This window comes from Pseudophryne corroboree, chromosome 10 (assembly GCF_028390025.1).
Source record: "Pseudophryne corroboree isolate aPseCor3 chromosome 10, aPseCor3.hap2, whole genome shotgun sequence".
Classification (NCBI taxonomy): Eukaryota; Metazoa; Chordata; class Amphibia; order Anura; family Myobatrachidae; genus Pseudophryne; species Pseudophryne corroboree.
The window spans coordinates 71665390-71809568 of NC_086453.1; the positions used below are offsets into that span (position 1 = coordinate 71665390).

Here is a 144179-nt window from a genome sequence, read left to right on the forward strand (position 1 = left end):
TGGCGCATCACACATAGGGACACATGTATTCCTCAAGGCTAACATTTTATATGTGGAGAAGTGTTACATTAGGACGTTACACACATTCATAAAGTAAAATACGAAATAAATTACTATGTGGATTATGTGTGCTTTTAATAAATTATCAGTACAAGTTTATTAAGACTCATCCAGACTTCATGCATGCCACTCATAATCTGTTTAGAGATTTTAAATAAACACAATACACATGCTACATTTGTTTTGCATAAAGCGAGGGTATGTTTGTATGTCTCAAGGAGACAGATACATTCTGAGTAATGGTTTTTAAATGAAAAATGGGGCAACATATATTTATGCTTACACAAAAAATGAAATTAGCAAACAAAACTTACATTAAAAATAAGTATTTATCAGGTCTTGCCTAACCTGCCTCCCTACATCTGTACTCCAAGTATCACCAGATGTCTCTAATTCATCTGCTTGCTGGCTGCTTTCTTCATCCTCCTCCTCCTCATCAACATGTGGCAGATGTTGTTGCAAACACATGTTATGAAGAAAGCAGCAGCAGAACATAATTTGAGTCACCTCAAGGGACTATACAACAAAAGGCCACCAGACTTATCCAGACACCGAAACCTAGATTTCAGCACACCAAAACATCTTTCAATCACATTCTGCATGGACTTATGTGCATGATTGTAATTGTGTTCAGCAGGGGTATCAGGTCGGGACAATGGAGTAAGAAGCCAAGAGAAACAGCCATATCCTCCATCACCTGAAAGACAAATATAATAACGTGTCTCATGTTAAGATACAGCAACACAAGTAACACACTGTATTTGGCCAAACTATACACAGGCCTACACATATCAAATTACATTCCCAGCAGCCATCCATCTGGCATTTGTCCATCCTCAAACTTATTAAAGAGGGATGACTGACTGAGGATGAAGGAGTCATTGCAGCCCCCAGGGTAACCAGCAACAACACTCATTATTTTGAGTTTTGCATCACAAACCACCTGCACATTTGTGGAGTGCTCTAGATGACGATTAGTATAGACGTGCTGCCTGCCCCTAGGTGGTCTCAGCTGAATGTGTGTGCAATCTATGGCTCCCAGCACATTGGGCATGCCAGCAAGCTCATAGAAATCTACCCTGACGGCATGTCACTGAGACTCCTGGGTAGGGAAGCAGATTGAGGCATCGATGTGGGGCTGCAAAACAGCCAACACCTGTGTGTATATTTGCTAGAAAATAAAACATGAGATTTTAGGACAGAACTGGCCACCGAGAGTCATTAAAAACAACCAAAAACAGAAGAGGTAGTTAGGTATACAGCACCTGTGTTAATATTCTTGAAAATGAGGGCTGTGAGATTCCTGTGACATCCCCAGACACAGCCTGAAAGCTCCCAGTAGCCATAAAGTGCAACACAGCCAGGAGTTTGTGCAGGCCGGAGACAGAGCGAGAGCGTGCTGTCTCAGGGTCTAGGCCCAGTTTGACAAGGTCATACAGACGGAAAATGTTGGTACGATTTAGACGGAACATCTGTATGACCCTATCATCGGACAATGCGTTCAAGTTTAAACGCCCCCTAAAAAAATGAGGCCTACGCAGCCTCCGTGGAACCTGTAAAACCTGCTGATCATGTTCAGTTTCTTGGCCCTGGTTACTCACAGGCTGATGTCTGAGTCTGAGGAATCCCACAGCACACAAAAGATCACTGGCCCACAGTCCTGCTGTCCTTTCTGAGTGTAGGTTAATTGAAATGGCCTAAGATCCTTTTATAGGCATCCTAATTCAGGTGTGACTGATTTGCAAGTGGCAACACATGTAAACACGCCTGAAAAAAGCAGGTCTATTTTTTTGCCGCATTTTTTAGCAAATCGCATAAAAATACGAGCGCAATTTAGCACTCATAGACTAACACCCAAATACGAATGAATAGTGAATACCCGTGTTGTATGAAATAACAGCTGCGTTTGACCGATGGTCTATTCATTCGTATTTCAGAACTTTGCCGTTAAAACCATTACAAATAGCCCAAACACTGCCGAGATTTGTGCTTATTGAATTCCCGTGTTGGGACTTAGAAAAAAAAACACAAATCGGTCAAACTCGGATTATTAGCAAATATAGGCCCTAGTCTACATAGAGGTTCTATGTATTAGCTCCTTTGCTAGATCCAAAAGAATTGTTAATTAATAAACCAAGTTCTTTTCAACCTCACTACGTGACTTGCGTCTATTAGGAGAACCTTACCTACAGCCACACGTTCCTTTCGTGGTGTCACATACATAAATCTATGAATCAGGGTCTAAGGGGGACATTTAATAAGCAGTGATAAGAGCGGAGAAGTGAGCCAGTGGAGAAGTTGCCCCATCAACCAATCAGCAGCTCTGTATAATTTTATAGTATGCAAATTATAGGTGTTACTTCAGTGCTGATTGGTTGCCATGGGCACTTCTCCACTGGCTCACTTCTCTGCTCTTATCACTGTTTAGTAAATGTTCCCCTAAGTCTCTAATTGTGCTAGATTTAGTGCCTTTGACTCTTACCACCATATCATATTTCCAACTGTATCATTTACATATTCCTAGCTGATGCACTGAGGTCCTGATTCGGATTTGTATGCAAATCTGATGGTTTATGTACAAATCCGATATTTGTGCGTCTGTGTGGGCACTCGCAGTCCCTCTTTATCCACACATGATTGACATGCTGCAGCATTTGGGGACGGATCAACCAGTGTGTCCTCCCCGTTTTGTAGTTGTGCCAGATGAGCGGGTTCGGTTTCTCTGAATCCGAACCCGCACGAACTTCATGTTTTTTTTCACGGGTCCGAGCGACTCGGATCTTCCCGCCTTGCTCGGTTAACCCGAGCGCGCCCGAACGTCATCATGACGCTGTCGGATTCTCGCGAGACTCGGATTCTATATAAGGAGCCGCGCGTCGCCGCCATTTTCACACGTGCATTGAGATTGATAGGGAGAGGACGTGGCTGGCGTCCTCTCCATTTAGATTAGAAGAGAGAGAGAGAGAGAGAGATTGACCTGATTTACTGGAGCTTAGGAGTACTGTAGAAGTGTAGAGAGTGCAGAGTTTACTAGTGACTGACCACAGTGACCACCAGACAGTGCAGTTTTATTTAATATATCCGTTCTCTGCCTGAAAAAAAACGATACACACAGTGACTCAGTCACATACCATATCTGTGTGCACTGCTCAGCCCAGTGTGCTGCATCATCTATGTATATATATCTGACTGTGCTCAGCTCACACAGCTTATAATTGTGGGGGAGACTGGGGAGCACTGCAGTGCCAGTTAATAGTTATAGGTTATAGCAGGAGCCAGGAGTACATATTATATTAAAATTAAACAGTGCACACTTTTGCTGCAGGAGTGCCACTGCCAGTGTGACTGACCAGTGACCTGACCACACTGACCACCAGTATAGTTAGTAGTATACTATATTGTGTGATTGCCTGAAAAAGTTAAACACTCGTCGTGTGACTTCACTTGTGTGGTGTTTTTTTTTTTATTCTATAAAAAACTCATTCTGCTGACAGACAGTGTCCAGCAGGTCCGTCATTATATAATATATACCTGTCCGGCTGCAGTAGTGATATATATATATTTTTTATATCATTATTTATCATCCAGTCGCAGCAGACACAGTACGGTAGTTCACGGCTGTAGCTACCTCTGTGTCGGCACTCGGCAGTCCGTCCATAATTGTATACCACCTACCCGAGGTTTTTTTTTCTTTCTTCTTTATACATACATACATACTACTACATCTCTTTATCAACCAGTCTATATTAGCAGCAGACACAGTACGGTAGTTCACGGCTGTAGCTACCTCTGTGTCGGCACTCGGCAGTCCGTCCATAATTGTATACCACCTACCCGTGTTTTTTTTTTCTTTCTTCTTTATACATACATACTACTACATCTCTTTATCAACCAGTCTATATTAGCAGCAGACACAGTACAGTACGGTAGTTCACGGCTGTAGCTACCTCTGTGTCGGCACTCGGCAGTCCGTCCATAATTGTATACCACCTACCCGTGGTTTTTTTTTCTTTCTTCTTTATACATACATACTACTACATCTCTTTATCAACCAGTCTATATTAGCAGCAGACACAGTACAGTACGGTAGTCCACGGCTGTAGCTACCTCTGTGTCGGCACTCGGCAGTCCGTCCATAATTGTATACCACCTACCCGAGGTTTTTTTTTCTTTCTTCTTTATACATACATACTACTACATCTCTTTATCAACCAGTCTATATTAGCAGCAGACACAGTACAGTACGGTAGTTCACGGCTGTAGCTACCTCTGTGTCGGCACTCGGCAGTCCGTCCATAATTGTATACCACCTACCCGTGGTTTTTTTTTCTTTCTTCTTTATACATACATACTACTACATCTCTTTATCAACCAGTCTATATTAGCAGCAGACACAGTACAGTACGGTAGTTCACGGCTGTAGCTACCTCTGTGTCGGCACTCGGCAGTCCGTCCATAATTGTATACCACCTACCCGTGGTTTTTTTTTCTTTCTTCTTTATACATACATACTACTACATCTCTTTATCAACCAGTCTATATTAGCAGCAGACACAGTACAGTACGGTAGTCCACGGCTGTAGCTACCTCTGTGTCGGCACTCGGCAGTCCGTCCATAATTGTATACCACCTACCCGTGGTTTTTTTTTCTTTCTTCTTTATACATACATACTACTACATCTCTTTATCAACCAGTCTATATTAGCAGCAGACACAGTACAGTACGGTAGTCCACGGCTGTAGCTACCTCTGTGTCGGCACTCGGCAGTCCGTCCATAATTGTATACCACCTACCAGAGGTTTTTTTTTCTTTCTTCTTTATACATACATACTACTACATCTCTTTATCAACCAGTCTATATTAGCAGCAGACACAGTACAGTACGGTAGTTCACGGCTGTAGCTACCTCTGTGTCGGCACTCGGCAGTCCGTCCATAATTGTATACCACCTACCCGTGTTTTTTTTTTTCTTTCTTCTTTATACATACATACTACTACATCTCTTTATCAACCAGTCTATAATAGCAGCAGACACAGTACAGTACGGTAGTTCACGGCTGTAGCTACCTCTGTGTCGGCACTCGGCAGTCCGTCCATAATTGTATACCACCTACCCGTGGTTTTTTTTTCTTTCTTCTTTATACATACATACTACTACATCTCTTTATCAACCAGTCTATATTAGCAGCAGACACAGTACAGTACGGTAGTTCACGGCTGTAGCTACCTCTGTGTCGGCACTCGGCAGTCCGTCCATAATTGTATACTAGTATCCATCCATCTCCATTGTTTACCTGAGGTGCCTTTTAGTTGTGCCTATTAAAATATGCAGAACAAAAATGTTGAGGTTCCAAAATTAGGGAAAGATCAAGATCCACTTCCACCTCGTGCTGAAGCTGCTGCCACTAGTCATGGCCGAGACGATGAAATGCCAGCAACGTCGTCTGCCAAGGCCGATGCCCAATGTCATAGTACAGAGCATGTCAAATCCAAAACACCAAATATCAGTAAAAAAAGGACTCCAAAACCTAAAATAAAATTGTCGGAGGAGAAGCGTAAACTTGCCAATATGCCATTTACCACACGGAGTGGCAAGGAACGGCTGAGGCCCTGGCCTATGTTCATGGCTAGTGGTTCAGCTTCACATGAGGATGGAGGCACTCAGCCTCTCGCTAGAAAAATGAAAAGACTCAAGCTGGCAAAAGCAGTAGCACCGCAAAGAACTGTGCGTTCTTCGAAATCCCAAATCCACAAGGAGAGTCCAATTGTGTCGGTTGCGATGCCTGACCTTCCCAACACTGGACGTGAAGAGCATGCGCCTTCCACCATTTGCACGCCCCCTGCAAGTGCTGGAAGGAGCACCCGCAGTCCAGTTCCTGATAGTCAGATTGAAGATGTCAGTGTTGAAGTACACCAGGATGAGGAGGATATGGGTGTTGCTGGCACTGGGGAGGAAATTGACCAGGAGGATTCTGATGGTGAGGTGGTTTGTTTAAGTCAGGCACCCGGGGAGACACCTGTTGTCCGTGGGAGGAATATGGCCGTTGACATGCCTGGTGAAAATACCAAAAAAATCAGCTCTTCGGTGTGGAGGTATTTCAACAGAAATGCGGACAACAGGTGTCAAGCCGTGTGTTCCCTTTGTCAAGCTGTAATAAGTAGGGGTAAGGACGTTAACCACCTCGGAACATCCTCCCTTATACGTCACCTGCAGCGCATTCATAATAAGTCAGTGACAAGTTCAAAAACTTTGGGTGACAGCGGAAGCAGTCCACTGACCAGTAAATCCCTTCCTCTTGTAACCAAGCTCACGCAAACCACCCCACCAACTCCCTCAGTGTCAATTTCCTCCTTCCCCAGGAATGCCAATAGTCCTGCAGGCCATGTCACTGGCAATTCTGACGATTCCTCTCCTGCCTGGGATTCCTCCGATGCATCCTTGCGTGTAACGCCTACTGCTGCTGGCGCTGCTGTTGTTGCTGCTGGGAGTCGATGGTCATCCCAGAGGGGAAGTCGTAAGACCACTTTTACTACTTCCACCAAGCAATTGACTGTCCAACAGTCCTTTGCAAGGAAGATGAAATATCACAGCAGTCATCCTACTGCAAAGCGGATAACTGAGGCCTTGGCATCCTGGGTGGTGAGAACCGTGGTTCCGGTATCCATCATTACTGCAGAGCCAACTAGAGACTTGTTGGAGGTACTGTGTCCCCGGTACCAAATACCATCTAGGTTCCATTTCTCTAGGCAGGCGATATCGAAAATTTACACAGACCTCAGAAAAAGAGTCACCAGTGTCCTAAAAAATGCAGCTGTACCCAATGTCCACTTAACCACGGACATGTGGACAAGTGGAGCAGGGCAGGGTCAGGACTATATGACTGTGACAGCCCACTGGGTAGATGTATGGACTCCCGCCGCAAGAACAGCAGCGGCGGCACCAGTAGCAGCATCTCGCAAACGCCAACTCTTTCCTAGGCAGGCTACGCTTTGTATCACCGGTTTCCAGAATACGCACACAGCTGAAAACCTCTTACGGCAACTGAGGAAGATTATCGCGGAATGGCTTACCCCAATTGGACTCTCCTGTGGATTTGTGGCAATATTGTGTGTGCATTAAATATGGGCAAATTCCAGCACGTCCCATGTTTTGCACATACCTTGAATTTGGTGGTGCAGAATTATTTAAAAAACGACAGGGGCGTGCAAGAGATGCTGTCGGTGGCCAGAAGAATTGCGGGACACTTTCGGCGTACAGGCACCACGTACAGAAGACTGGAGCACCACCAAAAACTACAGAACCTGCCCTGCCATTATCTGAAGCAAGAAGTGGTAACGAGGTGGAATTCAACCCTCTATATGCTTCAGAGGTTGGAGGAGCAGCAAAAGGCCATTCAAGCCTATACAATTGAGCACGATATAGGAGGTGGAATGCACCTGTCTCAAGCGCAGTGGAGAATGATTTCAACGTTGTGCAAGGTTCTGCTGCCCTTTGAACTTGCCACACGTGAAGTCAGTTCAGACACTGCCAGCCTGAGTCAGGTCATTCCCCTCATCAGGCTTTTGCAGAAGAAGCTGGAGACATTGAAGGAGGAGCTAACACGGAGCGATTCCGCTAGGCATGTGGGACTTGTGGATGGAGCCCTTAATTCGCTTAACAAGGATTCACGGGTGGTCAATCTGTTGAAATCAGAGCACTACATTTTGGCCACCGTGCTCGATCCTAGATTTAAAGCCTACCTTGGATCTCTCTTTCCGGCAGACACAAGTCTGCTGGGGTTGAAAGACCTGCTGGTGAGAAAATTGTCAAGTCAAGCGGAACGCGACCTGTCAACATCTCCTCCTTCACATTCTCCCGCAACTGGGGGTGCGAGGAAAAGGCTCAGAATTCCGAGCCCACCCGCTGGCGGTGATGCAGGGCAGTCTGGAGCGACTGCTGATGCTGACATCTGGTCCGGACTGAAGGACCTGCCAACGATTACGGACATGTCGTCTACTGTCACTGCATATGATTCTCTCACCATTGAAAGAATGGTGGAGGATTATATGAGTGACCGCATCCAAGTAGGCACGTCACACAGTCCATACTTATACTGGCAGGAAAAAGAGGCAATTTGGAGGCCATTGCACAAACTGGCTTTATTCTACCTAAGTTGCCCTCCCACAAGTGTGTACTCCGAAAGAGTGTTTAGTGCCGCCGCTCACCTTGTCAGCAATCGGCGTACGAGGTTACATCCAGAAAATGTGGAGAAGATGATGTTCATTAAAATGAATTATAATCAATTCCTCCGCGGAGACATTGACCAGCAGCAATTGCCTCCACAAAGTACACAGGGAGCTGAGATGGTGGATTCCAGTGGGGACGAATTGATAATCTGTGAGGAGGGGGATGTACACGGTGATATATCGGAGGATGATGATGAGGTGGACACCTTGCCTCTGTAGAGCCAGTTTGTGCAAGGAGAGATTAATTGCTTCTTTTTTGGGGGGGGTCCAAACCAACCCGTCATATCAGTCACAGTCGTGTGGCAGACCCTGTCACTGAAATGATGGGTTGGTTAAAGTGTGCATGTCCTGTTTTGTTTATACAACATAAGGGTGGGTGGGAGGGCCCAAGGACAATTCCATCTTGCACCTCTTTTTTCTTTTATTTTTCTTTGCGTCATGTGCTGTTTGGGGAGGGTTTTTTGGAAGGGACATCCTGCGTGACACTGCAGTGCCACTCCTAAATGGGCCCGGTGTTTGTGTCGGCCACTAGGGTCGCTTATCTTACTCACACAGTCAGCTACCTCATTGCGCCTCTTTTTTTCTTTGCGTCATGTGCTGTTTGGGGAGTGTTTTTTGGAAGGGCCATCCTGCGTGACACTGCAGTGCCACTCCTAGATGGGCCCGGTGTTTGTGTCGGCCACTAGGGTCGCTAATCTTACTCACACAGCTACCTCATTGCGCCTCTTTTTTTCTTTGCGTCATGTGCTGTTTGGGGAGTGTTTTTTGGAAGGGCCATCCTGCGTGACACTGCAGTGCCACTCCTAGATGGGCCCGGTGTTTGTGTCGGCCACTAGGGTCGCTAATCTTACTCACACAGCTATCTCATTGCGCCTCTTTTTTTCTTTGCGTCATGTGCTGTTTGGGGAGTGTTTTTTGGAAGGGCCATCCTGCGTGACACTGCAGTGACACTCCTAAATGGGCCCGGTGTTTGTGTCGGCCACTAGGGTCGCTAATCTTACTCACACAGCTACCTCATTGCGCCTCTTATTTTCTTTGCGTCATGTGCTGTTTGGGGAGGGTTTTTTGGAAGGGACATCCTGCGTGACACTGCAGTGCCACTCCTAGATGGGCCCGGTGTTTGTGTCGGCCACTAGGGTCGCTTATCTTACTCACACAGTCAGCTACCTCATTGCGCCTCTTTTTTTCTTTGCGTCATGTGCTGTTTGGGGAGGGTTTTTTGGAAGGGCCATCCTGCGTGACACTGCAGTGCCACTCCTAGATGGGCCCGGTGTTTGTGTCGGCCACTAGGGTCGCTTATCTTACTCACACAGTCAGCTACCTCATTGCGCCTCTTTTTTTCTTTGCGTCATGTGCTGTTTGGGGAGGGTTTTTTGGAAGGGACATCCTGCGTGACACTGCAGTGCCACTCCTAGATGGGCCAGGTGTTTGTGTCTGCCACTAGGGTCGCTTAGCTTAGTCATCCAGCGACCTCGGTGCAAATTTTAGGACTAAAAATAATATTGTGAGGTGTGAGGTATTCAGAATAGACTGAAAATGAGTGGAAATTATGGTTTTTGAGGTTAATAATAATATGGGATCAAAATGACCCCCAAATTCTATGATTTAAGCTGTTTTTTAGGGTTTTTTGAAAAAAACACCCGAATCCAAAACACACCCGAATCCGACAAAAAAAATTCGGTGAGGTTTTGCCAAAACGCGGTCGAACCCAAAACACGGCCGCGGAACCGAACCCAAAACCAAAACCCAAAAAATTTCAGGCGCTCATCTCTAGTGCCAGGCCCAGGATTTGTGTCATAGGACGCAGACTTCCTGGACTAGGCTGTGTGGATCCTACAGTTCAGCTTACGCAGACTGGCCAAGGTCCTTCTAACATCGCGAGTCGTTACTGATGGTCGCGATGGTGATCCAAGGCTGCATCTGAGGACAAGCATTAGAGCATGTATTCCTTTTCCCTATGGCAAATCTATTGACCTAGTAACATAATAAGCGGTAGAAAAGATCTACAATGTCTAGGTCAACAGTCATTAGGTCGATCCAATATAATCGCCAGGCAATAGGATGACAGTGACAAAAGGTCGACACAGGAAAAGATTGAAAGGTACAAATTGTAAAGCACAGCGTAAATTTCTGCGACAGATAACAAACTGTTAATAATAATAATAATAATAAAAAAAGGTTGACACATGAAAATGTCGACATGGAAAATGTCCGTTACACCATTTTTTTGTGTGTCATAGCACAGGGAAACCCAATCAGTGTACCGTGTCCCGTTGTAGGGCTCGCTTCACTCACCATGCAGGTTACTGCATACTTATACCTTTGTCAAGACATCATCATGCATATAGTAGAAGATAACCACAGTGCATAATGTGGTTATCTTCTACTATATGTATGATGATGTCTAGACAAAGATCTAAGTAAAATCTACCGCTTGTGACATGAGTACATGCTGAATAAATATATATATATATATATATATATATATATATCTTGTACTGTGTGCCCGGCACTCACTCATAGCTGTAGTATGTGCTGCAGTGCCCTCCTGGAGGCAAGTACCTCTGAATACTGGTAGGTAAAAAAGGCGGCACTCAAGCAGGCATCTTATGCAAGAAACTCCGTGGTCAGTTTATTCCGACATGTTTCGGGGTAATCACCCCGTCCTCAGGGTCATCATCTATGATGACCCTGAGGACGGGGTGATTACCCCGAAACATGTCGGAATAAACTGACCACGGAGTTTCTTGCATAAGATGCCTGCTTGAGTGCCGCCTTTTTTACCTACCTATATATATATATATATATATATATATATATAGTCACTGTAAAGCAGCGGCACTCAGCAGTCTGATGTAGTGAAAAAAAGCCATTTATTGTGGTCCTACGCCGTTTCGGGGGTAAACCCCGTCTTCAGGGACAAAACAGTACAAGTATAGTGCAAACACATTCAGCCTTTTATACCCTCTAAACAAGTGCTCATAATGGATAACGTTACTCACCTGTCCAGCGCTGTCGATTCCCGCCGCGTCTGGCCGCTGTGTGTACAGGACTCACATGGATGACGTCAGCGGTCAGCGCCAGACAGGGAGCTCCAATCGGTGAGCTAGTGTAAGCGTTGCTAAGCAACCCCTGTAAATATCAACAACACAGTACATATTATTATTGCAAACTCGTGCTGTTTGAAATCGTGCCAATCAGGGCTCACCACGAGCGTGCCACTAACTCTAACCTACTATCTACTATCTACTTTAAAAACAAAGGATGAACGTTCCTGCCAGGGAGTTAATAACTAATATTAACATTAGCATAATTCTATATTCAGACTTATATATCTTCAACTACCATATTTCCTGCATATAATTGTAAAAATGACTATGCTGGCTATACATACAAGACTGTACATATTATAGGGCTATCTGTAACCCTAATCTGCTTATGTGTATAACACATCAATTTAAACAAGGTAAAGCTATACAGGTATTAACAATCTCTATAAATACCGTCATAAGTAACCTTGTAAGAACCCCCTGTGTGGTCACCGTTAGAACACAGCTTCATAGGAAGCACTGCAGACCTAGTGTCTCGTTTAGACCTCCAGGAGATATAGTATTTAAAGTATGTATCCATCGGCTTTCCTTCTGCATAAGGATTTTATTTCGATCACCTCCTCTGTGTAATGGGGGTATATGATCTATGATTATGGCTCGTATGCTTGCTATATTATGCTTGGCTGTCAAACAGTGACGAGCCACCGGCTGTTCACTTGTCCCTTTCTCGATGGCCTGTTTTATAGCACTTCTATGTAAGGCCATTCTTTCATATATATATATATATATATATATATATATAAGAGAAGAGCGGGTTCGGTTCTCCGAGATCCGAACCCCCCTAAACTTCGAGGCAGCCTCGGATCTTCTCGCCTTGCTCGGTTAACCCGAACGAGGCCGAACGTCATCATCCCGCTGTCGGATTTTCGCGACATTCGTATTCTATATAAAGAGCCGCGCGTCGCCGCCATTTTCATTCATGCATTGGAGATTGGACGGAGAGGATGTGGCAGGGTTCTCTCCCTGAAAAGCTCCGTAATCTGTGCTCAGTGTGCTGCAAATATCTGTGCTCAGTGTGCTGCACATATCTGTGCTCAGTGTGCTGAAAATATCTACGTTCTCTGCCTGAAAATGCTCCATATCTGTGCTCAGTGTGCTGCAAATATCTGTGCTCAGTGTGCTTTATTGTGGGGACTGGGGACCACCAGTATAATACTAGTACAGTACAGTAGGCCATTGCTGTATCTTGCAGCTCTGTGTCACTGCAAGTATCCATTCCATATCTGTGCTGCATTATTGTGAGCAGTATATATAGTATTGCAGTGCAGCATTTTGGTGACCAACAGTATATAGTTGTACAGTACATTAGGCCATTGCTGTAGTATCTTGCAGCTCTGTGTCACTGCAAGTATCCATTCCATATCTGTGCTGCATTTTTGTGAGCAGTATATATAGTATTACAGTGCAGAATTTTGGTGAATAACAGTATATAGTTGTACAGTACATTAGGCCATTGCTGTATCTTGCAGCTCTGTGTCACTGCAAGTATCCATTCTATATCTGTGCTACATTATTGTGAGCAGTATATCGTAGGACAGTGCAGCATTTTGGTGACCAGCAGTATACATATAAAGTACAGTACAGTAGGACATTGCTGTATCTTGCAGCTCTGTGTCACTTCTAGTATCCTGATCAGTGCTCAATATCTGCTGCATTGTTGTGACCAGTATGTATACTGTACTGTGCAATGTGTGTTATATACCTGGTGATTATACATCCTGTAATCTGTACTGAGCGATGTTTGAGATACACCTGGGGATTATACACCCTATATACTGTACTGTGTGATGTGTGAGATACACCTGGGGATTATACACCCTATATTATTATTATTATTATCATCCTTTATTTATATGGCGCCACAAGAGTTCTGCAGCGCCCAATTACAGAGTTCATAAATAATCAAACAGGAAAACAGCAACTTACAGTTGATGACAGTATAGGACAAGTACAGGGTAAATACACAGTTACATCAGCAGATGACACTGGAATAAGTATCAGGTGGCAGAAGACTGCTGGATGTGGTACAGTTGAAGATTATTAAAGTAAGACAAAGGATAAGCACATGAGGGAAGAGGGCCCTGCTCGTGAGAGCTAACAATCTAAAGGGGAGGGGTAGACAGACATAGGTGACACAGATGGGGTACATAGAGAACGTGGAACAGAGGGTTAGGATGACATTTGGCTGGGTTTGGTAAAGAAGTGGACCCCCAGAAAGCACAAGTCAATACTTAACATTGCAACTTTTTACTGGGCTATGCAGGAGAAAATTAAAAATAGGGGAAAATAAAAATAAAAAAAAGAATCGATAACTTCTACAGCTTTCAAAAAGGTCAATGGAAGCTGAAATAATGGACAACTACTTCATGGAAGCCAGATACAGTATACCAAACAGTACTAAGCAGAGTTAGGAATGAGTGCTTACGAAATACAGTAACATTTTGTCATAATATTTCAGAAAGTGCATGGCTGGTCTCTTGCACTCTTTTGCTCTAATACACCACCTGCTTTAGGATTTATATTCAAAAACATTATGTCTCCATAATCCCAAAAACGTCATTCTTCTTGGAAAGTGGTTTGTTCCTTTGTAAGGGAAAGAGAACAAATGATCTCAAACAACGGTTTCTCAATTTCTTTTTCCTCTGGGAAGGGATTGTGGATTCGCAGGAATATCTGAGCATTTCTGTAATCAGAAAACAGTGACCAAAACACAAAACCCGAAAAGTTTCCGGTGCACATCTCTAATATATATATATATATATATATATACTGTATGTATATATATATATATATATATTAGTGATGTGCACCGGAAATTTTTCGGGGTTTTGTGTTTTGGTCTTGGATTCGGTTCTGCGGCCGTGTTTTGGATTCGGACGCGTTTTGGCAAAACCTCCCTGAAATTTTTTTGTCGGATTTGAGTGTGTTTTGGATTCGGGTGTTTTTTTTACAAAAAACCCTCAAAAACAGCTTAAATCATAGAATTTGGGGGTCATTTTGATCCCATAGTATTATTAACCTCAATATTCCCTGATTCGGTAGTGCATATCTACCAAAAGCCAAATTTGTTGATTGAAGGTGATATTGCATTGCCATGTTATCATCTGTAGTGTTTGTTGTTTGAGCTTCTGTAGTTTGTCTTCTTTGTTGATGTGGTGTTTCCATGTAGGATTCCCCAGGTGGTTGTGTGCTTGTTCCAGATGTAGGTGGTCTTGAGGTGTAAATTTCTCTTCCTTGATTGATCATGAGCTGAAGGAGGTTGGCTATCACCCTGGAGTTGGTAACGGAATCATACTGCCATACCACCATGTGTTGTATACTCTGTTGAATTTGCTGTGATTGACAATTAAATATTTGCTGATTTTCATTCATATGGCCCAATAATGAGGTAATCGAAGCAAGTGCATTTCCTTGTGCCTGCTGTGTTGCTGTTATTTAATCTAAATGTTGCTGCATTTTTGCCAATGTCTGTTGCATGTTATCCAAATGGTTTTCAATTCTCTGTATATCTTCTTTCCTTTTTTGTTCCATGCACCCCTGTCTTTCAATGATCGTATCATGGTTTCCATCTGCATGTAATATAAGAAAAATATTTTGATCTTTTTTATTGAATATGTTAAAATGTAACTGTTGGAAGTTTTTAAAAATAATACCTGTCCCATGCGATGTTGCAGTGTTCTCTTGCTCTATTGTTGAGGTCGCCTGCAATGTTGGCAAAGTCTCATGCATTCTTCCCTGTAGAACTGTTGACCTGATGTCCTGTACTATATCCTCCTGTTCTGTTATCACTGTTACATGCCTTGAGTCCTCCTGCACGTTTTGCCTAGTCTCATGGACAGTGTCCTCATGTGGTGTTGTCCCTGGCAAATGCAGTAATTCATCCTCCGCTGTTGTCAGTGTTTCATGCACTGTGTCTTTATGCACTCTTGTGACAGTCTCTTGAAGGCTTTCATGATGATCTTTTTGCTTTCTTTTATGCAATGTGTCCTCCTCCAAATTTGTTATGAACTCATTCTCAATTGCCTCTTGCGTTGTTGTGCCGTGCTCATGCACATTTTCTTCTCGAGTCGTGCCGGTGCCCTGCACAGTTCTCTCCTGCGTTGTGGTTCTTTCCTCCTTTTCAATGTTTTCCTCCAAAGTGTCCTGTTCTCTAAAGGACACTCTTCTACGTCGCTTGCTCATGGTATCTGTAATAAAAATTTTAATGAAATTATCTTTATTAAAAAGCATTGTTAAAACCATTAAGATCTTCAGGATTTTAGGTATCTAAGAGTCTAACAAAACATTATGTATTCAATCTGAGTTGATTGCGGCAGCAAATATGTTAGTAGTTGTGCAAAACCATGTGCATTGCAGTAGTAGTACATAAAAAAATACCAGAGACTTGTATTTGTGTGTCATAATTAAGTTCTGTACATAGAAAATACTGACTTCATTACTGCCAAATTGCAATGTATGTAGCATATTAAACATACCCCACCAAAATCTAATTATTTCTACACATGTTATATCCACCCCTCCCTGCTGTGCATATATATATATATATATATATATAGTGGCACTATAGTGACACCTTAACATGATCCACCTTGATATATCTCATTTGCATAAATATGCACCTCTATAGCATTTTCCAGATATAAATCTACATTATATGTATCTAAGTAACAAAATTTGGAGGATATATTAACATATATATATGATGCACCTTAATATATATATAAAATAATTTATAAAAAATATATATTAGGATTCTGCAATGCTTCACCAATCAATAATACATTAATATATAGTTGTATTTTTAAATTTCACACACAATAGTAATAAAGCACACAGTATTAGCACCACAAATATACATAATGCACCCAACTGTGTCGCACCTTATAAAATGTCAACTGTAGTGGTAGTGCACATAGTGATAGTGCCCCTTATATAAGGCCATAGTATCTGTGCCCCTTATGCAATGCACCCAGTAGTAGTGCCCCTTATGTCCACAATAATGATAACACTTATGAAGTGCCTCTTTTACAATGCCCTCATTTGTAGTAAACCCATTATTTATTCCCTTAACGGCAATCGCCTTGTATAGTATTGCCCAGAGTAGTAATGTCGCAGGTATTAATTCCCACAGTCAGTTAGCCTCAGTAGTTATGACTCTGTAGTTATGCAACCCAGTGGTAATGTCCCCAACTTGTTTAGCATTCATGTAGTTTCCCCTCCTGTAGTTTGCAGACAATTATTAATGGCCACAGTATTAATGTACCCTTTACTTTGCCCCCAGTATTTATCCCCCATTAATAATGCCCCCCAGTAGTTTGCAAACCACTAGTTTGCCACCTTGTAGTCTGCCCCCTTGTACTTTGCATCACAGTAGTATGCCCCCATTAGCTTTCCCTAATTTTTTTGCCCCCATTATAAACAGTCACAGACATAAAAAAAACAAGAACAAAAAAAAACAACACACAGACCATAGTCAACAAGCACCGCTACTGCATCCGTCTGCTGCAGTCCTCAGGGCGTCCGCTCTTCTTCACTATGGGAGAGACGTCATGACGTCTCTCCCATAGCGCACACTGACAGAGCCTGGCAGCATACCTCACACCATTACCCTCTGCAGAAGGGACACAATGCTCTGCTTATGGACTTTTCTCTTAATACATGATTGCCAACACCTGGCCTGAACAGGTTAATGGATAAGAACGAAGTTTCATCACAGGTGATGGCAATCATACATTAAGAGGAAATTGCAGGAGCTGAGCATTCTGTCCATCCTGGAGAGTGTCATGTTGTGAGATATGCTAGAAGTGTAGTGAGCTCTTTATGCTGGTTTCCGCTATGGACGGAGAGACGTGCACATGCTGGTAACCAGTGGCGGAACTAGCGAGCGGTGGGCTCAGGTGCGACAAAATGCTTTTGCCCCCCCCCCCCCCCATCCCATCCAAGTCCACCCCCTCACCCCTGGAGAGGATCTGGTGAGGGGGACCTGCTCAGGGCCAGAGAAATGGATACCTTGCAACAGTGCCGTAACTAGACATTTTAGCACTGTGTGCAAGAAACGGCATCGGAGCCCCACCCCTGCATGCAAAACAGGGGCAGTGCGCGCCGTAGGCGCGCGCAAAAATACATGGTGGCGTGGCTTCGTGGGGAAGGGGTGTGGCCACAAAATAATACCAATTCATAAAACGGTGCACAGTAGTCTCCATTATTCAAATTACGCCACACAGTAGCACCACTACACCAGGTAGAGACCCTTTTACACCTTACGGCAGGCATATTCCTCTTTTTACACATTACGGAAGACAGCGTCCCCTTTTTCCACATTACGGCAGATAACGTCCCCCTTTTTACACATTACGGCAGACAACGTCCCCCTTTTTACACATTACGGCAGACAGCGTGCACCTTTTACACATAATGGCAGACAGCGTGTCCTTGTTACACATAGCGGCAGACAGCATACACTTTTAACACATAACGGCAGAAGGCGTGACCTTGTTAAACATAGCGGCAGACAGCGTACACTTTATACACATAACGGCAGACAGCGTGCCCTTGTTACACATTACGGCAGGCAGATTCCCCCTTTTTACACATTGCGGCTGGCAGATTCCCCATTTTTACACATTGCGGCAGGCAGATTCCCCCTTTTTACACATTGCGGCAGGCAGATTCCCCCTTTTTACACATTGCGGCAAGCAGATTCCCCATTTTTACACATTGCGGCAGGCAGATTCCCCATTTTTACACATTGCGGCAGGCAGATTCCCCCTTTTTACACATTGCGGCAGGCAGATTCCCCCTTTTTACACATTGCGGCAGGCAGATTCCCCCTTTTTACACATTGCGGCAGGCAGATTCCCCCTTTTTACACATTGCGGCAGACGAAAGAAAGAAAGAAAGAAAGAAAGAAAGAAAGAAAGAAAGAAAGAAAGAAAGAAAGAAAGAAAGAAAGAAAGAAAGAAAGAAAGAAAGAAAGAATTATACTTACCCTCTCCGCTGGCTCAGGCTCCTCGGTGCAGCTTCTGGTCACTCACGATTCCCGGGCAGGAGAGAAGGAGGAGGAGGGAGGCGGAGGAGGGAGCAGCAGCAGCGCTGTGTTATTGGTGGAGGCGCTGCTGCTGCTGCTCCTCTGCTTCACTATAGGCTGTTCTCGGAAGACAGCCTATAGTGAAGCAGATGGGCAGAAGCAGCAGTGCCTCAACCAGTAACAAAGCGCTGCTGCGGCTCCCTCCTCTGCCTCCCTCCTCCTCCTTCCCCCGTACCACTGCTCCTCTCCTCTCCTCTCTGGGTGGCTGTGCGCTGCGGGCAGCGGTTGACCGCAGCGCATAGCGGCATGTAATGAGTCAGTTTGACTCATTACATGCTTTGGGCCCCTGGACAGAGGCGGGCCCCAGTGCAACGCACTGGTTGCACTGGCGGTAGTTTCGCCTCTGCTGGTAACACAATCTCAGCTTGCGCACAGCATCTCCCTGTGCGTCACCTGGAAACTGACAGGTTAGGTGAGCAGGAAATGCCTACTGTCTCACAGTGTAAGTGACGGAACGCATTCCCGCCGCGTTCCGTATTACTTGAAGCACAGATCATGACCGTTCCATGTATTACAACATACCTTAACCATACGGTCAGGCAGTGTCGCTGTAAAAGCGTACAGTGTAACATAACACATCCCTTTACCTCCACGACTCTATGTTGGACATGGGCAAGCACTACAATATCAAGACTTGCAGTGTTTATTGAATACAGATGTTACAGTGTCCATCCCATTCAAATAATAAAACCAAAAATCATATTTTTATAAATTTAAATAAAAAAATATGGATATAGAGTAATGCATATTTACGTGTTGAAGGTGTTTAAATTCCAAGGAATGTTCTTTGGAAATTCTTGTTTTCTGGAAGAGTAGTCACTGTAAAATTGCTCAAAAAGTTGGTCAAGGTTGACGATCAGATAGCAGCCGGTCAGCAGCGTTGTGCTTTCACACAGATACCAGTTCTTCTCTGACAGAAGCCAATTCAAAAACTCTGTCACTCTCAATGTCAATGTACGGAAAATGGCGGCTAAACAAGGACGTGACAACTACTTATAAAGACAAAAAAAATGCGCCAAATTTTGAAAGTTTATATATTTTGAAAGTTTAGGATGTGATTGGTCCGAAAAAAGACATCACATAAAGTGGGTAGGGAACATTCATATTAGGAACATTGATCATAGTAAAATATTTAAAGAGGGGAATGAACATTTGATATTAAAATTTTGTTACATTGAAACATGGTTATATAAATTATGGACAACTTATATCTATTAGTATGTTAGAATTTTTCTTTATTAACCAAACTAATTTTACTTGAGCTTTATTGTGAATAGCGTTATGATGGTCGGATATATATTAAATACTGCTAACGTCTAAACATTGACTACCCTCCTCGTGGATACACACGAGTGTACACCCCAGGTGTAGCTGTCGCCCTCCGCTGGGATGCGCCCAGGTGTAGACGTTTGGCGCGGTCTTGATTTGGGTGGGAAATGCTGTCAAACTACAAGTACCAGCATATGCACACTCTTCTGCAGTGTCATAGTCATTGCACATAAAAAGATAATAAACTGGCTGCAGACATGACATTGAAAATGTGTCTAGCCCTGGTAGTCACCCCAGGTGTAGCTGTCGTCCTCCGCTGGGATGCGCACTGGTGTAGACGTTTGGCGCGATCTTGATCTGGGCGGGAAATGCTGTCGAACTACAAGTACCAGCATATGCACACTCTTTTGCAGTGTCATAGTCATTGCACATAAAAAGATAGTAAAATGGTTGCAGACATGACATTTAAAATGTGTGTAGCCCTGGTAGTCAGCACGGGTGTATCTGTCGGCCGCCGCTGTGATGCGCCCAGGTGTAGACGTTTGGCGCGGTCTTGATTTGGGCGGGAAATGCTGTCGAACTACAAGTATCAGCATATGCACACTCTTCTGCAGTGTCATAATCATTGACCAGGCAATATTTTTTCTCAACAGATAACATCAATATATTTCGTATAAGTTTTTATTATTTTAATATGTAATTAAATATTTTAATCGGCTATTCTCTACTCGCTATACTGTACATTTTGAATCATTCATAAATGAAAGTAAAAAATATACACATCCAATCACAACACATATGCACAAGCGTCACAACAATAACATTTCATTCAGACCCTATGGCTCCCTCCCTTCCGTCCCAGACACATATTTGCATTAAGTCCTTAATCAGATTAAATTGTATGCTTCAAAATACATAACCAATCACGCTACATAATGGACATCATGTGATTTTATTTTGTTTTCCCGCCTTTTTAATACAGTATAAAAGTCATGATCAACTCTAGCTTAGGTGCTATTTTCTTGTCAGTAATGCTGACAGTGTTTGTGGATTAGCACTGTAGATTGAAGATAGTTTGTGTGGCAGAGACCTTGACCGTGATCCTGACCGTTACATCGCATTTGTGCTGCCAGGACTTGACCTCTCCAGAGAAGAAGCTTTTCCACTGAGGCATCAGACATATTTCATCTGGTTTTCAAGGGAATATTGCCAAATCTTCTTTTAATTTTCAAAACTAGATCTGTATTTCTAAACAGGATCTATCCTTTGAGCGACAAACCAAAGATTGACAGCTACCTTTAGCGAACCGTAGCATTTTCGTTAGCTCGCAGAGTTAACGTGTTTGGCCAATCAATGGTAGCGGCAATACTCCGTTCATTTTTAATATGGTTCTGTACGATATCTAATCAGAGTTCGCGTACAGGCAGCATCGGAACAGGGTTGGTTGACAGAACACGAACCTTAATTGTCTACCTTAACGGTGCCATATTTCAAATGCAACACTATTGCGACCATCATCGCTGCCTCTTTCATATAGGGGTCTAATCATTAAGCAGTGAAAACTGTGGAGAAGTGAACCTGTGGAGAAGTTGACAATGGCAACCATTCATCATTGAATTAAAATTTGTAATTTGCATACTATAAAAGTGTACCGAGCAGCTGATTGGTTGCCATGGGCAACTTCTCCACTGGCTTACCTGTCCACACTATTCACTTCTTCGTGAATAGACCACTAAGTCACTGTATAAGTGCTCACTACGCTGTACTACACTTTGGAAGAAGACAGCAGCGGTGGTCATTATATCTGGAAATGTGGGGAGGCATAGTTTGTGTGGCTTAATTTTTGTATGTTGCACTGGTTGGGGCATTGTATCTGGCACTGCTGGTGGATATTATTGGTTTATCTGACAAAGCTGGTGGGCATTGTTTGTGCATCTGACATTGCTGGGGGGCATTGCATCTGGCATTTGTGGGGTGGGGGGCATTGTATCTGGTATATGTGGGGGGGCATAGTATCTGCCATTTGTGGGGGGTCATACTATCTGTCATTGGTGATGCATAGTATCTGGCATATGTGGGGGGTCATTGTATCTGGCATATGTGGGGGGTCATTGTATCTGGCATATGTGGGGGGTCATTGTATCTGGCATATGTGGGGGGGCATAGTATCTGCCATTTGTGGGGGGGGCATTGTATCTGCCAATTGTGGTGTGGCATTGTATCTGGCATTTGTGGTGTGGCATTGTATCTGGCATTTGTGGGGGGGGGGGGGGGGCATTTTATCTGGAATATGTGGGGGACATAGTATGACCCCCACAAATGGCAGATACTATCTGTCATTGGTGATGCATAGTATCTGGCATTTGTGGGGGGTCATACTATCTGTCATTGGTGATGCATAGTATCTGGCATTTGTGGGGGGTCATACTATCTATCATTGGTGATGCATAGTATCTGGCATTTGTGGGGGGTCATACTATCTGTCATTGGTGATGCATAGTATCTGCCATTTGTGGGGGGTCATACTATCTGTCATTGGTGATGCATAGTATCTACCATTTGTGGGGGGTCATACTATCTATCATTGGTGATGCATAGTATCTGGCATTTGTGGGGGGTCATACTATCTATCATTGGTGATGCATAGTATCTGGCATTTGTGGGGGGTCATACTATCTGTCATTGGTGATGCATAGTATCTGCCATTTGTGGGGTGTCATACTATCTGTCATTGGTGATGCATAGTATCTGCCATTTGTGGGGGGTCATACTATCTGTCATTGGTGATGCATAGTATCTGCCATTTGTGGGGGGTCATACTATCTGTCATTGGTGATGCATAGTATCTGCCATTTGTGGGGGGTCATACTATCTGTCATTGGTGATGCATAGTATCTGGCATTTGTGGGGAGTCATTGTATCTGGCATATGTGGGGGGGCATAGTATCTGCTATTTGTTGGAGGGCATTGTATCTGGCATATGTGGGGGGGGGGCATTATATCTGGAACTCACGTGGGCATTGTATATTGTACTGCTTGTGGATATTATAGGTGTATCTGACGATGCTGGGGGGCATTCTAAGTGTATCTAGCACTATGTGGGATGGCATTGTTTGTGAATCTTGCACTATGCGTAGTTGATTGCTTTTAGTTGAGAGACCACAACCACTTTTGTGGTGGCACAATAACATTGTCAGGTTCACGTGCGCAATATGCATGTCTTATAATAATATCACTTTGTTGTGCAATTTAAATGTTTTAATAATGTTTGCACATGTCCTGTCCTTTTTTATTTTAATTAGAACAAACATATTATGAAAAAAGGATTTACGGTTAATTAGATTTACATGGGAACTCGGTAACATATAAAATAACCCTGCTTGTACGCATGTATCATATAGAGTACACCATAATTATTCAATATTAATGAATTCAATTAATATAAAACCTATATGTTTTAGTAGAATAAAGAATACAACGTAAGAATGCCCTACTATACTCCCACTGCATTTTCCAGAATTTAAAATTTTTAATCAGAAAAGATAGTAGCGGATAATTCCTGTGTAAAAATTATTAATTTTGTTTTTTCGTATCAAAGGCCTTCTGTCTTTATACTTTAATTTATTTTAAATAATATTTTTATTGTGATGCCTTGGCCATGTAATGTTTTAATATAGTCTAATTTCATATTAATTGAAAGTATGTTGAATTGTATTAAATGCTAAAAAATATTATTAATTTTTGAAGATGTCAGAGGAGAGCACAAGAAAACGTTCTCTTCAATTCTCAGAGGAAGAAGCTTCACAGCCACATAGAAGCAAGAGTGTGTCTGAACATGGACCATCACGTATTGAGCATGTGGCAGAATCAAATGATGAGGAGGAGGAGTCAGCAGAAGAAGGGGGGAGCACCCGTGCTCCAAAATTTAATGATGAAGAGACAGAAACCCTAATTGACGAAGTAAATAAGTTTAGCTCTGAGCTTTTTGGATCAAAAGAAACAAATGTTCAACACAGGTTCAACACCAAAACATGGGAGAAGATTGCAAACAATGTGTCTTCTGCTGGCACTACACAACGTAGTGTATCGAGCTGTAAAAAAAAGGCTAAGAGACTGCAGGAGGCTCACAAACAATAAAATCCAGGCTAGACAAAAGCTACAGAAAAGATTGGGAGAAGAAATTCATGGAGTACTTCCAGCTCATCAGAGATGAGGAGGTTGCTCGCCCTAGTGGTAAATAATTTTTTTTTAATTAAATTCATTATATTACTGTATTGTTTTTCTATGATTATTCTAGAATATCATAAATCTTTTATTTTTTGAAAGGGAAAGAACATAAAAGCAGCAGAGGAGTAACACCAAAGAAATATATTGGCACGCCAAAGAAGCATACTACCTCATTTAAGAAATCTTCATCCTCATCTCCACAAACAGACGGTGAGTGATTATTTCACTCAATTGTGATTTGTTAAAGTTAGGTATCAAACATGTCCTTCAAAATTAATTCTTCTTACAGTATTGAGAGTAAAAAAAAGAAGAATATCTTTTGGGGATATGCTAATGGAACAGGTGTCAGCTTCATCAATGTTAGAGGAGCCACTGGCGACTGTGGCGGAGCCGGTGGTGACTGTAGAGGAGCCGGTGGCGACTGTTGAGGAGCCGGTGGCGACTGTTGAGGAGACACATCAAAATGATGATGAGACACAGCCAAATGATGAGGAAACAGAGCCTACAGGTGCGTAGAGATGTATTGTTAAACATTTACATTTTGAAAAAGTATTTGTCTACGGGAATATATTGTAGTAATAATTTACAATATGTTTAACATTTAATTTTAAATAAACAACACCTCCACTTCATCAGGAGCAGCGGTTTCCAAACTTGGTCACAAATTATCTACAACAGTTCATGTTTGCTAGGTTAAATAGCTGTTTAACATGTGTGTTCATTACTCAATGTCAAATACTAAAATTAAAAAGCGAAATTAAATTATTTAAGTTTTAAAACTGTGAGTATACAGGGAAAATGTTACCTGTTACGGGTACTGGAGCAACAAGGTTGTTAAACACTGCTGTAGTGAAAGAGCATGAGATTCTTCCTCATATTTCACAAACTTGTATGAATGTTGCAGTGGCCTATGGAATTTACACAGTACTCTAATCAATAAAGTCTTTAATCTTAAAATATTTAAAACTTTCAGTAGAATAAATTCCAGTAATGGAGATAGATAGTATATTAATTTATTATATTTTCATGTCATTGAAAATGAGTTTTTACTTTATTTAAAATAGGTATTTAAATTAAATTAAATGTTTTATACAGGACACCAAGATCAAACAAGGGTATCCTATTCTAATTTGGAAATCATGATTGCAGTAATTGATCTTATGGAGCAAAGACGTTTAGAAGATTTCCAAAGGTTTGAGAATCGGCTAGACCATATACAACAGACCATGGAGCGGATACGGACAACGCAAATAGCACAAAGCAATTCATTGGTTACTATTGCTTCCGTCTATGACCAGCGTGCAGCTAATCAAGAAGTTATTTCTTTGCATTGCCAACAAATCATGCAGACTCTGCACCATATGGGGGTATGGCAGTATGAGTCTGTGAACAACACTCGATTGATCTCAACCGCACTACATCTGCTGAGTGAAGGAGGGCGAAGAATGAACAATACCGTAACTCCACCAAACACAGAACATGCACCATACCAATACAGACATGGAACAGAACACCCTGAGTCTACATTTATTTCCGGATCACAACAAAGCTCTGCATACAATGAGATTTTGGAACTACGTGCGCATATTGCACATGCTAATTGGCAAATACAAAGATATGAGGAACAGGGTGAGCTAAGAACTGGACAACCAAGACCAGGTGAGGGCGAGACAAGACCTGGACAAGAGGAACCAAGACCTGGACAGGACGAGCCAAGACCTGGACTAGAGGAGCAAAGACCTGGACAGGACGAGCCAAGACCAGGACAAGAGGATCAAACACATGGACTGGAGGAATAGACAATAAAAGAGTAGGTTGAAAGTACTCCACAACACATCTTAAATATAAATATTTTATTTTAAATTCAAATTAAAATAGAATATTAATGTATAAAATAATTATTTTTGATTTTTAAATAAATCTTGTAAATAGAGAGTTGAGATAGTTAGAGACATTTTTAATAATAGATGAAATGTAATATGTTCTAACGTTGATGACGTCTTGCTTTTTACCTTTCAGGCAAGAACTCCATAGACATGACCACATATAGAGGGACTGAGGGACTCACACTGATGTCTCCAATGGTCCTGCCTTCCAAAGGGACAGGCTCTAAAAATTAAAGAGGATGGTATAGGGCTCGTCGGCGTGCATCAAGCGGTAAGCTGCAGCTGAAAGCTATGTTTTCATGTCTGTGTTTAGGATTTGATACTTAATTAGGGTTATCAGGCGGAGATCATGAGGCGAGTTGTATTGTATAGAGACAGCCAGGGCAATTGATTGTGGTCTACCATTGCTAACTTCTTACTTTTTTCCTTTCAGCCAAGACCTCAGCACCCATGACCACATGTAGTGAGAAAGAATGACTTACACTGATGTCTAAAATGGTCCAGCCTTCCAAATGGACAGGCTCTATTAATTAAAGAGCCTGGCATAGGGATCATCGGTGTGCATCAAACGGTAAGTAGACACTGAAAGCTAGGGATAAAACACATGATAAGTTAAAAATCAATTATGGTTTATAGAACAGTATATGGTCACGTGTTCTTAGAAAAGGATAATTAGAGATTTTGGATAAGATGAAGTATAAAAAATAGATTAGTGGACCAATGAAATGTTTAATTTCAAAAGTAAGAAGAGGGTGACAAAATTTTAAGTTTACATACTAGTTTTGTTTGTTGTAAGATAGTACAATATGTGTTCTTTATATTGAATTATGTGTATCGTAACGTTATTTAGGGCTAGTAGGGAGGAAATGGGTAAACAAATGATAAAATGTGTTGATTCCTTACATTTACATGTTATTTTATATATTTTTTTTCAGCACTATCACCATCTTTCATGGGAGGAACACTATACCGACGGATAATTCAGCATGATTAATTACGTTCTCCTGGAATAACGATAATTGCATCATGAAAATAAATTTTAAACAATATACAATATATAATAAAATAAAAGTAAAGTTGATATATTTTTTCATATTACTGTTCTTGTTTAAAAATGTAATTTTGACTATTTGTAACATTAAAAAAAAAAATTTAATAAATACTTTATTATGTAAGGGACATTTTAGACTCCCTCCCGAGCAGCAGCATTTACAGGTTTACATCCGGTACTGGATTAAGGACTTCAGGACAGAATGCAGGACAGCAACATTTCATTGTTATTCATTAAGCACACACATGCATGTACACTCCCATGCATACTGTAATATCTATATATTTTTATTTATTATTGGCGGAAAGTAAAGCTTTGAAGTAAAGTGATGGAAAATCAAATATGCTCACTGATGCAAATAAGCAATGATAAGCTAACTGAACACCTACAAAAATATAATATAAGGTAAGCTATTGATAATAAAACTACGACACATTGTGGTTCTGGTGAACGATTGTCATGATGCCAGTAGTCAACTGATGGACACCGGTATCACAACAATCAATATACAGACAGGGTATGGTTTAATTATTTTGAAATTAAATGGCAAATAAGATATACGGGCTTTAATTCGACAATACTTAGGTTGACACAGAAACTAAAACGTTCTTCAATAGTGGGTTGGACTAAGTCAATGTGGGTGGTATGTAGTGTTAGGTTAGCGTAGCTCACACACTACTTAAATTTATATATTGCCAATTCTTAAACCTAGACATTACTTAAAATAGTTACTTTTGTTATGTCAGTGGTCAGCACAACACATTTTTTAAAAGTAGTGTACTTACAGCATAAGTCCATGTCTAAAGAACAATAGCAGAAGATCTCAACATTTTTTACATAGTGGAATTTTAAGCTACTGACATTTAACATACTTAGGTCTCATATGTACTCAGCATAGAGAAGATATGAAATGGAAGGTGATAATGCACAAGAGAAGAAGCGAATAGCTGTATTTTATAAAAGGAAGACTGACTTCACAATTAGGAGCTGATTGATAGTTGCGTTATCTTACAGTTTAGCACTTCTACATTCTTATTTCATGTGGGACAAAGTGAACCATTTATTCATGTTCAAAAATGTCAAAAACAGTGTGCCTGTGCAAGAAACCGGATACTGGCGGGGTGTGCTGCTACTGCCAATTGAAGTTTGACAGGACTACCTGCCTACATCAATACATTTAGAACATATAGACATTGAAATTTTGAAAAGGAATGTGTTAGCTAAAACGGGAGTAAAGGGGTGGCGTAAAGGAATACAACCATAAGAACTGATAGCTGTAAAAATTACTGGTAGTAGGGCTGATGTCAGGTCTACAGCAAACAAACAGTGTGCCTGAGCATTGAAAAGGACATTGGCATAGAGTGTGTTGCTGCTACAACTTGTATTTCAACGGGACTATACGCAAACACACATAAAATGACGAACGTCTATCCCTGGAAGCATGCTGAACATGTGTTATAGCTGCAACTGGGGGCATGCACACAATGTGTTATAGATGAAACTTGGGGTATGCCCAGCATGGGTTATAGCTAACTTTGAGCACATCCAGGGGCAAGTGACGGGGCGTAATAGTTTACATGGTAGAGAAAACTTTAGCCTTTAGGTGCAGCCATTTTATACATGATGAGTACGCAGTGTTAAACGGGTGGTTTGTGATGGGGTGGTAGTCACAAAAGATTTGTCTGTGTAAATAGTGAATTGAAAAATATTATGGATTGTAAGTATCGGTATAGTGTTCGGCGGTATGTGAGGTGTATACCTCTTGTGGCTCTATTAATGTTAGCGCTGTTCATCAATATTATATATTACATAATAAGGTTTGTATAGATGGGATGAAGAGGCATGCCTGGGTCTGGGCGTCTAGAATTAGCGGGTAGGGGGTCAGGCAGGAGAGGGGGTGCAGAGCTGGGAATGGGAGTGCCTATCCCTTCAGGTATATGACTGCAGGGTGGACGTTGGGCCTGGCATTTTAAGGAATGCTGTGAGGGATTGAAGGGCAGGCTGGGAGCTGTAGTGCCATGGCTTAAAGTAGCGGCGGGGGTTGAGGTTTGGACGGAGACCGTCTTAAAGTAGACCAGTATGTATCGATGGAATGAAGAGGCGCCCCTGGGTCTGGGCATCTAGAATTAGCGGGTAGGGGGTCAGGCAGGGAGGGGGTGCAGAGCTGGAATTGGGGGTGCCCATCCCTTCAGGTATATGACTGCACCGTGGACGTTGGGCCTGGCATTTTAAGGAATGCTGTGAGGGATTGAAGGGCAGGCTGGGAGCTGTAGTGCCACGGCTTAAAGTAGCGGCGGGGGTTGAGGTTTGGACGGGGACCGTCTTAAAGTAGACCAGTATGTATCGATGGGATGAAGAGGCGCGCCTGGGTCTGGGCGTCTAGAATTAGCGGGTAGGGGGTCAGGCAGGAGATGGGGTGCAGAGCTGGGAATGGGGGTGCCCATCACTTCAGGTATATGACTGCAGCGTGGACGTTGGGCCTGGCATTTTAAGGAACGCTGTGAGGGATTTAAGGGCAGACTGGGAGCTGTAGTGCCACGGCTTAAAGTAGCGGTGGGGGTTGAGGTTTGGACGGGGACCGTCTTAAAGTAGATCAGTATGTATCGATGGGATTACATGTTGTTTGTCGATGTTCTTATTGTCGACCTATTCTGTTTCAATGTACAGTGTGCCGGACATGTTGTTTGCCGATGTTCTTATTGTCGACCTATCGTGTTTCGATGTAAGGTGTGCCGGACATGTTGTTTGTCGATGTTCTTATTGTCGACCAATTCTGTTTCGATGAACGGTGTGCCGGACATGTTGTTTGTCAATGTTCTTATTGTCAACCTATTCTCTTTCGATGTACGGTGTGCCGGACATGATGTTTGTCGATCCATTAACATGAAGATGTATAATTACTTTCGACATTTACATTTTCTAACAATAACATGTCTAGTTTTAGTATGTCAATATTATATACCTGTCTATATTAATAATTCGATATAGGTCATGTCTATATATTGCATTGTTCGACATTCATCATGTCTACTTTCAGTTACTGTCGATATAAAATGTGCCGCACTAAAAGCTATGCCGAACTGCCGTTGTCGATAAAATGATTGTCGATGTACTTCCGTCCGATTTTACATACCACACCCGGGAAAGATCAAGCTCCACTTCCACCTAGTGCTGAAGCTGCTGCCACTAGTCATGGCAGAGACGATGAAATGCCATCAACGCATGTAAAATCCAAAAAGCAAAAGTTCAGTAAAATGACCCAAAAATATAAATTAAAATCGTCTGAGGAGAAGTGTAAACTTGACAATATGCTATTTACGACACGGAGTGGCAAGGATCAGCTAAGGCCCTCTACTATGTTCTTCATGACTAGTGGTTCAGCTTCACATGAGGAGGGAAGCACTCATCCTCCCGTTAGAAAAATGAAGAGTTAAGCTGGCAAAAGCACAGTAAAGAACTGTGCGTTCTTCTAAATCACAAATCCCCAAGGAGAGTCCAATTGTGTCGGTTGCGATGCCTGACCTTCCCAACACTGGACGGGAAGAGATGGCTCCTTCCACCATTTTCACGTCCCCTGTAAGTGCTGTAAGGAGCACCCACAGTCCAGTTCCTGATATTCAAATTGAAGATGTCACTGTTGAAGTACACCAGGATGAGGATATGGGTGTTGCTGGCGCTGAGGAGGAAATTGACGAGGAGTATTCTGATGGTGAGGTTGTATGTTTAAGTCAGGCACCCGGGGAGACACCTGTTGTCCGTGGGATGAATAAGGCCATTGACATGCCTGGTCAAAATACAAAAAAAATCACCAAGCCCTGTGTTGCCTTTGTCAAGCTGTAATAAGTAGGGGTAAGGACGTAAACCACCTAGGAATATCCTCCCTTATACGTCACCTGGAGCGCATTCATCAGAAGTCATTGACAAGTTCAAAAACTTTGGGTGACAGCGGAAGCAGTCCACTGACAACTAAATCACTTCTTCCTCTTGTACCCAAGCTCCTGCAAACCACACCACCAACTCCCTCAATGTCAATTTCCTCCTTAGACAGGAACGCCAATAGTCCTACAGGCCATGTCACTGGCAAGTCTGACGAGTCCTCTCCTAACTGGGATTCCTCCGATGGATCCTTGAGTGGAATGCCTTCTACTGCTGTTGCTGCTGGCGCTGCTGTTGTTGCTGCTGGGAGTCAATCGTCATCCCAGAGGGGAAGTTGGAAGACCACTTGTACTACTTCCAGTAAGCAATTGACTGTCCAACAGTCCTTTGCGAGGAAGATGAAATATAACAGCAGTCATCCTGTTGCAAAGCGGATAACTCAGGCCTTCACAACTATGTTGGTGTTAGACGTGCGTCCGGTATCCACCGTTAGTTCACAGGGACTTAGAGAATTGCTTGAGGTAGTGTGTTCCCCGGTACCAAATCCCATCTAGGTTCCACTTCTCTAGGCAGGCGATACCAAGAATGTACACAGACGTCAGAAAAAGTGTCCTCAGTGTCCTAAAATAAATGTCAACTATATCTTACTGTATACAAGATTTCCTTTCTGAAAACTGCGGTTGCCAGCGCAGAAATCACTGAGACAGTGACCTGGAGAAGGTGAGTAGTAGAAGAGAGAGAACTGCAGAGAGCCAAGCACTGTAGTTACGTTTGTGAAGATTAGGACCAAAATGTATTAGATTTTATCTTTGACTTGTAGTTATGGTCCCGGCAACCTCAGCTGGCTGCCGCTCCGTGTCATCTGCCCCTTCCCAGCTGGTTCTTGGACCCATTCAACTTCTCTACATCCTCTCTTTGGGCCTAATTTAGAGATTTCCACGAGCCTGACTGTTTGCGTACATCTCTGAAGGTGCAGTTCCTGCTCAGAACCCTTCCTGTACATGTGCAGAATGGGTTCTCTGTTGTGACAGGATACAGTCATTTAGGGTCCGGGTGTGATACCCCCATTTTCCGGGAGTTTTCTGGGAATGCCCTTGTCATGGTCTGTTTCTTCGGACAGACTTCTTGGCCTTGGCAATGGAGCTGCAAGGGACTGTCTGAGTACCTCAGGGTTACTCAGATGGCCCATGGTGACCCTGACACAGCATCGATGTGAACTGTGTCCATCTCTACATCAAGCCCTCTGCCGTCTCCCTCCCAATGTCTGTTTATCTCCCATCTCGCTCTTTGCCCCCTCCCATCCCGTAACTAAAACTTGCCCTCCTTCATTCCCAGTACACTTCTCTCCTGGCACTCTTGTGCACTTCACATCTATTGTGCAATTAAGATACACCCTGGGGACACCCAGTAGTGGGAATAGTACCTGTTGGTCCGCATGCTGACCATTGGCATTGTGAGCGGGCAGGATTTAGGGGCTGGTATTGTGACCGGTGGCCTCCTGACCACTGGTCACATAACTGCAACCCCTTTAAAAGATTTATAAAGTCTACTGACAGAAAAAATCTTTTGAAGCATGACAGTTTCCACCCCAGATTTACCATACAAGGGCTACGATATTCACAGTTTTTGCAACAGTATGCCACATTGCAAATAATCAAGAAAAAAGGGACAGACAACTAAAGACCATGGCACAAACATTTATGTGCATATAAATAATAATTGCTCAAACTTAAACTTTAAATCAGAGTTGTACAGTAATTGTGAACATCTTTTTTAAATTAACAAGTTGCACAATAGTTAAAAGCTGTAAATTACTAGAAATTACATAATACTGCAAAAACACCTCAGGCTTAGAAATTCATTTAGCCCCTTTGGATGTCAATTATGTCATTATGGGGTATTGTGTGTAAAATTTTGAGGGAAAAAATTATTTTATTCCATTTTGGAATACGGCTGTAACATAACAAAATGTGGAAAAAGTAAAGTGCTGTGAATACTTTCCGGATGCACTGTTTGTTACACATCCATTTCATCTTAAGCAGCCATTCTTAAGTTCAGAAATTGCGGTTTAGATGTGTTAAAATTAGATATATCAGTTTTTACTAATATATCTTGAATGTTCCTAGATAAAAGTCTAATCTGGAATACTCCAAACAATTCTTTATCAGTGAGTAGCATAGGCCATAGTTGTTTGGCCCTCTTTGATAACTGCCAATGGGGGTCATTCCGAGTTGATCGCTTGCTGACGATTTTCGCAGCACAGCGATCAGGTAAAAAAATTGCATTTATGCGCATGCGTATGACCCGCAATTCGCACGCGCAACGTACGGGTACAAAGCTCTTTGTGGTTGTGCTTAGGTTCTAGCAAAGTATTCCTTCGCACTGGCGGCCGCAGGAAGATTGACATGAAGGGGACGTTTCTGGGTGTCAACTGACCGTTTTCAGGGAGTGTTTGTAAAAACGCAGGCACGGCTGGGTGTTTGCTGGGTGGGTGTATGACGTTAAATCCAGACACGAATAGGCTGAAGTGACCGCAAGCGCTGAGTAGGTTCAGAGCTATTCTGAAACTGCACAAACTGTATTTGCAGAGCTCGGCTGAACATGCGTTCGCACTTTTGCTAAGCTAAAACACACTACCCTGTGGGCGGCGGCATAGCTTTTGCACGGCTGCTAAAACTAGCTAGCGAGCGATCAACTCGGAATGACCCCTAATATCCATTATGTCCCACATTTGTGGCCAAATGTAATAGAGTGAGAGTTTCAGAAAGTGAGAGATTTGGTAAGGTTTTTCTAAAAGTGGCAATCATTTACACTGCAAAACCAGGTTGATCTTGCTGTGTAAATGGTTGCCACTTAAAAAAAAAGCAAACCCTTATAAAATCCTTCACTTTTTGAAACTCTCACTCTATTACATTTGGCCCCAAGTGTGGGACATAATGGATATTCCTTTTGAATGAAAATATAAAGATTAACCTTTGAGGAAGTCTCCAAGGAGATGAAACGCATAGGGTAACTGTGTTCTAATTTACCTGGTGATACCATCATTATGAACTTTACACTTCTATGAATGGTGAACTGCCCACATCCAGGAACAAAACTTTGAAAAATGATCTACTTTTACAGAATTGTAGCAGTACTTATTAATCAATTTTATTGTAATAAAATGTACTGTTATTAGGAGTGTCAACATAATTTTTATGCATTTCAATTGAAAGAGATATACATTCCCAAGTCAAGCAATCTTGACCACCTTAAATAGGTGAGTCCAATAAGCGCTCTCCCACAAACTCCTTTTTTTCTCTCTCTCTTTCTCTATATATGCTTTATTTCTATTGTTTGTACTGTTTGGTGCACTTTACTCCAATACGCTGTGGCAGTGTTTCATAGATGTGCTGTAAACTGGCATATGTTTATGCTGCTGCTCTGTCGCTTAGTAACCAGCCAGCTTGTTGCAGCCTTTGGCTAATATTGGTGAAAACAATATTGTGAGCTGTGAGGTGGTCAAAATTCACTGTAAATGGCTAGAATTTAATTTTATTGAGGTTAATAGCACTCTAGTAACAAAAAAGGCCCAAATTATGTGACTTTAGCTTTTTTAGTAAATTTCTGAAGAAAACAAAAAATCCAAATACAGAACCAGCCACTGCAGTTTGGCAAATCCAAATCCAAAGCCGGATGATGTATCAGAGCCAAAATCCAACAAGAATGGTCCGGCGCACATCATAGTGTGTATACATATAGTCGTTTTTGACTTGAGGAGCCTGCACACTGCACGCCCTTAGTGTCAAGTGTCTGGTTTTTCCTTTCTTGCTCCTTTCCCAGATGTCACATTATGATCATACATACCTCAGTTTCTTCCTCGGCCACTACGCTATACAATAGTGAAAACGCGATCCAAATTTACCAAGTAGTTTTTGCTTGATGCCGGAATGAACAGACAAATAAAAATAACTTTATTATATGTATAGATTATCAACATATTTACTACATCTCTTAAGGACAGTAACATGGTCCAGGGTGAACTGAGCAATTCAAAAAGTAGGGCAATGTTATTATAGAACACAAACTTGAGCCTGCTCTGGGGATTAACTTCAATTTCTGGCAAAATTCAGAAGATACAAAACAAATACCTTAATGATTTTGCAGAACAGCCACGTATTAAACGTATAGAAATCAGCAGTCAGGGCAATGGCTGGGAACTGCATTGCTATGATCAGGGCCGGTGCTAGGGTGTTTGGCACCCCTCTGCAAACTATAAATTTGCGCCTTCCCACACTTTACAAAGGGCCAGTGTGTGCCTTCGGTGCATCAAAAAAAGGGAAATGGTCTCCCAAGGAAGGGGCATGGTCAAACAATAGTACCCCATTTATAATTACGCTACACAGTAGCACAATCTTCTTCACATTACACCGCACATACTAGTGCTGCTTATACACATAATGCCCCCAGTATTAGGGCGACTTATACACATAATGAGCACACACAGGCGTCAGAATGGGGGGGTGGGGCAAGGGGGCAGTTCCCCAAAAACATGAAAGAGGCACCGATACTGGGGCAAAGGAGCAGCAGTCAGCTAGGAAAAATACCACTGCCACACCTGTGTACAAGCCTCTGCCCCATGCTGGCACTGGGAGTGCTGGATACCTGTTGCCACATGTGTGGACAGTAGCGGATCTTGCTCCGAGCATGCAGGATTTTTTCCCGGGGCGTCGCCTACCAGGGGGCACTGCTGCCATCCGGAGGGTGCTGCCGCCATGGCAAGATCTGCTACTGGAGGTGTCCCCAGGTGCTGTGCTGTGAGGTGCTGTGCGGTGCGCGATGACGGCATTGCGCACCGCACGGCATTGTGGGACAGGCACATAGATTCTAGGGTTCATAATTGATCTCTAGTGTCTATGCTGTGCTATGGGAGAGACGTCATGAGATCTCTCCCATAGATCCAAGGAGCAGCGCCGGCGGCCGGAGACGGAGAACAGCAGTGGTCGGAAAATAAGAGCGGGGATGGTGAGTATTTTTTTTTTTTTTTTGGGGTGATCGGCGCTACTGGGGGCACAGTATTGGGGGCACAGTACAGGGGGCACAACTGCTGAGAGCACAGCTACAGGGGGCATAACTGACCATGCCCCTTCTCCAAAGCTACGCCCCTATTTTTTTGCCCTGGACGCCACAAGGCCTAGTTCCGACCCTGCATGTGGACATCCCCATATTCTTCTCTTGTCACCATCCACTCTGGCCCTGCCATACGGGATGCTACCCCCTCATGGCATGACTGGCCTGAGACATTCAGGCCGATCATTTAATGTTCCACCAGTAAGGAGGCAGAGGAGCGGAGGTGTGCTGCTGACCGAGAGATGTATGTCCCGCTACTCGGACTGGCTGTACAGAGGATTGGACCCCAGCCTGGCCAGCAATGGAGGACCAGAGTGCATGTCCTTCCTGCCCGCAGGGCAGCGACTCAGTGAGATCCTGGTCCTGCTGCTGGAGATCGGGGCTGTCTCTGTGGAAGATCCCCAGGGGGTAGCTAGGGAACTGCAGGCAGATGCTGCCCACCTGGATAGCCTGGGCAAGAACCTGCTGCTGGAGGTGCTCTGCCTGATGTTTGGAGTGGAGATCTGCTTTATATTAACCCCTGTTATGTAGTTACCATGTTGCAGGTACTGCTGATAATAGTAATGCCCCCACACATTTCCCTGTCATATACCTGCTGAACCCTGTACTGTGCTTACAGGTTGGGGCTGATATGCTGGGGTTGGGATGCCAGTGGTCAGAATCCCAACAGGGGTCAGGTAAGTATGTTAACTCTACCACCTAACCCTAATCCTCCCCTTTAGCAGCCTAAACCTAACCCGCAGCCTAACTCTAACACTCTCCGGTGGTACCTAAACCTTACCCGCCCTTCCCACAGCCTAACTCTAACCCCCCTTCCCGCAGCTTAAACCTAACCCTCACCCTCGATGCAGCCTAACCATAACGCTCTCTCTGCAGCCTAAACTACCCCCTCCTCCTTGTGGCTACCTCTCCGGCAGCCCGAAACACAGAATTGGGATTCTGGCGGTCGGTATTATTATTATTATTTTTTATTATTATTAACAGTTTCTTATATAGCGCAGCAAATTCCATTGCGCTTTACAAGTGGACACAATGATAAGAAAAAACTGGATAATAACAAACAGTCAGAGGTAGGAAGGCCCTGCTCGCAGGCTTACAATCTAGGGAAATAGGCATTGGTACACAAGGAAAGGCACTATCTATTGCATAGTTGTCCACCAGATTGCAAAGGTTCTTGGTGGGCCGCATGATATCACAACACAGCAATGATGAACCAAGGTCAGGAGGGAGGGAAAGTATAGAAAGAGAAAATATGTGGAGGATAAGTGTGGACTGTACAGTGATGATATAATTGGATAGGAAAGCTTATGAAAGTAATGTGAGCGGTTCTGGAATTTGATAAGCTTGTCTGAATAGGTGAGTTTTCAGGGAACGCTTGAAGGTTTGGAGACTAGAGGAGAGTCTTATTGTACATAGTAGGGCATTCCACAGATTGGGTGCAGCCCGAAGAAAGTCCTGCAATCGTGCATGGGAACAAGTAATGAGTGTGGATGAGAAATGTAGAACTTGTGAAGAGTGAAGGGTTCAGGTTGGGAGATATTTTGAGATAAGAGAAGTGTTGTATGTTGGTGTAATATGGTTAATAGCCATGTGTGTAAGTAAAGGGGTTTTATATTGAATACGGTAGAATACAGGTAACGAATGGAGGGACTGACATAGTGGGTTTGTCGACGATGAACATCTAGCGAGGAAGATTAGCCTTGCAGCTGCATTCAGAATGGATTGTAGTGGTGAGAGTCTCTTCTTGGTAAGACCAGTAAGAAGACTATTGCAATAATTAATGCGGGAGATAATGAGAGCATGGATTAGAGTTTTAGCAGTGTCTTGTGTAAGGTGTGGTCATATTTTGCATATGTTTTTTACATGCATGTAACATGATATTGAGACAGAAAGAATGTGGGGAACAAAGGACACTTCTGAGTCAAGGGTGACACCTAGGCAGCGAGCTTGTGGTGTAGGGTTGATTGTAGAGTTCTCAACAGTGATAGAGATATCAGGTTGGTAACTGCTATTGGCTGGTGGAAATATAATTAACTCTGTTTTAGAAATATTAAGTTTGAGGTGGTGAGATGACATCCACGATGAAACAGCAGAGAGGAATTCAGTGACACAGACCAATACAGATAGAGACAAATCTGGGGAGGATAGGTAGATTTGAGTGTCATTAGCATACAGATGGTACTGAAATCCAAAAGAGCTGATTAGTTTCCCAAGGGATGAGGTATAGATAGAGAAAAGCAGAGGAGCTAAGACTGAGCCTTGCAGTTTTCTAACTGAGAGAGGTAGCGAAGAGGAGGTTGAATCAGAGAAGCAAACACTGAAGGATTGATTAGATAAGTAGGATGAGAACCAGGAAAGGGCTGTGTCCTGAAGACCTAGGGATTGTATTGTTAGTATCAGAGCCGGCCTTAGGCATAGGCAAACTAGGCAAATGCCTAGGGCATTTGGTATGCTTAGGGGCACCAGCAGCTTCTGCTGATTAAAATGATATGCAGCATGCCTATATTCTGTGTGTGACTGCGGATGTATCTGCATACGAAATGCTATGTTGCAGTGTATTCATGGAAATCACTGTAACATAGCATTTCGTATGCAGATACAGCCACAGTCGCACACAGAATATAGGCATGCTGCATATCATTTTAATCAGCAGAAGCTGCTTGTGCACCCTAGCCACATAGTAATGCAAATAATATGATGCATTTTCATAAACAAAAGGCGCCCGACGTTAGCAGAGCTGCCAGCTGACTCATGCCAGGCATCTTCTGCAGAACTAGCGGCGGTGCTAGGGGGCACGAGCCAAAATCTTGCCTAGGGCATCATATTGGTTAGGGCCGGCTCTGGTTAGTATGAGAAGAGAGTGGTCAACAGTGTCAAAAAAGCAGCAGAGAGATCTAGAAGAATGAGTAGTCAGTAATGGCCTTTAGACTTCGCAGTGGCCAGATCATTCACTACTTTAGTCAGTGCTGTCTCTGTGGAGTGTTGGGAGGGAAAGCCTGAATGTTGTGGGTCCAATAAGTTGTATGAGTTAAGAAAGTGTGTGAGTCGAGTGTAGGCAAGTTTTCCGGTATTCCGGCACCTTGATTTTGATCCTATTCAGGACGCCGACACTGGCATTCTGAGCAGTGTCAGGATTCCAGTGTCTGTATTTCGACAGACGAAATCCCAACCACTGGGATCCTGACCGAATCCCGTGCTTACCATGTTGCACGTAATGCTCATAATCATAATAATGCACCCACACATATGCCTATCATGTCACCCACTGTCACAGTGTGCTGGGAAGCTAGGGGTGCCAAACTCCGATTATGTATCTAAGATGTACTAAGCAGTGAAAAGAGTGGAGAAGTGTTATGCACTCCAGTGCCTGCAGGAATGTACTGGTGTTTGAACTGTTATGCAAAACAAATGGACTCACAGACAAACTGGGGAATATGACATAACGTACACAGAAGGTAATAGGGTAACAAAATACACACAAAGTGAACAGAGAAGCCCAGAGGCTAAGGAACTGGGTATCTCCCTTGTATTAGAACTGCTCAGATGTGAAAAGCAAGATGTTGTGTTTTAATACATAGAAAACCCGAAATGCTGTTGCTAAGGGCAACAGCAAAACCCTAAAGGGTTACCAACGGGTGTGGCAGTAAACTCCTTGGTCAGAGATGGAATGATAGACACAAGGATATTCTCCACAATCCTAATTCTCACTTGCAGTGCACAGGTTCGGTTTACTGCCACTAAACTGACCCCTGACACCTAGCACAGTGAGACAGGATTAGACAGGCAAGTCTTAGAATACAGCCGCAAACTTGCTAAGTTCACAGAGTAGTAACAGAACCCCAGCAAGCTAAACGACTGACTCCAGTCTTACTGCTAGGTCTGGATTGGCAGAGTGTAATACCAAATCCCCAGGCCTATTTGCAGTAAGCAACAAACAAATACAAAGCTACACAGTACTGGCTAACTTTCAGAAACTGACTAACCAACAAAGATTCAGCAGCATCTGCTTACCCTGAAAAGAGGCCTTATAAAGCAGGTGCTGTCCACGCCCCACTCAGACCTCACAGACTGTGAGCACAAAAACCAGCACCGGATCCCCTGCCATGCACAGAGCCTATAACCACTGCACAGCAAAAGACCCAAACCGGAGTATCAGCTGCGCTCAGGTTACTCCGCTAGCACTTGTCTCCCGGTTGCCATGACGACGTGGCAGCACAGGGCAGGAGACCCTAACAGTACCCCCCCTCTGACGAGGGGTCAAAGAACCCCTACCACCGGGTTTATCGGGGAACTGCGAGAAGAAAGAGCGTATCAGTCTGGGGGCATGAAGATCACAACTGCGCACCCACGACCGCTCCTCCGGGCCATACCCCTTCCAGTGCACCAAAAATGACAGCCGACCCCGAACCACCTTGGAGTCAAGAATCCTTTCAACAACAAACTCCCTCTGGCCACGTATCAGAAGAGGGGAAGGTCTTCCACTGGAAGAAGGATTACTAATCGCCCGTTTTAAAAGGGAACAATGAAATGTTTTATTGATACCCAAAGAACGGGGCAGATCTAACTGAAATGCCACCGGATTGATAACCCTGGTGATCTTATAAGGGCCGATGAACCGGGGGCCTAACTTATGAGATGGCTGTCTCAACTTCAAATTCTTGGTAGACAACCAGACGAAGTCTCCTAATTTGAAGCTGCAGGGTCTTTTCCGCTTATCAAAAACCCTTTTGGTCACTAATGACACAGACACAAGGGCTTTCTTCACTTTCCGCCAAATACCTCTAAGGACCGAAACCACAGAGGAACCACCAGGCGTGGAGTCCAGGGGGTCAAAAGAATTGGCCTTAGGATGATGCCCATACACACAAAGGAAGGGAGAGATCCCTGTAGCAGAGTGAGCCGCGTTGTTATAGGCAAACTCCGCCATGGACAGATGAGCAACCCAGTCAGTCTGACACTTGGAGACATAACACCTGAGGAACTGCTCCAAGGACTGGTTCACCCTTTCAGTCTGCCCATTAGACTGCGGATGGTAGCCCGACGACAAGCTGACAGAAATCTGGAGATCGGAACAAAATGCCCTCCAGAATTTGGCCACAAACTGGGATCCGCGGTCAGAGACCACATCAAGTGGCAACCCGTGGAGACACACAACATGCAGCATAAATAATTCAGACAGGCGTCTGGCCGATGGCAGCCCAACCAGTGGAACGAAGTGCGCCATCTTCGAAAACCTGTCAACGACAACCCAGATGGCTGTCATCCCCGAGGATTTGGGCAAGTCCACCACAAAATCCATTGAAATGTGGGTCCATGGCTTAGATGGGATAGAGAGTGGATGTAGTGGGCCAACAGGAACCCCTCTAGGAGTCTTATTTCGGGCACAGATGTCACATGCCCGAACCCACTGATCCACATCCTTAGCCACCGAGGGCCACCACACCGCCCTAGATAGCAACTCCCGAGTTCTGGCAATACCCGGGTGACCTGCAGACTTCTTGGCATGGAATTCCAGGAACACTCGCTGTCTTAACCTAGGAGGCACAAACAAAAGACCTACCGGAAGGTCTGGAGGAGCCTGCTCCTGTGCTCTAAGGACTAATGATAAGAGGTCCTGGGTAATGCCCACTTTAATACATGATGGGGAAACAATGGGCAACGGCTCCTCGGTGGTCTCCTGGATTGGAGCAAAACTCCGCGAGAGCGCATCAGCCTTGATGTTTTTTGACCCAGGGCGATATGTTATCAAAAAATTAAAGCGAGCAAAAAACAAAGCCCATCGTGCCTGCCTGGCATTGAGACGCTTCGCTGACTCTAAATATGCCAGATTCTTATGGTCAGTGAGAATTGAGACCACAAACTTAGCCCCCTCAAGCCAGTGTCTCCACTCCTCGAGTGCATCCTTAATAGCCAACAATTCCCGGTTACCCACGTCATAATTCATCTCGGCAGGCGAAAATTTACGGGAAAAGTAAGCACAGGGATGAAGGCGATTATCTGACACTCCCATCTGAGAAAGCACTGCCCCAATACCCATCTCAGAGGCATCCACCTCCACCACAAAAGGACGCTCTGGATCTGGGTGTCGCAGCACCTTGGCCGAAACAAATGCCCTTTTGAGACGGGCAAAAGCCGCTTTAGCCTCACAAGACCAGTGAGCAACATCCGCCCCTTTCTTAGTGAGTGCCACCAAGGGCGCCACTATAGACGAAAATCCAGCGATAAATCGTCTATAAAAATTCGCAAAGCCCAGGAAACGCTGAAGCGCCTTCAAACTAGTGGGCTGCACCCAATCCAGGACTGCCTGTACCTTGGAACCCTCCATTTGGAAACCTTCTGGGGAGATAATATATCCTAGAAATGCGATTTGCTGAACTTCAAATTCGCACTTCTCCAGCTTCGCCCCAAGCCGGTGGTCTCTGAGTTTCTGGAGGACTAAGCGTACATGCTTCCGATGTTCCTCCAGGGAATGGGAGAAGATTAGGATGTCATCTAAGTATACAACTAAGAATCTATCCAAATATTCCCTGAGCACATCATTCATGAAATCCTGGAAGACTGCCGGGGCATTACAGAGCCCAAAAGGCATCACCAAATATTCATAATGCCCCGAGTGGGTATTAAAGGCAGTCTTCCATTCATCCCCCTCTCTTATTCGGATTAGATTGTACGCACCGCGTAGGTCAATCTTAGAAAAAATGGTGGCAGTACGAAGCTGGTCAAACAAGACCGAAATGAGAGGCAGTGGGTATGAGTTTTTAATCGTGATACGGTTCAATTCCCTGAAGTCGATGCAGGGTCGCAACGAACCGTCCTTTTTACCCACGAAGAAGAACCCCGACCCAACTGGAGACTGTGAAGGTCTGATAAATCCCTTAGCCAAGTTCTCCTGAATGTACTCTGCCATAGCCTGAGTCTCAGGACGTGACAGGGAGTACAACCTGCTCTTGGGAAGCTTAGCATTTGGCAACAAATCAATGGCACAGTCATAGGAGCGATGGGGAGGTAGTACCTCTGCAACTTTTTTGGAGAACACGTCCGCAAAATCTGCATAACACCCTGGCAATCCTGGCAAACTTAGCTGCGAGAACCTGACTGGAAGGCTCAAGCAACTCCTGAAACAATCAGTACTCCAACTAAGAATCTCACCAGAGACCCAGTCAAATTGAGGATTGTGGGCCCTTAACCAGGGTAACCCCAACACCAATGGGGCAAAAGTACAGACAGTCACATAAAAGGACAATTTTTCAGAGTGTGTGGCTCCAATAAACAAAGAAATCTGGCAAGTGCAAGAGGTAATTTTACCTTGGGATAATGGTTCCCCGTTTAACCCACAAATCTCAATTTCCGATGCCAAGGGTACTAAGGGAACAGAGTGTTTCAGGGCGAATTGGCGGTCCATAAAAACCCCGTCGGCCCCACTGTCCACAAAGGCCTCAGTCTTGACAGTTTGACCGAGGATCTTCAAAGTCACCGGAATGATAAAAGTCTTCTTGGGAAATTCTGACTTCTGGCCTGACAGGATATTTCCCATCACCCTCAGGCCCTGAAGTTTTCCGGCTTTTCTGGGCATGATACTACCACATGACCTTTATTCCCACAGTACAAACACAACCCCTGCTGTCTCCTCCGCATCTTCTCACGCGAGGAGAGGCGGGTAGCCCCAATCTGCATAGGCTCCTCGGAAAATTCCTCAGAGTCTGAGGTTCCCTTGGGAAGGAAGGAAATCTCAGTCTCCCTTTCAAGCCTACGCTCTCTCAGCCGTCTATCCACCCGGATGGATAACTGCATGAGCTGATCCAAGCTATCAGGCAAGGGATGTTGTACCAGTTGGTCCTTTATCTGGTTAGAAAGACCTCTTCGGTACTGGTGTCTCAGGGCTGGGTCATTCCACTGGGTATCATGGGCCAACCTCCGAAACTCCGTACAGTAAACCTCAACTGGCCTTCGCCCTTGCTTAAGGATCGAAATCTGAGCCTCGGCTGAGGCCGTCTTGTCAGGGTCATCATACAACATGCCCAGTGCCGTAAAAAAAGCATCAACACTTTTAAGCGACGGACAGTCAGGCTGCAACCCATATGCCCAGACCTGTGGGTCTCCTTGTAGCAAGGAAATCACTATGCCCACCCGCTGAACCTCCGACCCAGAAGACTGAGGCCTAAGCCGGAAGTATAGCTTGCAGCTCTCCTTGAAACAAAAGAACTGCGAGCGATCTCCAGAAAAACGATCCGGGAGATTTACTTTCGGCTCCTTAACCCCTGCAGGTGCTGCTGCTGCGGGAGCTCCGCCAGCAGCCTGGGAGGTGTGCATTTTAATGGACAAATCATTACATTTTTGAGTCAGGACCTGCACCTGATCAACCACCTGTTGCAACGTATTTTGAGGGGTATGCTCCATATTCCCACAAAATTTCAACAGGAGTATTGGGCTGCTGAATATGTTATGCACACCAGTGCCTGCAGGAAAGTACTGGTGTCAGGACTGTTATGCACTCCAGTGCCTGCAGGAATGTACTGGTGTTTGAACTGTTATGCAAAACAAATGGACTCACAGACAGACTAGGGAATATGACATAACGTACACAGAAGGTGGTAGGGTAACAAAATACACACAACGTGAACAGAGAAGCCCAGAGGCTAAGGAACTGGGTATCTCCCTTGTATTAGAACTGCTCAGATGTGAAAAGCAAGATGTTGTGTTTTAATACATAGAAAACCCGAAATGCTGTTGCTAAGGGCAACAGCAAAACCCTAAAGGGTTACCAACGGGTGTGGCAGTAAACTCCTTGGTCAGAGATGGAATGATAGACACAAGGAGATTCTCCACAATCCTAATTCTCACTTGCAGTGCACAGGTTCGGTTTACTGCCACTAAACTGACCCCTGACACCTAGCACAGTGAGACAGGATTAGACAGGCAAGTCTTAGAATACAGCCGCAAACTTGCTAAGTTCACAGAGTAGTAACAGAACCCCAGCAAGCTAAACGACTGACTCCAGTCTTACTGCTAGGTCTGGATTGGCAGAGTGTAATACCAAATCCCCAGGCCTATTTGCAGTAAGCAACAAACAAATACAAAGCTACACAGTACTGGCTAACTTTCAGAAACTGACTAACCAACAAAGATTCAGCAGCATCTGCTTACCCTGAAAAGAGGCCTTATAAAGCAGGTGCTGTCCACGCCCCACTCAGACCTCACAGACTGTGAGCACAAAAACCAGCACCGGATCCTCTGCCATGCACAGAGCCTATAACCACTGCACAGCAAAAGACCCGAACCGGAGTATCAGCTGCGCTCAGGTTACTCCGCTAGCACTTGTCTCCCGGTTGCCATGACGACGTGGCAGCACAGGGCAGGAGACCCTAACAAGAAGTGAGCCAGTGGAGAAGTAGCCCAAAGCAACCAATTAGCTGCTCTGTATAATTTTATAGTATGCAAATTATAAATGTTACTTCAGTGCTGAAGTCCACTTACTGATCTGTCTGGCTGGTTGGCTGGCTGGAAGGCAGGATCTTTAGCAGCCTGGTCCTTGTAGCTAAGCCCCTTAGGTCCCATGTAGCTTTGCCCCCTCAGTGCCTTGTAGCTCTGTCCCCTTTGTGGCAGAACACTGCCGCCGTGTCACAGGGTAGAGGGAGGAGGTTTCAAGCAGCAGCAGAGGAAACAGGCGCAGCAGCAGGGATGCAGAGCGGGGAGAGCGCCTCTCCAGCCTGGCAGGTAGTGCAGGGCCTAGTTATGATATATATCAGTGGTCCGAGGCTTCACAGCAGAATGTCCCGAGGGCAGCAATCAGTTCTCCACTTATGGAGCTCACTAGAATGTCATGTTTTTAATGATCGGGTGTAGTATAACAGATAGACAGTGTCTATTTAGACAGTCAATAGATAGACACCACATGTTAGACAGTCAAAAGGTCGACAGGGTCAATAGCTTGACAGGGTCACAAGGTAGACATGAAAAAAGTAGACAGTACAAAAGGATGACAGGGTCAAAAGATAGACATGCAAATGGTCGACATAAAAAAAGGTAGACAACATTTTTTTTATTTTTGGGGTTTGTGTGGATAGTTTTCTCATCTGGGACCCCCAATTGTAGAAAGTCATCCCCTCTTTGGCTCGCTGCGCTCGCCACGCTTCAGGCTCGGTGCTCAGTGCGCTCGCCACAAGGTTTATAATCAACTCTATGCCGACATGGATAGAGAAAGTATGAAAGAGTCCAAAAACATGTCAAATTGGAAAAAAAACCTGTCTACCTTTTTTTATGTTGACCATTTTCATGTAGACCTTTTGTCCCTGTCTACCTTTTGACCCTGTCGACATTTTGTGCTGTCTATCTTTTTCATGTCGACCTATTGACCATGTCGACCTTTTGACCCTGTCTACCTAATGTCTGTCTAACATATGGTGTCTATCTATTGACTGTCTAACTTGACACTGTCTATCTATTATCCGGACACCTAATGATCACAAGATTCCATATGTACTGTAAATGAGAAGTAATGGGGTACTCGGAATAAGTGACAATTCTAGAAGCTACAGTACTTCCTCCACCTGTTCTTTATGAAACATTCTTTCTATGCTGTGCCCAATTTTCCACATCCTTTTAATGTTCTGCAAATGCCGCTCTGCCTGTTTACCTAACCAAACAATGCCAAAAAATATTAATTATCAGATGGAATCTCTTGCCAAAGAATATGAAAGAAGACGTAACTCTTGGCGCATAATCCCATAAAGAAGGTGTAAGTTTCCATTCTGCAGTGGGAGATTCACAGCACAAGAAACACAGAAGATACAAGACCTATTAATGTACTGTACATTCTGCAACATCATTAACCATGAAGTTTGTCCTTGTCCTAACAGTCATCGCTGGAGTCATTGCTACAGGTGAGCAATTAACCATCCTATAGTTTTATTGCTGGCATATTGCTACCTGCCTAGACTGTATAGGATAGATAGATAGATAGATAGATAGATAGATAGATAGATAGATAGATAGATAGATAGATAGATAGTACATACTACATTAGAAAAATAATTATGTATATTACACAGTAACAGCATATACATTGTTTAAAAAAAAACAAGATACAAGGGCATGTCTTCTTCTCAACAAATGGTGACACTAGCCTTAGGGGGAGATGTATCCAGCCTTGGAGAGAAATAAAATGAAGCAGTTGCACAAAGCAACCAATAAACATCTATCTATCTATCTATCTATCTATCTATCTATCTATCTATCATTTCAAATACGGTGCTAGATAAATGACATAAGCTGATTGGTTGCGTAGGGCACCTTCTAAACTTTATAACTTTTCAAGGCTTGATAGATTGCCCTTTGATGTGATCACTGACCTCTGTGTAAACATCTGACCTGTACATATTCATACATATTTTGGGTGTAAAGACATGTTTGTTAGTGATGTGCACCGGAAATTTTTCGGGTTTTGTGTTTTGGTTTTGGGTTCGGTTCCGCGGCCGTGTTTTGGGTTCGAACCCGTTTTGGCAAAACCTCACCGAATTTTTTTTGTCGGATTCGGGTGTGTTTTGGATTCGGGTGTTTTTTTCAAAAAACCCTAAAAAACAGCTTAAATCATTGAATTTGAGGGTCATTTTGATCCCATAGTATTATTAACCTCAATAACCATAATTTACACTCATTTTCATTCTATTCTGAACACCTCACATTTCACAATATTATTTTTAGTCCTGAAATTTGCACCGAGGTCGCTGGATGGCTAAGCTAAGCGACCCAAGTGGCCGACACAAACACCTGGCCCATCTAGGAGTGGCACTGCAGTGTCAGGCAGGATGGCCCTTCCAAAAAATACTCCCCAAACAGCACATGACGCAAAGAAAAAAAGAGGCGTAATGAGGTAGCTGTGTGAGTAAGCTAAGCGACCCTAGTGGCCGACACAAACACCTGGCCCATCTAGGAGTGGCACTGCAGTGTCACGCAGGATGGCCCTTCCAAAAAATACTCCCCAAACAGCACATGACGCAAAGAAGAAGAAAAAGAGGCGCAATGTGGTAGCTGTGTGAGTAAGCTAAGCGACCCTAGTGGCCGACACAAACACCTGGCCCATCTAGGAGTGGCACTGCAGTGTCAGGCAGGATGGCCCTTCCAAAAAATACTCCCCAAACAGCACATGACGCAAAGAAGAAAAAAAAGAGGCGCAATGAGGTAGCTGTGTGAGTAAGCTAAGCGACCCTAGTGGCCGACACAAACACCTGGCCCATCTAGGAGTGGCACTGCAGTGTCAGGCAGGATGGCCCTTCCAAAAAATACTCCCCAAACAGCACATGACGCAAAGAAAAAAAGAGGCGTAATGAGGTAGCTGTGTGAGTAAGCTAAGCGACCCTAGTGGCCGACACAAACACCTGGCCCATCTAGGAGTGGCACTGCAGTGTCACGCAGGATGGCCCTTCCAAAAAATACTCCCCAAACAGCACATGACGCAAAGAAGAAGAAAAAGAGGCGCAATGAGGTAGCTGTGTGAGTAAGCTAAGCGACCCTAGTGGCCGACACAAACACCTGGCCCATCTAGGAGTGGCACTGCAGTGTCAGGCAGGATGGCCCTTCCAAAAAATACTCCCCAAACAGCACATGACGCAAAGAAGAAAAAAAAGAGACGCAATGTGGTAGCTGTGTGAGTAAGCTAAGCGACCCTAGTGGCCGACACAAACACCTGGCCCATCTAGGAGTGGCACTGCAGTGTCACGCAGGATGGCCCTTCCAAAAAATACTCCCCAAACAGCACATGACGCAAAGAAAAAAAAAAGAGGCGCAATGAGGTAGCTGTGTGAGTAAGCTAAGTGACCCTAGTGGCCGACACAAACACCTGGCCCATCTAGGAGTGGCACTGCAGTGTCAGGCAGGATGGCCCTTCCAAAAAATACTCCCCAAACAGCACATGACGCAAAGAAGAAAAAAAAAGAGGCACAATGAGGTAGCTGTGTGAGTAAGCTAAGCGACCCTAGTGGCCGACACAAACACCTGGCCCATCTAGGAGTGGCACTGCAGTGTCAGGCAGGATGGCCCTTCCAAAAAATACTCCCCAAACAGCACATGCCGCAAAGAAAAATGAAAGAAAAAAGATGTGCAAGATGGAATTGTCCTTGGGCCCTCCCACCCACCCTTAAGTTGTATAAACAGGACATGCACACTTTAACCAACCCATCATTTCAGCGACAGGGTCTGCCACACGACTGTGACTGAAATGACTGGTTGGTTTGGGCCCCCACCAAAAAAGAAGCAATCTCTCCTTGCACAAACTGGCTCTACAGAGGCAAGATGTCCACCTCATCATCATCGTCCGATTCATCACCCCTTTCACTGTGTACATCCCCCTCCTCACAGATTATTAATTCATCCCCACTGGAATCCACCATCTCAGATCCCCGTGTACTTTCTGGAGGCAATTGCTGCTGGTGAATGTCTCCAAGGAGGAATTGATTATAATTCATTTTAATGAACATCATCTTCTCCACATTTTCTGGAAGTAACCTCGTACGCCGATTGCTGACAAGGTGAACGGCGGCACTAAACACTCTTTCGGAGTACACACTGGAGGGAGGGCAACTTAGGTAGAATAAAGCCAGTTTGTGCAAGGGCCTCCAAATTGCCTCTTTTTCCTGCCAGTATACGTACGGACTGTCTGACGTGCCTACTTGGATGCGGTCACTCATATAATCCTCCACCATTCTTTCAATGGTGAGAGAATCATATGCAGTGACAGTAGACGACATGTCAGTAATCGTTGGCAGGTCCTTCAGTCCGGACCAGATGTCAGCATCAGCAGTCGCTCCAGACTGCCCTGCATCACCGCCGGAGGTTGGGCTCGGAATTCGTAGCCTTTTCCTCGCACCACCAGTTGCGGGAGAATGTGAAGGAGGAGATGTTGACGGGTCGCGTTCCGCTTGACTTGACAATTTTCTCACCAGCAGTTCTTTGAACCTCTGCAGACTTGTGTCTCTCGGAAAGAGAGATCCAACGTAGGTTTTAAATCTAGGATCGAGCACGGTGGCCAAAATGTAGTGCTCTGATTTTAACAGATTGACCACACATGAATCCTGGTTAAGCGAATGAAGGGCTCCATCCACAAGTCCCACATGCCTAGCGGAATCGCTCTGTTTTAGCTCCTCCTTCAATGCCTCCAGCTTCTTCCGCAAAAGCCTGATGAGGGGAATGACCTGACTCAGGCTGGCAGTGTCTGAACTGACTTCACGTGTGGCAAGTTCAAAAGGTTGCAGAACCTTGCACAACGTTGAAATCATTCTCCACTGCGCTTGAGACAGGTGCATTCCACCTCCTTTGCCTATATCGTGGCCAGATGTATAGGCTTGAATGGCCTTTTGCTGCTCCTCCATCCTCTGAAGCATATAGAGGGTTGAATTCCACCTCGTTACCACCTCTTGCTTCAGATGATGGCAGGGCAGGTTCAGGTGTTTTTGGTGGTGCTCCAGTCTTCTGTACGCGGTGCCTGTACGCCGAAAGTGGCCCGCAATTCTTCTGGCCACCGACAGCATCTCTTGCACGCCCCTGTCGTTTTTTAAATAATTCTGCACCACCAAATTCAATGTATGTGCAAAACATGGGACGTGCTGGAATTTGCCCAGATGTAATGCACGCACAATATTGCTGGCGTTGTCCGATGCCACAAATCCCCAGGAGAGTCCAATTGGGGTAAGCCATTCTGCGATGATCTTCCTCAGTTGCCGTAAGAGGTTTTCAGCTGTGTGCGTATTCTGGAAAGCGGTGATACAAAGCGTAGCCTGCCTAGGAACGAGTTGGCGTTTGCGAGATGCTGCTACTGGTGCCGCCGCTGCTGTTCTTGCAGCGGGAGGCAATACATCTACCCAGTGGGCTGTCACAGTCATGTAGTCCTGAGTCTGCCCTGCTCCACTTGTCCACATGTCCGTGGTTAAGTGGACATTGGGTACAACTGCATTTTTTAGGACACTGGTGAGTCTTTTTCTGACGTCCGTGTACATTCTCGGTATCGCCTGCCTAGAGAAATGGAACCTAGATGGTATTTGGTAACGGGGGCACACTACCTCAAGAAATTGTCTAGTTCCCTGTGAACTAACGGCGGATACCGGACGCACGTCTAACACCAACATAGTTGTCAAGGCCTCAGTTATCCGCTTTGCAACAGGATGACTGCTGTGATATTTCATCTTCCTCGCAAAGGACTGTTGGACAGTCAATTGCTTACTGGAAGTAGTACAAGTGGTCTTCCGACTTCCCCTCTGGGATGACGATCGACTCCCAGCAGCAACAACAGCAGCGCCAGCAGCAGTAGGCGTTACACTCAAGGATGCATCGGAGGAATCCCAGGCAGGAGAGGACTCGTCAGATTTTCCAGTGACATGGCCTGCAGGACTATTGGCTTTCCTGGGTAAGGAGGAAATTGACACTGAGGGAGTTTGTGGTGTGGTTTGCGCGAGCTTGGTTACAAGAGGAAGGGATTTACTGGTCAGTGGACTGCTTCCGCTGTCGCCCAAAGTTTTTGAACTTGTCACTGACTTATTATGAATGCGCTGCAGGTGACGTATAAGGGAGGATGTTCCGAGGTGGTTAACGTCCTTACCCCTACTTATTACAGCTTGACAAAGGCAACACACGGCTTGACACCTGTTGTCCGCATTTCTGTTGAAATACTTCCACACTGAAGAGCTGATTTTTTTGGTATTTTAACCAGGCATGTCAATGGCCATATTCCTCCCACGGACAACAGGTGTCTCCCCGGGTGCCTGACTTAAACAAACCACCTCACCATCAGAATCCTCCTTGTCAATTTCCTCCCCAGCGCCAGCAACACCCATATCCTCATCCTGGTGTACTTCAACAGTGACATCTTCAATTTCACTATCAGGAATTGGACTGCGGGTGCTCCTTTCAACACTTGCAGGGGGCGTGCAAATGGTGGAAGGCGCAAGCTCTTCCCGTCCAGTGTTGGGAAGGTCAGGCATCGCAACCGACACAATTGGACTCTCCTTTGGGATTTGGGATTTCGAAGAACGCACAGTTCTTTGCTGTGCTTTTGCCGAAAGTCTTTTCTTTTTTCTAGCGAGAGGATGAGTGCTTCCATCCTCATGGGAAGCTGAACCACTAGCCATGAACATAGGCCAGGGCCTCAGCCGTTCCTTGCCACTCCGTGTCGTAAATGGCATATTGGCAAGTTTACGCTTCTCCTCAGACGCTTTTAATTTTGATATTTGGGTCATTTTTTTACTGATCTTTTGTGTTTTGGATTTTACATGCTCTGTACTATGACATTGGGCATTGGCCTTGGCAGACGACGTTGATGGCATTTCATCGTCTCGGCCATGACTAGTGGCAGCAGCTTCAGCACGAGGTGGAAGTGGATCTTGATCTTTCCCTATTTTTTTAACCTCCACATTTTTGTTCTCCATATTTTGCGCACAACTAAAAGCCACCACAGGTATACAATGTAGATGGATGGATAGTATAGTATTACTTATACTTATGGACGACGAGTGCACTGACGACACAGAGGTAGGTACAGCCGTGGCCTACTGTACTGCTGCTTAGTGCTTATATATATAATATACTGTATAACGGACCTGGTGGACACTGTCAGCAGACTGCTAAACTAGTATGAAGAAAGAAAAAAAAAACACCACAGGTATACAATGTAGATGGATGGATAGTATAGTATTACTTATACTTATGGACGACGAGTGCACTGACGACACAGAGGTAGGTACAGCCGTGGCCTACCGTACTGCTGCTTAGTGCTTATATATATAATATACTGTATAACGGACCTGGTGGACACTGTCAGCAGACTGCTAAACTAGTATGAAGAAAGAAAAAAAAAACACCACAGGTATACAATGTAGATGGATGGATAGTATAGTATTACTTATACTTATGGACGACGAGTGCACTGACGACAGAGGTAGGTACAGCCGTGGCCTACCGTACTGCTGCTTAGTGCTTATATATATAATATACTGTATAACGGACCTGGTGGACACTGTCAGCAGATTGCTAAACTAGTATGAAGAAAGAAAAAAAAAACACCACAGGTATACAATGTAGATGGATGGATAGTATAGTATTACTTATACTTATGGACGACGAGTGCACTGACGACACAGAGGTAGGTACAGCCGTGGCCTACCGTACTGCTGCTTAGTGCTTATATATATATAATATACTGTATAACGGACCTGGTGGACACTGTCAGCAGACTGCTAAACTAGTATGAAGAAAGAAAAAAAAACACCACAGGTATACAATGTAGATGGATGGATAGTATAGTATTACTTATACTTATGGACGACGAGTGCACTGACGACACAATGGTAGGTACAGCCGTGGCCTACCGTACTGCTGCTTAGTGCTTATATATATAATATACTGTATAACGGACCTGGTGGACACTGTCAGCAGACTGCTAAACTAGTATGAAGAAAGAAAAAAAAAAACACCACAGGTATGCAATGTAGATGGATGGATAGTATAGTATTACTTATACTTATGGACGACGAGTGCACTGACGACACAGAGGTAGGTACAGCCGTGGCCTAACGTACTGCTGCTTAGTGCTTAGTGCTTATATATATATAATATACTGTATAACGGACCTGGTGGACACTGTCAGCAGACTGCTAAACTAGTATGAAGAAAGAAAAAACAAACACCACAGGTATACAATGTAGATGGATGGATAGTATAGTATTACTTATACTTATGGACGACGAGTGCACTGACGACACAGAGGTAGGTACAGCCGTGGCCTACCGTACTGCTGCTTAGTGCTTATATATATATAATATACTGTATAACGGACCTGGTGGACACTGTCAGCAGACTGCTAAACTAGTATGAAGAAAGAAAAAAAAAACACCACAGGTATACAATGTAGATGGATGGATAGTATAGTATTACTTATACTTATGGACGACGAGTGCACTGACGACACAGAGGTAGGTACAGCCGTGGCCTACCGTACTGCTGCTTAGTGCTTATATATATATAATATACTGTATAACGGACATGGTGGACACTGTCAGCAGACTGCTAAACAAACTAGCATGAAGAAAGAAAAAAAAAACACCACAGTGTTTTTCAGGCAGACAAACGTATACTGGACTGGTGGTCACTGTCAGCAAAACTGTGCACTGTACTCCTGCTATAACTGCTCCCCAGTCCCCACAATTAGGCAGTATGAGCAGAGCAGTGCACTCAGCACAGATATATCATGCAGCAGTGCAGCACACTGAGTGAGCACAGCCACAGATATGGTGGAGCGTTTTTTTTTCAGGCAGAGAAACAAAGGATTAAAATCACTGGTGGTATAATCAAAACCCTGCACTGTACTCCCTAACAGCTGCTCACCGTCCCCAATCCTCCCCACAATTATAACAATGTCACTCTTAGTCTTTTCTATTACGGAGAGGACGCCAGCCACGTCCTCTCCCTATCAATCTCAATGCACGTGTGAAAATGGCGGCGACGCGCGGCTCCTTATATAGAATCCGAGTCTCGCGAGAATCCGACAGCGGGATGATGACGTTCGGGCGCGCTCGGGTTAACCGAGCAAGGCGGGAGGATCCGAGTCGCTCGGACCCGTGTAAAAAAAAGGTGAAGTTCGGGCGGGTCGGATTCCGAGGAACCGAACCCGCTCATCACTAATGTTTGTATGACTGCAATAGAAAAAATGTATATACAGTGACTAACGGCAGAATACAGCTGCATAGTGATTCACAGTCCAGGAGAGTAGAGTTATAGCATAACACTGTACTGGAGAGAAGAATACAGTGACATAAGGACATGTGACAGTCACTACTGGTGCTGGTAGAACTTGTGTTACCTTTTTACCTTAGTGAAGTGGTTCCCAAACTTTTTTGGATCACGGCGCCCTAGAGTATCAGTATTTTTTTCACGGCACCCCCAGGCCAAAAGTTTTTCAGTGATAAATTTGGAAATAACATTAAATTAAATAAATTGTGCCAATGTCATCCTTAAGGTCAGTTATGTGGCGGTGTATACTTGTGCTTCTGATTGTCCACATGTTTTATGATGGGCAGCCGCTAGCACTGGTATTGCCTATCACTTTGGCCAAAAATAATTTGATTTGGTTTTCGGCCACCAACCCAAAGCACCACTGCAAGAGCCTGGCAGCTCTCCAGGGTTCCCAGGAACACAGGTTGGGGACCACTGCCTTAGTGGGTGAGGCAGAATGCTACAATAATCAGCGGCCTGTAAATAGTGCTGCAACCTTTCTCAGTGATATATATATATATATATATATATATATATATGTGTAGTATGAGTGGCCGGCTCAGCTCGGCGAGTGCTAATGAGCCCTCTTGTGGGCTTGCAGTGCCCACTACACTGCGGTCACAGTGCTACACGTGCCAGGCTATTTATTCTCCCTCTAGGGGGGTCGTGCACCCCCAAGAGGGAGAATATGTGTCGGCATGCCGGCGGTCGGGATACCGGCGCCGGTATGCTGGTCGCCGGGATCCCGGCTGGCGGCATACTGAAGACCACCCATATATATAACTGTAATAGAAAAAATGCTTTCTGATCACTTTGTTTTAGGGGAAGCTCTGAGCTGTTACACATGTAAGGCGTTTGGTCCGGACTGTACAGGGGTGCCTTGTGAATGGACAAATGGAGAAGACACTTGTGCAAAAGTAATTGAATATAACACTGAATGTAAGTACTGAAAATAACCAAGATGTGTCTCTATAAAGGTCCTATGCAATTGTCTGTCAACACAAGAAGAAATGTAAGCAGAAATGTATTTAATGAACATTTATAGCTTAGGTAATTAGTATTAAATATTTGAAAGGAAGTCTAGTCACAATAGTTTAAATATATTTGGATCTCCGCCATCGATGTCAATCCCATTAACCACCGGTGGTTAACCATCAATGGTTGTTAACCACCAACTTCCAATGACCTGCTGCTCATTCCACTGTATAGCTTTCAGTCTGTGGCTTCCTGCTGCCGCCATTCCCCTCCTCACATCATGTCACTGCCCCGTCACATGCAGCCCTGTCCTCACTGACACAACACTCATCTCCTGATACACTCTGTGCTGCTGGCAGTTACAGCTCCTTAAAAATATAAGTCCCTGTCTGTGGTTACCTGATGCTTCCAATCCCCTTATTAAATTAGTGCACTGACCATGTCACATGCGGCACTATCCTCACTGGCACAATCTTCTCCAGTCCATTAATTTCTCCTTGTCCTCCACTAGAACAATGCTAAACCAAACATCTCCTCACATCACTTACCAACTAGTATGGCCTTTCAGGTGCTGTTGGCTCTTCTTGGCATTAACATGGTTCTGATCTGAATTGCTAGAGTTTATATATATATACATTCTACTGCACAATTGATCTGTATAATAAACAAGCATATAGTAAGGAATTTAGGTATCTATTTACTATAAAGTCAACGGAGATAAAGTATCAGACAATCAGCTCCTAACTGTCATTTTTAAAACACAGCCTGTAGCATGGCAGTTAGGAACTGATTGGCTGGTACTTTATCTCTATTGACTTTATCTCCATATAAGGCTTAGTAAATAGAACCCTTAAAGTCTGTACATTTACCAATATTTACGAATATATCTGCCAGTACCAAGAGAGCACCAACCAAACTTGCCCTCTGCTCTGCATTCCTTGAGCACATGCAGAATATGACCCTGTGGTTGCCACAACCACTTCTTTGAGGGGAGATCTATCAAGGGCATGTAGTCACTATCCCGGCGGTCGGGATCCCAGCAGTCAGCATACCGATGCCGGGGTCATGGCCGCAAGAATGCCGGCATGGTGCCGAGGGCTATTCCCACGCGTGAGTGGGGATAGAGCCTGTGGTGAGCACAGCGAGCCACCGAGCACGCAGCATGGCAAGCATGGCGAGCCCGCAAGGGACTTTGCGCTCACCCCTCTGCTGGCATTCTGGTGGCCATGATCCCAGGTGCCCCTCTGCTGACCGCTGGAATCCAGACTGCCGGGATCCCATAACAAACCCCTATCAATCCATAGAGAGAGATAAATTGGAGAGAGATAAAGTACAAGCCAATCAGCTCCTAACACAGGTTGCATTTGTAAAATGATAGGACCTGATTGGTTGTTACTTTATCTCTCCACTTTAGCTCTCTCCAAGTTTGTTTTTGAAAGACATAAAACAACTTATATTTGACCTCTTAGAACTGTTGTACATGTGTTGTGATGGGTGTGGGTCATAAGATCTACACAAGAAAGGTCTACAGTCAATAGATCGACCACTATGGTCGATATGCATTAGATCGACATGGTCAAAAGGTCAACATGGAATAAGTAGAAAAGACTGACATGGTGAAAAGGTCGACAGGGTCAAAAGGTTGATGTGGAAATGGTTGACATAAAAAAGGTTGACACCAATTTCTTTTGTTTTTTGGGGTGTTTGGTATCTTTTCTGCCACAATAAAGCCCCATAAGTGCACCGGATCACCTTGCATAGGGCAGGTTGCTATTCCCAATCGTAGTCCATGTGGACGGTAAAGTATGAAAAAGTTGAATAAAATGAAATTGAAAAAAAAATAAAAAACTTACGGCAACCATATGTGTGTTGACCATTGTCATGTCGAACTTTTGAACTGTCTACCTTCTACATGTCGACCTTTTGACCAAGTTGACCTTTTGACCCTGTCGACCTAAAGCATGTCAACCATTAGTGGCCGACCTATTGCCTCTAGACCTTTTTAGTGTATATTGTAACACTGTAGGGGTGCAAGGCGCCTTTTCCTGGGGAATATGGCCGCACGCAGCAGCTGAGGAACAACACAAGTCCAGTTTCTGGTACAACTGACCCCGGCCAGTTTTATTGAAACAGAAAATAAAACAAAACCCAAAAATAAAAATACCTTGCCTGTCCGGCACTAACTAAACATAAGATATTCCTAACTGTCACTAAACAAAACACAGAGTTCTTCAGTACATACTGTATAGCTTACTTGCATCAGAAAGCGTGTCTCTCACACACAGATCCTGCAGCCTTCCCAGGCAGTCTGCCCATACTAATCAGGTTAGAAGCACTATAACACTCTTACACAGCTGAAACCCTGATTAGCCCTCTGTGAGGCCAAAGACCCGAACTGGGCCCAATGTCTAGAACTCGCCTTATCTCTCTCTCAGAGCCTTTACCCAGCTTTTACAGCAAACTGAAAAGGTTCAGACAAAACAAAAAGCATTTTTCCTAGAAGTTAACATTTTCTAAAACATGTAAGACAAGAACCTGGGACAAATATACCTGCCCTCAAACACTATCCCAGTGTTCTTGTCACATATCCCCCTCCCCTGTTTCGACCTAGGGGCCGGAACACTTGTAGCCCCCAAACAGAAGATGCGAGACAATGCATCTGCGTTGGCCAATTGTGTTCCCGGTCTATGTTCGACAGTAAACTTAAAGTCCTGCAACGCTAGAAACCATCTAGTTACACGAGCATTCTTGCCTCTATTTACATACATCCATTTTAAAGGGGCATGGTCTGTCACTAGTCTGAATTGTCTACCCAAGAGGTAATACCTCAAGGTATCTAGTGCCCACTTAATGGCCAAAGCCTCCTTTTCCACAATGGCATACCTTTTTTCATGCTCATTGAGTTTCCTACTCAAATAAATGATAGGGTGTTCGTCCCCATCTCTGGTTTGGGACAGCACAGCACCTATCCCTACCTCTGAGGCATCTGTCTGTACCACAAATTCTTTTGAAAAATCTGGTGTTATCAACACCGGTTGTGAACACAAAGCCACTTTTAACGCTTGGAACGCCTTTTCTGCATCAGGGTTCCATTTCACCACATTTGACTGCTTCCCTTTGGTAAGGTCTGACAACGGCACCGCTGTGGTCGCAAAATTAGGAATAAACCATCTATAGTACCCAGTAATTCCCAAAAAAGCCCTTACCTGTTTTTTATTCACTGGACGAGGCCAGTTTTGAATAGCATCAACTTTATTCAATTGGGGCCTAATCAGACCTCTGCCTATGGTGAAGCCCAAGTATTTGACCTCCTCCATTGCGAGGCAGCACTTCTTTGGGTTAGCAGTTAACCCTGCCTCTCTGATTGAGTCCAGTACTGCTTGTACTTTAACCAAATGGGACCCCCAGTCTGTACTGTGAATTACCACATCATCCAAATAGGCAGCTGCATATTTTCTATGGGGCCTCAAAATTTTATCCATCGCCCGTTGAAAGGTTGCTGGAGCCCCATGCAACCCAAAGGGTAACATCTTATACTGGTACAGCCCCTCCGGAACCGAAAAGGCTGTTTTTTCTTTGGCGCTATCAGATAAAGGTATTTGCCAGTAACCTTTGGTCAGGTCCAATGTGGTGAGAAACCTGGCTGTTCCCAGCCTTTCTACAAGCTCATCCACACGGGGCATGGGGTATGCGTCAAACTTGGACACCTCATTTAACTTACGAAAGTCATTACAGAAGCGTATGCTACCGTCGGGCTTTGGGATGAGCACTATGGGACTGGACCACTCACTGTTAGACTCCTCTATGACTCCCAGTTCTAACATGGTTTTAACTTCCTTAGAAATAGCTTCTCGCTGAGCTTCAGGAATCCTATATGGCTTTAAATGAACCCTGACCCCTGGTTCTGTGACAATGTCATGTTTTATTATGGTCGTTCGGCCAGGCAGCTCTGAAAATACCTCCCTATTTTGGATGAGAAATTCTTTAACCTGATTGTTCTGATCAGCTGATAATGTCTCTGACACCTTCACTGCGGGAAGCAACCGGGGTGAAGACACCGAAGGGCAAGGCTCCGCTGACAGAGACAACCTATCTTTCCAGGGTTTGATTAAGTTAACATGGTAGATCTGTTCGGGTTTTCTCTTTCCCGGCTGGTATACTTTGTAATTAACCTCATTCACTTTTTCCCTAATCTCAAATGGACCCTGCCATTTAGCTAGGAATTTGCTTTCCACAGTGGGTACCAAAACAAGAACTCTATCGCCAGGAGCAAATTCCCGTATCTTGGCACTCCGGTTATAGACCCTCTGTTGAGCACTTTGGGCCTGTTCCATGTGCTCTCTGACAACAGGTACCACGGCTGCAATCCTATCCTGCATTTGTGTTACATGCTCAATAACGCTTCTATAAGGAGTGGGCTGTCCTTCCCACGTCTCTTTGGCAATATCCAACAGCCCTCTGGGGTGTCTACCATACAACAAATCAAATGGAGAAAACCCCGTAGAGGACTGAGGAACTTCTCTGATGGCCATTAACAAGTAGGGCAACAAACAATCCCAGTTTTTCCCATCTCTCTCAACAACCTTTTTTAACATACTTTTTAATGTTTTATTAAACCTTTCCACCAACCCGTCAGTTTGGGGATGGTAGATGGACGTCCTGAGGTGAGTGACCTTAAATAACTTGCACAACTCTTTCATGATCCTTGACATAAATGGAGTACCTTGGTCAGTCAAAATTTCTTTTGGTATTCCCACTCTACTAAATACCTGCACCAGCTCCCTAGCTATCGCCTTGGTTGTGATAGTGCGTAAAGGGACAGCCTCAGGATATCGAGTGGCATAGTCCATAATTACCAGGATATACTGATGGCCCCGAGCAGACTTTAACAAGGGCCCCACGAGATCCATGGCTATTCTGTCAAACGGGACCTCTATAATAGGCATGGGAACTAGTGGGCTCCTGAAATGGGGTCTAGGGGCATGATACTGGCATTCAGGACAGGAAGAACAATATTCAGACACTTCTTTATAAACCCCTGGCCAAAAGAACCTTTGTAAAACTCTTTCAGTGGTTTTTTCTGCCCCTAAATGTCCTGCGGTAACGTGACTATGAGCTAAATCTAGTACCGTTCTCCGATAAGGCTGGGGAACTACCAGCTGTTCCACCACATCCTCACCCCTTTTGACAATGTGGTACAAGAGCTCATTACAGATGGCCATGTGGGGATACGTAACCCTGTCACCTGGTACCACAGGTTCCCCATTAACAATCTTAACATTCTCTCTAGCCTTTATTAAGGTAGGATCCTTTAACTGTTCAGACGCAAACAGATCCTTCTTTACCTCCAGGTCAGGCACGCTTTCAGTTCTAACTACTATGTCTCTGTTCCCGGCAAGAGGGTCCTCACTGGACTCCCCATCTGTCACTTCCCCAGCCAAACTAGCAAAAGGCAAAGGGCCAGAAAGTTCCGAAGACCCACGTACATCCATAAAATCACCGGTATTATCAATTGGCTTTTTACTTCTCACATCTGTTGATAACCGTGATTCCCACAGTTTCCAAAAATGAGGAAAATCCCTCCCTATTATGGCCTCATGCACCAAGGTAGGGACCAGTCCCACTTTAACCATTGCTGACCCACAACAAGTTTCTATATTCACCTCAGCAGTGGCATAATGTTGGGTATCCCCATGTATGCAAGTTACCCCAATAGGTATTTGCTGGACCTTTAAGGGGTTCACTAACCCAGCTTTCACGAGGGTAACTAAACTTCCTGAATCTAGCAAGGCCTCTACCAGGTTACCCTCTAAGAACACATCACACATTTGTTTTTCGAGCTCAGGTGAAGGTACCACAGTACAGGCTAACCTAGCAAAGAAAGACATTCTGCGACATTCAAAGGCAGCATCACATTGCATGGGTTCTTGCGTGACTGGGCAATTGGCAATAACATGACCTGGCATACCACACCTAAAACATTTAACCACACGATTATCAACCCGTTTGGGCAGCATAGACCGTTCTAGCCCCATTGGCCTGTCTCCAGGGCCAGTGTTTACAGTCTCTCCAGCCCTGCGTTCTCTTAACCGCCCAGCAACGTTTTCCCACGGAACAGTCTTACCAGTCTTTACTGAAGGGCGCTGTTGAGGATCTATGGGTTGCTGGGTGGTCATCAGTAGTTCCTCTGCTGCCAAATACCTCTCTACCATGTCCACTAATTGGTCAGCAGTACCCGGGTTTCCATGGCTCACCCATTTGCGCAGGACCATGGGCAAAGATCTCAAGTAGCGGTCCATGACGACTCTTTCCACCATCTGGGGACCAGTTAATGTCTCTGGCTGTAGCCATTTTTTTGTTAGCTGAATAAGGTCGTGCATCTGGGAGCGCGGAGGCTTCTCCATGGCGTACAGCCAACGGTGCACCCGTTGTGCTCGTACTGACAGCGTGACTCCCAGGCGGGTCAGGATCTCAGTCTTTAGTTTATCATAGTCCCGAGCCTCAGCAGGGCTTAAATCAAAGTAAGCTTTTTGGGGCTCACCTGACAGGAAAGGTGCCAGCAGACTGGCCCACTGTGCTTTTGGCCAGTTCTCACGCTCTGCAGTCCTTTCAAACGTGGTCAAGTAGGCCTCCACATCATCAGCCTCTGTCATTTTCTGCAGGAAGTGACTGGCCCGTATAGAACTAGAGCTGGTCGGAGCACTGACGGCCACATCTCCAATCCGGGCTGCAAGGCTCTGCACCACTTCTGTTAAGGCCTCTCTATCCTGACGCTGTTGCCTGTAAAGTTCATCAACAACTGCCTGCTGTTGTCTCTTATTTTCCTCCATTGCCACCTGCTGCTGTCTGTTGGCCTCCTGCTGTAGTCTCCAATTTTCCTCCATTGCCACCTGCTGTTGTCTCCTATTTTCTTCCATTGCCACCTGCTGCTGTCGGTTGGCCTCCTGCTGAGCCGCTGTAGCTTGCAGCAAGGCTTTAAGCAGATCCTCCATGTCGACAGATTTTTCAGGCGGCTTTGTAGCTGCTTTCACCCAGGACATATCAAACCCTCAGGGGTGAGTCTCAGTAACTTCACACTGGGCTGTATCTGCATAAACCACCGATTTCTGCAGGCCTCACAAAGCTGCTGCTTTCACTTATGCGCAGAACGGTGTGCTCGCATTCTCCACCAAGTTGTAACACTGTAGGGGTGCAAGGCGCCTTTTCCTGGGGAATATGGCCGCACGCAGCAGCTGAGGAACAACACAAGTCCAGTTTCTGGTAGAGATGAGCGCCTGAAATTTTTCGGGTTTTGTGTTTTGGTTTTGGGTTCGGTTCCGCGGCCGTGTTTTGGGTTCGAACGCGTTTTGGCAAAACCTCACCGAATTTTTTTTGTCGGATTCGGGTGTGTTTTGGATTCGGGTGTTTTTTTCAAAAAACACTAAAAAACAGCTTAAATCATAGAATTTGGGGGTCATTTTGATCCCAAAGTATTATTAACCTCAAAAACCATAATTTACACTCATTTTCAGTCTATTCTGAATACCTCACACCTCACAATATTATTTTTAGTCCTAAAATTTGCACCGAGGTCGCTGTGTGAGTAAGATAAGCGACCCTAGTGGCCGACACAAACACCGGGCCCATCTAGGAGTGGCACTGCAGTGTCACGCAGGATGTCCCTTCCAAAAAACCCTCCCCAAACAGCACATGACGCAAAGAAAAAAAGAGGCGCAATGAGGTAGCTGTGTGAGTAAGATTAGCGACCCTAGTGGCCGACACAAACACCGGGCCCATCTAGGAGTGGCACTGCAGTGTCACGCAGGATGGCCCTTCCAAAAAACCCTCCCCAAACAGCACATGACGCAAAGAAAAAAAGAGGCGCAATGAGGTAGCTGTGTGAGTAAGATTAGCGACCCTAGTGGCCGACACAAACACCGGGCCCATCTAGGAGTGGCACTGCAGTGTCACGCAGGATGTCCCTTCCAAAAAACCCTCCCCAAACAGCACATGACGCAAAGAAAAAAAGAGGCGCAATGAGGTAGCTGTGTGAGTAAGATTAGCGACCCTAGTGGCCGACACAAACACCGGGCCCATCTAGGAGTGGCACTGCAGTGTCACGCAGGATGTCCCTTCCAAAAAAACCCTCCCCAATCAGCACATGATGCAAAGAAAAAGAAAAGAAAAAAGAGGTGCAAGATGGAATTGTCCTTGGGCCCTCCCACCCACCCTTATGTTGTATAAACAAAACAGGACATGCACACTTTAACCAACCCATCATTTCAGTGACAGGGTCTGCCACACGACTGTGACTGATATGACGGGTTGGTTTGGACCCCCCCCAAAAAAGAAGCAATTAATCTCTCCTTGCACAAACTGGCTCTACAGAGGCAAGATGTCCACCTCATCTTCACCCTCCGATATATCACCGTGTACATCCCCCTCCTCACAGATTATCAATTCGTCCCCACTGGAATCCACCATCTCAGCTCCCTGTGTACTTTGTGGAGGCAATTGCTGCTGGTCAATGTCTCCGCGGAGGAATTGATTATAATTCATTTTAATGAACATCATCTTCTCCACATTTTCTGGATGTAACCTCGTACGCCGATTGCTGACAAGGTGAGCGGCGGCACTAAACACTCTTTCGGAGTACACACTTGTGGGAGGGCAACTTAGGTAGAATAAAGCCAGTTTGTGCAAGGGCCTCCAAATTGCCTCTTTTTCCTGCCAGTATAAGTACGGACTGTGTGACGTGCCTACTTGGATGCGGTCACTCATATAATCCTCCACCATTCTATCAATGTTGAGAGAATCATATGCAGTGACAGTAGACGACATGTCCGTAATCGTTGTCAGGTCCTTCAGTCCGGACCAGATGTCAGCATCAGCAGTCGCTCCAGACTGCCCTGCATCACCGCCAGCGGGTGGGCTCGGAATTCTGAGCCTTTTCCTCGCACCCCCAGTTGCGGGAGAATGTGAAGGAGGAGATGTTGACAGGTCGCGTTCCGCTTGACTTGACAATTTTGTCACCAGCAGGTCTTTCAACCCCAGCAGACCTGTGTCTGCCGGAAAGAGAGATCCAAGGTAGGCTTTAAATCTAGGATCGAGCACGGTGGCCAAAATGTAGTGCTCTGATTTCAACAGATTGACCACCCGTGAATCCTTGTTAAGCGAATTAAGGGCTGCATCCACAAGTCCCACATGCCTAGCGGAATCGCTCCCTTTTAGCTCCTTCTTCAATGCCTCCAGCTTCTTCTGCAAAAGCCTGATGAGGGGAATGACCTGACTCAGGCTGGCAGTGTCTGAACTGACTTCACGTGTGGCAAGTTCAAAGGGCATCAGAACCTTGCACAACGTTGAAATCATTCTCCACTGCACTTGAGACAGGTGCATTCCACCTACTATATCGTGCTCAATTGTATAGGCTTGAATGGCCTTTTGCTGCTCCTCCAACCTCTGAAGCATATAGAGGGTTGAATTCCACCTCGTTACCACTTCTTGCTTCAGATGATGGCAGGGCAGGTTCAGTAGTTTTTGGTGGTGCTCCAGTTTTCTGTACGTGGTGCCTGTACGCCGAAAGTGTCCCGCAATTCTTCTGGCCACCGACAGTATCTCTTGCACGCCCCTGTCGTTTTTTAAAAAATTCTGCACCACCAAATTCAAGGTATGTGCAAAACATGGGACGTGCTGGAATTGGCCCAGATTTAATGCACACACAATATTGCTGGCGTTGTCCGATGCCACAAATCCACAGGAGAGTCCAATTGGGGTAAGCCATTCCGCGATGATCTTCCTCAGTTGCCGTAAGAGGTTTTCAGCTGTGTGCGTATTCTGGAAAGCGGTGATACAAAGCGTAGCCTGCCTAGGAAAGAGTTGGCGTTTGCGAGATGCTGCTACTGGTGCCGCCGCTGCTGTTCTTGCGGCGGGAGTCCATACATCTACCCAGTGGGCTGTCACAGTCATATAGTCCTGACCCTGCCCTGCTCCACTTGTCCACATGTCCGTGGTTAAGTGGACATTGGGTACAACTGCATTTTTTAGGAGACTGGTGAGTCTTTTTCTGACGTCCGTGTACATTCTCGGTATCGCCTGCCTAGAGAAGTGGAACCTAGATGGTATTTGGTAACGGGGGCACACTGCCTCAATAAATTGTCTAGTTCCCTGTGAACTAACGGCGGATACCGGACGCACGTCTAACACCAACATAGTTGTCAAGGACTCAGTTATCCGCTTTGCAGTAGGATGACTGCTGTGATATTTCATCTTCCTCGCAAAGGACTGTTGAACAGTCAATTGCTTACTGGAAGTAGTACAAGTGGGCTTACGACTTCCCCTCTGGGATGACCATCGACTCCCAGCGGCAACAACAGCAGCGCCAGCAGCAGTAGGCGTTACACGCAAGGATGCATCGGAGGAATCCCAGGCAGGAGAGGACTCGTCAGAATTGCCAGTGACATGGCCTGCAGGACTATTGGCATTCCTGGGGAAGGAGGAAATTGACACTGAGGGAGTTGGTGGGGTGGTTTGCGTGAGCTTGGTTACAAGAGGAAGGGATTTACTGGTCAGTGGACTGCTTCCGCTGTCACCCAAAGTTTTTGAACTTGTCACTGACTTATTATGAATGCGCTGCAGGTGACGTATAAGGGAGGATGTTCCGAGGTGGTTAACGTCCTTACCCCTACTTATTACAGCTTGACAAAGGGAACACACGGCTTGACACCTGTTGTCCGCATTTCTGGTGAAATACCTCCACACCGAAGAGCTGATTTTTTTGGTATTTTCACCTGGCATGTCAACGGCCATATTCCTCCCACGGACAACAGGTGTCTCCCCGGGTGCCTGACTTAAACAAACCACCTCACCATCAGAATCCTCCTGGTCAATTTCCTCCCCAGCGCCAGCAACACCCATATCCTCCTCATCCTGGTGTACTTCAACACTGACATCTTCAATCTGACTATCAGGAACTGGACTGCGGGTGCTGCTTCCAGCACTTGCAGGGGGCGTGCAAATGGTGGAAGGCACATGCTCTTCACGTCCAGTGTTGGGAAGGTCAGGCATCGCAACCGACACAATTGGACTCTCCTTGTGGATTTGGGATTTCAAAGAACGCACAGTTCTTTGCGGTGCTTTTGCCAGCTTGAGTCTTTTCAGTTTTCTAGCGAGAGGCTGAGTGCTTCCATCCTCATGTGAAGCTGAACCACTAGCCATGAACATAGGCCAGGGCCTCAGCCGTTCCTTGCCACTCCGTGTGGTAAATGGCATATTGGCAAGTTTACGCTTCTCCTCCGACAATTTTATTTTAGGTTTTGGAGTCCTTTTTTTACTGATATTTGGTGTTTTGGTTTTGACATGCTCTGTACTATGCCTTTGGGCATCGGCCTTGGCAGACGACGTTGCTGGCATTTCATCGTCTCGGCCATGACTAGTGGCAGCAGCTTCAGCACGAGGTGGAAGTGGATCTTGATCTTTCCCTAATTTTGGAACCTCAACATTTTTGTTCTCCATATTTTAATAGGCACAACTAAAAGGCACCTCAGGTAAACAATGGAGATGGATGGATTGGATACTAGTATACAATTATGGACGGGCTGCCGAGTGCCGACACAGAGGTAGCCACAGCCGTGAACTACCGCACTGTACTGTGTCTGCTGCTAATATATAGACTGGTTGATAAAGAGATAGTATACTCGTAACTAGTATGTATGTATAAAGAAAGAAAAAAAAACCACGGTTAGGTGGTATATACAATTATGGACGGGCTGCCGAGTGCCGACACAGAGGTAGCCACAGCCGTGAACTACCGCACTGTACTGTGTCTGCTGCTAATATATAGACTGGTTGATAAAGAGATAGTATACTCGTAACTAGTATGTATGTATAAAGAAAGAAAAAAAAACCACGGTTAGGTGGTATATACAATTATGGACGGGCTGCCGAGTGCCGACACAGAGGTAGCCACAGCCGTGAACTACCGCACTGTACTGTGTCTGCTGCTAATATATAGACTGGTTGATAAAGAGATAGTATACTCGTAACTAGTATGTATGTATAAAGAAAGAAAAAAAAAACACGGTTAGGTGGTATATACAATTATGGACGGGCTGCCGAGTGCCGACACAGAGGTAGCCACAGCCGTGAACTACCGCACTGTACTGTGTCTGCTGCTAATATATAGACTGGTTGATAAAGAGATAGTATACTCGTAACTAGTATGTATGTATAAAGAAAGAAAAAAAAACCACGGTTAGGTGGTATATACAATTATGGACGGGCTGCCGAGTGCCGACACAGAGGTAGCCACAGCCGTGAACTACCGCACTGTACTGTGTCTGCTGCTAATATATAGACTGGTTGATAAAGAGATAGTATACTCGTAACTAGTATGTATGTATAAAGAAAGAAAAAAAAAACACGGTTAGGTGGTATATACAATTATGGACGGGCTGCCGAGTGCCGACACAGAGGTAGCCACAGCCGTGAACTACCGCACTGTACTGTGTCTGCTGCTAATATATAGACTGGTTGATAAAGAGATAGTATACTCGTAACTAGTATGTATGTATAAAGAAAGAAAAAAAAACCACGGTTAGGTGGTATATACAATTATGGACGGGCTGCCGAGTGCCGACACAGAGGTAGCCACAGCCGTGAACTACCGCACTGTACTGTGTCTGCTGCTAATATAGACTGGTTGATAAAGAGATAGTATACTACTAATATTATATACTGGTGGTCAGGTCACTGGTCACTAGTCACACTGGCAGTGGCACTCCTGCAGCAAAAGTGTGCACTGTTTAATTTTAATATAATATTATGTACTCCTGGCTCCTGCTATAACCTATAACTGGCACTGCAGTAGTGCTCCCCAGTCTCCCCCACAATTATAAGCTGTGTGAGCTGAGCAGTCAGACAGATATATAATATATATAGATGATGCAGCACACTGGCCTGAGCCTGAGCAGTGCACACAGATATGGTATGTGACTGACTGAGTCACTGTGTGTATCGCTTTTTTCAGGCAGAGAACGGATATATTAAATAAACTGCACTGTGTGTCTGGTGGTCACTCACTATATAATATATTATGTACTCCTGGCTCCTGCTATAACCTATAACTGGCACTGCAGTAGTGCTCCCCAGTCTCCCCCACAATTATAAGCTGTGTGAGCTGAGCAGTCAGACAGATATATATAATATTATATATAGATAGATAATAGATGATGCAGCACACTGGCCTGAGCCTGAGCAGTGCACACAGATATGGTATGTGACTGAGTCACTGTGTGCTGTGTATCGCTTTTTTCAGGCAGAGAACGGATTATAAATAAAAGTGGTGGTCACTGGTCACTATCAGCAAAACTCTGCACTGTACACTACTGAGTACTCCTAATGCTCCCCAAAATTAGTAAATCAAGTGTCTCTCTAATCTATTCTAATTCTAAACGGAGAGGACGCCAGCCACGTCCTCTCCCTATCAATCTCAATGCACGTGTGAAAATGGCGGCGACGCGCGGCTCCTTATATAGAATCCGAGTCTCGCAATAGAATCCGAGCCTCGCGAGAATCCGACAGCGTCATGATGACGTTCGGGCGCGCTCGGGTTAACCGAGCAAGGCGGGAAGATCCGAGTCGCTCGGACCCGTGAAAAAAAACATGAAGTTCTGGCGGGTTCGGATTCAGAGAAACCGAACCCGCTCATCTCTAGTTTCTGGTACAACTGACCCCGGCCAGTTTTATTGAAACAGAAAATAAAACAAAACCCAAAAATAAAAATACCTTGCCTGTCCGGCACTAACTAAACATAAGATATTCCTAACTGTCACTAAACAAAACACAGAGTTCTTCAGTACATACTGTATAGCTTACTTGCTTCAGAAAGCGTGTCTCTCACACACAGATCCTGCAGCCTTCCCAGGCAGTCTGCCCATACTAATCAGGTTAGAAGCACTATAACACTCTTACACAGCTGAAACCCTGATTAGCCCTCTGTGAGGCCAAAGACCCGAACTGGGCCCAATGTCTAGAACTCGCCTTATCTCTCTCTCAGAGCCTTTACCCAGCTTTTACAGCAAACTGAAAAGGTTCAGACAAAACAAAAAGCATTTTTCCTAGAAGTTAACATTTTCTAAAACATGTAAGACAAGAACCTGGGACAAATATACCTGCCCTCAAACACTATCCCAGTGTTCTTGTCACAATATCTATAGACCAGATGCCGTTGTGCTAAAGGCCCTGACAAATGTTCTCACGACTCCCTTCACTTTGAATATGTTATACAAGAGAAAGTTTATTTTCAACAGGACAGGAAATACAATCAGAGACAAGTATAAAGAGCAATTTATAGCAGATCTGCAAGTTGTTGCTCTTTGTTTTTCTCTGCAGATGATGACTTGATAATCACGGTGAAGAAAGGATGTTTGACTAGTACTGATACTTGTGGCAATTACTATGCTTTTGATTCATCTGGGTATTATCATTAGAAATTTACACTGAATGCTGCAACGGAGACAACTGCAATTGTGGTTTAATCAAAAGTGAGTATTTTACTTATTCTACTCATCCGTCTGCAATTCCACTTACAGAAAAGTGGCAATAATATTTAATGGGTTAATAACATACTGTCTACAAAACACATTAGGGATCAATGGCAAATCCAGTGTGCCTCATGTCTCAGTGTGCCTCATGTGCAGGGATGGTTCTAGACTTTGTGCAGCTTAGGGAAAAAGTATCCTTTGATGCTCCCCCTACCTATAATGATGTGTGTGGCCTGATTGGGGGTGTAACCATGGCCATAAAGAGATCAAAAATCACTCCAGGGACTTGGAGAGGGGAGGGGGTCTCTCCTTCTCCTCCTCTAAAGGGGTGGAGCTAGCCTATCTGTCAACCTGGCAAGACTCATCAAGGCAGTCTTTGTTCCAGTCGATATAAGTCACCCTTTATTTATATAACCAATTAACCACCATATAATACATACAGTTAGTGACTACAATGTACTACAGACAACTTTAGTGTCCTACAATTAATCTATACAGCATTAGTGACCTACATATACTACAAACAGCACTAGTGACTGCTACATATTACACCATTATATATATATATCTTCACTTACAGTTGCACTCTTCAAAGTCCTCCAATCTTTGTCAAGTGGTAGCCAGATTATACAGCCCCAACCCTATACACCTATCTTAAACTTAATTAGGAGTGACCTGACCCACCACGCTCACTTAAAATTTAGCACCAGAGTAAGACAAACTGTATCACCACTGTAGAAGCTGCCATACTTAAATGCTAAATTAATTTATGGTGCTCACAAGCTGGGGTTGGATGTTTGCACAAAAATAGACTCAAATAGCATTTGTTCTGAAGGAGAAGGCAGACATTTATTTGAAGTTTTGAAATAGGTCATGATATTGAGCCAATAACTCTGTATTTGGAGATTCAATTCACAAATCTCTAATGATGTGTATCCATAGGTGTGTGCAGAACATTTTATTACAGGGTGCACCATCGGAGGGGTGTTCAGCACCACCTACTAGGCGTGTCCAAAACCGCCTATTGGGTGTGTCTAGAACCGCCTATTGGCACTAAATCACATACCACAAGGGACGAGGCCACTGAAAATGGCCAACTGTTTCTAATCACTCTAGGAGCATTCTATATGCACCTTACCTATATGGTGGTTACTCACAACGGGATACCTCTGAAGAAATGTCCTCTCTGGGCAGACAGCGTCTTCAGTAGATAATCAGTATTCATGTAGGAAAAATAAGATATTACTTACCGATAAATCTTTTTCTCATAGTCCGTAGTGGATGCTGGGGACTCCGTCAGGACCATGGGGACTAGCGGCTCCGCAGGAGACAGGGCACAAAAAGTAAGCTTTTAGGATCACATGGTGTGTACTGGCTCCTCCCCCTATGACCCTCCTCCAAGCCTCAGGTACTGTGCCCGGACGAGCGTACACAATAAGGAAGGATCTTGAATCCCGGGTAAGACTCATACCAGCCACACCAATCACACCGTACAACCTGTGATTTGAACCAAGTTAACAGTATGATAACAACGAAGGAGCCTCTGAAAAGATGGCCCACAACAATAATAACCCGATTTTTGTAACAATAATTATGTACAAGTAATGCAGACAATCCGCACTTGGGATGGGCGCCCAGCATCCACTACGGACTATGAGAAATAGATTTATCGGTAAGTAAAATCTTATTTTCTCTAACGTCCTAGTGGATGCTGGGGACTCCGTCAGGACCATGGGGATTATACCAAAGCTCCCAAACGGGCGGGAGAGTGCGGATGACTCTGCAGCACCGAATGAGAGAACTCCAGGTCCTCCTCAGCCAGGGTATCAAATTTGTAGAATTTTACAAACGTGTTCCCGCCTGACCACGTAGCTGCTCGGCAAAGTTGTAAAGCCGAGACCCCTCGGGCAGCCGCCCAAGATGAGCCCACCTTCCTTGTGGAATGGGCATTTACAGATTTTGGCTGTGGCAGGCCTGCCACAGAATGTGCAAGTTGAATTGTACTACAAATCCAACGAGCAATAGTCTGCTTAGAAGCAGGAGCACCCAGCTTTTTGGGTGCATACAATATAAACAGCAAGTCAGACTTTCTGACTCCAGCCGTCCTGGAATTATATATATATATATATATATATATATATATATATATATATTTTTTTTCAGGGCCCTGACAACGTCTAGCAACTTGGAGTCCTCCAAGTCCCTAGTAGCCGCAGGCACCACAATAGGTTGTTTCAGGTGAAACGCTGACACCAACTTAGGAAGAAACTGGGGACGAGTCCCAGTTCTGCCCCGTCCGAATGGAAAATCAAATATGGGCTTTTGTAAGACAAAGCCGCCAATTCTGACAATCGCCTGGCCGAGGCCAGGGCCAACAGCATGGTCACTTTCCATGTGAGATATTTCAAATCCACAGATTTGAGCGGTTCAAACCAATATGATTTGAGGAATCCCAACACTACTTTGAGATCCCACGGTGCCACTGGAGGCACAAAAGGGGCTGTATATGCAATACTCCCTTGACAAATGTCTGGACTTCAGGAACTGAAGCCAATTCTTTCTGGAAGAAAATCTACAGGGCCGAAACTTGAACCTTAATGGACCCCAATTTGAGGCTCATAGACACTCCTGTTTTCAGGAAGTGCAGAAATCGACCTAGTTGAAATTTCTTCGTGGGGCCTTCCTGGCCTCACCCACGCAACATATTTTCACCACATGTGGTGATAACGTTTTTCGGTCACCTCCTTCCTGGCTTTGACCAGGGTAGGTATGACCTCTTCCGGAATGCCTTTTCCCTTAGAATCCGGCGTTCAACCGCCATGCCGTCAAACGCAGCCGCGGTAAGTCTTGGAACAGACATGGTACTTGCTGAAGCAAGTCCCTTCTTAGCTCCTGAGGCCATTAGTCCTCTATGAGCATCTCTTGAAGTTCCGGGTACCAAGTCCCTCTTGGCCAATCCGGAGCCACGAGTATAGTTCTTACTCCTCTACGTCTTATAATTCTCAATACCTTGGTTATGAGAAGCAGAGGAGGGAACACATACACCGACTGTTACACCCACGGTGTTACCAGGACATCCACAGCTATCGCCTGAAGGTCTCGTGACCTGGCGCAATACCTGTCCCGTTTTTTGTTCGGGCGGGACGCCATCATGTCCACCTTTGGTCTTTCCCAACGGTTCACAATCATGCGGAAAACTTCCCAATGAAGTTCCCACTCTCCCGGGTGGAGGTCGTGCCTGCTGAGGAAGTCTGCTTCCCAGTCGTCCACTCCCGGAATGAACACTGCTGACAGTGCTATCACATGATTTTCCGCCTAGCGAAAAATCCTTGCAGTTTTGCCACTGCCCTCCTGCTTCTTGTGCCGCCCTTTCTGTTTACGTGGGCGACTGCCGTGATGTTATCCCACTGGATCAATACCGGCTGACCTTGAAGCAGAGGTCTTGCTAAGTTTAGAGCATTATAAATTTGCTCTTAGCTCCAGTATATTTATGTGGAGAGAATTCTCCAGACTTGATCACACTCCCTGGAAATTTTTTCCCTGTGTGACTGCTCCCCAGCCTCTCAGGCTGGCCTCCGTGGTCACCAGCATCCAATCCTGAATGCCGAATCTACGGCCCTCTAGAAGATGAGCACTCTGTAATCACCACAGGAGAGACACCCTTGTCCTGGGATATAGGGTTATCCGCTGATGCATCTGAAGATGCGATCCGGACCATTTGTCCAGCAGATCCCACTGAAGAGTTCTTGCGTGAAATCTGCCGAATGGAATCGCTTCGTAATAAGCCACCATTTTTACCAGGACTCTTGTGCAATGATGCACTGACACTTTTCCTGGTTTTAGGAGGATCCCGATTAGCTCGGATAACTCCCTGGCTTTCTCCTCTGGGAGAAACACCTTTTTCTGGACTGTGTCCAGAATCATCCATAGGACCAGCAGACGTGTCGTCGGAACAACTGCGGTTTTGGAATATTTAGAATCCACCCGTGTTGTCGTAGAACTACTTGAGATAGTGCTACTCCGACCTCCAACTGTTCTCTGGACCTTATTCTTATCAGGAGGTCGTCCATTTTCTTTGAAGACGAATCCTCATTTCGGTCATTACCTTGGTAAGGACCCGGGGTGCCTTGGACAATCCAACGGCATCGTCTGAAACTGATAGTGACAGTTCTGTACCACGAACCTGAGATACCCTTGGTGAGAAAGGCAAATTTTGGGACATGGAGGTAAGCATCCCTGATGTCCCGGGACACCATATATTCCCCTTCTTCCCGGTTCGCTATCACTGCTCTGAGTGACTCCATCTGGATTTGAACCTTTGTAAGTGTTCAAATATTTCAGATTTAGAATAGGTCTCACCTAGCCTTCTGGCTTCAGTACCACAATATAGTGTGGAATAATACCCCTTTCCCTGTTGTAGGAGGGGTAATTTTATTATCACCTGCTGGGAATACAGCTTGTGAATTGTTTTCAATACTGCCTCCCTGTCGGAGGGAGACATTGGTACAGCAGACTACAGGAACCTGCGAGGGGGAAACGTCTCGACATTCCAATCTGTACCCCTTGGATACTACTTGTAGGATCCAGGGGTCCTGTACGGTCCTAGCGTCATGCTGAGAACTTGGTAAAAGCGGTGGAGGGCTTCTGTTCCTGGGAATGGGCTGCCTGCTGCAGTCTTCTTCCCTTTCCTCTATCCCTGGGCAGATATGACTCTTATAGGGACGAAAGGACTGAGGCTGAAAAGACGGTGTCTTTTTCTGCAGAGATGTGACTTAGGGTAAAAAACGGTGGATTTTCCAGCAGTTGCCGTGGCCACCAGGTCCCATGGACCGACCCCAAATAACTCCTCCCCTTTATACGGCAATACATCTTTGTGCCGTTTGGAATCTGCATCACCTGACCACTGTCGTGTCCATAAACATCTTCTTGCAGATATGGACATCGCATTTACTCTTGATGCCAGAGTGCAAATATCCCTCTGCGCATCTCGCATATATAGAAATGCATCCTTTAAATGCTCTATAGTCAATAAAATACTGTCCCTGTCAAGGGTATCAATATTTTTAGTCAGGGAATCCGACCAAGCCACCTCAGCTCTGCACATCCAGGCTGAGGCGATCGCTGGTCGCAGTATAACACCAGCATGTGTGTGTATACTTTTTAGGATATTTTCCAGCCTCCTATCAGCTGGCTCCTTAAGTACGGCCCTATCTGTAGATGGTACCGCCACTTGTTCTGATAAGCATGTGAGCGCCTTATCCACCCTAAGGGGTGTTTCCCAACGCGCCCTAACTTCTGGCGGGAAAGGGTATACCGCCCATAATTTTCTATCGGGGGAAACCCACGCATCATCACACACTTCATTTAATTTATCTGATTCAGGAAAAACTACAGGTAGTTTTTTCACATCCCACATAATACCCTTTTTTGTGGTACTTGTAGTATCAGAAATATGTAACACCTCCTTCATTGCCCTTAACGTGTGGCCCTAAAGGAAAATACGTTTGTTTCTTCACCGTCGACACTGAAATCAGTGTCCGTGTCTGGGTCTGTGTCGACCGACTGAGGTAAATGGGCGTTTTACAGCCCCTGACGGTGTTTGAGACGCCTGGACAGGTACTAATTTGATCGCCGGCCGTCTCATGTCGTCAACCGGCTTGCAGCGTGTTGACATTATCACGTAATTCCATAAATAAGCCATCCATTCCGGTGTCGACTCCCTAGAGAGTGACATCACCATTACAGGCAATTTGCTCCGCCTCCTCACCAACATTTTCCTCATACATGTCGACACACACGTACCGACATACAGCACACACATAGGGAATGCTCTGATAGAGGACAGGACCCACTAGCCCTTTGGGGAGACAGAGGGAGAGTTTGCCAGCACACACCAAAACGCTATAATTATACAGGGACAACCTTTATATAAGTGTTCCTCCCTTATAGCATTTAATATATATATTCATATCGCCAAATCAGTGCCCCCCCCTCTCTGTTTTAACCCTGTTTCTGTAGTGCAGTGCAGGGGAGAGCATGGGAGCCTTCCCACCAGCATTTCTGTGAGGGAAAATGGCGCTGTGTGCTGAGGAGAATAGGCCCCGCCCCCTTTTCGGCGGGCTTCTTCTCCGGAGTTTGTGATATCTGGCAGGGGTTAAATACATCCATATAGCCTCAAGGGCTATATGTGATGTATTTTTCGCCATACAGGTATTATACATTGCTGCCCAGGGCGCCCCCCCCCCGCGCCCTGCACCCTCCGTGACCGCTGTGTGAAGTGTGCTGACAACAATGGCGCACAGCTGCAGTGCTGTGCGCTACCTGATGAAGACTGAAAGTCTTCTGCCGCCTGGTTCCGGACCTCTTCAATCTTCAGCATCTGCAAGGGGGGTCGGCGGCGCGGCTCCGGGACGAACCCCAGGGCGAGACCTGTGTTCCGACTCCCTCTGGAGCTAATGGTGTCCAGTAGCCTAAGAAGCCAATCCATCCTGCACGCAGGTGAGTTCACTTCTCTCCCCTAAGTCCCTCGTAGCAGTGAGCCTGTTGCCAGCAGGACTCACTGAAAATAAAGAACCTAAAAACTTTTTCTAAGCAACTCTTTAAGAGAGCCACCTAGATTGCACCCTGCTCGGACGGGCACAAAAACCTAACTGAGGCTTGGAGGAGGGTCATAGGGGGAGGAGCCAGTACACACCATGTGATCCTAAAAGCTTACTTTTTGTGCCCTGTCTCCTGCGGAGCCGCTAGTCCCCATGGTCCTGACGGAGTCCCCAGCATCCACTAGGACGTTAGAGAAATAAATGGTCCAGAAGATGCCTGTTTGTGTAGGAATATAATCATGATCATCATCATAAAAAAGAGGTTCAACGAGACTTGTGTAACCTCCTGCCCTCTGTGTCTGTAAGCCACACCATCATCTATTGCCTGTGTCTCTCAGCCACACCCTCATCTCCCACCTACATCTTTCAGCCACACCATCTCCTACTCTCCCTGCGTCATCTCTCACCCTACCATCATCTCCTCCCTGTGTTATCTCTCATCCACACCATCATCTCCCGCCTGCATCTCTCAGCAACACCATCTCCTCTCCTCCCTGCGTCATCTCTCACCCCCACCATCTTCCCCTCCCTGCGTCATCTCTCAATCACACCATCATCTCCCACCTGCGTCTCCCTGCCACACATCTCTCACAATCCACCTCATTTTGTGTCTCCGAGTCTCCCCCTTAACTCTGTGCCTCTCAGCCTCCCACCCATCACTCTATCTCTCAGCCTGCCCCCTTCACTCTGTGTCTTTCAGCCTCCACCTTCCTTCATTCTGTGTCTAGTGCAACCTACAGATAGTGCCCACAGTAGTAGTACTCCTTACACAATGCCCATAGTAGTAGTACTCCTTACACAATGCCCATAGTAGTAATACTCCTTACACAATGCCCATAGTAGTAGTACTCCTTACACAATGCCCATAGTAGTAATACTCCTTACACAATGCCCATAGTAGTAGTACTCCTTACACAATGCCCATAGTAGTAGTACTCCTTACACAATGCCCATAGTAGTAATGTCATTTACACAATGCCCATAGTAGTAGTACTCCTTACACAATGCCCACAGTAGTAGTACTCCTTACACAATGCCCACAGTAGTAGTACTCCTTACACAATGCCCATAGTAGTTGTACTCCTTACACAATGCCCATAGTTGTGCCCCTTACACAATGCCCATAGTAGTAATGTCATTTACACAATGCCCATAGTAGTAGTGCCCCTTACACAATGCTCACAGCAGTTGTGCACATTACACAATGCCCACACAGTGGTTTTGCCCCTTACACAATGCCCATTTCTTGTAGTGGCCCTTACACAATGCCCATTTCTTGTAGTGCCGCTCACACAATGCCCATTTTTTGTAGTGCCCCTTACACAATACCAGTTTCTTGTAGTGCCCCTTACACATGCCGCCAGTCCCAAATGTAGACAGCAAATACGTACTTACTCCCAGCTCCAGCGCCGGCCGCCTTACGAACTCCGGAGCTCCTTGCACTTGTTGCTATGGAATAGATGTCATGACATTTGATGTCTCTCCCTTCACATATTGCGGGGGCCAGAAAGAGGAAGGCGGTGCTCGGGAGCCTCCAGCAGCATCTGCAGTCATGGCAGGAATCAAGCAGGTGGGGAGACAGGGATCGAGCGGCTGGGGGACAGGAATCGGGCATCGGCCCACTTCGTATCACTGCATGTCACGCGTGTGAGGGGGGTACTGGACATTAGGGGGTGCCTGCAGGGGCATCTTCAGCTAGGAGGCGGCCCATGTGCAGACTCCGGGTGGGCCCGCTCCTCTCCACGGTGCCGTAGGCTCCAACATTGTGCCGGAGCCTACTGCGCATGCGCAGGTCTCCGGAAACATGGCCACCGCCATGTTCTGGAGTCAAAATTCAAATTGCGCATGTGCGGTGGCCATTTTGGAGAGTATCTTTTGTGCTACTGATACGGCTGCAGTGCCTGACGCTGGACTCCGGAGAGGTGAGTACTAAAATATGGGTGCAATGTGTGCGGTGTGGGCCCCCCATGGACCCAGGGGCCTGTGTCCACTGCACATATTTCACCCATGATAGAAACGCCAAGGCACCCTCAGTGCGCACGCCTATGCGTGTATCATTAATCATACTCTACATAAAAATAATTCTTAAGAGCTTGGAAAGTATAAAGGAAAATTGTTATGGTTTTATAGTATTTGTCAGTCAAGAACTAGACTTTATACATTTTTTAGTTTACAAATGACTTTCAAAAATACATATAGAACGTTCTTTTGCCTTTAGTTCAGACAAGCTCCAAAATATGTTGAATTATTATAATATTTAATTTCTATTTGAAGACATGAGATCTTTCCCATCTTCAGAGCCGGCCATAGGTATAGGCAAACAAGGCAATTGCCTAGGGCATTTGGTATGCCTAGGGGCATCAGCAGCTTCTGCTGATTAAAATGATATGCGGCATGCCTATATTCTGTGTCTAGCATTTTATATGCAGATACAGACACAGTCTCACACAGTATATAGGCATGCTGCATATCAGTTTAATCAGTAGAAGCTGCTTGTGCATCCTAGCCACATAGCAATGCAAATAAGATGCATTTTCATTAAAAAAATGTGCCTGACGTTCAAATTGAGGCAAGATTTATGAGGACACATCTGTATCCAAGCAGAGGCAGAGGTCACAGTGTTAGTGTCAGTGTGAGTACTGTGTGGATGTGAGTGGGTTGGTTGTGTAGTAGTGTTCAGAATATGTGTAATGAGCATTATGTGTGTCATGTAAAAATTCATTAATAATGTGTAACATATGTGTAAGGGGCACTATGTGTGTCATTATGTGTATAAGGGCATTAATAATGTGCGGCATATGTGTAACAGGGTACTATTGTATGTGTGTCATTATGTGTATAGGGGCACTAATAACGTGCAGCAAATGTGTAGGGGGCACTATGTGTGTCATTATGTGTATAAGGGCATTAATAATGTGCAGCATATGTGTAACGGTACTACTGTATGTGTCATTATGTGTATAGGGGCACTAATAATGTGCAGCAAATGTGTAGGGGGCACTATGTGTGTCATTATGTTTATAAGGACATTAATAATGTGTGGCATATGTGTAAGGGACATTACGTGTAAAAGGGCATTAATAAATGTTGGCATAATGTGTAAGGCGCATTATGTTTATAAGGACATTAATAATGTGTCTCATAAGTGTTAGGGGCATTACTGTGTGGCATTATGTGTTTAAGGTGCTCTACTATGTGGCGTTGCATATAGAAAGGGCACTACTGTGTCGTCTAATGTGAATAAAGAGCAATAGGGTGTGGTGTAATGTGAATAAGGAGCAATTCAGTGTGCTGTAATGTGAATAAGGGTCTCTACTGTGAGAAGTAATATTAATAAGGTAAAGTGATACTACTGTGAGATGTAATATGAATTATGGAAACTATCGCATGATCAAATGTGAATAAAGTGCAGTACTGTGTGGCGTAATTGGAATTGAGGTTACTATTGTGTGGCCATGCCCCTTGCCAGCAAAAATACACCCCTTTTTGGGCTGTGCACCAAATGTGCGAACTGTTCCTATTTAAAATATAGGGGGTACAAACACCAAAATAAGGACTGCTATGGATGAGGGGTGATGGTGCTGGGAAAGAAGTGCAAGGTCAGAGGCGGAACCAGCGGTGGTGCTAGGGGGCACCAGCCAAAATCTTGCCTAGGGCATCATATTGGTTAGGGCCGGCTCTGCCCATCTTTTGGTATTTACCATATTTACTAATAATTGCTTGTCCTCCAATGATTAGTGCCCTTGAGAAATATGACAGAGAATGGATTTCAATGTGACTCCTGTTTTGTTCGGGATAGTCTTCAATGTAACCGAATACCAATGAATTGCGCCGGTACCCAAACAGAGTGCCTTGAATATACTGGACAAGGATCTCGGCCAGGTAATTTCATTACTCAAGGATAAATCACTATTTTCAATTTACAATTTCTTGTGTCTGCCATGCTGTACTGTCTATTATTATTCCACTCTATTTATTTTATGCATAATTGATGATGTAGGTGTTAAATTGATGACATCATAGCAATGCTTATTTAATTAACTGAAGCCTATTTATTCCTGATGTGGCCAGTTACTCTGGTAGTTTGAGAAAGGGCCTTGGCTGCCTGAAACATCGCTGTATATTTCAAAAGCCGTAGGAAATACTTTGGTGCTTGAATCACAACTTGGAGTAGCATTTTTCCATATTTAAAGGTGCATCTAATATATCCTAGCACCCTTGATAATACATTGGACACACAGACAGATATTTCTCCAGAGGAGGGAGGGCCCCCTCGTCTGTACAAGCTGTAGACTCCGGCATTGTGCCGGATTCTACTGCACATGCGCAGGTATACAGAAACATGGTGCCCGCCATGATCCGGAGACCAAGTTGGCTACTGTGCATGCGCAGCAGACATTTTGGTGGCGAAATCCACCGAGACCACAGTGCCCGACGCTGGATTCCGGAAACATAAGTATTAAAATGGGAGCAATGTGTGCGGTGTGTCCCGCATGTACAGCGCACATTGCACCCATTATAGAAACTCCAATGCACACACTCATACATACATAGACATAAGCATTAGACAATATGATCAACTTTATTCTTTTCTGTGTATCTGGATATGAGGTTGGCTGAAAAATAGTATGGTTACTCTAGCAGTAAGATTTTAAAATTTAGCTTTTAATTATTCTCATTAAAATGATTGTAACATTGTATTATAACATGTTATAATACAATGTTACAATCATTTTAATGAGAATAATTAAAAGCTAAATTTTAAAATCTTTGTGCACTAGAGACAGATCCTTTTCTTTCTTTTCTTCCCTTTATCCCGTATTAAGATATTATCTGTGGTAGCACCCCCTCGGAAACATGAACAATTGATGATATATACCAATTAGGGGTTTCTTTCAATTTTCTTTTCCTGTGCAACTGACTCCCCCTTCCCACCTCCCCCTCTTCTTTTTGTACTCTAGCAGTAACTAAGATGTAAGGTAGTATAGATACTATTACAGTAAGTTAGATGTAAGGTAGTATAGATACTATTACAGTAAGTTAGATGTAAGGTAGTATAGTTACTATTGCAGTAAGTTAGATGGAAGGTAGTATAGATAATATGGCAGTAAGTTAGATGTAAAGTAGTATAGATACTATGGCAGTAAGTTAGATGTAAGGTAGTATAGATAATGTGGCAGTAAGTTAGATGTAAGGTAGTGTAGTTACTACTATTGCAGTAAGTTAGATGTAAGGTAGTATAGATACTATGGCAGTAAGTTAGATGTAAGCTAGTATAGATAATGTTGCAGTAAGTTAGATGTAAGCTAGTATAGTTACTATTGCAGTAAGTTAGATGTAAGGTAGTATAGATAATATGGCAGTAAGTTAGATGTAAGGTAGTATAGATACTATGGCAGTAAGTTAGATGTAAGCTAGTATAGATAATATTGCAGTAAGTTAGATGTAAGCTAGTATAGTTACTATTGCAGTAAGTTAGATGTAAAATAGTATAGATACTATGGCAGTAAGTTAGATGTAAGGTAGTATAGTTACTATTGCAGTAAGTTAGATGTAAAGTAGTATAGATACTATGGCAGTAAGTTAGATGTAAGGTAGTATAGATAATATGGCAGTAAGTTAGATGTAAGGTAGTATAGATACTATGGCAGTAAGTTAGATGTAAGGTACTATAGATACTATGGCAGTAAGTAAGATGTAAGGTAGTATAGTTACTATTGCAGTAAGTTAAATATAATGCAGTATTGATATTAGGGCAGTAAGTTAGATGTGAGGTAGTGTAGTTACTATGGCAGTAAGTAAGATGTAAGGGAGCATAGTTACTCTAGCAGTAAGTTAGATTGAAGGTAGTACAGATACTATGGCAGTAAGTTAGATGTAAGGTAGTATAGTTACTATTGTAGTAAGTTAGCTATAAGGTAGTATAGATACTATAGCAGTAAGTTAGATGTAAGGTAATATAGATACTATTGCAGTAAGCTAGATGTAAGATGGGTTTTTTGCTATTGCAGTAAGTTAGATATAAGGTAGTATAGATACTATGGCAGTAAGTTAGATGTAAGGTAGTATAGATAATATGGCAGTAAGTTAGATGTAAGATGGAATAGTTGCTATTGCAGTAAGTTAGATATAAGGTAGTATAGATACTATGGCAGTAAGTTAGATGTAAGGTAGTATAGATAATATGGCAGTAAGTTAGATGTAAGATGGAATAGTTGCTATTGCAGTAAGTAAGATATAAGGTAGTATAGATACTATGGCAGTAAGTTAGATTTAAGGTAGTATAGTTACTCATGCAGTAAGTTAGATGTAAGCAGGGGCATTTAAGAGAGGAGGGGACCTGCATACAGCCTCCATCGCGGGCCCCCTCCTCTCAGGCAGCAAGTAGACTCTGGCATACTGCCAGAGTCTACTGCACAGAGCAGGTTTCCGGGAACATGGCGCCCATGCCTTGTTACTGGGGACATCTCCAGTGCACATGTGCAAATACCTCAGAAATGGCATCGTCGGCCACTTTCAGAGTGATTTATGCCTGCACTAGAGGGCAGTCACCACGGGACTCCAGAATGGTAAGTATATTAAATGGGTGCAGTGTGTGCGGTGTGGACCCCCCTGGACCCAGGGCCTCGTGTGCACCGCACACACTGCACCAATTATAGAAACTCCAATGGATGTAAGGTAGTATAGATACTATGGCAGTATGTTAGATGTAAGGTAGTATAGATACTATGGCAGTATGTTAGATGTAAGGTAGTATAGATACTATGGCAGTATGTTAGATGTAAGGTAGTATAGATACTATGGCAGTATGTTAGATGTAAGGTAGTATAGATACTATGGCAGTATGTTAGATGTAAGGTAGTATAGATACTATGGCAGTATGTTAGATGTAAGGTAGTATAGATACTATGGCAGTATGTTAGATGTAAGATAGTATAGCTACTATTGCAGTCTAAGATATAAGGTAGCATAGTTACTATGGGTGTGGTATGTTTCCCCGGCGCTTGGGATCCCAGCGTCCAGCATAACAGTTGTGAATACCGACTGCCTGAGTGCCGGCAGTGGAGTGATCGCAATAGAGACCCTTGCGGACTCGCTGTGTTCGCCACGCGGTGGCACGCGCTATTTATTCTCCCTCCAGGGGTGTCTTGGACACCCCAAGAGGGAGAATACTTGTCAGTATACCGGCGGTCGTGATTTCTAGCATCTGTATGGTGAGCACCGGGGATCCCGACAGCCGGTATATCAAGTGCCACCCATTACTATTAGGTCTATTCAATTCCTGTTGGAATTTCTGACAGGTCAAAAAAACGTTTTTGGGGAGAATTTCGATTCACCCTATTCAAGCTAAGTGCCCTTTATTGACTTGTCGGAAATTCCGACTTTTCGAAATACAGGTGGATCGGCGAATTCGCCTGCTGATACACATAGGCGGATCCAGGGGTGCACTCGGGCCCGTGCTGCCCCCTATCATTTCTGACTTCTTTTTTGTTTCAAAAGGAGAACATCAGCAGCACTACTGCTATTTCCGTCAGTCAGATTTGATAAAAGAGTCGGCAGGCACTAGGACGCGCCGCGGCTCTATCAGCAAGTCCGTGTGGTAACCAATGGGGAGGCCCCCTGCTCACATCGCAACCTACCTCCCCCACTGCCAGCCGGACAGAGTCCAGCCTAGGCGTGGGGTTCAAATGCCAGCATCGAGTAAGACTGTTACTTGTGACAGCGCAGAAGGCTTCATTAGCCCTCACTACACCGCACAGTTTCCCAGCGGTTCCTCCTCCACTTCCTTTACCACCATGCTAGGTGCAGTCACACTCAGCCTCAGCTTTGAGAAGGCGGCCCGTGTGATTGTGACAGGGCTGTCCTGCAGAAGTCTTATGCTGCTTGTTGGAGATCCAGCTGGATGCTTCTGCTAATCAAAGATGGGCAGTTTGTGTCCTGTAGTCTGAGTCTCACTGCAGTGCCCAATACAAGGTATGCTGCACCTGCCACCACCAACTAAAAGCTATAATAATTATATTGTGCTGGGGTGCCTTCCAGGCTCCCATACCTAATAAAACCGGTGACCAACATTTCAAGGCCCAATCAGCCTTTTCATCAAGGTGAAACATTGGCATTAGACCAGCAGGGATGCGCTCCTACAGCCAATCATTAACTGATGGTGTATTATGTGAGGCCACACCCCCTGTGATTCCACACCCCTTATCTGGGACCACGTGTGCCTTAGGTGCATGTAAATATAACTTTCTCTGACGTCCTAGTGGATGCTGGGAACTCCGTAAGGACCATGGGGAATAGCGGCTCCGCAGGAGACTGGGCACAATTAAAGAAAGCTTTAGGTCACCTGGTGTGCACTGGCTCCTCCCACTATGACCCTCCTCCAAGCCTCAGTTAGATTTTGTGCCCGGCCGAGGTTGGATGCACACTAGGGGCTCTCCTGAGCTTCTAGAAAGAAAGTATATATTTAGGTTTTTTATTTTACAGTGAGACCTGCTGGCAACAGGCTCACTGCAGCGAGGGACTAAGGGGAGAAGAAGCGAACCTACCTGCTTGCAGCTAGCTTGGGCTTCTTAGGCTACTGGACACCATTAGCTCCAGAGGGACCGACCGCATGGAACTGGCCTTGGTGTTCGGTCCCGGAGTCGCGCCGCCGTCCCCCTTACAGAGCCAGAAGCAAGAAGAGGTCTGGAAAATCGGCGGCAGAAGACATCAGTCTTCACCAAGGTAGCGCACAGCACTGCAGCTGTGCGCCATTGCTCCTCATACACACTTCACACTCCGGTCACTGAGGGTGCAGGGCGCTAGGGGGAGGGCGCCCTGAGCAGCAATAAAAAGACCTTGGCTGGCAAAAATACCACAATATATAGCCCCAGAGGCTATATATGTGATAATTACCCCTGCCAGAATCCAGAAAAAAGCGGGAGAATAGTCCGCAAAAAAGGGGCGGAGCTATCTCATTCAGCACACTGGCGCCATTTCTCCCTCACAGCTCCGCTGGAAGGAAGCTCCCTGGCTCTCCCCTGCAGTCTACACTACAGAAAAGGGTAAAAAAGAGAGGGGGGGCACTAAATTTAGGCGCAGTATATATAACAGCAGCTATAGGGGACATAATTCAGTTAGTCCCTGCATTATATAGCGCTCTGGTGTGTGCTGGCATACTCTCACTCTGTCTCCCCAAAGGGCTTTTGTGGGTCCTGTCCTCTGTTAGAGCATTCCCTGTGTGTGTGCGGTGTGTCGGTACGGCTGTGTCGACATGTTTGATGAGGATAATGAGGTGGAGGCGGAGCAGTTGCATATAGAAGGGATGTCACCCCCTGCGGGGCAGACACCTGAGTGGATGGACTTATGGAAGGAATTGCGTGCACGCGTCGACTCCTTACACAAAAAATTTGACGACATGCCAAAATACGGGACAGCCGGCTTCTCAGCTCGTGCCTGTCCAGGCGTCTCAAAGGCCATTGGGGGCTCTAAAACGCCCGCTACCTCAGATGGCAGACGCGGATGTCGACACGGATACTGACACCAGTGTCGATGACGATGAGTCTAGTCTAATGTCCACTAAGGCCATTTGTTGCATGATTGAAGCAATGAAAGAGGTGTTACACATTTCTGATATAAACCCAGGTACCACTAAAAAGGGTATTATGTTTGGGGAGAAAAAACTACCCGTAGTCTTTCCCCCATCAGAAGAATTAAATGAAGTGTGTGAAGAAGCGTGGGCTTTCCCTGATAAAAGATTGGTAATCTCTAAGAAGTTACTTATGGCGTTCCCTTTCCCGCCAGAGGATAGGTCACGTTGGGAAACACCACCTAGGGTGGATAAAGCGCTCACACGTTTGTCTAAAAAGGTGGCACTACCGTCTCCGGATACGGCCGCCCTCAAGGAACCTGCTGATAGAAAGCAGGAGGCTATCCTGAAGTCTGTATATACACACTCAGGCATTATACTTAGACCTGCTATTGAGTCAGCGTGGATGTGCAGTGCTGCCGCTGCGTGGTCAGATTCCCTGTCAGAAAATATTGACACCCTAGACAGGGACACTATTCTGCTAACCATAGAGCATATTAAAGACTCAGTCTTATACATGAGAGATGCACAGAGGGAGATCTGCCGGCTGGCATCTAAAATAAGTGCACTGTCCATTTCTGCTAGGAGAGGCTTATGGACTCGCCAGTGGACAGGGGATGCAGATTCAAAAAGGCACATGGAAGTTTTGCTTTATAAGGGTGAGGAGTTATTCGGGGATGGTCTCTCGGACCTAGTTTCCACAGCAACTGCTGGGAAGTCAGCATTTTTACCCCATGTTCCCTCACAGCCTAAAAAGGCGCCGTTTTATCAAGTACAGTCCTTTCGGACTCAGAAAAACAGGCGTGGAAAAGGCGGGTCCTTTCTGTCCAGAGGCAGAGGTAGGGGAAAAAGGCTGCAACAAACAGCAGGTTCCCAGGAGCAAAGGGGGAGGGGGATTACATGGTATCCCTGGACATCAAGGATGCTTACCTGCATGTCCCCATTTACTATCCTCACCAGGAGTACCTCAGATTTGTGGTACAGGATTGCCATTACCAATTCCAGACGCTGCCGTTCGGACTCTCCACGGCACCGAGGGTGTTTACCAAAGTAATGGCGGAAATGATGATACTCCTTCGAAGAAAGGGAGTTTTAATTATCCCGTACTTGGACGATCTCCTAATAAAGGCGAGGTCCAAGGAGCAGTTGTTGGTGGGAGTAGCACTATCTCAGGAGGTGCTACACCAGCACGGTTGGATTCTGAATATTCCAAAATCACAGCTGGTTCCGACGACACGTCTACTGTTCCTGGGTATGATCCTGGACACAGTCCAGAAAAAAGTGTTTCTCCCGGAGGAGAAAGCCAAGGAGCTGTCATCTCTAGTCAGAGACCTCCTGAAACCGAAACAGGTATCGGTGCATCACTGCACGCGGGTCCTGGGAAAGATGGTGGCTTCTTACGAAGCAATTCCTTTCGGCAGGTTCCATGCCAGAATCTTTCAGTGGGACCTGTTGGACCAGTGGTCCGGATCGCATCTTCAGATGCATCGCCTGATAACCCTGTCTCCAAGAACCAGGGTGTCTCTGCTGTGGTGGCTGCAGAGGGCCCATCTTCTAGAGGGCCACAGATTCGGCATACAGGACTGGGTCCTGGTGACCACGGATGCCAGCCTTCGGGGCTGGGGGGCAGTCACACAGGGAAGAAACTTCCAAGGACTATGGTCGAGTCAGGAGACTTCCCTACACATAAATATTCTGGAACTAAGGGCCATTTACAACGCCCTAAGTCAGGCAAGGCCTCTGCTTCAAAACCAGCCTGTACTGATCCAGTCAGACAACATCACGGCAGTCGCCCATGTAAATCGACAGGGCGGCACAAGAAGCAGGATGGCAATGGCAGAAGCCACAAGGATTCTCCGATGGGCGGAAAATCACGTACTAGCACTGTCAGCAGTGTTCATTCCGGGAGTGGACAACTGGGAAGCACACTTTCTCAGCAGGCACGACCTCCACCCGGGAGAGTGGGGACTTCATCCAGAAGTCTTCACGCTGATTGTAAATCGATGGGAACGTCCACAAGTGGACATGATGGCGTCCCGCCTAAACAAAAAACTAGAGAGATATTGCGCCAGGTCAAGGGACCCTCAGGCGATAGCTGTGGACGCTCTGGTGACACCGTGGGTGTACCAGTCAGTTTATGTGTTCCCTCCTCTGCCTCTCATACCAAGGGTACTGAGAATAATAAGAAAACGAGGAGTAAGAACAATACTCGTGGTTCCGGACTGGCCAAGGCGAGCGTGGTACCCGGAACTTCAAGAGATGATCTCAGAGGACCCATGGCCTCTGCCGCTCAGACAGGACCTGCTGCAGCAGGGGCCCTGTCTGTTCCAAGACTTACCGCGGCTGCGTTTGACGGCATGGCGGTTGAACGCCGGATCCTGAAGGAAAAGGGCATTCCGGAGGAAGTCATTCCTACGCTGATTAAAGCCAGGAAAGATGTAACTGCAAAGCATTATCACCGCATATGGCGGAAATATGTTGCTTGGTGTGAGGCCGAAAAGGCCCCAACAGAGGAATTTCAACTAGGTCGATTTCTGCATTTCCTACAAACAGGAGTGACTATGGGCCTGAAATTAGGCTCCATTAAGGTACAGATCTCGGCTCTGTCGATTTTCTTCCAGAAAGAACTGGCTTCATTGCCTGAAGTTCAGACATTTGTGAAGGGAGTGCTGCATATTCAGCCCCCGTTTGTGCCTCCAGTGGCACCTTGGGATCTCAACGTGGTGTTGAGTTTCTTAAAATCACATTGGTTTGAGCCACTTAAGACCGTGGATCTAAAATATCTCACGTGGAAAGTGGTCATGTTATTGGCCTTGGCTTCGGCCAGGCGTGTGTCAGAATTGGCGGCTTTGTCATGTAAAAGCCCTTATCTGATTTTCCATATGGATAGGGCAGAATTGAGGACTCGTCCCCAGTTTCTTCCTAAGGTGGTATCAGCTTTTCACTTGAACCAACCTGTCGTGGTGCCTGCGGCTACTAGGGACTTGGAGGACTCCAAGTTACTGGACGTAGTCAGGGCCTTGAAAATTTATGTTTCCAGGACGGCTAGAGTCAGGAAAACTGACTCGCTATTTATCCTGTATGCACCCAACAAGCTGGGTGCTCCTGCTTCTAAGCAGACTATTGCTCGCTGGATTTGTAGCACAATTCAGCAGGCGCATTCTGCGGCTGGACTGCCGCATCCTAAATCAGTAAAAGCCCATTCCACAAGGAAGGTGGGCTCATCTTGGGCGGCTGCCCGAGGGGTCTCGGCTTTACAACTTTGCCGAGCTGCTACTTGGTCAGGGGCAAACACGTTTGCAAAATTCTACAAATTTGATACCCTGGCTGAGGAGGACCTGGAGTTCTCTCATTCGGTGCTGCAGAGTCATCCGCACTCTCCCTCCCGTTTGGGAGCTTTGGTATAATCCCCATGGTCCTTACGGAGTTCCCAGCATCCACTAGGACGTCAGAGAAAATAAGATTTTACTCACCGGTAAATCTATTTCTCGTAGTCCGTAGTGGATGCTGGGCGCCCGTCCCAAGTGCGGATTGTCTGCAATACTTGTACATAGTTACTGTTAACTAAAGGGTTATTGTTGAGCCATCTGTTGAGAGGCTCAGTTGTTTTCATACTGTTAAACTGGGTATTGTATCACGAGTTGTACAGTGTGATTGGTGTGGCTGGTAAGAGTCTTACCCGGGATTCAAAATCCTTCCTTATTATGTCAGCTCGTCCGGGCACAGTGTCCTAACTGAGGCTTGGAGGAGGGTCATAGTGGGAGGAGCCAGTGCACACCAGGTGACCTAAAGCTTTCTTCAATTGTGCCCAGTCTCCTGCGGAGCCGCTATTCCCCATGGTCCTTACGGAGTTCCCACCATCCACTACGGACTACGAGAAATAGATTTACCGGTGAGTAAAATCTTATTATTACCGTTCCCCTATCATGGTGCCCCCCCCCTTTCATTTTCTTCTGGATCCGTCCCTGCTGATACACCTGTTTTGTTGAAAACACAGTCGTTTTTGACAGTTTTTTGTCCCGTTTTCGCCCTTATGCTAATTTGACTTTAATAGAAAAAAATCGTATTGGCATGTCAAAAATGGACCAAAGTAGCAGAAAATGCCTGCAAATTGAATCCTGAACTGTCGGATCCTCTCCATCAGGGAGGATTAGGCAGGAATTGTCACAACTGAGGGTTTTGGCTGACAGGAGAAAGCCTCAGTTGTAGAGGCTGAGAAGAACTTAAACCGGGGAGGTTTAATCAGACCCCTGGACATGTAAGTGTTTAAATGAAACCCGAAGGTGTGACCATGACAACCAGGTAAAAGTCAAAATAAAAGTTTATTCACAGACTCCGTGTAAACAGACAGCATTCAAGGTTAAATAATGGCAATAATAAATAATATAATTCCTGGAGCACTCTGACCATGAAATGGTTTCACAGGGCACTGGTAGGTTAAGAACAGCTGTTAAAGTCCTTAGATGGAATAACCTTACCAGGCCTGGCTGTAGTAGTGAAGATATCAGAGGAACATGCAAGTAGATGGAACAGATGAAGTTGGTAACTTGGATCAGCTGTTGTATTTGCTGGATAGAACCAGCCAGGTGGTAAGACACGGAGTGGATGCGGAATGGGATCAGCCAGATGATAAAGTCACTGAATGAATGCTGGGTGGAACCAGCCAGGTGATGAAACACGAAGTGAATATAGTAAGATGCTAGGGAGCGTGGAAATAGAGGAGTTGAAGGATGATTACCGGTGGTAGTGGATACTGCTGGAAGCAGATGCAATAGCTGGAAGCTGGAAACTGGATCAGCCACGGAGGACTGTAGAGTCAGGCTGCACCGCAGGATGGTAGGCAGGTGCGGGTCTCTTTAGTGGATGCTGGAGACAGGAGCTGGAACCTGGAGAAACAACCACAGGAGAGAGACTGGAACAAGATATGACAAACAAAGCACTGACCATTTGCTAGCCCAGGCACATGATACTTATACCTGCAGCAATGCAGGTATTGGCTGGGCAATTATGCAGATTTCCAGGCAGTGGATTGGAGGAACTGAAGCATGTGATTGAATCCAACATGGCTGCGCCCATGTTAGAACTTGGAGGGAAAACTGGTTTGGGAATCCATGTGGAAACATAACTGCAATGGCGGCGCCGGCCGCAGAGGACAGGTGACGCCAGACTGATAATGTATGCCGAGACTTGTGGAGGACAGCGGAGGCCGCGGCAGGCATGGAACACCACACTGACAACCTGCACTTATAACACAGGAGCGGCGGCGGGGCCGCGGACGACGGGAGACGCCATGCAGAATTCAAACATGGCGCCGCTGTGACAGCATCTCAGCGTGACAGGAGGGATATGCAGTATGTGGACACAGATGAGATCCGGCCTTGGAACGCTGAGCCAGCCTCAGGAGACATCTGAAAGGCAAGTAATGGCGTCCAGATACCCGGATCGTGACAGGAATTCAATAGACCCTTCTGGCAGTAATTTAGATATAAGGTAGTATAGTTACTATTGCAGTACATTAGAAGTAAGGTAGTATAGTTATTATAGCAGTAACATAGTAACATAGTAACATAGTAACATAGTATCTGAGGTTGAAAAAAGACAATTGTCCATCGAGTTCAACCTATTTGTGGTCTCCTATGCATGATGATTTGACTAAAATTTCTGACTGATGCTGCTGTCAGCCATTGCATTTTATCCCTATTTATAGTAACTTTAATGCATGACTATGCACCATACCCCTGGATATCGTTATCCATTAGGAATTTATCTAACCCATTCTTAAAGGTGTTGACAGATTTCGCCATTACAACTCCCTCGGGCAGGGAATTCCAAACACGTATTGTCCTTACCGTGAAAAAGCCTTTACGACGTATTGTGCGGAATCTCCTCTCCTCTAACCTGAGCGAGTGTCCACGAGTCCTCTGTGTTGATCTAACCAAAAACAGGTCCCGCGCAAGCTCTGTGTATTGTCCCCTTATATATTTGTAGATGTTGATCATATCCCCTCTTAGTCTCCGCTTTTCCAATGTAAACATGCCTAGTCTTTCAAGCCTTTCCTTGTATTCCATCGTCTCCATGCCCTTAATTCGTTTGGTCGCCCTCCTCTGTACCTTTTCTAGCTCCAGGATATCCTTTTTGTAGTACGGTGCCCAGAATTGTACACAGTATTCAAGGTGTGGCCTCACTAGTGATTTATATAACGGTAGTATAATACTCTAGTCCCTAGCATCAATACCCCGTTTTATGCATGCTAATATCTTATTAGCCTTCTTTGCTGCAGTCCTACTTTGGGTACTACTGCTTAGCTTGCTATCTATGAGGACACCTAAGTCCTTTTCCAGTACAGAATCCCCTAATTTTACCCCATTTAGTAGGTAGGTGTAATTTTTGTTCTTGTTACCACAGTGCATTACCTTACACTTGTCTGTGTTGAAGCGCATTCTCCATTTGGCTGCCCATGCTTCTAATTTAACTAAGTCGTTCTGAAGAGACTCGGCATCCTCCTCTGTATTTATAGCCTTACACAATTTGGTATCATCTGCAAAAATTGACACCATGCTCTCTAGACCTTCTGTTAGGTCGTTAATGAAAATATTGAACAACTAGGTGCTTCATCGCGCCCTACAGGCGCTCTTCACACCGTCGCAAGGGGCTACGCCCCTTTAACCCTTGCATGCCTATATGGGGTTCAATATTTGTATTATATGGAGTATTACCTGCATTCCTTTGTAAGTGGTTAAATATTGCACAGTGAAAGGGCGTGCGATGGTGAAGGAGGCGCAGCCCCTTGCGACGGCGTGAACAGCACCTGCAGGGCACGATGTACAGAATGAGCGGGTGCGGGGGGGATTGCGGATGGGGAAGGGTGACTGTAGATGCTGCAGGTGGAGGGGGGGCAGATGCTGGGGGGGCCCAGATGGGGAAGGGTTGGGACGTCTGCGGGTGGGGGAGAGACAGAAGAGTGGGGGCTGTAGATGGGGGAGGGGTCCGGAGGCACTGCAGGTGGGGGAGGGGCAGGGGTGCCACGGGGGAGGGGCAGGTGCAGGGATGTTGCGGATGGGTGAAGGGTTCCGGAGGTGCTGTGGGATGGGAAGGGGCGGGGGAGCCGGGGGTGGGGGTCCGGAGGCACCGCGGTGGGGAGAGGCAGGTGCGGGTGGTGCGGCGGACGGGGAAGGGGGTCCGGAGGCGCTGCAGGTGGTGGAGGGGCAGGTGCGGAGGTGCCGTGGGTGGGTGAGGGGGGGACCGCGAATGGAGGAGGGTGTCTGCAGATGCTGTGGGTGGAGGGGGGCAGGTGTGGGGGAGACATATATGGGGGGTGGATGGTGGAGGTGGTCTGGAGGTGCTGCGGGTGGTGGGGGAGTCGGAGCCGCTGGTGGTGTAGGGGGTCTGGAGGCATAGCGTGTGGGGGAAGGGTGGAGTGTCGCATGTGGTGGAGGGGAAGGTGCGGAGGTGTGGTGCATTGGGGAGGGGTCTGGAGGCGCTGCGGGTACTGTACCTGCCAAAAAGGTAGTTGGAGGGTATGCAGTAACAGGGCCAGGACAGGGGTGACAGGGTCAGAACAGGGGTGACGGGGCCAGGACAGGGGTGACGGGGCCGAGACAGGGGTGACAAGGCAAGGACAGGGGTGACGGGGCCAGGACAGAAATGACAGGGACAGGATAAGGGTGACAGGGCCAGGGTAGGGGCGGCAGGACCAGGATTTGGTTGACAGGGCCAGTATAGGGGTGACAGGGCCAGGATAAGGGTGACAGGGCCAGGATAGGGGTGACAGGGCCAGGATAAGGGTGAAAGTGCCAGGATAAGGGTGACAGGACAAGGCCAGGGGTGACAGGGCAAGGCCAGGGGTGACAGGGACATGACAGAACACAGGGCACGGGAGAGATTGGTATTAGGGACAAAACAGTGGTGACAGACAGATGTGTCTTACCGGAGTCACTGCTGCTGGCTGCTGCTGTTCCACTCCAACCTGTTTGGATCTGCTGCTGCTGGAGACTTGGCATGGCTGACTCTCTCAGGCTGGAGTCCTGCTTGCTCTGCCAGTCCGCATCCCTCCCCCCCACTCCTCAGTCACACACCGTGGACCTCACGCGGCTGCCGGGCACTGTGGTAAGGGGAGACTGGGAGTGACTGGTTAGCCCCCAGGAGACGCTGAGGCTGGAGGGAGGGGGGGTCATAGCATGCACGCGGCGCGGACCTCGCGGCTGCCGGGCACTGTGGTAAGGGGAGACTGGGAGTGACTGGTTAGCCCCCAGGAGACGCTGCAGCTGGAGGGAGGAGGGGGTCGGAGCCTGCAAGCAGCGCGGACTTCTGCAGCGCTGCCCGCCGGCTAAAGTGTGTGAAGGAGCTGGGCGCACCTCACTGCGGGCGGCAGCGCTGCAGCTAGCATTGCGGTTGCCGGGGCTGGAGATAACAGAGGCAGTACGGAACCTGCACAGCGGCAGGTGCCCCACAAAACTGCAGCCAAGAAGCGTGGAGTGTGCCAGAAAGTGACGCTCCTCCGCGTCAGAGAGACCCTGCTGAGTATGCTGATGTGGGGGGGTCAAGTACACAGTGAGCCGGTGCCCGTCTGTCTGTATGGCATACCCCCTCACACACCCCCATACCTCCCAACTGTCCCGATTTTAGCGGGACAGTCCCATTTTTTTGTGTCTGTCCCACTGTCCCACCCACGGGCCGCAGTGTCCCGCGGTGGGTGGGTGGGGGGGCAGTTGGGAAGCTCCTGCACTCGCTGTTCTGCTTAGCATGCATACAGCATCTATTTAGTGGAGACAGAGGGAGAGGGGGCATCAGGGGGTACGGATTAAGGGTGGGCCCAGGGGGTACGTACCCCGGGCCTCACAGTTTTAGGGGGCCCGCGGCTGGAGTAGCTCTGTCCCAGCTCTGAAGCTCCCCCGTCCTGCCATTAACAGCGGCAGCATTGTGCTACAGTCAGCACACGCTGCTGCGTGTTGGCAGGTCTGTGGTGTTGCAGGGAGGCAGCAGCCTCCCTGCTGTCTTCTGCCTGTGCGGGTGTGTAAGGGGGAGCAACCACCCCCTCTGGATTTACCCCTAGCTGAGGGGCCAAAATCCCATTAAAAAAAAACAACGTAATTTGCATAAAGGGGCGTGTCCACGAGGGCGCAATTAGGCCATGCCCCCAAATTCACAGCAGGCACAGCAATGAGATAGGGTTCCTGTCTCAAGTGCCCTGGGCCCCCCGGACTCATAATCCGCCGCTGGGGGCATGCCAGCAGCTCACAGAGCGCTGGGCATGCCCCCTCACTGACTAAAACAGGGGCGTGGCTCGCGATCGCGGGTCCACCCGCGAAGCCACGCCCCCTTTCCCGTTAGCCACGCCCCCTTTTTGCTGTGCGTGTGTTCCTCCTGCCTGAAGAAAGTTGGGAGGTATGCACCCCTGCCTGTGCCATGCCCATACCATCTGCTCCTGCTCCAAGTCTCCTATAGATTTGCCCAGATCTGTGACTCATTTGATTAACTCCGCCCAGTGTTTTGACTCCGCCCAGCGTTAGCAAATGAAGCACAAAGTCACAGATCTAGGCTATTATATAGGAGATAGCGGTCCTAATACTGAGCCTTGCGGCACACCACTTAGCACTTCAGTCCAAGTTGAAAAAGATCCATTAACCACAACGCGCTGCTCCCTATTATCTAACCAGTTTTTGACCCAAGTGCATATTGTGCTTCCAAGCCCTGATTCTTGTAGCTTGTAGATAAGTCTCATGTGTGGTACAGTATCGAACGCTTTGGCAAAGTCTTAAAAGATTACATCCACGTCTTTACCCTGATCTAGGTTTGCGCTTACTGTTTCATAAAAGCCAAGTAAGTTGGTTTGACAGGATCTGTCTTTCATAAACCCATGTTGATTCCTTTTTATGACCTTATTGACTTCAAGGAACTTCTGAATACTATCTCTCAGAATACCTTCCAATACTTTACCCACTATAGATGTAAGACTAACTGGTCTATAATTACCTGGTTCAGCTTTACTTCCCTTTTTGAATATAGGCACTACTTCCGCTATACGCCAGTCTTTGGGAACCATACCTGATATAACTGAATCCTTAAAGATCAAAGATAGCGGTTTTGCCAGTTCAGAGTGAAGCTCCATTAGAACCCTTGGGTGAATACCATCGGACCCTGGTGATTTATTAATCTTTAAATGTTTTAATCAGTCACAGACTACTTCCTCGCTTAAATAAGTACCTATCAGTGGGATATTCTCATTATTGAGATTGTGTGTCAGTCCCTGAATTGGGTCCTCTCTAGTGAATACTGTTGAAAAAAACTCATTTAGTGTGTCCGCTATGTCATTATAATTTTTGCTTAAGACTCCCAACTTGTCTTTTAAAGGGCCTATACTCTCCTTCTTTAATCTCTTGCTATTAATGTATTTAAATAATTTTTTGGTATTCGCTTTGCTTTCCTTTGCTACTAGTTTTTCAGTTTCTACTTTAGCCGCTCTTATTTCCTTTTTGCAAATTTTGTTACATTCCTTACAGTGCTGAAATGACTCTGCTTCCCCGTCAGATTTGTATTTTTTAAATGCTCGCCTTTTCTTGCCCATAAGTTCCTTAATCTTTTTGTTAAGCCACATCGGTTTATGATTTTTATTCCTTTTTTTGCTGCTCATAGGAATAAATTTGAGTGTATTTTTAGCTAGCAGGAATTTTAGTACCTCCCATTTCTCTGTAGTATTTTTTCCTAAAAACAAACCTTCCCATTCAATATCCCTGAAAAATACCCTCATCTTTTCAAAATTTGCTTTGCTAAAGTTTAGAGTCCTAGTTGAGCCAATGTGAGAGAGTGGTTGGACTGCGGTGCGTGTGGTGGTGCCTGCTGCCGTGCAGGTGTAGACTCGGTACTCACCAGGCGCCGCTGTCTCTCACCTTCAGGTACCGGAACCTTCAACGGACCTGGAATTCTTCAGTCGGATCCGGACACGGCGATTCCCTCTTGGAGCTGACCGTCGACCGAGCTGAGGAGAGAATGGTCTACATTAAAGGGGGTATCGACCCTGCTTCCGGTGGAACAGGGGATACCCCAGGGGTGGCTGCGACCTTCACCGGCTGGGTGAATGGTCATCACCGGCACAAAGCCTCAGCTACCCAGCTTTCACACACTCGCGCTTTCGCGCGTAGTGTGATGAAAGGGATTCTCACGTCCGTGAGCAATCCTAACTCCGGCGCTCGGGGACAAACAAGGGACAGACGTACACGGATGCTACTCACCGTCACAAGTCTTGCACTCCGATCTTCTCCACTTACAGGTCCCTGTAAGGAGGCAAAGAGAAACAGCCGTGCAGGGCCTAACTCTGACCTAGTGTCACACCCTATACTATCTACAACAGCAGAGCCCTCAAACTAGCTCTGTGGGTGTGGTGCAACACAACTATGCACAACTTACACAACACATACACTTTGCCCTGCACGGTAACAACATATATCACACTATCGGAGTTACAACATAAAACGGTGCTGTCCCTTTTCTACCCGACTCAGAACACCCAGTAGTGGGGACCGCACAGCTCACCCACCTACCGTACTCTCAGGGTGGCCTGAGCCTAACGCCCAGTGCCACCTTTACTCACCTCGGGGAAAACACTGCTTCGCTGGGCCTGGCGCCCCCTAACTGCACACAGGCCGGAGGCCTGACTTCGCCCACGGGCCTAGCGCCCGCCTAACTTGCTGCCCGTTGGGTGACCTGGGCCTTGTGCCCAGGGTCACCTTATCTGTACTTACTGGCCAAAATACGCTAGGGCCTAGCGCCCTCTAATGTCCCAACAGGCCTATTGCCTGAACTGCCCCTCGGGCCTAATGCCCGCCTAACTGTGCCCACAGGCCGGTGGCCTGACTATTCTCATGGGCCTAGTGCCCAACATGTGCCCCCCAGGCCTAGTGCCTGCCTATCTGGTGCCGCAGGGGTTGGGTGGCTTGGGCCTAATGCCCAAACCACCTAATCAGACAGATGACCCCCAATCTCCTAACTGCGCCACAGGCCTAGTGCCTGACTTGTGCCCGCGGGCCTAATGCCCGTCCCTGGTGGTCGAGGGAGGAAGAGGGGAGGATAGCCTCACTGAGGCCTTACCTAACCCGAGGGCCTCCGACACCGTCTTCTGCCGCTGACCCGTCCTGGCCAGCGGCGTCGCCTCCGCTGCTCCGCGTCCAACCGCCGCTGGACATCTCCTTCCTGGGGCCCGACGTCTTCCGGCCTCTTCAGCGGCCACCGGAGCTCTTCTCCCCGCGGCCGTCGTCGTCTCCTTTCTGCGGCGGCGTCTTCCTCCTTCTTCGCGCTCTTCTGCGCGCGCAACCTCCTCGGCTCCCGCCCGTGTCTTCTGTCTTCGCCGCTCTTCGGCGCGGCCTCCTTCGCTCCGTCCCGCCCGGCGTCTGACGTCAGACGCCGGGGGCGGGGCCTATGACGCGGCGAGCGCCGATTGGCTCGCCGCGTCTCTCTCCTATTGGCTGCCGCTCCGGGAGCCGCGATTGGCTCCCGGAGGGCGCCAACATTCAAATGCCCCCGCAGTCTCTGGTCCGGTGCAGGGAAAAGGGTAATCCCTGCACCGGACACCCGCCGCCGCCACACACTGACAGGCGCTGGGGACAGACAAGCTGTCCCCGCGCTGTCAGAGACATTGTCCCGCAGGGGACACAGGCGCTCTGGCTGCTGCAGCTGGAATGTGTCCTGTAAAACAGGACACATTCCCACACCAGTATAGGGCTGTTTATGGAAACTGATATTGAATGTGACCATATTGTGGTCGCTGTTTCCTATGGGTTCCCCTACTATAATACCTGATACCAAATCCTCTTTGTTTGTTAATACCAGGTCTAAGATTGCATTGTACCTAGTTGGTTCCTCAATTAGTTGGACTAAGTAGTTATCATTAAGTGTGTTTAAAAACATATTGCCCCTAGCAGTATCACATGAATCGTTTTTCCAGTTTATCTCTGGATAGTCAAAATCTCCCATCACTACTATGTCTCCTACTCCTGCTGCTCTTTCAATTTGCTTTAGTAAGATGGGAGGAGTTATAGTTACTATCGCAGTAAGAAAGCGATAAGGTAGTATAGTTACTTAGCAGGAAGATGTAATGTAGTGTAGTTACTATTGCAGTAAGATGTAAGGTAGTATAGTTACTATTGCCGGAATACCCCTTTCACACCATCAATGCCAGATCCCAAACGGGAATTGGAAATGAGTCCTACCTGGGTTGGATCCAGCATTGGACGCTGCTGCTGGCTTCCCTGACTCGGCAATATGCCGGGCGGGTTGCCATTGCGGCTGGGGGCGGAGCCAGGTGTGGGGGCGGAGGAGGAGGCGGCGTTGGAGATGAGCTCATCTCCGGGCCGCCTCTCCCTGTCGTAGTGAATGGGTCCTGGGTCGTATCGACCCGGGAGCCCCTTTACGCTGCCGTTGACCCAGTATTCAACCCAGGAATAACACTGCTTTATTCCCGGGTTGAATTGCCGGGTCAGGCGACCCGTGATTTCGGCTATGGCGCTTTCACACCGCATGCAGACCCATGTTGATGCAGCAAGACACCAGGTCGAAACAGGGTTATTTGTGTGGTGTGAAAGGGGTATAAGTAAGATATAAGGTAGTGTAGTTGCTATTGCAGTAAGTAAGATGTAAGGCAATACAGGTTGAGTATCCCATATCCAAATATTCCGAAATACGGAATATTCTGAAATACGGGATTTTTTGAGTGAGACTGAGATAGTGAGACCTTTGTTTTCTGATGGCTCAATGTACACAAACTTTGTTTATTACACAAAGTTATTCCAAATATTGTATTAAATGTCCTCAAGGCTGTGTGTATAAGGTGTATATGAAACATAAATGAATTGTGTGAATGTACACACACTTTGTTTAATGCACAAAGTTATTAAAAATATTGGCTAAAATTATCTTCAGGCTGTGTGTATAAGGTGTATATGAAACAACACACATACATACAGACAGCGCTCACAGACTCTATTTAGAAATGTTTTATTTATTTAAAAAAATATTTCCCTATATCTCCAAAGCCAACTTGCATAAGTAGCAATTTGCTACTAGCTCAACATGGCAACATGTAACAATTTATCACTGACACAATGAAGATTTTTAAATGTCTCACTCAGCATTGAAACAAATTTTACCTTATGTCTCAAACGACACAATTGATAAACAATATATTATTGCTGATAACAAAGATAAGAAATTTAGATAAAATAGCAAAGCAGCCCTACAGATAATCCTTACAGAAAATAAACATGCATTCACTTATTTCTATGCAGCTGATAGTAATAGTACGGTTTTCCTCCGTCTGCAGTTCACGCAAAATTTCAAAGCAGTTATGTCCTGATTAAATAATTGTCATGCAGGGCAACTGGTGAAAGAGTTCAATGTTCCTATGCACCTGATGGTGCTTTTAATACATGATTTCTCTGCTCATATAATTTATTAGTAGTTTAGCATGCAAACATTTAAAGCAGCTTTAGCTTGTGTTATCAAACTTGTTCATGCAAAGCAATGTTTAAAAACAGCTTTAGCCTATATTGTTAGGCTTGTTCATGCAAAGCAAGATTTCAACATGGCCATGTTAGCTTTTAATTACCACTCTCTCCTCCTGGGTCACAGATCTTTTCTGCTCCCAGCTCTGGTGCTTGAATGACCTTTGTAACAAGCCTTATCTGGAGTTCCAAGATGATCCACCCAGCAGTCAGTTGAGTAGTCTTCCGGATTATCAAGAAGGGTTAATGAAGCTTAGGGTCCTTAAAACGTGTTTCTCCGCCTGTATATGCAATCGGCGGCTTCCTCAGTCAGATCATTTAAAAATCTTCATTGTGTCAGTGATAAATTGTTACATGTTGCCATGTTGAGCCAGTAGCAAATTGCTACAAGTTTATGCAAGTTGGCTTTGGAGATATAGGGAAAGATTTTTTTAAATAAATAAAACATTTCTAAACAGAGTCTGTGAGCGCTGTCTGTATGTATGTGTGTTTTGTTTGGTAGATAGCTTGAAAGGGTAGAGAAGTCCCTTTTATTACAGTGAGCTGCACACAGACGGATGTATTAAAATTTATTCTAAACTAAGCCAATTTTAAATAGCGCCACGGGGTACATTTGTTGTATATGAAACATAAATGCATCTGTGCTTAGACTTGGGTCCTATCACCATGATATCTCATTATGGTATGCAATTTTTCCAAAATACGGAAAAATCTGATATCCAAAATACTTCTGGTCCCAAGCATTTTGGATAAGGGATACTCAACCTGTATAGTTACTATGCAGTAAGATTTAATGTAGTATAGTCACTATTGCAGTAAGTAAGATGTAAAGTCACAGTGTCATCAGTGACACAAGGATGTCTGGATCTGAGTCTCCTTACTTGGCTCAGGGCTTGATAAAAATGTACAGTATGTTGTTGGCTGATATGATAAAGCTAGAATTAACTTCTTTCAGTCCTTTGTAGTTATTTTATGATTTCTTGATGCCAGTTCATTATTAGATTTGGTTATAATTGTAGTTATATGCTTTCATTGATGCCTTTGTGAAGATTTATTATTTATTTATTATTATTATTATTATTATTATTATTTATTACTCCATTGTAGCTCTAATTTCACTGTAACACATGATATCTTAATACATATAAGTATATCTAAACATATTAAAGATCTAGACATTGGTTTGCCTTTTCATTTTTTGTCACCTACACTGGTGACACTAGGACTTTACATATAAAAGATAAAATTTGTTGCTTTTCTCCATGACCTCCCTGGCCTGTGGTATTGGAGTAATTAACAAGATTGGGTCTCTGCAAATATATCTACAGTATATTGCACTTCACGCCATGCCACTCTAAATGATGTTGTGATGAGAGGTTAGTTCACGGAAGACATATAACTTGAAAATAGTCTTTACCTTCATTACAAGGGAGAAATATGTTAAATCAGCTTTAACTAAATATTTGCTACATATTGCTTCATAATTTTTTATTGGTTTATTTTTGCAGGAAAAGTGACAAAGAATTATAGTTTCTCTGGCTGTGCCATTGCAGGATCATGCAAAGATGGAATGCCCAATTTAATAGGATCACAGGCATATACTCCAGATGGGCTGGGTTGCAAAAATGCAATTGCAGTAAAATAAAAATAATTGCTTACCAATCATACACACTTATGCCACTGTGTCTTCATTGCTGTTATCTGTTACTAATATATTTGACCACAGGACTGAATGTACAAGTTAAAATTATTTTTGAATGCTCACAGTAAATGATTCACATGCAGCTTTTTTTAGCCATCTTGATCCTGGTTACACTGGATTTCATCAAGTAGTATATAAAATCTTGTCAGCTGGTCACACCTTTTGGAGATATTTATTAAAGCTTCTAATGATGACCAGCAGAGAAGTTGTGGATAAGGACCAATCAGAATATAGCTATCATTCACTTTGCACATTTTTTATCGAAAATTTTAGCTAGAAGGTGAATTGCTATGGGCTTGTACTCTTTGAAGGCTTGATACATCTCCCAATTACTGTCTAACCGCTGACAGTAAACATGATCTGTTTACTAGTCCAAATTGGTCTGTTCAATAGGGCACAGTCTTGAAAAACCAGTTGGACGAAACGTACGTTGGTGTTACCTGCTGCACTGTTGCTCTAGCTACAGATTAACTGTTGATTACTTAATATGTGTGTATAGGAGTGGTTATGACAAACTGTTTCCAGCACTTGTACCTATTGCAGCTGTATATGAATAGTAGGATACTAACTGCATATGTGCATGTGAGTGGCTTAAAATATCAGTGTCTCACAGCTAGTACCTATTATTGGGGGAATAAGAAAAAGGGGACACAAAGTATATAATGTTATAAGTCCATAAGGAAGTAGGAACTACAAAAAGAAATGTATTTAGAGATCACTTACAATTTATCAATAGCATTAAAGGATAACAAATACACTTGAATTTCAAAAAGGCTGCTGAGTAATGGCAAACATTGAATACTAGGTGCTTCATCGCGCCCTACGGGCGCTCTTCACACCGTCGCAAGGGGCTACGCCCCCTTAACCCTTGTATGCCTTTCTGGGGTTCAATATTCGTATTATATGGAGTATTACCTGCATTCCTTTGTTAGTGGTTAAATATTGCACAATGAAAGGGCGTGCGTTGGTTAAGGAGGCGCAGCCCCTTGCGACGGCGTGAACAGCACCTGCAGGGCACGATGTACAGAATGTAGCGGGTGCGGGGGGGACTGTGGATGAGGGAGGGTGTCTGTAGATGCTGCGGGTGGAGGGGGGGCATGCCGGGGGTGGAGTAGGGGGTCCGGAGGCGCCACGGGTGGGGGAGGGGCAGGTGTGGGTGTTACGGTGGATGAGGAAGGGGGTCCGGAGGTGCTGCAGGTGGTGGAGGGGCGGGTGTGAAGGTGCCGTGGGAGGGGTGGGTGAGGGGGGGGACCGCGGATGGAGGAGGGTGTCTGCAGATGCTGCGGGTGGAGGAGGGGCAGGTGTGGGGGGACACATATATAGGGGGTGGATGGTGGAGGGGGTCTGGAGGTGCTGTGGGTTGTGGAGGGGTGGGAGAGTGGGAGCCGCGGGTGGTGTATGGGGTCTGGAGTCACAGCGTGTGGGGGAGTTGGTGGGGTGCCGCATGTGGTGGAGGGGAAGGTGCGGAGGTTTGATGCATTGCGGAGGGGTCTGGAGGCACTGCGGGTACTGTACCTGCCAAAAAGGTAGTTGGAGGCTATGCAGTAACAGGGCGAGGACAGAGGTGACAGGGTCAGAACAGAGGTGACGGGGCCAGGACAGGGGTGATGGGGCAAGGACAGGGGTGACGGGGCAAGGACAGGGGTGACGGGGCAAGGACAGGGGTGACAGGGCCAGGACAGGGGCGACGGGGCCAGGACAGAAATAACAGTACAGGATAGGGGTGACAGGGCCAGGGTAGGGGCGGCAGGACACGGATAAGAGTGACAGGGCCAGGCCAGGGGTGACAGGGCCAGGCCAGGGGTGACAGGGACATGACAGAACACAGGGCACAGGAGAGATTGGTATTAGGGACAAAACAGTGGTGACAGAAAGATGTATCTTACCAGAGTCACTGCTGCTGGCTGCTGCTGTTCCACTCCAACCTGTTGGGATCTGCTGCTTGTGGAGACTTGGCATGGCTGACTCAGGCTGGAGTCCTGCTTCCTCTGCCCATCTGCATCCCTCCCCCCCACTCCTCAGTCACACACCGCGTACCTCGCGCGGCTGCCGGGCACTGTGGTAAGGGGAGACTGGGAGTGACTGGTTAGCCCCCAGGAGACGCTGCGGCTGGAGGGAAGAGGAGGTCATAGCATGCACGCGGCGTGGACCTCGCGGCTGCCGGGCACTGTGGTAAGGGGAGACTGGGAGTGACTGGTTATCCCCCAGGAGATGCTGCGGCTTGAGGGAGGAGGGGGTTGGAGCCTGCAAGCAGCGCGGACTTCTGCAGCGCTGGCCACCGGCTAAAGTGTGAGAAGGAGCTGGGCGCACCTCACTGCAGGCGGCAGCGCTGCAGCTGGCGGTGAGGTTGCCAGGGCTGGAGATAACAGAGGCAGTATGGAACCTGCACAGCGGCAGGTGCCCCACAAAACTGCAGCTAAGAAGCGTGGAGTGTGCCAGAAAGTGACGCTCCTTTGAGCCAGAGAGCCCATGCTGAGTTTGCTGATGTGGGGGGGTCAAGCACACAGTGAGCCGGTGCCCGTCTGTCTGTACGGCATACCCTCTCACACCCCCCCATACCTCCCAACTGTACCGATTTTCGCGGGACAGTCCTTTTTGGGGGGGTCTGTCTCGCTGTCCCACCTGCTGGCCGCAGTGTCCCGCAGTGGGGGGGGGGGGCAGGTGGGAAGCTCCTGTACTCGCTGTTCGTTTAGCTGAGCAGCGGTGAATAGACGCTTCTATTTAGTGAAGACAGGAGGAGAGGGAGCATCAGGGGGTACGGATTAAGGGGGGGCGGGAGCGGCAGCAGAGCCGGAATAAGGGGGGGCCCAGGGGGTACGTACCCTGGGCCCCACAGTTTTAGGGGCCCCCCTGGCTGGAGTAGCTCTGTCAGAACTCTGAAGCTCCCCCGTCCTGCCAGTAACAGCAGCAGCATTGTGCTACAGTCAGCACACGCTGCTGCATGTTTGCAGGTCTGTGGTGTTGCTGCCTCCCTGCTTTCTTCTAGCAACCACCCCCTCTGGATTTACCCCTAGCTGAGGGGCCAAAATCCCATTTAAAAAAATCCTGGAATTTGCATAAGGGGGCGTGGCCATGCAGGCGTGATTAGGCCACGCCCACAAACCCACAGCAGGCACAGCAATGAGATAGGGCCCCTGGTCTCAAGTGCCCTGGGCTCCCCGGACTCATAATCCGCCCCTGGGGGCATGCCAGCAGCTCACAGAGCGCTGGGCATGCCCCCTCATTGATGAAAATGGGGGTGTGGCTCGCGATTGAGGGTGCTCCCATGAAGACACGCCCCCTTTCCGTTGACCACGCCCCCCTTTGCCATGCGTGTGTTTCTGCTTCTGCCTACAGAAAGCTGGGAGGTATGCACCCCTGCTTGTGCCATGCCCATACCATCTGCTCCTGCTCCTAATCTCCTATAGATTTGCCGAGATCTGTGACTCATTTGACTAACTCCGCCCAGTGTTGTGACTACGCCCAGCATTAGCAAATGAAGCACAAAGTCACAGATCTGGGCTAATATATAGGAGATGAGAGCGTGTATGAGACATAATACCAGCTTGTGATAATTCTATATAAGAACTGTTTTGTGTGGATATCTGATTCAATCCATATGTGAGAAACTCTACTTAGCTTCAGATTTGAGAGATAATACCATGAGTTTAAAAGAGACTCTGCCCAGAGACCTTGTTTGGGCATCTTTGGAGCTTGTATTCAGGTGGTAAGCTGGGTCCTTTAGCTGGATTCTATGGGCTGCAGCTGATGATTATGGTGGTCATGGCAATGGACTGAGTATGATGACGTGATCTCTGGACGCCGTCTCTCTGCTTCCGGACGCCGCCGTCTTCACGTCCGATAATCAGGGTATGAGGTGAGTGTGTTTTTTCAATATGTTTTGTGCCTGACGACGAGGGGAATAAACCTTCGAAACGTTGCTAAACCACTGCCGTCTACATGTGATTTTTGACTGAGTGCCGCGGAAATGCAGTGATGTACATTGGTGTTCACTGAAATACCTACCACAGTCACCGGGATTTCTGGTTACAAGTTGAACAGGTGTGCTGTCCTATCTACATATATATATATATAGTGCCGTACCAAGACATTTTAGAGCTGTGTGCATGAAACAGCATTGGTGCCCCCCCACCACCCCCCCCCCACACACACACACACATATTTAAATAGGGCCAGTCAGTGTGCACCAAAAATTGTGGGGGATGGGGCATGGCCACAAAATAATACCAATTCATATTAAGCTGCACAGTAGTCTCCATTATTCAAGTTACAGCGCACAGTAGCGCCACTTATAAAAATTACACCAGGTAGAGCCCCGTCGCACATTCTACCAGGTAGAGCCCCATTTTACACATTACTCTAGGCAGTGCCCCATCACACATTACGCCAGGTATAGAACCCTTATACACATTACTGCAGGTACAGCCCACATTATGGCAGGCAGAGCTTCCTTTTACACATTACGGCATGTAGAGTAGCATTTTACTCACTATGGCAGGAAGAGTCTCTTTTACACATTAAGGCAGGTAGAGTCTACGAGCACTGCCCTGAATCATCACTGTCTGCAGTCCCACCTGGCTAGCTGCAGAAACGGGGATCCGATAGCGGACCACAGCATTTGTAAAAAAAATCATCTGTCCACGGGGGTTTCTGCCTCTCAAAGTAGCGCACATTAGTCACATTACACCGCTCAGTACCGCACGTTTGTCACATTACACTGCAATATATTACCTGTAATACACATTACACCAGGAACAGAGAGAGAGAGAGAGAGAAGCAACTATTGCACTACTTACATCCCATCTGCACTGACACTCAGCTGCTGGTCTCTGTTCCTCGGAATTGTCCCTCTCCAAACAGTACTGGAGGCGTCGGTTGGGGGGCACGGGTAGCACACTCTCTCCATGCTGCAGGCATGGATATGGGGCATAAAGGAGTGAGTGGGGCTTCAACCCCCAACTCAACAGAGCTGCGGCCGGAGAGGGGGACCAGGAAGGGGGCGAAGGATGTGGACACTCCAGTATGCAGGCATGGATGCGAGGCATTAGTGAGTGAGTGGGCTGGGCTTTGTCTGCCCACTTACTGTGACAAGCGGATCTGCGGCCAGAGAGAGAGGGGGACCAGGAAAGCGGGCAGAGCCTGCAGACACTCAATTATGCAGGCACAGATGCGGGGCATAAGGGAGTGAGTGGGTGGGGCTTTGGCTGCCCACTCACTCACTGGGATAAACGAAGCTGCGGCAGGAGAGGGGGACCATGGAGGGGCGGAGCCTGCGGATGGGCAGCTGCAGGGCTGCTTGGTGTAATGTAGTTAACTACATGAGGACGAGGTGTAAGAATTAGCTGGGCGCACCTCAACTCGGCCAGCACTGCAGCCAGCGGCAGTGGTGTTGGAGCTGCCTTCTATGATAGTAGCAGACCTGCGGGTGTTGCCAGCGGCCCTGCACCCACAGTGCACATGCGCTGTGTGCCAGGCACCACTGGCACACATCTAGTTACGGCCCTGTATATATATATATATGTATATATATAAAAAAAAAAATATATATATATATATATATACAAACAGAACTTTCTGTTTGTATATTTTTAAGTAGGTGACCATGGGCTACATGCACCCCACCCTATGAGTGGTGAGTGCAGACACTGCACCCCACTTCTGGGGTGGTGAGTGCTGTGGTTTTACTTTTGTTGGTATATATATATATATATATATATATATATATATATATATACACACAGTATATACTGTATATATCTTATATATCTCACTACAGGCCACCACCCTAACAGGTACTAAAAAGTAGCAAAAATAGATGACTTCTTAAATAACTTTCAAATCTCCACCACAAAGCCAATATTCTATGCTTTTGATGTTATCATTTGAAAAATCACATTCAGTTTTATGGTCTCAAATACCAGTCTGTTGACCTCAGTCCCTGAGGGAACCATTCAAAGACTCCAACATTAAGTCATAGCCACCTCTGTGACCAGAGGCGTATCTAGCACGGGGCGAGCAGGGCACGTGCCCTGGGCGCCATGGCAGCCCCAACAGAGGGGGGCGCCACCGGCACGGCCCACTCGCCCCATGCGTCAGGGATTCCGCCGGCGCTACCCGCGGCGGTTTCCCTGTCTCCCCGGCTGCAGTGCCTGTCACAATAGACAGGCAGCGGCAGCCAGGAGCCTCCCCCTACTCCCCCCTGCAAAGTGTACGCGATCGCGTGCACGATCGCGACCGCAGAGGTGCGCGCATGCGCGTGCGCGACCTCGGGGGGCGCGCGGCCCCTGAACAGCAGTGAGCGGGGTAATCTTCTTTATACTTCCCTGTCGGGACAGGGGGTGCGGGACATTTTGTGTGTGTGTGTGACAGTGTTCTTGTGGGACAGTGTGTGTGTGTTAATTGTGTGTGTGTCGGACAGTGTGCGTGTGTGTTGTGTGTGGGACAGTGCGTGTGTGTTAATTGTGTGTGTGGGACAGTTTGAGTGTGTGTAAATTGTGTGTGTGTGGGACAGTGTGAGTGTGTATTAATTGTGTGCGTGTGTTAATTGTGTGTGTGTGGGACAGTGTGAGTGTGTTAATTGTGTGTGTGTGTGTGGGACAGTGTGAGTGTGTTAATTGTGTGTGTGGGACAGTTTTGAGTGCGTGTTAATTGTGCGTGTGTTAATTGTGTGTGTGTGTGTGTGTGTGTGTGTGTGACAGTTTGAGTGTGTAATTGTGTGTGTGTGTGTGTGTGTGTGGGACAGTTTGAGTGTGTGTTAATTGTGTGTGTGTGGGACAGTTTGAGTGTGTGTTAATTGTGTGTGCGTGTGTATTAATTGTGTGTGTGGGACAGTGTGCGTGTGTTAATTGTGTGTGTGTGTGAGACAGTGTGAGTGTGTTAATTGTGTGTGTGTGTGGGACAGTGCGTGTTTGTTAATTGTGTGTGGGACAGTGTGCGTGTGTGTTATTTGTGTGTGTGGGACAGTGTGCGTGTGTTAATTGTGTGTGCGTTAATTGTCCCGGCGGTTATTGGCGTCTGTAGTGTGCGCCCCGTCCTCCTCCGCTGCCGCTGACAGGAGCGGCGGTGTGCGGCTCTCCCCCTCCCTCGCCGGCTCCGTCCTCCTGTCGTGGCCCTGCAGTGTGTGCCGGTCTCCCCAGCAGCAGCAGCAGGTTAGTCTCTCCCCCCCCCCCCCACTCCTCCTCCTCCTCCCCCCCCCCCCCTCTCCCTCTCTCTCTCTCTCTCTCTCCTCCTGTGGATTGAAGTTTGTAAGTATCATTTTCATTTTTACAGGTACCCCTATTGGATTCTACTGACAAGTGGACGTGATCGGCGTGGGATGTAGGTAAGTAATCTGTCTCTCATTTTTACAGGTACCCCTATTGGATTCTACTGGACAAGTGGACGTGACCGGCGTGGGATGTAGGTAAGTAATCTGTCTCTCATTTTTACAGATTCCCCTACTGAATTCTACTGACAAGTGGACGTGACCGGCGTGGGATGTAGGTAAGTAATCTGTCTCTCATTTTTACAGGTACCCCTATTGGATTCTACTGGACAAGTGGACGTGACCGGCGTGGGATGTAGGTAAGTAATCTGTCTCTCATTTTTACAGGTACCCCTATTGGATTCTACTGGACAAGTGGATGTGACCGGCGTGGGATGTAGGTAAGTAATCTGTCTCTCATTTTTACAGGTACCCCTATTGGATTCTACTGGACAAGTGGACGTGACCGGCGTGGGATGTAGGTAAGTAATCTGTCTCTCATTTTTACAGATTCCCCTACTGGATTCTACTGGACAAGTGGACGTGACCGGCGTGGGATGTAGGTAAGTAATGTGTCTCTCATTTTTACAGCTACCCCATTGGATTCTACTGGACAAGTGGACGTGTCCGGCGTGGGATATAGGTAAGTATGTGTGAGTGTGTCAGTGTGCTATAATAAATTTTTACTGTCACGGTGTGTGAGTTGTGTTTTTATTTGGGTATTTTTTCTGTTGTAGAACTACAGGTACCGGCGGGCCCGTTATTTCCCTGCATGTTGGTACTTGAGGTTCTCCAAGTACCAGCAAGCGGGGGAGGCTTTCTGGGCCTTGTAGTTCCACAACAAAAAACAATATTCTTTTTTTACTTACATGGTTATCAGCCTCCCATCCACAGCCCACGGATGGGGGGGACAGCCTCGGGCTTCACCCCTGGCCCTTGGGTGCCTGGAGGGGGGGTGACCCCTTGATTTAAGGGGTCCCCTCTCCTCCAGGGAACCCCGGCCAGTGGTGACTAGTTGGGGGGGTAATGCCACGGCCGCAGGGACCTACATAAATGTGTCCCCCGGCTGTGGCATTATGTCCCTGGCTAGTGGAGCCCGGTGCTGGTTTTAAAAATACGGGGGGACCCCTACATCTTTTGTCCCCCGTATTTTTGGAACCAGGACCGGACTAAGAGCCCGATGCTGGTTGTCTAAATACGGGGAACCCCTGTCCAATTTTTTCCCAGTATTTAAACAACTAGGACCGGCTCAAAGAGCCCGAGGCTGGTTATACTTAGGAGGGGGACCTCACGCAGTTTTTTTTTTACATTTTTAACCCATTCAGACCTTTCTTCATTAAGTTAATGGAAACCCTCTGACAACAAAATTGCATTCATGTCCTCCTCCCACTCCCTTCCCAGTCCCAAACACTAATTATTAATTTTTTCTATAAAAATGTACAATATATCACAAGTATGATGAGCAGGCATGCAGCGGGCATTGGCGGCTTTGGACTGAGTTGCAAATTAGTGGCGGAGGGCTGGGTCAGTTGATGGTGGGCGAGTTTGTAAGCCATTGGTGGTGGCAGCGGGCATCGGCTCAGAGGCAGTGGCGGGCATTGGCTCGGTGGCGGTAGGGGTCATCGGCAGGATTCGGCGGACATTATGGCTGTAGTGCCTCACCGCACGCCACTGACCTCACCGCATGCCACTGGTGTGTGGGACAGTGTGCGTGTGTGTTAATTGTGTGTGTGGGACAGTGTGAGTGTGTGTTAATTGTGTGTGTGTGGAACAGTGTCAGTGTGTGTAAATTTTTGCAGTCCAGTGTGTGTGTGGGGGAGAGGAAAGTATGAGAATGTGTGTGTGTAGTCTGAGTGGGTGTGTGTAGGATTTGGGGGTGGCAAGTCTGTGTGTGTGTAATCAGTGTGTGTGGGATGTACTAATGGCCATTTACCGAAGACAGATATGTATTAAACCACGGGCACTGAGATGCCCTTCTCACTCACCATCCAGCTGGGTGGGCGAGCCGGGCGGGTGGAAAGCCAGCAGCAGGGGCAGCATGCCGGATATCAGCAGCCGAGGGTGGGGGCTGTAATGCACGTGCGGAGCCCAAAGCCGGAGATCAGCAGCATGCTGACCGGCAATAAGCAGCTTCTGCTTCCGCGTTCAACATGCTGCTGATCTCCGGCTTTGGGCTACGCAGGGTTCGGGGGATGGGTGTCCTCTGCCGGTGTACTGCAGCTCCGGGGGTGCGGGCTCCGGAGGCTTTCAGCACTGTTGAATATCCAGCTGCCTCAAGTATGTACAGCCCGCACCCTCTGCTGCTGATATCCGGCATGCTGCTGCTGGCTGTCCCCCCGCCCGGCTCGGCCACACAGCTATATGGTGAGAAGGGCATCTCAGTTCCTGAGGTTTAACACATATGCCTCAGAGAATGGCCTCTGCGGTAAACGATACTAATGCTTACCATGACAGTAACAGCGGGGAGGAAGGCGCACATCGGGATCCTGCAGCATGAAACAAGAACCCCTTCGGAGCGCAGCAGACCACACTGAAAAGGGTGCATACCCGCTGCGGTGCTCTGCATCCCGGGTGGTGCCGAAGATGTGGAGTGTCGGAGGTGGCAGAAGCGCCGCAGCTTGGGGTTAGAAACCGCTGCAGCCCTTCCGCTGCTAAACTCTGCAATTAGTCTATTAAGGGGGTGGGCTCCCCTCATCATAGTGCCCCACAGGCCATGTTAATTCTGGGGGTAGGATCCCCTAACTCTATAATGGGAATTTTGGCTCATATCATGTGCTGTAACGTGAATTTTGGCTCATACCGTGTGCTATAATGTGAATTTCGGCTCATACTATGTGGGGTAATGTGAATTTTGGTTCATTCCGTGTGCTGTAATGTGAATTTCGGCTCATACCGTGTGCTGTAATGTGAATTTCGGCTCATACCATGTGGGGTAATGTGAATTTTGGCTCATACCATGTGGAGTAATGAGAATTTTGGCTCATACCGTGTGCTCTAATGTGAATTTTGGCTCATACCGTGTGCTATAATGTGAATTTTGGCTCATACCATGTGGGGTAATGTGAATTTCGGCTCATACTGTGTGCTATAATGTGAATTTCGGCTCATGCCGTGTGGGGCAATGTGAATTTCGGCTCATACTGTGTGCTATAATGTGAATTTCGGCTCATACCGTGTGCTATAATGTCAAAGGGGCACCAGTACTAGATAGTATAAGGGGTCCTACTACACTGAAGGACACGCCCCTTTTGAGTGACCACGCCCCTTTTCCGGGGCGCGAGCGCCTTCGGCGCGCGCATAATTGCTATCTGCACTCTTTCATTCCACCTTCAAAAATTCAACTTCGACCACTGCACCTACATACACATACATACACACCATGACATCTTTATATGCAGTGACACCGGTGGCATCTGCACATACTTTCCTTTTGTATTTTTTTTTTATTATCATTTTATGAATTTATTATTTTTTTTTTTTGGGGGGGGGGGGGGGGGCGCCATTATTGATCTTGCCCTGGGCTCCAAAAACCCTAGTTACGCCTCTGTCTGTGACACTAGGCCGGTCAGATGGCACTATAGGCTTGTGTACAAGAACCCTAACCTGTGTCTCTTATGTTTCTCTTTAGGACTGGCCCCAGACTTAAGCGCCTGGCCCCCTCCAAAGCCATAATTTAGCACTGAATAAGAGGAATGTTATATGGGGTGTAAAATACTAGATGGTGACAAATAAATAAACTTTTATATTGGACATAGTAAAATATCACAAAAATTAGTTCATTTGACTCAATAATTGTAACTCAGTTGGCAAACAGTACCTGATATTGAATCTACAGAGAAACCAATTTATAATCAGGTTTTAAATAGGTCTATGTGGAACAGGTTGACACATGAAAATGTTGACATGGCTTTTTTTAAAGAAATATATATTTTTTGTATATTTTTTTTTTACTTTTTCATACTTTATCATACACGTGTATGCAGGGGGGTTTCTGAGTACCTAGAACCCCTATAACTTCCAGCCGCGTAGCTCCTCTCAGAAATTTCTCGAGTATTGCCACATATTGGGGAGAGTCGGGGGCCGGTAGTCTATGATAAGTTATGCCAGCAAGGTGAGGAACAGTGAGGCACAGTGGCCCTCATTCCGAGTTGTTCGCTCGCAAGCGGATTTTAGCAGATTTGCTCATGCTAAGCCGCCGCCTACTGGGAGTGAATCTTAGCATCTTGAAATTGCGAACGATGTATTTGCAATATTGCGATTACACACCTCGTAGCAGTTTCTGAGTAGCTCCAGACTTACTCGCATCTGCGATCAGTTCAGTGCTTGTCGTTCCTGGTTTGACGTCACAAACACACCCAGCATTCGCCCAGACACTCCTCCGTTTCTCCAGCCACTCCTGCGTTTTTTCCGGAAACGGTAGCGTTTTTTCCCACACGCCCATAAAACGGCCTGTTTCCGCCCAGTAACACCCATTTCCTGTCAATCACATTACGATCGCCAGAACGATGAAAAAGCCGTGAGTAAAATTCCTAACTGCATAGCAAATTTACTTGGCGCAGTCGCAGTGCGAACATTGCGCATGCGCATTAAGCGGAAAATCGCTGCGATGCGAAGATTTTTACCGAGCGAACAACTCGGAATGAGGGCCAGTGTGTAGGCAATAGCAGCAGTTCACCAAGAGTGGAGGCGGCAGGAGTGGGGTGAGGTGGGCGGCGGGGATGCAAACAAGCCATAAGCAGAAGAGAGAGAGATGCCATTCTGTGGCTGCACACAAGAGAGAGGGAACATCATGCTGGGGCTGCGGGCAAGAGAGAGACAAGTCATGAGGAGAGTGCACACATGAAAGGTATATATGATGGGGTGTCAGACAAGAGAGCGACAGGTCTTGTGGGAGAGCACACAAGAAAAGAAAGGTCAAGGGGGGGGGTGCAGGAGAGACGGCTAGATCATGAGATGGGTGCAAATATGAAAGGGGACATGTCATGCGGAGAGTGTAGACAAGAGACGCACAGGCAAAAGAGTAAATAATTAGGAATGATTTAGGAATTATTAGAGATGGCTAGACCCATTTACAACCATCATGATTAACTAGCTATTATCTACAGATCAAAAAATACATTGTTAAAATGACCCTTTCTTAGCACAATCTAGGATTATTAGCAGGGGAAGTCTTCATTTTTAAGCTAGCAGAGTGCTGTCTCCTACCTATTATTAACTGGATGCAGTTAATATACCGGCTGTCGGAATCACGGCGTTCAGGAGACTGACTCTGGAATCCTGACAGCCGGTGTAATCCCGACACACGTGGGGTATTCCCACTCAGTTGGTGGGTTCATGCCATCTACCGAGTGGCATTATAACCTGTGGCAAGCAAAGTGAGCCACCGAGCAAGAAGCATGGCGAGTCCGGGAGCCTGCAAGGGGACTCGCTGCCGAGATTCCAGCAGACAGGATGCTGCTGTCAGTATAGTGACAGCTGCCATTCCATCTGCCGGGATATCATATGGATTCCTTATTAACATATGACGGATTTGGAGAAGAGGGATACAATAAACATGTGTGTCATTGGTGTATAAGTGCATGATGCGGACCATGCAGAGTTCTGCATAAGCAAAGATTTTTCTGAAGGAAGACAGATCTCATGTTCCAAGTAATAGGGCAGGTGAAAGTGTGCGCTGATAGCAAAGATGACTACTTTCACAAGCTGAAGGAAAATACTTTATAGGCAAAGGAAGGGGGGTTTCCAGTTGCCTTGAATTCCGCCTTCCCCACAGCCTAGCCAGTGGCCACTACATGCAGTATAAAGGTTGGAAGGAATGGAGCTTGTGCACATGCCCAGTGACAGCAGATTTTCCTACCAAGTCTGCTGTGTGTGTCTATGAATCTGAGGGCCGTAACTAGGTGTGTGCTTAGTGTGCCTGGCACACAGCGCACTTGCAGTGGGAGCGCATTTGTGCTGTGTGCTCCCGATCGGCCGCCCTAGCAGATGCAGAGCCGTTCAGCACTGAGGGAGTACCTGCTGCAGGCACCTGACTTCTGCCGCTTGTGCTAGGCAGCAGATCCCGACTCCAGTGCCGCCTCCTCCTCTCCTGGTACAGCTCTGCCTCCAGCCCAGGTGCCCCTGCTGCATGCTATTGGGGTTTTTTTCTTAAAGGGGCGTGGTCACGGAGGTCCGTTATTATCTGTGTGCGGCCCAGCCCTACCTGCTACCTCTGCTGGACCTGCAGGCAAAATGTATTTATGTATGTGTGTGTGTGTGTGTGTGTGTCTGTGTAGAGATGTGCCCTTTGTCCCAGGGCACATTGCCACAACAGTGTGCAGGGGATCTGCGTCCCCTGCAGTTCCTTGCTGTGGACAGCGCTGGGGTAGCTTGTCTGTCCCCAGCGCTGGGTGTACAGCAGCGGCGGGTGTCTGGTGCAGGGATCAGACGTTTTCCTGCACCAGCCTGTCGGCGGCGGGTAGCGGCACGGCAGCGGCGCTTTAAACTTGGCGCCATTCTGGCCGCCAATCAAAAGCGCCGCCTGCGGCTTTTCAAATCCGGCGCCGTCCGCGAGCCAATCGCAGCTCGTGGGGCGCTGGCCAATCAGAGGCGGGCGAGGCGAGCCAATCTGACGTCAGACGCCGGGCGGGAGCCAAAGAAGAAGACCGCGCGCAGGAGCACAGAAGGAGTCGGGCGGAAGAAGAAAGAAGACGCCGCCCGGACCGCGGAGAGGAAGAGGGCCGCGTGGAAGAGCGGCGAAGATCCGGACGGAGGAAGAAGATGTCGGACGCGAGGAGAAGAGCTCCGGTGGCCGCTGGAGAGGCCAGAAGTTGGCGGGCTGCAGGAAGCAGATGTCCAGCGGCGGCTGGACGCGGAGGAGCGGAGGCGACGCCGCTGGCCAGGAAGGGTCAGCGGCAGAAGAGGGCACCGGAGACCCCCGGACCAGGTGAAGCCTCAGTGAGGCTACTCTCACCCCCTCCCCTTTTCCTCCCTAGACCATCAGGGACTGGCATTAGGCCCGGGGGCACAGTTCATGCACTAGGCCTGTTGCGCAGATAGGAGTTTGGGGTTCACCATCTGATTTGGTGGTTTGGGAGTTAGGCCCAAGCCACCTGAACAGCGCAGTAGGCGGGCAGTAGGCCCGAGGGGCAAAAACAGGCAGTAGGCCTGGGGGACATTAGAGGGCATTAGGCCCTAGTTCAGTTGGCGGCCGCTAGGGATACAAGGTGACCCAGGGCATTAGGCCGAGGTCACACAACGGGCGACAAGTTAGTCGGGCGCTAGGCCCGAGGGATAAAGTCAGGCCTCCGGCCTGTGTGCAGTTAGGGGGGCATTAGGCCCAGTAGAGATACGTGGTTCCCCCCCAGGGGTATAGGTAGGCAGGCTCACTGGCCTGAGCCCCACATAAGAGAGGGTATCGGAGGTGGGTAGGCTGTACGGCGTCCACCCCCCCAGAGTGCAGGTAGGGATTTAAAGGAACAGCACCGCTTGATGTTGTACTCTGATATGTGTGTTGTTACCGTGCAGGGCAAAGTGTTGTTTTAGAGTTTGTGCATAGTTTGTGTTGCACCACCCACACTTGAGCCAGTTTGAGGGCTTTGTTTATGTAGCTAGTGTAGCGGATGCACACTAGGTTAGAGTTAGGCCCTGCACGGCTGTTTCTCTCTTTGCCTCCTTACAGGGACCTGTAAGTGGAGAAGATCTGAGTACAAGATGTAGGACGGTGAGTAACATCTGTCTGTGTGGTCCTTCTGTGTTTGTCAATATCTGTCTCCCTTCCTTCAGGGCGAACGGTGAGCCTTGCACGCCGGTGCAAGGTAGAATTTCCACCTGGTGCGAGAGTGCCAATAGGGGAAATTTGGGCTCTGAGGCGTACGCCGGGGATGACCCTCACCTAGCCCGAAAGAGCTATTTTCCTCGGTTCCAGAGGGCGTTTTGGTCCACAGTCAGGAGGACGGCACTCAGCAATCTCCTTCCTCCTAGGTCATCATGCCCGGGTCCGACCGAAGATTTTCCAGGTCCATTGAAGGTTCCGGTACCTGAAGGTGAGAGAGTGCGGCGCCTGGTAAGTGGTGAACCTACACCTGCACGGCAGCAGGCACTACACGCACCGCACCGCCACCCCTCTTACATCTGTGCATGTGGTGCGGGGGAAGGGTCGGGAGACTGGAGGGGACAGGTTGTGTGTGGCCCAGCCCTGCCTGCTACCTCTGCGGGACCTGCAGACAACATGTATGTATGTATGTGTGTGTGTGTGTGTGTGTGTGTGTGTGTGTGTGTGTGTCTGTGTGTGTGTCTGTGTATGTGGTGCGGGGGAAGGGTAGGGTCGGGAGACTGGAGGGGACAGGTTGTGTGTGGCCCAGAGGAAGTGAGCAAGCCCCACAGGGGTGAAACATGTTTTCCATTCCAATGGGTCCTGTTTTGTCCAACTGCAAGTGATTCACTCCTAGCCTCAGGTCAGATCATTCCATCCTGCCATTTTGGGCTAATTTTTGCCCAGCTGTCATAGAAATTGTATCTATATCCGTGCAGCTTCATTTATGCCTTTTTCCAGGCTTATGCATCTTAGTTTATTGCATCAGGATTAAAAACTGCATTTTATAGGAAAGAAATACTGCATTCTTCTTTGACTTTCCTCCTGCAGATCCTGTTGTCATATTGCTGCATGGGTTATATGAGAATTTCATGTCTATTTCCCTATATCCTAATGATTATAACAGCTCCAATTCACACAAAGTGTTTCTAATGACACCCATGTCACTAGTGATTATTTCATTGCATATACCAGTACTATTTATTTGTATCTACAATTATCTTTGACATATTTTCTGTTCCTTACACCAGTACCAATGTACACATATATATAAAAATTTCTTGATCCGTGTTTCCTTATCCATTTGTATCTATACGGACGGGTAATTTTTATCACCCGTTCCTAATAACTACAGCCTAATTGATCTCCATTTTCCTTTTTAGGGTTTTTTTCATAAATCTATATATCTTCGTTTTTTTCATAAATCTATATATCTTCCTTTTTCGTGGACTCTCATTTGTGATCCAGGGACACAATACCACCGGTGTGGGACTTGATGTCTCCTGCCTAACACAAAAAGCAGATCCACACTGTATCTATAAGACCCAGCTAATTATCCCCCCCTATATAGGTGCACTCTCATTGGACGTCTGACCAAATCCTTCTACTATCAAACCACACTGCTAATGCCCGATCTCGTCCGATCTTGGAAGCGAAACAGTGTGGGCTGAGTTAGTACCTGAGGTGGAGACTCTCAGGGAATACTCAGTGTTGTAGAACATCAATCATTGCATATGATGTGTGGTATGTGACTCCAACAGCAGCATCACCATTTGTTCCTATCCTTTTCTTTCTTTACCCTGGTATATCCTTTGATTTGTTTCTATTATTACTCATTGCCATAATAGCTGTTATTCCTTCATTAGGATTATGACAGAATCTAAAATCAATTGACTTAATTGATCTCATTAACACAGATCATCTGTACTGGCCGGGTGAGAAAGGGTTTATGACTTGCAGTGTCTCTACCCCTCTCCATCTCATTTCCTGAGGCAGGACCAGAACATTTTTATCTGGGATCATTCACATCTCCTCAACCAGGGGCAATTATATTCTTAATATTTCCAAATAAATTTTGTTTTATCTGCTGACTAATCAACCTAGTGTTATTCATTCTAGTTATTTAACTACCATTAATGAGTGCGCCCACACAAGAGCCTTCTTCTTTCTCCCTTTTGTTTATGTGTGTGGCCCAGCCCTGCCTGCTACGTCTGCGGGACCTGCAGGTAACATGTATCTATGTATGCATGTTGTGCGTGTGTGGCGGGGAGGGGGATGGGCAGGAGACTGGAGGGGACAGGCTGTGTGTGACCCAGCCCTGCCTTCTACATCTGTGGGGACATGGAGGTAACATGTATGAATGTATGTACATACAGTATGTATATATATATATATATATATATATACATGCATGTATGTGTCTGTGTGGGGGAGGTGGGGTGACTGGAGGGGACAGGCTGTTTGTGTGTGTGTGTGTGTGTGTGTGTGTGTGTGTGTGTGTGTGTGTGTGTGTGTGCAGAGGCGTCACCAGGTGTGGTGACACCCGGTGCGCACCCCTGATGTACTGCCGCGATCGCGGCAAAAAGGGGGCGTGGTCTTACAGCTAGGAGGCGTGGCTTCGCGGGGATACCGGGATCGTCACTCTGGGGGCGTGCCCAGCATCTCCGGAGATGCTGGGCTTCCCCCAGAGACGGTCTCAGTGTGCTGTCGGCTCCTCTGCTATGACAGGAGCCGGGTGCTGTAGCGGAATTTCACACTGCAGCACCTAGCTTCTGTCACTGCGGAGGAGCTGACATTTGGTGTCACCCCCTCCAGGTGTCACACCCGGGTGCGGGCCGCACCCCCCGCACCCGCCTTGTGACGCCACTGTGTGTGTGTCAACTGGGGAATAACAGGCTGTGTGTGTGGGTTAGGTATGTGTGACTGGCGGTCAGGAGACCGCTGGTCACAGTATCGACATCGGAATCCTGGCTTTTAGATGGCCGGCAGGGAGCGAGCGCAACAAAGCCTCTTGCGGGCTCGCTGTGTAGTGGCTTGGTGGCTCGTTGCGCTCGCTACAGTTTTTATTCCCACTCTATGGGTGTCGTGGACACCCACGAGTGGGAATAGTCCCTGTTGGTCGGCATGCCGACCGGCGGGATATTTAGGTTTCGGGATCCTGGCGTCGGTATTGTGACCGGCTGTCTCCTGACCGCCGGTCACATAACTGCATCCCCTGTGTGTATAGTGATTGGAGACGCCACGCTGTGTGTGTGTGTGTGTGTGTGTGTGTGTGTGAGTGTGTTTTGAATGGGGGGAACAGGCTGTGTATGTGGTGACTGGAGGCACTGTCAGATCAGGGAGAGGGGGAGGCACAAGGTCACGTTGCCACCCCATGTTGTTTCTGCCACTTTTTTTTTTTTTTAATCAGGGACCTACGGCAGTGTGGTGCAATAAAGGGGCATGCAGCAGCACTGTCAGAGCAGTACTCAGAGGAGGAGGCGGTCCAGCCAATCTGGACCCTCTTCTCACCTTTTCTTCCCCTCTCTGTCGCTGTTGCCCGACATCAGTTTCCACAAAAACTAGAGGGGACCTGCTGCTGCAAGGGCTGAAAGGAGGACTCGCTGCTAGCGGCACTGATGATAAGGGGGACCCGCTGCTGCCTGAGGTACACAGTACTGATTGTACTTAAGGGGACGATGACACACAGTGACCAGGGCCGTCTTTTCGTATGGGCACAATGGGCTCTTGCCCAAGGGCCCCAGGAGTAAAAGGGCCCTAGGCTGATAGCTGAGAGTCCCCTCTTTCCTGGGGTACCAGATTTTTTAAAATCGGCCCTGGGGAACCGGAGATATTTGACTTCAAAGCAGTGGTCCCCATCCAAGCCTGTTAATTGTTTTTCCTAGCCAGATATCTTAGGTTCTATCTGACTTAGAGTTTTTCTGAGGATATACTCCAAAAGCTGGGACTCTCCCCTTTCAGTGGACACTGGGTGCTTGTCTCTACTATGCCCAGAACCAGAGATATCAGCCTTCAAGCAGCTGGTCCATGCTGCAGCTCCACACGCCTAATATGCAGTTTTATATTTTTGTTGGTGGCTTGCTCTGGCTCCTGAACTCTGATCCCCAAGTCCCCAGTACTGCCTGAAAGGAGGGGCTCTCTAGTTTTTTTTTGCCCCTTTAAAGCTAAGAAATCTATTTCCAGGAACTGGAGATATCTGCAGTAAAGCAAGCTGCCCTGACCCCTGGAAAATGATGAATATTAAGCCTACTCCACTGTCCTCCCCTCCCCTGTGTATTAAGCACCCCCTACCACCCTGGAAGTCGTGTACCAGGGCCCCTTCTACAGTTTAGTCTCTCCTTCCCACCCCATTTGCGCAGTAAAGAAGTAATTAGCAGAAATTATTTCTCCAGGTCCTACATGCTGAGCGAAAGATAGAACACCCCTACCCCCCAAGGGACATCAAAGCTGCTGCTGATAGAACCCCCCCACCCCTATCGCTGATGGGTGGGCAGGGGCCCCAGTGCATTGCTGTGCCCAGGGGCCTACACTGCTGTTAAGACGGCTCTGACAGTGACACTTGTATCGGGGATAGGGGGACAGAGCGAGGTACACAGTGCCACATGTACCCCTCCCCTCTCTCTAACTCCCCCTCCTCTTTCACTTCTCTCCCCATTTCTCTCTCTCCCCCTTTCTCTCTTTCTTTCTCTCTCTCTCCCCCTCTCTCTCCTGCTTTCGGTCCCCTCCATCTCCCTCTCTCACCAAATCTCATCTTTCTTTCTTTCTAACTCTCTCTCTCTCTCTCTCTTTCCTTTTTCTATTTTTCATTCTCGTTCTTTCACTTTTTCTTTCTTTCTCTGCCCCCCCTCCTATCTCTGCCATCTTCTCACTCCTCCGACCCCCTCTCCCTCTTTCAACCCTCTCTATCACACCCTGACTCACTAAACTTTTTCTCTCATCCTCCATCTCTTTCACCTGTTATTCTCTCTTTCTCTCTCTCTCTCTCTCTTTCTCTCTCTCTCTCTCTCTCTCTCTCTCTCTCTCTCTCTCTCTGTCTCTCTCTCTCAACTATCTCACCCTCACTCTCTGTCTCACCTCTCTCTCTCTTTCTTTTACTCTCTTGAACCCTCTTTCTCCCCATCACTACCTCCTTCCCTCTGGGGGGCGGTGCTGTTTCTTGCACACAGCGCTGAAATGTGTAGTTATGACACTGGATCTGAGTACTCAGTAATCGCACCAGAAAGAGAACCTGGTAAGTGACTTACCACGATCACAGATCCTGCATATGTCTGATGTACTGTATTACATACACTGCACTGGGTTTGGGGCAGACTATAGCTTGTTACATGCTAACTATGCATCCTACATGGGCTGGCTATAATCCCTCTAAAATCAAACATTTGTAAACCCCCCCTCCAGAAATCCTGCGTTTGACCCTGTAGACTACAATTGGGAATAGTAACCTGGCCCACAGCATGCAAGGGGATGCTGTGCACTAACTTTGGTTCCTGGTCATATTACGCAAAAAACAACAAAACATTTAAAAAATTCCATGTCAATATTGTCATGTGTCGATCTGTGCCTTGTCAACCTTTTTAATGTGATGACCTTTTCCCCACGTCCATTCCAACCAATAGTGGTTGACCAATTGACCTTCGACCTTAACTAGGTCAAGCTTTTATTTATTTATTTATTTAGTATCAGTTTCTTTTATAGCGCAGCAAATTCCATTGCGCTTTACAATTGGACACAATGATAAAACAAAACTGGGTAATAAACAAACAGTCATAGAGGTAGGAAGGCCCTGCTCGCAAGCTTACAATATATAGGGATATAGGCATTGATATAAAAGGAAAGGCACTATCTATTGCATATTTGTCCACCGGATTGCAAAGGTTCTAGGTGGGTTGCATGATATCATATCACAGCAATGATGAACCATGGTCAGAAAAAAGGGAAAGTGAAGAAAGAGAAAATATGTGGAGGATGTGTGCGGACTGTACAGTGGGGATATAATCGGATAGGAAAGCTTATGAAGGTTGAGTGAGTGGTTCTGGAATGTGATAAGCTAGCCTGAAGAGGTAAGTTTTCAGGGAACGTGTGAAGGTTTGGAGACTAGTGAGAGTCTTATTGTGTGTGGTAGGGCATTCCACAGAGTGGGTGCAGCCGAAGAAAGTCCTGCAATCGTGCATGGGAGCAAGTAATGAGTGTGGATGAGAGACATAGATCTTGTGAAGAGCGGAGAGGTCGGGTTGGGAGATATTTTGAGATCAGCGAAGAGATGTACATTGGTGTAGTCAGGGCTGTCTTAACAGCAGTGTAGGCCCCTGGGCACAGCAATGAACTTGGCCCCCCTCCCATCCTCCAGTGGTAGGGGTGGGGGGTGCACTCAGAAGCAGCTTTGATGTCCTGCGGGCAGTAGGGGGTGTTCTATCTTCCGCTCAGTTTGTAGGACCTGGAGCAATAATTTCTGCTAATTACTCCTTTACTGCACAGATGGTGGAAGATGGGGAGGGAGAACACTAAACTATAGAAGAGGCATTGGGATGAATGAAGGGGCCACGGTACATGACTTCCAGGGTGGTAGGGGGTGTGTAATACGCAGGAGAGGGGTGGATAGTGGAGTGGTCTTAATATTCGTAATTTTGCGGTGGGAGGGCAGCTTGCTTGACTGCAGATATCTCCAGTTTCTAAAAATAGATTTGTTAGCTTTGAATGCAGTAAAACACAAGAGAGTCCCACCTTTCAGGAGGTACTGGGGACTTGGGGATCATAGTTCAGGAGCCAGAGCAATCCACCAGCAAAAATATAAAACTGCAATCCAGATGTGAGAAGATGGAGCAGGGACCAGCTGCTTGAAGGCTTATATCTCTGGTTCTGGGTACAGAGGAGACAAGCTGCCAGTGTCTACTGAAAGGGGGGAGTCTCAGCTTTTGAAGAATACCCTCAGAAAAACTCTAAGTCAGACAGAACCTGAGATATCTGGCTGGGAAGAGCAATTAACAGTCTTGGTTGGGGACCACTGCTTCGAAGTCAAATATCTCTGGTTCCCCAGGGCCGATTTTCAAAAATCTGGTACCCCTGGGAAGAGGGGACCCTCAGCTATCAGCCTAAGGCCCTTAGACTCCTAAGGCCCTTGGGCAAGTGCCCATTGAGCCCATATGAAAAAACAGCCCAGGGTGTAGTAAGCTTTTGAACCATAACCCAGGTAACATGGTCATCAGTGAACTCAGTCCAACCGTTAGGGCAATGCTTTTATAGAACACAAAGTTGAGTCTGCCCTGATGATTCTCCTCAATTTCTGACAAAAACTCATAAAAAAACAAAACAAATGTCAGATTATTTTTGCAGAACAGCCACATATTAAATGCATAGAAACCACCTTTCAGGACAATGAATGGGAACTGCATCACTATGAACTAAGCCTGAGGTCCATGGCTTTGCAGCAGAGTTTTGCAAGGGTAGCAATCACTAGTTCTAACCTTATGAAGCTCACTAGAATTTCATGGTTTTTGTTAGCAGAAGATTCTAAACATAGATGAGCAGTACGGGGGCTCTGGGGTTAAGTGACAATTCTAGAAACTACAGTACTTCCTCCACGTGTGATTTATGAAACACTGCATAACGTAAAAGACTTTGCCAATATTTGTTCATATTGTAGAAGCCAGGTTGGGGTCATGAGCAGACATTAAAACCGGGAAGCCATTCTAACATGCTGTGCCCAGTGTTCCACAGCCTTTTTAACTTTCGGCAAATTCTGATGCTCTTGGCAAATATCTGTTTACCTAAACAAACAATGCCATAAATATACATATTCAGGTGGAATCTCTTGCCAGAGAACATAAAATAAAGTATAAAAATCAGCTCTGCTGTGGCAGAGTAGACGTATTAGTCTACTTACTTCAATATCATTAACCATGAAGTTTGTCCTTGTCATCCTAATAGTCATCGCTGGATTCATTGCTACAGGTGAGCTACCATCCTATAATTTCATTGTTGGCAAATTGCTATCTGACTCCAATTTTAAAGGATGGATAGAAAGATAGATAGATAGATAGATAGATAGATAGATAGATAGATAGATAGATAGATAGATAGGTAGGTAGGTAGGTGGGTGGGTGGGTGGGTGGGTGGATGGATGGATAGATAGAGGTAAATTTACTGAGATGGGAGTTTTTTTTAGAATTGGTGATGTTGCTCATAGTAACTAAGATTCTACTTAACATTTATCTAGCTGCTTCTAGAAGATAATAGATAGAATCTTATTGGTTGCTATCGGCAACAACACCAGTTCTGAAAAAAACTCCCACCTTAGTAAATTTGCCCGATAGATAGATAGATAGATAGATAGATAGATAGATAGATAGATAGATAGATAGATAGATAGATAGTACAAAGTAGTAAATCACATTACAAAAAAATGGGAGGCACTTGACATCCCGGCTTTAGGGATTCTGGCGCTCTGCATATCAGCGCCGGGACAGCGACAACGATTCTCCCTCTTGGGGTGTACACGACCCCCCTGGAGGGAGAATAAAACAGAGTGGCAAGTGCAACGAGCCCGCAAGGGCTCGTTTGCGCTCACCGAGCTGCTGGCATTCCAGCGGTCGGGATCCCGGTGCTGGTTTGCTTGGCGCCGGGATCCCGAGTGTCGGTATATCGTAGTATACCACCAAAAAATATGTATATCACACATTAGTAATATGTATACCAGACAGTAGTTTCAAATTTCAAAGCAAAACACATACAGCAGACATCACAGACTGGGATCACTAATCTCTATGTAAACGTCTGACCTGTACATATCTAAGCATACAGTATTTTGGATGCATGCATATCTAAAGTGTATACAGAGAACACATCCATAATGGAGATCAATGCTCTCTAATATAGCTGTTCAATCAAGCGGTATTCACAGGAAGATAGCAAATAAAAGCACCAAGGACAAACATGTTTGTGTTACCTCTTCACCTTAGCAGGTTAAGCAGATTGTTACAGTGACCTGTCTATAGGGGGTCATTCCGAGTTGATCGTAACCCTGCAAAATTTTGCAGGGCTACGATCAGGACCAGAGACATGCGGGGGGACGCCCAGTACAGGGCTAGTCCGCCCCGCATGTCAGTGCTGGCCCCACCCGCAGAATTGCAAAGGCATCGCACAGCGGCGATGCCTTTGCACTCGAAGAGTAGCTCCCAACCAGCGCAGCTTTAGCGTGCTGGCCGGGAGCTACTCTTCACTTCCATGCCTGCAGCGGCTGCGTGTGACGTCACGCAGCCGCTGCGGGTCACTCCCCACACGGTCTGGTTATGCCTGCGTTGGCCGGCCCGCGCCCATGAAACGGCAGCCACACACCGCCGTTTCGCCCCCTCCCGCCCATCGTCCGCCTCTGCCTGTCAATCAGGCAGAGGTGATCGTACCTCAGTGATGGGTGGCCATGCGCAGTTCTGACCCGATCGCTGCGCTGCGATAAATTGCAGCGAGCGATCGGGTCGGAATGACCCCCGTAGTGCCGAGAACCATTCTAACAATATTGTACCACCAGTACTGAGAAAAACTAAGATGCGTGTCCATAAAGGTAGCAATTCTCTTTCAGCGAAAGAAGAAATATAGGTATGAATGTATTTAGGGGTTAATTCAGAGCTGATCGTAGATATGCTCAATTTAGCACATCTACGATCAGATTCTCAGATGTGGGGGGACGCCCAGCACAGGGCTAATCCATCCCTCATGTCTGGCTCTGCCCGCCCCCTCCTCCGAAAAGATGCGAAAGCATCACACGGCGCAATACTTTCGCAACCCCTAAGTAGCTCCCTGCCTGCACAGCTAGTGCACATCCTAGCTGCGCTGGCAGGCTGCTACTTGCCGTGTTTTGGGTCGCAGCGGCTGCGTTTGATGTCACGCAGCCACCGTGGTCCGCCCCCGCAATGGTCCAGACATGCCTGCGTTGTCCCCGGTGTTCTCCCGCCTGCGACCTCCTCTGCTTGTCTATCGGGCAGAGACGATCGCAGCTCTGAGATGCTGTTAGCATCTCACCGGGCCTCCCGGCGTGCGCATGTGCAGTGCGCCCACTGTACAAGCGCACGCCACAAAATGATTCAGGCTGCGATCGTTGCAGCTGCAGCGATCCAGTCTGAATTGCCCCCCTAGTGAACCCAATAGCTTAGGTAATTTGGATGAAATATTTTAAAAGAAGTCACAATAGTTTAAACATATTTAATAGTGAGATTATAGGCATAGTATTGTTATCTCCCTGTTGAGGTTAAAAGCAAATTGAAGGAATTGTAGCCAGCTTCTTTGTTACATGCTGTGACATTTATTGACCTTAGCAGCAAATGTAGCCTGCCAGTAAAATCAGACAGAGTTACATGCAGCTCTGTCCTTAGTAACACATCACTAATCTCCTGAAACACTCTGTGTTGCTGGAAGAGTCTGCTCCCACTATATTACTATATAACTCTCAGCCTGTGGCTGCCTCCATTCCCCTCCTCACATCATGTCACTGCCCCTGTCACATACAGCCCTATCCTCACTGACACATCACTCATCTCCTGATATACTCTGTGCTGCTGGTGTATCTTTTCCTCCTACTATATAACTCTGAGTCTGTGGCCTGCTGCCTCCCTTTCTTTCCTCACATCATGTTACTGCCCCTGTCACATGGAACTCTGTCATTACTAACACAACACTCATCTCCTGGTATACTCTCTGCTGCTGGAGACCCTGTTACTTCCACTATATAAATCTCTGCATGTAGTTTTCTCCTTTCCCCTCCTCACATCACTGTACTGACCTTGTCACATGCATCCCTGTCCTCACTAGCACAATATTCTGTGGCCCTATCCCCTCCATACCATTATTTTCCCACTGTCCAACCAAACATTCCACTGTACTGAGAATTAGATCACAGTAGAATATTGACTTCCTAACGTTGTACATACAGCCCAGCTGAGACGCTGCTGCACCATTGATCTGTATTAATAAAGAAGAATATCGTAAGGAACATAAACTCCAGGTGCGCATCAAAAGAGGAGGAGGCCCGTGTGTACTCTCTGTCTGTGCCTCATCCTCTCTAGCTGGCAGAGCACTAGACTCTGTGCACTAGGGGCACTAGGAGTCCCTAGTGCTGTCCCAGAGTTCATTGCACAAGAGCAGGTCTCCAGGAAAATGGCGAAGCAGCCATTTTCCCAGTGATTTTCCTGCTGCGCATACAGGAACCACTGGGAAAATTACCAACGCTCCTAGGGGATCATTCCGAGTTGATCGCTAGATAAAAATGTTTGCTGCGCTGCAATTAAGTGAAAAAAACCAGCACTTTTGCGCATGCGTATGCAGCTCAATGCGCACGCGCGAAGTACCTTCACAACGGCCGATGTAGTTTCACACAAGGTCTAGTGAAGCTTTTTAGTCGCAATGGCCGCCGCAGAGTGATTGACATGAAGTGGGTGTTTCTGGGTGTCAACTGACGTGAAAACGCAGGCGTGCCAGGAAAAACGCAGGCATGGCTGGGAGAACGCAGGGCGTGTTTGTGACGTCAAATCCAGAACTGAATGGTCTGAAGTGATCGCAAGCTCTGAATAGGTATGCAGCTACTCAGAAACTGCACAATTTTTTTTTTTGCTGTCGCACTGCGATGCATTCGTTCGCACTTCTGCTAAGATACACTCCCAATGGGCGGCGGCTTAGCGTTTGCACGGCTGCTAAAAACTGCTAGCGAGCGAACAACTCGGAATGACCCCCCATGTTCCCAGTGGTTTCTGCAGCATACCTGTTTAAAGAACAATTTACAGCAGATCTACAATTTGCACTTTGCTTTTCTTCCAGGTAATGAAGAGCGAGTGCAAATAGCGCAAGCGAGTGTAAACTTCTAGGCCGTTAGGACTGCATGGGCTTTGCACAATGAGGAGGTTATCAAACAGTTAATAGACTTGGGGGGTTGGATTTAATTAGAATAGTGGGAGTGTTAGGAGGAGCTAGCGGACATTTTAGGATACAGGAGCTTCATTCTGTCTCTTTTTCTCAGGATTTTTTCCAGAGAAGGTTGTGCCTGTGAGTATCCCCTGTTTTACGTATTCTTCACTTGTTTTTTTGTTTTACAATTCTGTGCATGCTTTACTATATTCTTTCCTTATTCTTCTCTATCCCCTATCACCTTTGCTTACTTTGCTATTCCCCTATTCTTCCTTTTCTCCCTATTCTCCTTTTCTGTCCTCCCCTCTTCTCTCCATGCTGAAATGGGTGCTCGCCATGCAGAAGGGCGCACCCCCCCTGGCCACTTCCTAACTGCTGGGGCGGCTTCAGCGGAGCCTCCCGCTCGCCGCCGCCGCCAGTCCCCCAGCCCTCATGCTTTCCCTGCCGCCGCTCGAGCGCTCGCGGGTGCTTCCCCCGGCGGTCTGGCGGCTACTTCCGCCGGGGGACCCGAGACGCGATCGGGTGAGCTCCGGTGGGTCCCGGCTGCCTCCAGCGCTGCTCCCGCATTGGCCTCGGGCCCCGCCGCCGCACGTGGTGCGCAGGCCGGACACGGGGCGGGAGAGCGTGGGGGATCTCAGCGGCATTTTGACCCCTGGAGCTGCTCCTGTTTCAGCCTCCAGGGGTCTGGCCGCACAGCTTTAGGGGGCCACAAGGGGCAGGCGGGGGCTGACCCCTCGGGGATCGCAGCAGCGTTTTTTGACCCCTGGTGATGCAGCTGAGTCTGCCTCCAGGGGTATGGCCGCACATTTTAGAGGGGCCACAAGGGGGGGCAGGGTTTTTTTTTCCCTGCAGGGGCTCAGCGGCGTTTGACCCCTGCCGATGCTGCTGCCTCAGCCTCCAGGGGTCTGGCCGCACATGTTGGAGGGGCCATAAGGAGGGGCAGGGTATGACCCGCGGACGAAACCAGTGGCGTTCTGCCACTGGGGGCGCTGATGCTTCAGCCCCCAGAGGTAGGGGCACACATGCTATAGGTGCCACACGGGGACAGCAGGTGCTATCCCCCGTAGGACCTGCTGTGCCCGCCTCCGGGGCACAGTCCCTAATACAGGCACCGTCTATGGGTCCTCTCAGGGTAGTGGTTTACCTGTGGGGGCAATAGCACGTGCGCCCTTCTGGTCCCGTGGCGCCCGGGCCCGGGCTAGGCGTGTCGGGAGGCATGGGGGTCTATTCATGTAGGATTGCTTAAAACTCGTTTTCCATATCACCACCCATCGCAGTCTTATCTCAGCTCATTATTCGTTTCTGCTCCGCAATTCATTAATGTCTGCAGTGGTTGAATGGTGAAGCGGTAACTCCTCCCCCCACGATCCCGCCTTCTCGCCGTCTATGCATGTATCCGCGGCAAGAATGTTAATCGCGCATGCGCAGGGTGTTGACCTCCCGGCAAGCTGCAGTGGTTGCTGGGAGGTTGGGGGGCGGAGCCAGCGCAAGGTGCCGAGCAGCAATCAGGGAAGCATTGAACATCCTTGACGTCTCCGCACCACAGTTCCACGGTAACCCGCTCTGTGAATTGCTGTAGGCAGAGAAAAGCCCAGTTTAACGCAAAACAGGGCTTTTCACTGCTGCATGAATAGACCCCATGGTGCGGTTTGTGCCCAGACGAGAGGTGTCCCCGGCGTTCGGCGCCACTCAGTTCCCTGCGGCGGACTCTCAGGCATCGGCGGCCGCTCCGGGTCGCCGTGCTGGGGGTACTCCCCATCGGCCCGTGAGCCCCCCGGATGATTACGGTCTGCTCGGCCGGTCACTGGGCGTAGTACAATTCGATCGGCTCACGGTCCTGCACATCCGGATGGTGGTGAAGGGCCTTTGGCCGGTGGTGCACCTTCGGCACTTCGCGTTGCGCTCCCTGTTACAACAGCAGCAGGACCCGGGCCTGTTACCGGGGACGAGGCGGCTACGACCGCATTACTGGTCTCCGTGATAGGGATTTTGACGCCTCTTATGACTGCGCGAACGTTAGTGAGCGGGTCGGTTTAGTGACTTGCGGTCTTCACTCACCCCGCTTGTCACTCAACTGGCGTCGTTATGCACCTCTCCCGCTTCCGCTGCGGGACAGCAACCACAAGTTGCCGATGGCTCCGGTGCGCCGGCGTCTGCTCATAACCACTTGCCAGGCTCTTCGCTGGCACCTTCTTTTCCCTCTTGTGTTTCAGATCCGGTGGACAGGGCGGAGAGTGATTCTGGCGACAGCGACCTGTCTTCCGCATCGGCTGCAGCGAGATGGAACTCCCAAGCCTCCTCGTCAGGTGAGACTGATGGTGATTGCGCACTAGGGCTGCTGGATGAGGGGGCCGAGGCTGCACCTGGCAAACGGCATGCGGAGCTTTCCAAGGGTAACCGTCGGCGGCATGGGTGTTCCTGCAAGCGTAGTAAGCGTTCGCAATGCCATAGGCGCGGGAGCAGTTGCAGCAGTCCGGAGAACGGCAGCCCCAGCGACGTGGTGCGTTGCCCATACACCAAGGTTTTGCGGGGTCACCGCCCACGGATACGGGGTTGTATCTATAGTGGGTCTTACGTAGATGTCTTTGCATTAACGTCCAAGACCCGCAAGGCTTTGGTGACGGCCAAGAAGAAGAGTGGGATTGGTGAGAATGCCTATAAGTCATGAACATCGTGCGCTATCTGCACATGATTCATGGTCTCTTCCTTTCTAACAGGCCTCACGCATGGCTTCGGTAGGACACAGAGTTTAGACGTAAACAACACGGGCTGCACATCATGGCCTTCGGCGTGAAGGACGTTGAGGTGTGTCTGGAGGTTACTCAGGGCTCCCTCGAGCTTACGGAAGCCTCTCCGGCCGAGACTGTTCGGCCATACCATAGGGGTTCCCTTCGGCCCAACACAGGACGTAGGTCCAAAGGTCGTTGTTTGGCCTTTAACAACGGCAATTGCGGATCCGGGTCCAAATGTCGTTTCGACATTGCTGCCTGCGCTGTGTAGCGTCCCACCCGGCTAAGGAGTGTCCCAAGCCTGCCGGTGCGGGATCGGGGTGGCAGATCCTCTTACATTACTAGTGATGCGATCCCCACGGCGCTGTCCTCGGTTATGTATCAGTCGTTTTATTATGCTTTAGATTATTCCGAGCGGCGGGCCCCCGTATGTTATTGGGTAATGCTTATGTGGAATCTGTTTTTCGTCTTTTGCCATTTCACCCTGATTCGTTTCGTTTCATGGGATTTCAGCTGGACGACAGATTTTTACATCTACAAATGCCTAGGCATTGCAATGGATACCAGGCAGGCTGCTGCCGTTTGCCTTTTGGACAAAGTTGCCAAACTGCGTGGGGGGATTGAGAGGGCATTGGCAGGTGACAAAGTTACCTGTCGCCGCTGCTGGTCCTTTCTCGGTCTTTCCAATTTTGCATGCAGGGTCATTCCCATAGTTCAAATTTTAGTCACTAATTTTCGCGGGCGACGGGTATGTGCTGTGTACCTCGCTGGTGCATGGTCCGCTGCCCCTTGGCCGGATTCCTGGTTCTAGCGGGGATTAACCCGCAACCTTTGTTGCTGGAACTGTTTCCCATTGTCATGGCATGGTCAGCGGTTCCCCGATTGATTGAGGCATAAGTGTTAATGGCGTATGCTTTACTCTGCAACTTGTGCCGTGCTATGATGGATTAGTTGGGGCATGGGCGTTGGTTTACCTTGCCTGCCTGGCCAGACTCCAGCGTCTGTCCTGTAACCTTGAACACGCGCCTGCTGAGTCTCGGCCACGTGGTGGCGGAGCGTGGCTCGTCCTCCACTATGGGTCTCCTTTGACGGTGTACCAATTCCGGTGGGTATTTAAGCACTGCATCCTTGCGTTGGGATTGTCGCCATCACTGTATGGCACACATTCCTTTCGCTGCTTCATTGGGTTTTTGCCGACACTGAGATTTTTAATCGCTTGGTCGTCGGAAATCCAATGCCTACCGACGCTATGTTTGGTAATCAACTTTTTTTAAAATTTATTTAATTTTCCTGTGTTGGGCCGGCCTTTTTGGTTTGGCTCAAATTTTTCTGCTTTGTTATCTTTTCAGTTCACTCGGGGGGCAACGGGAGGGCGGGTCGGTGTTGGGGTGCCTTCGCTCCGGTCACTATGTTTTTATGGCGGTGCTCTGTGGAGGTGCCTTGGCTCATGCTTGTTTCCCCGTCTTTTCGTTTTTCCTCGACTGGACTCGACCTGTAGCATTTTTGGCCACTCGTCCCCGTTTTAACGGTGGGGGTCCTGTTGGATCTTGCCCTGCTTTTTCTCCTGAGAACCCAGGGGGTGCTATTGGCTCGCGCCGTCTGTGGCAGGTTTTGCAGGTTTTCACTTCGGGACAGGTCGTTCCCCTCCCCTCTCCGCCCCTGGCCATTCCCGTAGCGCGGCTAGGATTTTGGTGGCGCAGTAGTCTCCCACCCACTTCTTCGTTAAGGATGCCCACTTACTGAAAACTGATGGCGTCCATTTGACGGATGAAGGTATTGCTTTAGTCAGTTAGGGTATAGTTAGTTAGGTTGTAGTATGGTGGCGGCATCGGCTCCTTTCGGGCCGGTGTGTGGCGGGAAAGAACGGCAGTTACAGTGGCTATTGCGCCGCTGTTTTTGGGGTGCGCTCTTTGCCCAATACATTGTATACTCTGGCCCTCCTTATCGGGGGTCATTGGGCTTGGCTGTCTGGCCGGCCCTATTATGGTGTATTGGGGAGAGTTGGAGACTCAGCATTTATTGGCGTAGTCAATAAAATAAATAAAGTCATGTCGTGGACATGCGTAGCGGCAATAAGTCGTAATGTCACTGTTTATCTGCCCGTTCTTTCTTATTTGCCACCATATTTAGTTTAAAATTTATAATAAATAAATAACGGTTGACCGGTTTTAATGGCATTTCAGTGGTCTGTGTCGTTATTTCTCTGTGTCGTTATTTCTAGATAAGTTAAGTTAGTTCACAGTTAGTTATGAGGTCATTGTGTAATGATGTCATGCGGTCCGACATCGGCCGATAGAAAGTTTATGAAGAGCGAGTGCAAATAGAGCAAGCGAGTGTAAACTTCTAGGCCGTTAGGACTGCATGGGCTTTGCACAATGAGGAGGTTATCAAACAGTTAATAGACTTGGGGGGTTGGATTTAATTAGAATAGTGGGAGTGTTAGGAGGAGCTAGCGGACATGTTAGGAGACAGGAGCTTCATTCTGTCTCTTTTTCTCAGGATTTTTCCCACCCTCCCTCCCCAAGTCACCTTTTTCCCCAACCCGTTTTTCTTTTTCTTTGCCGGTTGGGGTTTGTCAACCAATGTTCTGTGGCGGGAAAGAACGTCAGTTACAGTGGCTATTGCGCCGCTGTTTTTGGGGTGCGCTCTTTGCCTAATACATTGTATACTCTGGCCCTCCTTATCGGGGGTCATTGGGCTTGGCTGTCTGGCCGGCCCTATTATGGTGTATTCAGGGCCGGCGCTTCCATTAGGCAGCTTTAGGCAGCTGCCTATGGGCGCCAGGACCTGAAGGGCGGCCCGCTGAGGCTGCCTGGGGAAAAAATGAAGCTCTTCTACCAGACACCCGGTGATGGCAGACTGCACTCAGTCTGACGAGTGTGCACCCGCCCATGTCTTTTCCTATTCGCCAGAGGTGGTCAGCGTGTGTAGGTCAGGTGGTCATGTCACATCCCCCCCCCCCCCTCCCCTCCCCACCCCAAGTACCTGGCGCTCCTCCACTTCCGAGGGCAGGCTGGACAGCCACTTCCACCGACATCCCCCCTGTATGATGACCGCGCTGATGAGTCGCTGCAGCTCTTCGGCCAGACTGGCAGCAGGGGCACCAACAGGAGACCCGTGGATACATGGTGAGTCAGTGTGATTATGGCAGCGCTGGCGTTTCCTCCCTGGAGCCTGGCCTGGCTCTGTAGTGCCCGCTTGCTGTGTATGTATGCAGCAGGGCCAGATTATAGGAAAGACGAGGCGGAGCGGTCATCCAGGGGACCCCACAATGTGGCTGCAGGGGAATGCATTGCCGCGATTTGCGGGTGGAAAGGGGGCGGGGCCTAATTCCGTGACTTGCCCGCCCCCATCAGAGACATCCCCTGATGCCTACCAAGGCCGGAACAGGTAGTGTGTCTCTCCTCATCCCTCTCTCTCTCTCCCCCCTTTCTCTCCTCTCTCCCCCTCTCTCTCTCTCCCTCTCCCCCCTCTCTCTCTCTTCCCCCTCCCTCCCTCTATCCATCTCCCTATCTCCCCCCTCTCCCTCTATCTCTCTATCGCTCCCCTCTCTCTCCCTCTATCGCTGCCCTCTCTCTCCCTCTATCTCTCCGCTCTCTCTCCCTCTATCTCTCCCCCCTCTCCCTCTATCTCTCCGCTCTCTCTCCCTCTATCTCTCCGCTCTCTTTCCCTCTATCTCTCCGCTCTGTCTCCCTCTATCTCTCCCCCCTCTCCCTCTATCTCTCCCTCTATCTCTCCCCCCTCTCCCTCTATCTCTCCCCCCTCTCCCTCTATCTCTCCGCTCTTTCTCCCTCTATCTCTCCCTCTATCTCTCTGCTCTCTCTCCCTCTATCTCTCCCCCCTCTCCCTCTATCTCTCCCCCCTCTCCCTCTATCTCTCCGCTCTTTCTCCCTCTATCTCTCCCTCTATCTCTCTGCTCTCTCTCCCTCTATCTCTCCCCCCTCTCCCTCTATCTCTCCGCTCTCTCTCCCTCTATCTCTCCCCCCTCTCCCTCTATCTCTCCCCCCTCTCCCTCTATCTCTCCGCTCTTTCTCCCTCTATCTCTCCCTCTGTCTCTCCGCTCTCTCTCCCTCTATCTCTCCCCCCTCTCCCTCTATCTCTCCGCTCTCTCTCCCTCTATCTCTCCCCTCTCTCTCCCTCTATCTCTCCCCCCTCTCCCTCTATCTCTCCGCTCTCTCTCCCTCTATCTCTCCCCTCTCTCTCCCTCTATCTCTCCCCTCTCTCCCTCTATCTCTCCCCCCTCTCCCTCTATCTCTCCCCCCTCTCCCTCTATCTCTCCGCTCTCTCTCCCTCTATCTCTCCCATCTCTCTCCCCCTCCATCTCTCTCCCCCTCCATCTCTCTCCATCCTCTCTCTCTCTCTCTCCATCCTCTCTCCATCTCACCCCCCTCTCTCTCCCCCTCCATCTCCCTCTCTCCCCCTCCGTCTCTCTTTCTATCTCTCTCTCCCTGATGCACGCTCTCTCTGCCACTCACTACCCCACCCATCTCTTTTGCTCCCCCCTCTCTGTCTCCCTCCTTTCCTGACACCCTCTCTCTCCCACTTGCTCCCCTCCCTCTTTGTCTGTCTCTCCCTCTTTCTCTCGCTGACAGGCTCTCTCTCCTTGACACCCTCTGTCTCTCACTCTAGCTCACTCGCCCCTCCCTCTCACTGGCTCTCCCCTCTCTCCCTGACACACACTCTCTCTTGCTCCACTCTCTCTCTCCCTGACACCCTCTGTCTCTCTCCCACTCACTCCCCCTCCCTTTCCCTCTCTCCTTGACACTGTCTCTCTCCCTCTTTTCTCTCCCCCTCACTCTCTCTTCCCTCTTATCCCTCTTTCTCCATCACTCTTTCCCCCCTTTATTTCCTTCTCTCTTCTCTAACACCCTCTCTCTCTCTCCACTCTCTTTCTCTCATTCCCTCTTTCCCTCTCTCTCTCGGCAGAAAAAAAGAGAAAGAAACTCTTGTTGGGCACTCTTGTCTATGAAAAAATGGATTTAGTTAACACGTAACTTTTATTAGTTCTAATTAAAATAGATATACAATAGCCTATGAGATACATTTTTCATGGGGCATAACTCTAGAAAGACATTTCTAGTGTTGGCGAAAATATCAAGAATAATTTTAAGAAATTTGAGTCCAATTACTCAATTCAAAATAGGGCACTTCAACAGGGCGCGCTGCTAACTCGACTGCTCTTCATAGCTGCCCGCTCTTCCTTCCTTCTATCTGGTCACAGCTGCGGCAGGACCTGCTCACTGCTGTCCACTGTAACTATACATCACACACAGCAGGCAGCAGCGGCTCTCCAGAACCTACCCCTCTCCAGCTCTATTCCTCTCCTCTGCCCACATCCAAAGTGCTGTCATTGGATCATGTGTCAGCAGTGTCCCTGCACTGAATTTAATTCATCAGGGACAATCTGACAATTTTTTTCTAATAGCAGACATTCTATATACCCCCGTCTCCTCTCTAGAGTGCCGGCTCTGCGGACACGGTCACTCTGTCATCACTGCGACCCTTTTCATGTGAACGAGCCGCAGCTGCCCTACAGAGCTCATACACCGTGAGACCTTTTTTTCTATCACCCCTTCTTTTCTATCACCCCATCCAGGGTTTTATTGTGGTAGATACTGTACATCACTGAATCTAAACTAATCAGTAATATTTTCACTGCACAACTTATACATTGTTCCCATTTATGCGGCAGACTTATTTTGAACTGTACTTTAATGATTCTGATTTGTTTCTTTCATTACCACCACCCTTACACAGCAGTATTGTATCACATTAAGTTTTACATTGACACATTGTTAGCCAGTTCATCAACACACTATTGTTTGTTACCATATAGAGGGAATCTGTTAGCCATTAACATCCAGGTTATTGAGATGGACTGCATATGCCACTCATGTATTTTGTGACTGCATGTGTTACTAATTTTTTATGTGTGTGTGTGTGTGTGTGTGTGTGTGTGTGTGTGTGTGTGTGTGTGTGTGTGTGTGTGGAAATAGCTTCGGCCTAATATAGTGTCAGTCTGACCTATAATTGATGAAACTCCTTATATCGAAGCATCTGGCTTTTTATTGTCTATATTTCAGGTTCTGGACAATTTTATAACAGTATCAGACTGTCATTATATTTATATAGGACTGCCTATATGTTTTGAATTGAGTCATTGAACTCCAATTTCTTAATATTATTCCTGATATTTTTGCCAACCCTAGAAATTTCTTTCTTGTGTTATGCCCGATGTGAAATTTATCTGAGAGCTATCATATATCTATTCTAATTCTAACTAATAAAAGTTAAGTTTTAACTATTTCAATTTTTTCATAGACAAGAGTGCACAACAAAAGAGTTTCTTTCTGTCATTTTTCTGTTAATACTATATTTATTATCTGGGCATACCTCCACCTGCTATATGAAATATACGCTAGTTATTTGATGTCATTTTGATGTGGACTGTTCTTTGACCCCTCTCTAACTACTTTGACTTAAATTGCTGTGCTCGCTGACTGTTTCCCAAAACCTCCCCTCTCCTTGGTTGACATCCTCTCTCTCCCTGATACCCTCTCTCTCTCACTCTTCGTTTCTCTCTCTCTCTCTCTCTCTCTCTCTCTCTCTCTCCCTGACACCCTTTCTCTCTCTCTATCTCTGACACCCTCTTTCACTATCTCACTATTCTCTTTCTCCCTGATACAGTCTCTCTAACTCACCCCCCCCCCCTCTCTCCCTTGCTCCCCCCTCTTTTTCTCTCTCCCTGAAACCCTCTTTTTCTCTCTCTCCTCCCCGTTCTGTCTTACAACCAACCCTCACACACCATGACTCACCCCTCTCACCTTTCCTAGATGGAAAGAGGGTATTGGGAGGGGGGGGGGGGGGGGCGGGCAGTAGGCAGAAGTTTTGCCTAGGGTGTTGAGAAACCTTGCACCGGCCCTGGGTGTATTGGGGAGAGTTGGAGACTCAGCATTTATTGTCATAGTCAATAAAATAAATAAAGTCATGTCGTGGACATGCGTAGCGGCAATAAGTCGTAATGTCACTGTTTATCTGGCCGTTCTTTCTTATTTGCCACCATTCTTAGTTTAAAGTTTATAATAAATAAATAACGGTTGACCGATTTTAATGGCATTTCAGTGGTCTGTGTCGTTATTTCTCTGTGTCGTTATTTCTAGATAAGTTAAGTTAGTTCACAGTTAGTTATGAGGTCATTGTGTAACGATGTCATGCGGTCCGACATCGGCCGATAGAAAGTTTATGGTGACTCGATAATCACAGCAGAGAAAGGTTGTATGAAGAGTAATATTACTTGTGGCAATTACTATGCTTTGGATACATTTGGCTTTTGACTGCAACTTTACACTGAATGCTGCAAATGACACAACTGCAATTGTGGTATAATCAAAAGTGAGTGTTTCACTTATTCTACTCATCCATCTGCAAATCTGCCCATGTGAAAAAAGGGACAGTAATATTAAAGGGCTGATAAATTATAATATACCGTAGACAAAACACATCAGGGGTTAGTGGCAACTGTATCTCATAGCAGTGTGTCTCACATCTCCTCCTGTAAGCGTATTAACCCACGGCCGGGCCCCTAGGCTTTTAGGTTTGTTGGTCCCCCTCAGTGTTCATCTCCATATCCAATTTAATAATAATAATAATAATAATAATAATACCAACACAAGTAGTGGATTGTTACATTAGATGGTCACTGAATTTTTTATAGTTATTACAATTTAATCCAAATTTTTAGAATGTGGGTGGAAGGAACAAAAGACCCTGTTGGCTCTGTGCATCTACATGAGGACGAACACCCTTATAGCACATCAAGTTACTTGATGATGATGATGATGTTGATACGAGGACTGATTAATGAATGTATGCATGCCCCCCTATCCTCCTCCCAAGAGTTTGGTAGTCAGATTCCTCCCCCCCCCCCTTCATGCTGATAGCACTAGAACTTCTCCTGATACCACAGACTGGAGGGTGTTGGGATAATAATTCTCAAAAAGGAGATGTAGTTATAATGTCGTCATTGTTGACATCTCGACATTCAACATGTCAGCATCTGCAAAATACTAACATGTTGACAATGTCATGCTAGGCTGTGGCAGCAGAGGTATAGTTTTTTTTTCACTGGGGGGGTGTAGGGTTAGGGGTACCGCAAAATCAGCCAAAGTCATCAAGATGTCACTGCCAGACCCAGAAGACACTGCTGCAGCTGCCAGACCCACCAAACCAGGTAGGTCTCCACTAGACCATCAGGGACATTTTGTGGACATTCTAATCATAGTTGATGAATGTTGATGTGGGCAATGTCAACAATCCAAGTCATCATAGGGGTGTATTCAATGACTGTCGGATCCTCTCCAGCGGAGAGGATCCGACAGTTTAGTATTCAATTTGCGGGCAGATCATACTGGTTTTGCCCGTTTTCAACAATGCCAATTCGACTTAAATTGACTAAGTCGAATTGACATTGTCGAAAACGGGCCAAAAACCTGTCGGATTTGGCCGCAAATCCGACAAAACACGTGGATCCGCAGCTAATCTGCCGGTCCACGTGTTTTCCGACAATTCTGAATTGCCGACAAATTGTAAAAACGGCACCTGAATTGAATAAGTCGAATCAAGATTCGACATAAAAATGTCAGAAACTTTCCAACAAGTCGGAAATTCAGACTTCAATTGAATAGACCCAATAATGAGCATAGTGACATTCTCATGTCAACTGTTAGGTTCCTGGTGCTCAGAACAAGGGAGATGTTATGAAGTGAGTCCAGAGCACCAGGATGTAATGCTGGGAAAGGGGAATGGAAAAGGAATAGCCCCTGGCACCCTATCTCCGTTGTCTCGCCCGTGCTGTCAGTACACTCTTGTGAGACTATGGTTGCTTGAGCCCATGGCAGCCGCGTTTGAAGGGCGGATTATGTCTGCCCAACTTCGATGCCCCCTCAGGTCTTAATGAGAGACAAAGAGTGTACCGAGACAGGGTGATAACAAGGGGCCCTCTAACTGAAACAACCAAAGCCAGGGGCTACTAACTAGCCTAAAACTAAATGTATGTGCGGCTTGCCGCCAAAGGAAAAGAACAACAAAGGAAATGCTGACCACATGCCGACACAATACTTTTGTGTACCGGCGGTGACAGCATAAGCAGAACCCTCTGCAAAACACCAGTGACAGAAATAATAACGGAATACAGCGGCCTAGGCCGACGGACGCGGCAGAGCCGCTACTCACGGAACCGGTACGAATACTGGCAAACGGACAGGAACTCCCAAAGCTGCTGACACAGACTCTCAGAACTGGAGGACAGGCAGAATCCCAAACGACAGACCGGTGGACACCAAGAAGCCAGAAACTTGACCAGGCACAGGCAAAGCCACTGGACCTCAGGACAGGAATGCCTCACGGCAGGACACGGGATCAGACACAGGAATCGACACAGGGACTGACACAGGAATCGACACAGGAAGCAGCTCGACTGATACTGCTACACAGGAGCTCAGGAACTAGCAGGAACCAAGCTCAGAACTCAAGCAGACTGGAAACCTAGAAATATCACCAGCATCTGTGAATAGCACTGAGCCAGCATATAACAGAGAGGCCTAATTAATAATGTCATGCAGCTGCCCTGTTGCATGACTCCAGACTGACAAGATGCAATTAGCAGCCAGGTGAGGCTGAACACATGGGAACAAGCTGCAATTACACAGACTCACCAGCGGCAGCAACCAAGAGTATTCTTAAACAGAGCAACGGGAAATCTTGGCCTGCAAAACAACTTATAAACATAAAATAGGAATGCTATGAAAAATATATAGAGTGATGCAACTTGCGCCTTCCTAGCTGCAGCTCAGTCCTGCTCACAAGAACACCACCTCTTAAATTGACATATATTTTAACACACAGAAGAGCGGTCCTCAGGCGCTGCTAGGTTTTCTCAAAATAATTTCGTGAACACAGGTCTGTAGATATATATGAGAAGAGATCACCACAGCATCATAATAATCAACTCTGATCTTTTCTGGAGTGGTCTCCTTTACTCACCGTTAAACAGTGAGATGCATGCACATAAAGGTATCTTTTTACTTGATATTCCACTTATTCATAATGGACTGTACTCATATGGAACAACACTCACCTGGGTCAAAGGACCCTATATGCACAAAAAGGTTTCTTTTTCCTCAAGGTGTCCTTCACAGCACATCCAAATCCAAAAAATTCACCAGATAAAATCCAAAAGGGTATAAAAGGATTTTATTTACTTGAAACAGGATCCATAAAATGATTAAAAAAGGTTCTTTTAATTTTTTGTAAAATGCAAAAGAATAACAAAAACAATAATAACAAAAACCTGGAGGGCATATAATTTTTGTATCACTCTATACCCATCGGCGTTAGGAATGCAAAAGATAAGGAGCCAAGCTGATTCACCTCATTGTTCCCGGGAAAAACAAAAATGGGGAACCTCCAATTGCTCCTTAAATTTGGATGGTATGCAGACCAAGATGAAATAAAGCCAATAGGTAAAATAAGAGTGAATGCCAGTCTCCAGGAATACCTATTGGGTGTTGAGGTATTCCTGGAGACTGGCATTCACTCTTATTTTACCTATTGGCTTTATTTCATCTTGGTCTGCATACCATCCAAATTTAAGGAGCAATTGGAGGTTCCCCATTTTTGTTTTTCCCGGGAACAATGAGGTGAATCAGCTTGGCTCCTTATCTTTTGCATTCCTAACGCCGATGGGTATAGAGTGATACAAAAATTATATGCCCTCCAGGTTTTTGTTATTATTGTTTTTGTTATTCTTTTGCATTTTACAAAAAATTAAAAGAACCTTTTTTAATCATTTTATGGATCCTGTTTCAAGTAAATAAAATCCTTTTATACCCTTTTGGATTTTATCTGGTGAATTTTTTGGATTTGGATGTGCTGTGAAGGACACCTTGAGGAAAAAGAAACCTTTTTGTGCATATAGGGTCCTTTGACCCAGGTGAGTGTTGTTCCATATGAGTACAGTCCATTATGAATAAGTGGAATATCAAGTAAAAAGATACCTTTATGTGCATGCATCTCACTGTTTAACGGTGAGTAAAGGAGACCACTCCAGAAAAGATCAGAGTTGATTATTATGATGCTGTGGTGATCTCTTCTCATATATATCTACAGACCTGTGTTCACGAAATTATTTTGAGAAAACCTAGCAGCGCCTGAGGACCGCTCTTCTGTGTGTTAAAATAAAATAGGAATGAACCACTACCTGTGGTTCATAACAGTATCCCCTCCTTAAGGGTGAGCTCCGAGCACCCCATGACACCCACGGGGAACATGAACAGAAGAATAACATAAAATACCTAACTGACATGCAAAACAGGAATGAGCCACAGCCGTGGCTCATAACAGTACCCCCCCTTGGGGAGGGGTCAAAGGACCCCAAAATACAGACTATCCAAAACAAGGGATACAAAAAAAAAAAAACCTGACACACTGGTCTAACAGACACGAAAACAGAAACAAGCTGCAACCACAGCTTGTAACAGTGCCCTCCCCCTGACGGTGGCCACTGGACACAAGACAAGGGAAAAAAATATTTTATTTTATTTTATTTTTTATATCAATGCAAGAGTCAAAAATTATTTCTTTTCTTCTTCTTCTTCTTCTTTTTACAAAGCTCTTTAGGTCTGACCAAGGTAATTCCCCAAACATTGTCTGAACAGATGGTACCACCCAGCAAGGCTGCGTTCAAATCAGAGACAGGTTTCTTACCCTTGGGAGATGAACTTTCTGGCAAAGTACTCCTATTAGAAGAAGAATTCAGAAAAGCACATCCTGCAGTCAAAACAACGGGCTGAGACTCTTGTACCGAGTTTACAGTATTTGGTGGACTCTCAGCAGACACGACGGGTGACTTAGAGGAACCTGAACCAATTTCTTTGGAACCATATCTTTTAATAATTGCATCACTGAATGCTGGGGGATCCTGAAGATTGGGATCTTCAGCTTTCATTAGGCTGGTCACCCACTCAAAAGGCTCTCCTCTAAAAGAATAAATCAGATAGAGCACAAGGTTCTCTGAAGTGATGCCCAGAAATGGTCTAGACAACATAATAGTGTAATAGTGTTTGAAAAGCGCCAGAAATTGGGCTAAGTCCCCATCAAAGATTATGGATGTTGAGATATCAACAGAGTCAGGACCTGTTTCCTTCCCATCTGACTGACTGGAGTGCTTTGCTAGGACCTG

The 144179-nt window shown here is 46.7% G+C and overlaps 1 protein-coding gene across 2 annotated transcripts; it reads left to right on the forward strand.

Annotated features, from left to right (window-relative positions):
• Positions 1 to 46663: 46663 nt before the first annotated feature.
• On the forward strand, positions 46664 to 102560 carry LOC134967026 (phospholipase A2 inhibitor CNF-like). Of its 2 annotated transcripts, XM_063944018.1 has the most exons (5): positions 46664 to 46782; positions 55478 to 55594; positions 69998 to 70149; positions 80487 to 80630; positions 102317 to 102560. In XM_063944018.1, the coding sequence occupies exons 1-3, from the start codon at positions 46734 to 46736 to the stop codon at positions 70093 to 70095; spliced, it is 264 nt and encodes an 87-aa protein (XP_063800088.1). In that variant the 5' UTR covers positions 46664 to 46733; the 3' UTR covers positions 70096 to 70149; positions 80487 to 80630; positions 102317 to 102560. The 2 variants fall into 2 exon arrangements, 1 of the variants encoding a protein (XP_063800088.1); XR_010188770.1 differs by lacking the exon at positions 55478 to 55594 and having other exon boundaries at positions 102317 to 102556.
• The last annotated feature ends 41619 nt before the right edge of the window (positions 102561 to 144179 follow it).

Bases quoted from the DNA above. Each gene is read 5' to 3' on its own strand.
- LOC134967026 (XM_063944018.1), top strand. From the start codon at position 46,734: ATGAAGTTTGTCCTTGTCCTAACAGTCATCGCTGGAGTCATTGCTACA. The intron at 46,783-55,477 runs GTGAGCAATTAA...ACTTTGTTTTAG, and splicing joins CGCTGGAGTCATTGCTACAG to GGGAAGCTCTGAGCTGTTAC. The intron at 55,595-69,997 runs GTAAGTACTGAA...TTTTCTCTGCAG, and splicing joins AATTGAATATAACACTGAAT to ATGATGACTTGATAATCACG.